The sequence below is a fragment of the Miniopterus natalensis genome, chromosome 8 (genome assembly GCF_054644295.1).
Source record: "Miniopterus natalensis isolate mMinNat1 chromosome 8, mMinNat1.hap1, whole genome shotgun sequence".
Taxonomy (NCBI): Eukaryota; Metazoa; Chordata; class Mammalia; order Chiroptera; family Miniopteridae; genus Miniopterus; species Miniopterus natalensis.
The window spans coordinates 38916999-39061177 of record NC_142088.1 but is presented as its reverse complement, the minus strand read 5'-3'; the positions used below and the strand labels follow the sequence as shown (position 1 = coordinate 39061177).

The window sequence follows — 144179 nt, the reverse complement described above, 5'->3', positions numbered from 1 at the left end:
TGACAAATTGTAATATGTAGTCATCCAATTCTTTATTTTAAATTACTCTGCTCAGTATGTATACTAACTGTGAAACCAAAACATCCCCAGGTGTGGGTGAGTTGAATTGCAGACCTGGTTATTTGTGTGGTGTGTGATCTTGTCGGTTGGCTGGAATAGAAAAAAGTGACTTTATTCATGTACCTTCTGAATGCCAATGACGAAGTTCCCTGACAAGAGCGGGAATCTGGATGACTCTATGAATGGCTCTGCATAAAATGGGGGAATGTTTGGGAATGAAAGTTCTGTGAGCTATCTTTGGTTGGGCAGGAGGAAAGAGGCTGAGGATAGGAAGCACAAGAGCAAGTAGAAGAGGGAAGAGGAGGCACATGTAGCATCCCTGTGAGCAAGGAAGGGACAAAGGCACGGGTCACAAGAAAGCCTGAGGCCTCTCCGGCTGTGAGAGTTTCATATATGTTGGGCTCAGTCACCTTCCCTTTCCCACCCTCCTCAGATTTCTGTGAGCTGCAGAGAATGCCTTTCCCCAGGAACATCCTTTCCAGCTCTCTCCTTCTGTCTCTGGCTCTTGCATGTGAGGGCTTTGGCTGCTTCAGTTCCACTGCCATGCTACCCTAGACAGGAAGCCCAGCTTGTCGACAGTTCATCTCCTCCCAAACTGACATGCACAAAGCACTTGGTGACTTTGGTAAATTTACCTCTCACCGTCCACCACGCGGCTGCCTCTGCTCTTCCTTCTCTCTCATCTTTCTTCAACCTCCCCTGAGCAACGCCTGCCTCCTCTGTTTCCAGAACAGGCCTGAAGGCTTCGGGAAGGGCTGCCCTGCAGCTTCTGTACCAAGCAATCTTATCAGAAAATTAGCAACATGGGTGTCTCCCTCTCTGAAGAGGAATTCTATGGTAGTTGCTAAGAGGATCACTATCTTTTTACATTCTCCCCTGAGAAAAATAGTTCCAGCCTTGCTAATTTACAGTGCAAATTTTCTGAGGCATATGTAAGAAGACATCCTGAGCTGTTTTCACTCACACTTTTGACACCAAATGTGTGGGGTTTTCCACACCAAGCAATTCTTCAGTTCTCTGTGGACACCAACTGAGTGTCCACAATTCAACTCAATTCAGTTCAATTCAATTCTGACACTACCTGGAGTTAGTGCAGAACCCCATGGGCTGAGGGATTAGTGCCACAGAGACTGCACACCAGTCACAAGCCCCAGGTTGTCACCTGTAATTTTGACTGATTGGCTACAAATCAGGGGGTTCTCATGACTCCCTTTTTAGGTTAGATAATTCCCTATAATGGCCCACAGAACTCAGGAAAGTGCTTTACTTACTATTACTGGTTTATTACAAAGGATACACCTCAGGAACAACCAAATGGAAGAGATGCATAGGGAAAGGGATGTGGGAAGGGACTCAGAACTTCCATGCCTCCCTGGGTGTACCACCCTCCCGGCACCTTCAGAAGCTCTGCCAACACCGTGGTTCAGAGGTTTTTATGGGAGTTTCATTAAGTAGGCATGATTGATTAAATCTTTGGCCATTGATGATTGAACTCTATCTCCAGCCACTTTGTTCTCTCTGTAAATCAGGGGGTAGACTGAAAGTTTCAACTCTATAATCAGGCCTTGGTCTTTCTGTTGACTAGCCCAAAGCTCTCTAGGGGCACCAGTCATCTCATCAACATACAAAAGACACTCATCACTCCAAAGATTCCAAAGGTGTTAGGAGCCAAGAACAAAGACCAAATATCTATTTCCCATTGTACCACAAACCCTAGATTAATTTGTAGCATCTATATTTCACTTGCATTTTTTTATTCCAGCAAACAGGGCAGGACTTTTTAAAAACTGAAGACCCTTTTTGGGGTATTCCTTCCTGGCTCTGCCAGATCACCTGAGTGTTGGGAGAGACTCATTTTCCTTCCACTGTTCTGGTGCTACATATGGGGTCTCCTCCATCCCCACGTGCAGGCATGGGATTTCCTTCACCAGAAGTTTTCTTTGGTCCACAGATACTGCTAAGGGCAGTATCATTGGTTGCTATATAGTGCTATTAGGGACTGGGACTTCTAAATACATCCTTCCTTCTCAAAACTGAACAAGGCTTTCATATCACAGTCCTGGAAAGTCCTGTGTGCAGTATATGCCTGGATCCTGCTAAGTGCCACGGAATCCCACTGTCTTGTGTGTGACCCAATCTTTACTGAAGGCAAATTAATGAGTTTGTCTGTATGTCTGACCCCTTGTTTGTTCTAGGGTGTGGTCTTAACCAGAGATGAATAATTTACTAATTTCTTTCTTCTCTCTAGTTTAAACTCTACTTTTCAGAATCTAACCACATCCCGCAAGAGACTTCTGCAAATCAAAACCTCTGCTTCAGTTCCAGCTTTGCTGTTCTGATTTGTTCTGAAGGGCAGCCGATAACATTACCTTTCTTCCTCCTCCCAAATTAGCTTCCCTAAAAGTGAGAATTCGGTGCCCTCTCAGGTTACTTCAGCAGTCTGAGCTTCTCCAGTAATGGCTGGCAGTATTGCCCCTGCAGCAATTTGCTATAACAGGGTGTAATTCTCCAAACCCTGGCTGCAGCCTTGTGCTGTTGTAAAAGGCTTTTAGTATAGAGGTGTTTTTCTCTTTTCCACTGTTGAGTGATCAGAAACTTGACATTCAAGTCCCAGCACTCATGCTATAGCAAGCTGAATCCACACAGACAAGTCTTCAGCTCTTGCAACAGCCACTTTGGGGTTTGTGATCATTTTTAATTCCTAGGGCAGGGTTCTTGCCAGCTTTCTGTTCATCTACATGGCTTCTCCACTGTGAGGTCTGCCACATGCCACCTTTCCTTCCTCTTCAGGGCAATGGGTGTGGGAAGTGGATCAAGTTCTGAGTCCCACCTGGGCCATTATCCGGGCTGTGGGAGCTGCCCATTATTTCCCCTCTCTAGTTTAATAAACTCTGGCTGGGCAGGAACAAATTGTCCTGTCACTTGTGGTCTCTAGGATAGCACCTTGCCCAAATGCTTAATAAATATGTGTTGAATCAAATTTGAATAAGTCCACAGCAATAGGACACACTGCTTAATACTTATAATCATCACCTATCATTCAAGAAAGGGGACTATCAAGGGGAGATGGAGGCTTCCATGCACCCCCAATGTGCTGCACTCCTGGAAAGAAGGCTGTCTCTGATGAATGTGCCAACCGGAAATACTGATCAGGATTAGCAAACCACACTTCTTTATCATAGAGTATTTTGCAAGTATCCCTTCCCCCCCTGTAGTGTCAGGCAGTCTCCTCTACCTTCCTCAGATTATTCAGTTCACCCTGATTCTTTTCAACTAACTTATATTTTTGTAAGTTACACAAGTGAGAACTACTAGATTCATTCTTGATGGGATACAGAATTGAATAAAATGTCAGTCCTGTCCTTGAGAAATCCACAGTCTAGTGGCTTCTCCTCTTCCTAGCTGTGTGACCTTAGGAAATGTGTTTAATCTCTCTGTGCCTCAGTTTCCTTGTCTATAATACTAGCATAGCAATAGTACCTACCTCATGGAGTTGTAATGGAGGCTAAATAAATTAAAAGTATTTAGAAAGCACACAGAAAGTATTTAATAAATGTTACCTATTATAATCACTCAAGCTAGCACCACATATTCTATAATATGGCCTCTCCTCCTCCCAGCTCTGATCTTCCTTTGTTCTCTGACTCTTAGTGTAACAGTGATACAAATGACTGGCCCTGTGGGTAGACGGTTGTGTGCTGGCTGGAGTGAAACTGGAATTATGGAGGGTATGATGCAAAAGCTCAGACTACTACTACTTCATTTTCTGCATTTTAGTTCAGAGTGGGACTAGTTTAGCACCACATGGGTTGAAAATGACAGTTTTAGGTAGGGGATATGTGTTGAGCTTCCCTGAAGTGTTTCCAAATCGAGGGTTTCCAAGTCTTAAGTTGGTTATCAGTATACTTACCCTGAGAAATTATGTATTTGGAAATATTGTATTGGAGGTTCTGCCCCAGCACGCCTTCTGGAACATTCTTTATTTGCAGCATCCCCGTGCTGTAGATTCACCTTGTGGATTAAATTGCCTTTTGACAAGGTTTTCTAATAAATCACCAATTATGCTCTTGGGAAAGACCTACGTGTGACCTGTTTTTATTGAGGCCAGCTGCATTGTTTTAGAAGGATCAATCACATTACTGTTTTATTTGAAAACAAAACAAAACAAAACTCAAAAACCCTTTGCTGACACGTAAGTGAAACTCTGGTACTGAAAATGCAGACGACAGCCCTCAGTGATTGGATTATGGTTTCTGATTGTATGGTCGGACTCTCCAGGGCTCCCAGCACGAGGAGGGGCAGTGCCGGGCCCCCTCTCATCCTGTCCGGCAGGAGCACATCTCGGGGCACCCTCATCCCCAGAGCTCCCGGAATGAGTGTTTTCCATTCCTGTTGAGAGGGAGTGGTTTGCAACTATTGTGAGAAGCCCAGAATGAAAAGGTTAAATTAGTACATTTTGGCTGATGAGGATTAATTAGGAGACGATTTGTGAGCACTATTATGTGTGTGCGAAATTTCCTGACCTTTATTTCCCCCCGTATAGAATGAAGCTCTGCTCGGTGCTCATTATCCTTAAATGTTTTCTTTTCTCTGTATCATCACCTCATTCATTTTATTTGGTAGTTTTAAAATGCACTAATTTGGAGCAGTAGGCTCTGTTGGTTCCTGGGAATAGAACACTTAGGCACAGCTATGTAGGCCGTAGAAAAACTCTTTATGATCACGGGGGCTCTTTGGCGCTGGGATTGGGCTCCTGGCCCAGTTTCGTAAGGATCCCAGCAGATACCCTCCCACTGCTCTGTGGGCAGCAGGCACGTCTGAAGGTCCTGCAAACAAGTTTTAAAGCCAGGCCTAAGTACTGCCTTGCTATTTCTTGGCTATTTAGGGACAATGATCTATTTTGTTGATTAGTCCTTTCTCATCTCTTTGTTTTCTTTGTCAGCCTTTGGACCATTTTTTGCTTCACTGTACTGCTGTCCAAGGGCAGACTGGGAGAAGATGTCAAGGTAAGGCCTGGGCCTTCTGGGAGTGCCTTGCTCTGCTTTGTCCCAGCTTCTTGCAAAATGCAGAAGGCTCTCCTGCCTAAAGAGCAAAGGAGGAGGTCCAGGTAAGGACCCGGAGCTTGAGCAGGAGGCGCAGGCTGGCCAGGCAGTTCCGCTCGTTCTAGCTTGAGGTTGCTGATGGAAAGAGAGTCTGGAAGAAGAAGGCTCATCTTTGGTTACCATGTGCTCTGGTGCCCAAGCTGTGGAGTCCAGGGCAGTGAGCAGACAAGGATCAGGTGCTAGAAAGTCCAGAGCACAGTTTAATCATTTCCCCCTGAGATCTTACGTTTATTCCTAGCTCTTCTACTCACAATCTTTCTGCTTTTTGGCCTCTATCATCTAATGAATTGCAGAAGGAAGTATGAACTCAAAGATAGAGGAAACAGCGTTCTTTTGACTACTAGATATCTTTCCTCTACTTGGTTCTCTAGAAATTCTGGTTAAAAAATATGAGAGGGCAAAAGAAGATAGAAATAAGGGCTAAATGCTTATCTGTGGTTTTATTTGGGTTAATTGATCTTTGCCTCCCTATCTATTCTACTTTAAGCAAACCTTGATTTAAATATGCAGATCTTGATTTTAAAAAGATATTTTAAGAACTAAGGAAAAACTTGTGTAAAAACATTCTTTATCTTTCAGAGGATATAATCCCTTGGTGTGTTATAAATATGAATTAGTTATCAAGGAAACAATTTACATACAACTTTTCGACAGCATGTCTAATTGTGGGAAGTGATTACCTTGAGACAGTAAGGGTGGGCTGCTCTGAATGTTTGCCAAAGCCTTTAGCACACGTAGATGTTCAGCAACTACTGAACCCACAATCAGGACATTTGGGCTCTTTGGACTGCTCTGAATTGCTGAATTTTAAATTGTTACTTGCTAGCAAGGCAAAGTTGAAGGTGAGGGGCAAGTCTCAGTGTCAGTGGTAGCTAGATGAGCTTTGATGAGACTAAGAAAGATGGAGTTCCCAGGGCTTTAACATTTTGTTCTCTTGTTATATAGCAGCTATAAAAAAGTCACTAGCATTTTCCTGTCTTCCTTACTGATACATACAAGCAATAGGAGAAATGAGGGTCTCAGTCTCATGCCTAATTTGGTAGCTTAACTGGCGAAAGAAGCTCTGAGATACCCGGAGCAATAGGGCTCATGTCAGCAGGTTCACCCAAGCAGAAGTCCCCTGCGGAGGTGATTGAAACGGGGATATGTTTCATGTGAAGGTCCCTTTCCTGAAAAACCCAGTGTGAACGATTACTGAAGGCCATTTCTAAAGTTATTTCTATAATACGCATTTGCTGAAAATGGAAGAAAATGAAAGATGCTAATGTTTGAATATTATGAAGCTCGATGTTGTACACATCAGGACATTTCACATTTAACTTAATGAGTCACCCAGGTATTCATTGACCAATTGCTTTCTTACACTTGGAGACTAATTTTTTTCTTATGGTCTGCTCTGTACATGGCTGTTAAAAAAATATGTGGGATATTACAGCACTGAAAATATTACTGATGCAGATCTTACTCCCAGACCATTGAGTCTATTTAGGTATGTCATGCTCATAAAAGCTCATGTTTATTGAAGAGGGTTATTAAATTTACTGTAAGATTTCATAAAGACCCTTTTAGGTGAAAAATACAGGTAGAATGGTTTGAGCGGATGCTTTATAAACCTTTTATGAGCCAAAAAAAAGTTCTAAATGTAAATGTCTTATGTGGAAAGTAAAAGTAATTTGTTTTTCTCATTAGGTGCCAGACAGTCACTAACTCGAAGATGACAGATTTTGAGAGCCAGTTTCTTTAACAGAGGACTCCTAGCTGCTTACCTTCTGTATCAAAATGAGCATTCATTTCAAGGTTAGGTACAGACATATAAATGTCTGGTTTGAGAATGAGTCTATTTGAACCCTAGATATATTGTTGAGAGGCTTGTAATGCATTTAGTTTAAAATACACACACACACACACACACACACATACACACACACACACAGAGTACAGTGTAATTAAAGATATTCATCACTATGTTCATTCGAACTTGTACAATAAGAGTATCTCACACTGTTTTTCTTCATTACTATGGAAAACCAGAGCTTATATTTCTTGATTTGGAATGATGCCAGGGAGTCATTTCAATATTTGAGCTTTATACATTATTGTTAATCATGATGATGATGCACTTTTCAATATTCATGGTACTTTGCAACAATTTTTATTAGCTGTTTCTCTTAATAGCTGAATCAGGTCAAGGAAAGTTATTGCTCTGTTCAGGTGAAGAAACAGGCACAGAGAGAGACATGAGTTCCAGATCACATTGTGAATTATTGGCAGAGCGGGTATGAAAACTGACCATCTTGTATTTTTACATTCTGATGCTGAGGCTCTTCTCTTTTTTGAGCATAAACTTACATAAAAGCTCCAGATATATTTAGGAAGAAAAAAAAAAAATACTATTTGTAACAGTGTTGGGCACATAGTAGGTTCTCAATAAATATTAGCTAAAGAAATGTATAAATATCAGTTGGAGGTTTAAAGCATAAGATTGTCAGAAAATGCTTTGTTTGTGTAAAAGTAACATATTTTGAGCTAATTGATGGTAATTGGAATAGGACACCAGTTTGCGGGTAAGTTGGATATATTGTGTGTTTCAGGGCTAAGTGATAAATCACCGCAGGATAATAATGAGAGCATATGTCTCCAACAGCTTTTCAGAAAAGGTCTGATGTTCTAAACATAAACTAGTGGACCAAAGAGATGGGGAAGATTTATTTCCTATCTGTTGGCAGAAATAGATTTCTTTCCTTAGCCTATTAATGATGATGCATTAAAAATGTTTATACAATAACCTCAGTTAAAATTATAAAACAAATGTACTATAATTAGAATGCTTACAACTCCCCAAAGGCTATATCAGCTTTAATATTGTTGAGACAGATTGTATCCCAGGCATCTAGCTGTTCCCTGTATGTGGGGGAGATTTAACAGTGGTAACGCCGTATAGCTCGTGGTCTCTGGCAAGACAAGCACATTGTTCCATCAGTCAATCTGTACCTGTCCGTGTCTGCTTCACTATCACGTTGCTTTTGAAATGTCTGGATCTGGTATCATGATAAATTCTAATTTAGGTGGTTTAAATAGAGCTCACCCAAGTTTTACTGGAAAAGTAGAAAACATTCTAATTTTAATAGCTTCAAAATGATGTTGTGCGCTTATATCACTGCTCAAAGAAAATGTCTAATCCACAGATGGAACCCTGAGCACTGTGGTACGTGGAAAAACCTGCTCATCACTCCCTTCTCTGAGGACATGGGAGGCTGGGTGCTGCCCTTGTCATCAGAGGGTTTTTTTTTAGACTATTAGGTCATTCGTCGTGGGGCCCTCTTTTTCAAACTTCTTGGATTTTGAATAATTTAGTAAAATAAAACAAGCCAATTTTAAGTTTGTTTTTGATGGTGTCACCACAGGCAGTGCTGTGAGTCAGAATTGTAAGCTTAACACAAGCTTTTCATTGTATAAACAAACTAAACTCTATGGTTTGGACCCAATTCTTACCCTTTGCTCTATCTGAATCAACGTTGGTAGTCAAAGAAGGGGCTAAGGGGGGCGGGGGGGGGGGGGGGGACGGGACTTGGAACAACAATACAGCCTTGTTTTGCCTGAAGGTGTGGCAGATCCAGGGCATTTGGGATTGTCCTGTGTTTGTGGGGGAAATGTTATGTTATAGCCACATGATGAATTTGGAGATTCATTTAACAAATGCTTATTGAACGCCTATTGTGTGAGGAGCACAGTGCTGAATCTGCTAAGACCTCAGAATAGGGTCTTCATAAATAGCCTGCTGTACTCCCACTAATTAAATATGTTGACTTGAGTTTGGGATGGTCTGAGCCTGAAATCCTGGAGAGGAGATCCCATCCCGACGACGCTGGCAGCTTGGGAAGAGCCACACTGGAATAAGGCAGCAGGGCCAGCCATAAAACAGGCATAACAGCACTCTGTTTATCATGTTCAGCAAAGTGTTGGGCAAAAGCATGTATGTAGGCTTGTGTGACAGCAGAGTCTACTTGTCCCTGTGACCATATCGCCTGCTTTGCCAGCAATGCATTTCCAACGACTGAGCACCTTATGCATGGTAGGTGGGATTAGAATGTTTTCAGGAATCTCTAATGCCCTCTCTCTTATGAATGATTTCCTTAGGCAAATACTGATTTCAAAACATGTGCTTCGTAGATAGCTGTCTAAGGGGCAATCAAATTAAATGGGTACTGCAACTTTATTTTTACTATTTTTTAACCACTGTCTCTCCCTCTCCCACCCCCACCACCCACCCTTAAAACAGAAAAATAAAATCACTTTCACACATCCCCCCCCCCCAAAGAAAAAAACAAAAAACAAAGAAAACAAAATTAAACTCCCAAATACTTTGGGTCACCTACTCCTGCGATTCTCAAATTTCGAATCACTACTAATAAAGGGATGTTTTAAAACATCCTCTCCCTCCCATTGGCTATTTGCATGTTGTAAATAAAATCATAATATCAGTTAGACACTTGTAGTAAAAATGTTCTTCCAACTTTCAAGCTCTATAAATCCTAAGGAGGGCTTTTGCTTCTATTACTACAGCATTGTACACATTGAATAAAGACTAATAGCAGCAACAACGATAGCTCATATGCAATGGTCATGTGCAGTGTGTTAGTTACTGTTTTAAGGGCTTTTATGTTCCCACTTGCTTAATCCAATTAACTGTAAAGTAGGTACTATAATTAGCCCCATTTTATAGATGAAGAAACTGAGGTACAGAATGGCTTAGTGATTGTCCAAGATCACATAGCCAGTAAGTGACAGAGCTGCACTATGGCCTCAGGTGGTCCGGCTCCAGACCTTCTATTCTTAATTACTAGACTATACCCTTTTTATGAAATCATTCAAGTGCTTTACTATTGCTTAACTTTTACTAATCCAGTAGTTGACAGTGGAAAACATATCCATGTGTACATTGTTGCTTTTGGGCTTAATCTTTCTTGCTTAAAAATGTCCCTTTTGAATTCATGTACATGGTAGGAAATTAAAACTGTGAAAAGTAAGTCTCTCACCCACTTCTGTTACTTTCATTTTTCCAAGGCAGAGGCAAACCCTGTCCCTAATTGTTTGTGTATCCTCCTAGAGATATTCTGTGCACATACAAGCTGACTTTCTGCAGACAGTTTTGAACATCAGAGTGCTGAAATCGGTGACACCAAATGTATCCTAGAAAACCAAGATACCCAGATGCTTAGATAATCATATTCAGTTGGGTATTTTGTGTTGGACATTCAAGCCTAGGCTGTCCCAGCTTGTGGGAAGCACAGCTAGGAAGGTTATAAATGTGACATGTTTAGTCTACTGGGGCCCAGGTAGACACTGTGCTCAGAGCCTGGGCCATTTGCTGCTTGCTGCACCAAGGGAAGTGCCTGCAGAACCAGCTTCAAAGACAGTCTGTCCTGGAAGAAGCAACACATTCCAGTGGGGATACCAAATTCTAGTTTGGATGAGGTTGTGTCCTTGCGTACAAAACATGTTAAATATAGGAAGTTAAAAATCAAATGTTTGGTTTGTTTAAAAAAAGTGTTTTCTCATTGATCTAGTGAGCCCATTTTAGAAAAATATCCAATGACTTAGCTATATTGATGTTCACGACAACCATTTGGGAACAAACTTAAATAACCAATAGAGGCTTGGTTAAATAAATTACGTTAATTGAATATGAAACCACCTAGCCAATAAGAAGATGACAAAGAATATTAAGTGATATAGGAAGTTGCTTACAGTACTTGGCTAAATGAAAAGAGCAATATTTGAAGAGAAGAATGCATACAGACAAACATTGCTTGTTCATATGGAGAGTGTAATAAGAGAGATTACAGGTGAGACAGTGGGATGATTTAAAACAAATACTAACCCTTGTTTTTAGGTGTAATAGGCAATTTCAATGGAGGCTTTTCATTGCTTATTTAAAATTGAAAAAAAATTTAACAGTGAATACTTTTTATCTGTATTAAAAATAAAAAGATTTATTTTTTAAACTTGAGTAACTGATTAATTCCTGAAGCAACCAGTTGCAGATCATTTACTAATCAGTTATTTAAACAGTTTTTTCTTGGGTACAGTCTAATATTTTTAAAACATCTGCTAGCTTGCCTCCCTCTTTGAAATTGAACCCATTCATGACCCACCGATTAAAATAACATGTGACCCCTTCACAATGTTTTTGGATGATTATCTGGCAGGCAATTATTGTTTTTAATTTAAGTGTGTTGCCTGAGCTCTGTTGAACAGTCCCCAGACTCTTTCAGTTTAGACTCAATGATAATAGTAATAATCTCTAACAATGTTTGGACTTTCACCTGTACCAGGCACTGGGTGAAGTGCTTTACAAGTGGGATCTCATTGAATCCCTAAGGATCATGAACTATACTATCTTCTCTTTACATATGGGGAAATTGAGTCATCAAGAGGTTAAATAACATACCCAAATTATAGAGTTGAAAAAGTGGAGGAGCCAGTATTTCAGAACTTGGGCTCTTAATCAGTATAAAAAGCTGTGTTTTCATCTACAAGACTGTCCCATCTCAGGTTTGATGACTGGAGGTTTTTAAGGCATCTTTCAAATCCCATTTTGTGAACAATGAAATTGAGCCAGGAAATGGGTGATGTGGACGTGCTCAGAAAGGTAATCCATGGAGTGGGAGATACTATCCAGCATCCCCTGGGTCTTGTCTCCCCATTTAGCACTAATTTGCTTTTCAGGAGAACATAAACTACCTCCGTGTCCTGCATGGCACTGTGATGAAATAATGGGAATGTGATTTTTGAGCCGCTCAATAATGGAGGAGATGGAAATCTTCCCACCTCATCCTGCTTATCTCCGATTGCACACACAATACTTGCCCATCAAGATCATTTTCAAAAGATGATTACTTCAGTGTGCCCAGGCCTGCAGGACATAAGTATGTGGGCAGTGGTGGTAAGAGCTATAATTATTCTTAATGGGAAAATATGCAGGTAATAGCTTGGATGATCATGTATCTGTAATGTACCTGTTCCAAAGCCCAATGAAGTAATTAAGCAATCTGCAAACATGCAGGTGGAAAAAAGCCTGAAAGAAAAAAGAAACAGGAAATGTTCCTTCTGAAAAATTGGCAACTTTCTTAAGGAAGAGTCATAAAAAGAAGAGCTCTTTCTAATCTACTTATCCATCCATCCTTCCATCCTTCTATCCACCCACCCATCCACCCATCCATCCATCCATCCATCCACCCACCCATCCATCCTTCCACCCATCTATTTTGCTTGCCTGGCCTTATAAGCAAATATTTCTGTATCTTAGAGTACTAAATATTTATTAGGAGCCAGCTTTTCTAAGTTATCAGTTCAAAGGCTAGTGTTTATTCCTTGTGAAATGTGAGATCGCATATGGCTTCATCCTCTCCACGTACATTCACATATTAGTCTGTCTCATGCCCAAGAGAAGCAGCAAGAGCGAGTATAGAGTTCCCAGCAGCCCGACCGGGTGGCTCAGCGGTTGAGCATCGGCCTATGAACCATGAAGTCATGGTTGGATTCCCGTCAGGGCACATACCCGGGTTGCAGGCTCAATCCCCAGTGTGGGGTGTGCAGGAGGCAGCCCATCAATGACTCTCTCATCATCGATGTTTCTACCTCTCTCTCTCCCTCTCCCTTCCTCTCTCTGAAATCAATAAAGATATATATATATATATATATATATATATATATATATATATATATATATATATATATAAAAGAGTTCCCAGAAGGGATTGGAAGTTCTGAGTGTGAAATCTCTCCTCTATTTACTCCACGGTTGACCTTGGTAATCACTTATCCTATTCTTTAGGATGATGATTCTCACTTCATGGGCAGTGTTGTTGGAGATTCAAGGAATAGGAGAAAATGCTTCCTCATGACAGAGCTATGTGCCTATTTAGTACAGCCACTAGTATCACAGCTCTTGTGTAGAGCAGGTTTCCTTTTCCTGCTCAACAAATGAAGAATCCAAGGCACAAAGATTTGTCCAAGGGCATAAAACTGGTTGGAGGCAGAGAACTCAGATTTTCTGCTTGTTACTGAGTGCAAGGTAATGTGTTCTAAAAAAAAAAAAAAAAAAAAAAGAGGGTTTGGTGGTTGATCTTGGTGATACAGTGATAAACCTGGAGTTGTTTAGAGCATCAATAATAGAAGATTTCCTAAAAATAGGCTCTTTCAAATGGTGGGTGTAGAGAAACTATTTGTAAACATGTAAACCAATCGAATCAAAAGGGCACTTTTGAGGACTACTAAACCAATATATTAGTCTTCTGAAGGATTTATGGAGTAAAAGGCTGGGAGGAAATGGCTAGATTAGGGCTGTCCAGGGAGCAATTAGCAGCACTTACCAACTATTAAAGCACTTTGTCCTTAGAAAACAACAACAGAAATTCAGAGAGAAAGGTTTCTTTTTCCCGATGAATGTGCGGGCTCTCAGGCGCTCTAATGCTGAAAGTGAAAACGTGGCTGTGCAGTTTGCAAGAGGTTGTCATATGATTAATTCATGCTGCGGCTTTTAAATTTCCATACAGTAGTACCCTGAGTTGTGATTTTGTCATTGTCACTAACAAAGCAGCTTCAAGACAAATCGGGATTTTTAAAGAGACCTCAAAAGGCTGACAAAAAATGTTGAGGGATGTCATGGTGGCCCGGTAGGTGGCAGCCTCCCCTCTGAGTTGATGCCTTGCTGTCCGTTCCCTAGAAAGAGGCTTGGAGGCGGAGGGGTGGGGGGAGGGTTCTGGCTTTATTTATTAATTAAAATAATTCTTCCCTTTTTGGAGGCACACTGAGGAAAATGGCAAGTAAGGAAGATCTGGCATTAGAACTTTTTCCCTTTCCTATTCAAATTGGATAATTACCAGGTGGCTTTTACATAGAGAGTGGGGCAAAAGTCGGGTACAGTTGTTCCTAAGGAAAATAATACAAGAATAATAATACAAGAATAAACTCTGTATTTTGTGTACCCACAACTGTAAGCCTACTTTTGCCCCACTGCGTACATTTAGATACAGTGCTTCTTATTTAAGATCATTGTTTTGCGTGATGCTGTGCGGAGCAGATGCCGCGTCTCTTCCGCTGCTGGACAGTCTTAGTTTGCTTTCATTTTGTGAAAGAGCCTGGCTTCTTAGGACGAAAAGGTAAACAGATACCCTCCATGCACAGACATATACTCCCCAGTTTTCTGGGGAAACAGTTGTGCTTCTTTCCATCTGAATGCAAAAAAAGTCAGGGCTCACCCTCTCTCCCCTGCCAAGCTGCGGTGAACACCGATCGTGCTTTGTGGTGGGAGCCACTCGTGAGGCCTTACGTTTGCTCTCACTCCCTCGGCCTTCCGTTTCCCATGGTGCAGGGTGAGGGTGGGCTAGTCCCTGGCTGCGTCTTCCGTTGTAGGTCCAGCCCCTCCCACTAATCCACATATTTCTAGATTTCTTAGATAAGGAAAAGGGAAAAAAGCTGAGCAGGTGGGGGAAGGAGAAGCGCTAATATTTATTGATTCGTTTTGTACCAGACCCTGTGCTAGTTACATATATTACCTCATGGAACTCTTACACAAAAAGTGAGGGGGTTGCGGGTGATGGGGATGGGATTGATGTTGTCTCCGTTATAGGCCTGCAAAAATAAAGGATAAAAGGATTAAATAATCCCTATCAAAATACCAATGGAATTTTTCACAGAACCAGAATGAGTAATCCTAAAATTTATATGGAACCACAAAAACCTCAAATAACCAAAGCAATCTTGAGGAAGAACAAAGTTGGAGGAATCACACTACCTGACATCAAACTACACTACAAAGCTAGACTAATCAAAAGAGTGCAGTAATGGCACAAAAACAGCACACAGATCAATGGGACAGAACACAGAGCCCAGAAATAAAATCATACTTATATAATCAAGTAATCAATGATAAAGGAGGCCAGAATATACTACGAGGTAAAGATAGTCTCGTCAACAAATGGTGTTGGAAAAACTAGACAGATTCATGCAAAAAAATGAAGCTAGACCACTTTATTACATCGTATACAGAAATTAATTCAAAATGGATTAAAGACTTAAAATGTAAGACCTGAAACCTATAAAACTCCTAGGAGAAAACATAGGCAGTAATCTCTTTGACACTGATCTTAGCAATATTTTTTTGGATATGTCTCTTCAGGCAAAGGCAACAAAATCAAAAATAAACAAATGAAGCTATATCAAACTAAAAAGCTTTGTACACTGAAGGAAACAATCAACAAAACAAAAAGCGAACCTACTAAATGGGAGAAGGTATTTGCAAATGATATATCTGATAAGGGGTTAATGTCTAAAATATAGAAAGACCTCATACAACTCAACATCAAAAACAATCAAACAATCCTATTAAAAAATGAACAGAGGACCTAAATAGATATTTCTCCAAAGATATACAGATGGCCAACATACCCATGAAAAGATGCTCAGCATTATCAATCATCAGGAAATGCAAATCAAAACCGTAATGAGATTTCACCTCACACCTGTCAGAATGACTATTATAAGGAACACAACAAAGAATAAGTGTTGGTGAGGATATGGGGGAAAAGGAACCCTTGTGCAACTGTTGATGAGATTGTAAGCTGGTGCAGCCAGTATGCAAAACAGTATGGAGATTTCTCAAAAAATTTAAAATAGAATTATTATATGACGCAGCAAAACCACTTTGGGGTATTTATCTAAAGAAATCAAAGACACTTATTAAAAATATATATGCACTCTTATGTCCATTGTAGCATTATTTACAATAGCCAAGATATGGAAACCACCTAGGTGTCCATCGATGGATGAATAGTGTGCTATATTTATACAATGAAATATTATTCAGCAACAAAAAAAGAATAAAATCTTGCCATTTGTGACAACATGGATGGACCTAGAGGGTATTATGCTAAAAGAAATAAATCAGACAGAGAAAGACTTAAATACTTTATGATTCCACTTAGATGTAGAATCTAATAAACAAACAAAAAAAATGAACAAAACAAACTCATAGATAATAGAGAACAAACTGATGGTTTCCAGAGGGAAGGGGCCTGGGGAGGATGGGTGAAAAAGGTGAAGGGGATTAAGAAGTAACTGCCAGCTATAGAATAAGTTATTGGATGTAATCTACACTATACAGGCTATAGTCAATAATATAATAACCATGTATGATGATGAATAGTTACTAGGCTTATGATGGTGATCACTTTGTAAAATTTATAAATGTCTAATTACTGTGTTGTACACCTGAAACTAATATAATATTGTATGTCAACTATAACTAAAAAAAAGAGATTAAATAACTTGTCCAAGGTCACTCAGCAAAGAGCCAGGATATGAAACAGAAGCTTTACATTAGAAATTTTCAAATTTACTTCTAATTCTTCCACCTTATTTTGAATATGTATTGGCATTTACCCTTGGACTATGTAGAACAAGTGCTTTGCCATCAAAATATACCTATTGTGAAACCTTTTATCTTAGTATGATTCATGTATTTCATCTTCTTCAAACTAAAAACCTTTAAGAACCAGAAATATGCAGTCCTCTCAACTTGAACCTAAGTCCACATTGACCCCAGAATTCATACTTGTGTGGGCTTCTCTAGAGGACCTGGTGGGCTAATCTTTAAGGGTCCATTGCATGAGGAGGAGAAGCACAGATTTGGACAAAGACATGACTAGAGATTGGAGGGGGAGGGTCAGAAATAAGCCTGTTTTTAGGTTTTTCTATAGCCCAGTTTGAGTGGTAGAAATCAAGGACTGAAATAAAATCTGAAAGAGTTGTTTGAAAACTCAGTAAGACATGGGAGCATAATATATTAGGGACTCATGTTATAAACAATGTCAGAAAAGTACGGAGGAGAAAAAAGTAAGCCATGTGAATTTTGAAGTTGACTCTTTGAAGTGTTGTTAGCAAATGAGAATGGGTGGTCTTATCTTGGTGAATGTGCTGCAGCCAGAGAAATGTTTCATAATTGTTACGGTGGTGGTGGATCAGGGAAACCCAGTTATACAAAGAAATAATGGCCGAATGCTTTGTCTTGGGTTTGGGATTTTGAGGCAGAGGCTCTGGCATAGTCTCAAATTATACCATGAGGGCAGTCCTTACTTGATTTGCTCAAAAAGCAACTCTGGTTCTCACCAATTTAATGGGTCCCTGGAGGTGAGATTCATGAGGAGGTAATGAGCAGACAAGAAATCTTGCTTAATTAGGTCTTTGGTTGATATTAACATGATCTGTATTCCCTTTTATTCCCCCTTCTTGCCATCTCACCCATTTCTGAAAGGCAGAATAATTAATAGAAGAAAAGGGATATATCTCACCCAGGCTTGGGAAGGGGATATGGGTAACGCTTTTCCAAAAATAATTTCCAGAGAGAGGAGGACATGATTGCTGCTGCCTTCAAGTATTGGAATATCTGTTTTGTGGAAGAGGCATTATACTTGTTTTGTATCCCTCAAGAAGTAAAACTTGAGCCACTGAGTAAAAGTTACAGGGAGAACGACTTCAGCTCAATGTAAGAGAGAACTTGGAGACTGCCAAAGGCATGCTGAGATGGAATGGCTGCTTCGGGAGACAGTGAATTCCCTGACACAGGAGATGGCCAAGCAGGGATCAGAAGCCACCTGGTGGGATTATCCTAGAAAGAGGAAACAGGAACGGTTAGAGTAGGTGACCTTTAATGTTCTTTCTAACCCTGACGTACTAAGATTCTATGATCATATAATTAATTAGATTGTCTCAGTTTTATTGAATCAAGTGAAAGTAACTTTTTTAAAAGTAAAAAATTCTTTTCCTCTGACTATAAGAGGTGGTCCAATAGCCCAAACAAAACAAGAAAGCTTCGGCTTCTTTAAACCTTGAATTCAACATAGAAAAGCCTCATCTCCCCTATTTTATGAGTTGAAGGTTTCATAAGCCTGCCCAAGATTCCTGCCAATGCTATTGTGATCCTGCTTCTGAGAGCAACTGCATTGCCTCTGTTTTATTCCTGCATCATCCCGATGCAAAGATTACTTGCTTTATTGATAATTCACTCATAATAAGTGTTTTGTGAGTGCTGGTAGTATTAATTTAAGATTTGAAAGTTACAGGGTGGAGATTCCATTGTGTAACTCAGCCTCCCTTTGTTTCCTGCCTATATTATTTTCTATCTTCCTTCCCTTTTCTCACAACAAGGACCAAATTCTTGCAGATGAGTTCTGTGAAAACCTATGCTTTTCGAGATCTGGCCTTCTAATATGTATTAGTCAGGATAGGCAAGATAAAGCTGACATAACAAATTAGCTCTAAAATTTTAGAGGTTACCCCAATACAAGTTTATTTTCTATTCAAGGTAGATGTCCAATATGAGTCATCAAGAAGCTCTACTCCATGGAGCCACCCAGAGACCTAATCTGACAGAGGCCCCACATTTCAACACATCAAGTACTCCTGTATACTTCTACCTCAAAGCAACACATGGTGCCATTTCTCATGGCCCATTGGCCAGAATATGTCCCACATGGTGCCACCAACTTTAAGGGACTAAGAAATAGAGAGAAACCAAAAAATAGTTAGTGAGCATTACTAGTTCTGCCTCCTATCCAAAGTAGCAATTTTCCAAACAAAGATGGCTCCCTCCTCAAAATTCAAAAGGAATTCTCATACCTCTTGCTAAAAGAATATTTTCTCAGAGAACCCTTGTGCCCTATTGGTGGGAATGCAAATTGGTATAGCCACTACGGAAAACAATATGGAGGTTCCTAAAAAAATTAAAAATGAAACTGCCTTATGACCCAGCAATATCACTTCTGGGTATATATCTGAAGAAACTCAAAACACGAATTCAAAAAGATATATGCACCTCTATGGTTATTGTGCTACCGTCGTAATTAGCTAGTTAAATATTAATAAAGAAAAGTGAGCAAAGGGGAAGCCAGACACTATAAGCATGGTCATCTGGGCAGCTTTACCAGGAAGCTACAGTTTCACACTCTCCAGGGACCACTGGTCCATTCCTTGCAGATCACTGGGGGAAGGAATGGAACAAAGAGGGAGATAGGCACATGTGCAGTGAAGTCAGGGTGACATAGGGAAGGTGCTTCCCTGTCAGTCTAGCCTGGGAACAATGGATTGGTTAGGTGGTGGACCTCATCAGAAACACGCAAAATCTTGGAAGGCTGGTTGGTTAGTTTGAAGAAGCTCCTGATTAAAATCCCCAAAGAGTTCCTTCACTCTTGCTTCTCCTGTTCATGCTTGTTCTCTCTTGCTTGGTGACCCACTCTCGCCCTGTGAGTTGGAGCATTCTCTCCTGCCTGGGAGCACATGAACATGCAGGTCTAATGGCCACGTGGGGCCTGCAGAAAGTGCGGGCTCCCAAGGACTATGAAGCAGAAACTCTGGACACTGATTTTTATTTTGGCTCTGCTGAAGACAAGATTGGACTTCTTCCATGGCAAGATGGAAAGAGATGGGAACTTGGAGGGGAACCCCCTTAATTTTACATCATCAATAAAACTTTTTATGAAACCCCATCCTCTCATGGGGGTCTCAGGAAATTCTTTTCATCATGGCACCCCAAGAACTCCACTTCTACCGATAACAATTGCAGTGCTATTTATAGTAGCAAAGATACGGAAGCAACCCAAGTGCCCATCAATAGATGAGTAGATAAAGAAGTTGTGATACATGTACACAATGGAATATTACCTGGCCATAAAAAATGAAATCTTAGCATTTGCAACAACATGGATGGATCTAGAGGGTATTATGCTAAGTGAAATAAGTTAGAGAAAGACAAATACCATGTGATTTCACTTATATGTGGAATCTAAAAAACAAAATAAACAAACAAAACTGAAACAGATTCATAGATGCAGAAAACAAACTGATGGTTGCTAGAGGGGTGGGGGGTTAGGGGAATGGGTAAAAAGATGAAGGGATTAAGAAGTAGAAATTGGTAGTTACCAAATAGTCATGGGGCTGTCAAGTTCAGCATAGGGAATATAGTCAATAATACTGTAATAATTATGTATGGTGCTGGGCAGGTATTTGAATTATTAGGGAGATTGCTTCATAAATTATGTAATTGTCTACCCACTATGCTGTATACCTGAAACTAGTATAAAATAATACTGAATGTCAACTGTAATTGAATATTAAAAAAAGAATAATTCCTCCTTTTACTTACATACTTATTCTCGATTTTGCTACAATTCAGCAATAACTTCTGATAAAGTTATTGATAAATCCCTAAGTTAGGAAGGTAAGAACTCTGTTTGGCTGAGGTTATATTTATGTTTTTGTCCAACTTAATGGGCTCTGTTTGAAAAGTTTAGAGGAAGACACAACTATCCAAATGTAATACATTAGTCTAGCCTGGAGTCACAGATGATTTTGGCTTAGAAAGTAATTATGGTGATATGACTTCTATTCCTTTAGTTTTACTATGCCTGTATCTTTTGAGTTAGCACTTTCTTAGCCCAATCTTTAATAGCATTTGTTTGCATGTCAATATTTCCACTATTCAGAAATGGATTATTTATCTCTAGTTAAATATGCTTGAGGATTATTATTATTTCTTACAAAAGTGATGGTAGAAGAGAGATGTTCTAATCTACATTTTAATTTTCCCAAAGGTTTGTCTTTTCAGAAACTGTAATTTACTCTGAAAAACTCAGATTTTAGATTTTTGCTCTGTAACAGCAATATGTTTATGGTTATTTTGGATGAAAAAGGGGCCACATACTGAATCTGACAAGCTCAGGGGAGGCCTGCATGGTGGTTTTACAAACTCAGACCTAAAGTAAACACATAGGATGGTCTGAAATTGAAACTTGCTAACTAAAAGTCTTGTGGCAGGTAGTCATGCCCTAGGCCAGTATCTTCCCTGACAAAGGTTAATCTTTACCTTAACTGAGCCTGTCTATTGTCTTTTTGTATCTTCAATAACATACCTTTGGAATATCAGAGTAATTTCAGGACCCCTCAAGACACAATCTCCCACCAGAACAGGACACTACAGAGCCCCTCATTGTTATTATTATCATGTTAATTGTTAACTGTTAACAGTCCTGTGCCTACCAATGTAAAAGTAGTATGTGTCTTTTCCTTTTATTTTTTATCCAATCCCAGAGATCAACACCCCCCCCCTTCGCTTTTTCCTGCCTCCTTAATCTATCACCAATGAATTTCATGGAGCCCCCTTACGACTTCCCCTTTGATTCTGATGTATAAAGCAAGTGGTAAAACTGCCACTTTCCAGAGCATTTTCTCAATCCCTTGAGATTTTGCTTCCCAGCAAGTCGCCAGTTTGGTTCAAATAAACTCATAAAAATTCTTACAGGTTTGGACTTTTCTTACGTTGACATTATGGAATGTTCTTTGCCTCTCAGCTTTTGGTAATTGCTATTTCTGGTCCATGATGCTAGTTAGAGTATTTTGTCAGTGAGGTCCTTTACAACTCACTTTTAATAAATGGCTGTCCTTCCCTTTGTCTACTCTTATGCACATTTTTAGAAAGCTTGTCTGAAAGATAAACTTGTGCATGGGCAAGGTGCCTCGGGCAATTGCTATAAAGTGGTTAATGTCAACACAAGTGAGAAATATCTTTGAAACATATGCTATCTCAAAATGTCATATCCATGCCAAAAACAAACACGCAGTTTACCAGGGCAATCAACCAGATAAAATCAAACAAAGAAAGAACACTCACCAAATTAAAAATGCAGTGAAAGCACTTTTAATACTGTTTTAATCATCAGTGTTGACAGTCTCTGACCCTGTCCCCTCTGCCAATGAGAGTGCCAAGACCCAGAGGGGAAGAGATTCATCCAAGATCACAGTGAGAATTCTAAGGGCCAAATGTGGGTTCTGTGTTGACTGACTATGAAAACCGGGTACCCTACAAAACCACAAGTGTAGAGGTGATGAAAAGGCTAAGGGACAAAAGCCCAAGCAGCCCCCTACAATGCTTATGCATTCATTCTTTCACTTCAATATGTTAGATGCTGCCTGTGGCCAGGTGCTAAGGAAAAAACTGAGACCAAGACAAAAACTCAGTCCTCAAGGAGCTTGTTCTCTGTTTTTCTAACAGTGAATCAAATTTCATCACTGTGCAGGGCAAGGCCTCCAGATGAACAGACCTTCCTCTTTATAGGTTCTAGGATCTCTAGACCAACCTTCTCCAAATATGCTCCCTACTTTTCCCTGTAGTGTTTATCATAATATTGATATCTCTGCATGATTGTACCATGTGCCCTCTCAAAATCGAGAAAGCTTATCTTGGATCAAAAGATAAGCTACCAATTCTCTTATAAATTATTTGGCACAATGTAAGGTCCAGAACAGAAGGCACAAAGGCTTGGTAGAGTGGTACAGGCAGAGAGGGCAAAGTGAAGAGCAGGAGAACGCAGGCGACCTGAGGGCTGCCGGCTGGTGGGTGTGGGAAGCTGCATCTCAGGGAGGAGAGGATCTTAAAGGGCAGCTGGGGGCCCAGGGAAAACAGAGCTCCAGTTGGAGGGGTCAAAGGTTGTTAATGAAAGGGCTACTTATAGATTGGGGATGGGGGTAAGGGAAGCAACAAAGGATGTTGAGGCTCCCAGACACCAGCAGCCACAGGAAGTCATCTTCACCCATTATCATGGAAAGGACACAGTGTTACAAGAGACCACTGAGAGTCAGAGCTGCAGGAGAGGGACCCCTGGGCAGGAGCTATAATAATGTAGAGGGCACAGCCACTGTGAACTAGAGTGACTCAGAAAAGGAGGGAGAGAAGAAATATGCAGGCCCCCCTTCTTATACACTCTGCCCTCCTGCAGGAACCTCAACTTAGTGAAATCCAACCAGAAGACAAACTAGCCAGGGAACCCAACTGATGCAGTCCAGAGAAGTCAGCTTCCCAAAGCAGAGAACTGGGCGGAGGGGAGAGAGTGGATTTGGGTTGGGCCAAATAGGTAATAACCAGCACAGACACTTAGAGAGATGAAAACAACTTCCAAACGCACATGAAGTACAGAATAGTCACAACTCTCCCTCTACCTGTAACCTGGCTTTAATATTTATCAGCATTTTATATCTGGTGGATGAACTATACTATATATTCCATTATTTGAAAGAACCCAATTCCCTATATTAAAGCTCTTATGAATTGAACAAACAGAGCAGTTTCTATTTGTTGCATTGAACCTTATTGAAAGCCAGGTCTACACCTCCTCCCATTTGAAGGTGTTAGAAATCTAAAAGCTCTATTTCTTAGATCACACTGCAGCTAGGATTCTGCATACGAATTATGTTCTGCTTTTAAAATGCACTTACCTGCAATTGGAAGGCAGGAGTTAGGTGGCAGCTCCCTCCCTGCAATGGAGGAAGCCAGCGCTGCCAGATGCGAGTGTAGTCAGTTGTTAGACTCTATGCTCCACCTTCCTGGGGATGCCCCCTTCCTGGGAGTAAGAAATTGGTAGCAATGGCGGCAGCAGTCGCAGAAAAATCACTGTATCACGGTGACAGTGGTAGGATCTTGTAACTGGGTCTTAGGAGGCCCTTGACTTTTACCATTTGAAACTTTCCATTTGAAACTACCCAATTCCCTGTATTAAACCTCTTATTGATTGAAAAACTTACAGCAGTTTCTCTTTGCCACACCCATTCCTGACCCTTTATACTAGGTCAGTCCACTCATGGGACTTAATTCAGTTCTGAAGAGTGATTTGGACTCTTAGAATTTACTTGGGTTTCAACAAACACATCTGGAAGTTTGTTGAAACCCAGGAAGCACTGTTTGGGTAGTAATGATACTGGGTATTGACATGTAAAAGAAAAACATGATGCGAAAATGAATTTCCAAATGATTACTCAATATTATTTAATACGATGCTCACAAGGCCCTGAGAAATAATGTGTCCTGGAGGGAATGATAGGCCAGGAAGTCTCAGGCTCAATGATGTGGCCTGGGGCACAGCAGACTGGGTGGGCAGTCGTGAGAATTGGTAAGTTTGATCGTTTCTGTGGAGCATCACAGAACATGTTACCTTGCCTGTCTACACCAATGGTGAAAGGCACGTGATGAAGTGTTTGGTGGGGATTTGCCAAGGCTGCTTTGACTGAGACACTACATGAGACCTTAAACTCACCCAAAGTAAAGTGACCCGAGTGAGGCTGGCCCTAAGGGCAGTCTCTGTAATCACCCCATGACAATTTGAAGCAGAATCAGCATTTCCTTAAATTCATCATAAAGAATCTATTTGCACTAAAGCATTTGTGAACAATGAAGATCTTACTGAAGGTTTCAAGGCAAGACTGAAGATGTGATTTACACTGCACAGACTAGGTCACTAAAAAAATCCCGTTAGACATCTCTTCTCCCAGGTCTTCCATTTGGCTACTACTCATGAAATCAGCTTCTCTCTCACTCCATGCAAGCCATATTTTTGGCAAGTCTGTCATAGACATTGGTAGACACTCTTGGAGGTGAACAGAGGAGGGTTGGGGCAGTTTATGACAACAGCAGGTTCCTGAGCCCTGCAATCATCTCCTTAACATTTTTAATATACTATGGGATTTACAGGGTAATACCAAGGCCTTTGTGTGTTTTTCTCTCCAGTTGTGAGCTAAGATATTAGCATTTTATTCTCATTTTCTTTCCTCTCTCCATTCTTGGTCAGATTATCAGGAAACAATTTCCTCTTTCCTGACAATAAGAAAGTGGATAACTGCCGTTTCCTTTTCTTTAACTGCTTCCATGATTTTTGTAGGTGAGAAATCATATTTAGGCTTTAGCTCCAATAGTCCTGGAGACTCAGGGTTCAACCTGTCAGCAGCCACAGGCAATGATTTCCTCACATAATTGCCACATAAGCGCTTAAATAATATAACAGAAAAATGCCTGCTAAAATTGGAATTACGTAAGCAATATAGTTATTGGGAGTTCTACCATTTATAAGCGCCTACATGTATTTTCTCACTTAATTCACCCAACACACCTTAAGGTTTAAGTGTTATCAGCCACATTTAACAGTTGAAGAATCTGAGGCTGAGAGAGGTTAATTCATTTGTCTGGGACATAGAGCTAATACATAGTGAAACTTCGAATCAATCGTGGGTCTGAGTTAAAAGCGTAGCTCCTCACTTTCCCTCTCTCTCCCTCTCCCTGTGTGTGTGTGTGTGTCTGTGTGTGTGTGTGTATGTATGTGTGCACGTATTGGTGGGGCAAGGATAAGACAGAGCAATCACAGCCTCCCAGTAGAGTCAATGGGGTCAATAAAGACTCCATCCCAATAGCCAAAACATAAGGGAAAATGTTACCCTTGCCCTGTGGTTGAGATTATGATGAAAGGACAGAAGATGGAGCAGTGAAACAAGACTGAAATGTGTAGAGAAAGTAATCCATTTTAAAGAAATAACCACTTTAGTATAATCTTTATTATGAAATCAGTGGTTCTACATTGAAGAAAATTAGAAAATACAGATAAAAATAAAAATATGGAAACATTATGTTCTCACTACCCAGGGATTACCCCTGTTTATACTTTAGCCCATACACTTTCAGGTCAACATACATATGTACGTATGCATATGTCTGCATTTTTACAGAATGATATCATACGGTACATATTGTTTTGCAACCAGCTTCTTTTATATAACCATTTCCATATTTCTTTGACAATAAATGTGCTTGTTGGCTCCCTCACCAAACTGTGAGTACGACAACTCCTACCTCTGTCTGGCGTAGCCTGCAAGCTTGCTTTCTCCCCTGTAATGTTGAAATCTCACTAAATCCTTTTCACTACAACGTCTTATTTGTGGGAAACATTTTCATCTCTTCTAAGTGTAAAAATAAAAGGCAATGGGATTTAAATAAAGATTTAGATTTTAGATTAGATCTCACCAATTCTTCATCTGGAATCTAAACTGTGTGCACCCATGCCCGAGTTTGTACTACATGTTAACAAGGTAGAGATGAATGACAGATAGTCGATCTAGTGCTAGGATTCTGCCTTTTTAAATATAGTTTCTGAAGTTACAGCTCTGTGATAATTAATGGAGGAAATGATGGCTTGGGGCCCCCTAAGATGTGACATAACTTCTGGGTCATTACCCCCAAAAATGATTCATGTATTTCAGGGTTATTTGGGGGTTAGAGGTAGGAGTAATTATTCTAGTATTACAGGTATTTACATCCCACTACATTCTGACATCAGCTCCTGAAAGGCTGAAATATTTCTTATTGTGTGGGACATCTTTCTCTCTGGAAGGTGAAGTAACCACAGAGTCATCACTTGGTCTTGTTGCTATTCTATCTTTCATTTTTGGAGCATTGTGTTTCTTCCTCAAACTTAGCACCTGCTTTGTTAGGCTTTAGGAATTGAAAAAAATGTTTCTAAAATTTTGTTGGGTTGATGGGAAAATTTGCTATGGAAATTTATTTTCGCATTAAAAATCATAGCATATACTTCAGCTGGGGGTCACCGTACCTACTGAATGGTGTGTTGACACACAGTAATTGACAGCTGATGCTCTATATTATGTTTTCAAATATTTAACTATTGGAGTTTTATTGAACTATGTATGAAGCCTGTTAACTAGCCTCGAAATATTTTCTTGAAGCCTTCCCATTTTATTGCATTCCAATTCTTTATAAATTAACAATGATAATGACAATGGGTGTAAGGGGACAATAAAACCAATGGAATGGGGAGCTTTCTAGTGTATAAGCTGAGATATATGCAAAATGTGCATCTGGTCAGAGAAGGCAATAAATGCTATAAGTAAAAGAAAATAAGAGACCGAACTGCATGTGCGAGGTCATCTGGCCCATAAAGTGGAAGATCGGGGACTTGACCTTGGGTCCTAAGACTCTAAGGTTAGTGCTCTTTGGCCCACTATGTAGTGTTTTGCGGTCGTCAGTTCTTTCAGTTCTTTCAGTCTATCTCTACAAACAAGTGCTTGGTAATGATGAAAAGTGTTGAAATACATTCGTGAGGGAGTTTGTAAAACTGCCTTCCTCAGTGTTGTAAAGCTAGATATGTTTTTTGGATCCAGAGTTGTTCAGGGCAGTCTTTCATGGTGGGGTACAGTAGACAAGAGGGCCTGTGGTTCGTGACATTTCTCTCTGTTCCTTCCAAATCTTACAATCTGTTAAACGGACACAAAACTCAACCACATGAGAAACCTGTCTCCTTATTAGGGGCACATAGATTTAGGGAGTAAATAAAGATGTGGCTCAAAAGGAACATCTAGCGGAAAAAAAAAAAAAATTCAGGTGATTTTGATGGTCGTTTCTTTTTGACAGGATTCATAGAGCACTGAGAAGCCACAAAAATAAGAGAACTAAATAAGGGATTTTAATCTAGACTAATGTGTGTTTTTTAGTATTTACTTCTGTCGTTACATTAATCATGTCTTATTATGCTTCACGCTAAAGTTATATTAAAAAAAGCCCTAATGATAACATTGATGCATTGTCCTTTGTTGTGAGTATAAAGACTTACTTTGATGAATAGAAGTTAAGAAAATGTTTAATCTTCCATTATAGTATAATGATTGAGATTCATCCATCTGCACCACAATAATAATAATTTATCATGAATGAGCATGCTTATAAATTATGGAGGCATAAAACAGAAATCGAGTTCTTTTTCCTGATTCAAAAATTTTGATCTTACTGCCTTTTAACTGACCTGTGATTTTATCTTTAAGGTTATTCAGTATACCCCAGATTTCTTACATCTACATTTTCCAATATTTCATTAATTCTTCTCAGAGGAACTGGAAAATAGAAGAAGACAGAGACTTGGTAACATCTCAAGCACGCATTTTTCATTTCTGTCTATTTAGTAGCCCCATAGTACTGTAGCTATTTCCTTTATTTCCCATTTAGTATCCTTGGAGGTTTTTAAAAGAACATTTGAATATTGGTTTTTCTATCTAGCTAACTTTGATCTGATGTTTTAAATTAGAGGTACAATTCTTGGAGTTTGGGCTGACTACAGAGAAGATGTGAGTGAATAGTTGGGGTAAGTCAGAGCAATAAATTGTGATTTCATGATGCAATATATTCTTTAGGTTTTCATTTTAACCTTGAGAAAGCACCCAGGAGAGTGAGAGAGTAGACAATCCTACAGAACTATTTTGGCAACTCTAGTGTCTCTACTAAGAGGGAGTTCTTTCCTTAAGCTTAGGCAGGAACCAAGAGATAGAAACATAAGGCAGGGTTATTAATGACTGGGATGGAGGAACAAACAGTACCTTAGTGAGTTTGCTGATAAAATTAGATGGAGAGGTATCTGGACATCCATGGGGCAAGAGGAAATACCTGAGAGGAATGAAATCTATTGGCAGAGGAGAGATTCTGTTTGGACATTGATGATTTAATTTAACTTGGAAATAACTTTCAATTCTCTGAACAAGTGAACTTGAGGGCAGAAAGAACTTATTAAAATTTTTTTTCCCTCTGAAATCCAATCTACTCCAGGGTTGGAAGAAGAAAGATGTTAATGGTCAGATAGAATTCTATATGGCAACATAATGTGAGGGAAAGGCCAGATGACCTGCCAGCTACATTGGGAGGCTCTAAAATAGAGCATATGTATTAAAAGTTCAGGTTACTGCCCTGGCTGGTGTGGCTCAGTTGGTTGGGCATCGTCTCATGCACCGAAAGGTTGCCGGTTTGATTCCAGTCAAGGCAGATGCCTGGGTTATAGGCTAGATCCCCAGTAGGGGGTGTGTAGGAGACAGTCCATCGATACTTCTCTCTCACATTGATGTTTCTCACTCTCTCCCCCTCCCTCTCCCTCCCTCTCTCTCTAAAAATCAATGAAACAAACAAACAAAAAAGTTCATAAACAAAAAGCTCACAAACAAAAGAACATACCTATGAGTCTATCACAGTAATACTTGTTTGCTTTAGAACTATTTTTTAAATTGTAAGTTTTTACAGATGCAGTTGAAACCTCTGTTTCTTCTTTCTTGAGTTGGCTCCCCTCTTCAAAGATATTGTGCTTGTGAAATAAATGTCTGTCCTTTCCTTCTGTATATTTAGTCTTTTACTGGGTATCCATGTATCTGTATAAAGTCTTAACTTTCACATTGTACACACATTCTTTAGCAACTTGCTTTTTTCACTTAGCATTGTTTCCAACATGTATTCATACAACTCAGTTTATTTAATTGCTGTATAGTATTATGTCATAATTTGTCTGTTTTCCTATTGACAAGTTAGATTGTTTCTGATACTTGGCTGTTAAAACCAATCTATGGTGAACATCTTTCTGCATGTCTCTTAGGGCATTTATGTGAGATTCTTTCCTAAGATATATCTGCTAGAAATGGCATGTATGGGTCATAATGTATGTACATATTTGAGTTTTCTAGATATTGCAAAATAGTTCTCCAAAATGTTTTGGGCTGCCTTATACTCCTACCAGCAGTGTATTTCCATTTCACCACATCTTACACTTATAAACTTTTTTGTCAATTGATGTAGTTCTTTAATATCAGAAGAAGCTTGAATGGTCGCTTGAGATCCTCTTGAGGTCTAAGAATCTATTTTATTCCAACAAAGAGAATTATATTTCACTGTGACACTTCTTGATGAAATTGCTGTTTCATTAGTGCTTGATTTCCATTGTAGGCCCATCTCAGTCTTTTGGATGTTGATATTCTTGAAATTTCAGGTATTGCAATAATAAGAAATTATTATTCCCAGATCTTTAAGGCCAGATACACTTAAGGATTTTACTCCACAGTAGGAATATGTAACCCCTGCTATGTGGGCCAAGAAATAATGTATGCCATCTAATTCATACAAGGCAGAATGTGTCTTTTGTGAGGTCCCTGGACTCAGCCTTGGAGAGTTTGAGGAAGTTAAGAAGCCAGCCCCACTCTTTCTTACTTTCTGGGAATATAATGAACTCCAGTAGCTGTCTTTTCAAGCCCTGATTGTAATCACTTTACCCACCTCTCCTTGGCAAAAAGGGGCAATCAAAGGTCCTGTAGACTTGGAACAAATCTCCAACCTAGTAACCTGTTACACAAATGTAACCATTTCTAGATTCATTCCTCCCAGGATAGACAAAGTGCTCTAAGCATGACATCCTGAAGAAAGATGAGTCTTCATAAGCCATAGTTAAGATGGGAACGGAACTTGAACTTGAGAAAGCAGACCTGAAGCTAAACCAGCTCATTAAAACAGCTAGCAAAACTGCTGAAAAGCAACTTGAAACAATCTGGTTTGACTAAATTAGCATCTAATAGTACATGTTTATTGTAATCATAGGCTGAAGTCATATGAAAAATAAAGAAGTGACATAATACACAAGTTAGGTCAGAATAACCAGAAGATCTCCTGCCAGAGACTGAGTCGGGAATCCCCGAGCTTTGTGGTTCTCCCCAAGTGGTAGAGTGGGAGCAGCCTGCCAGGAGAGCTTTTCTCACTCGCCCTTCTTTGGTAAGCTAGAGAGCTGAAAAAAAGTTGCTAAATGGATATGAATAAAGGTGTGTGACTGGAGAAAGTCTTCCAGGTGGATGGACTTGATAAGAGAAACAGAGCCACATTATCTCCAAGTAAATGGCACTCTTTAACACCTTTCTGAATTAGCTCAAGTGACAACCAAGAATGTTTGTCCAGTATCAGGACAGGGCTTTGGAGTTTAGAAGGCTTCCTGATTTGCAACGTGGAGACAAGGTGACCATTGGGACAGAGAAGTTGGAAGATAGTGGCTGATGGAGACTATTCTAGTCTAGACTTTAAGTCTCTCATAAAGTGTAAAGCTTGTTTCCTTTCCTTCTCAAACTCTAGAATTACTTTTTAAACTTATGTTTATTTAAATAATAGCCAATACTTAAATAGCATGTCGCACATGGCAGAAAATATATATATATGAGCTCCTTTAATGAACTGTCACAACAATCACTATATCTATTTTGCTGGGGAAACAGGCATAGAGTGGTTGAAAAACTAGATTAAGATTCATACAACTAGTAAGCAGCAGAGCTGGGATTTGACACTGGAGCTAAGACTGTTGTTAACCACTATATTATACTGCCCTCATTTAAAGAGTTGTTTACTGTCTCTTTCCATCTTTTATATAGATAAAAAACATGCAGTGGTGCATTTCAACTCTAGCAACGGTTCCTACATGGTTCTATTATCTTCTAACAATTTTAATAAACCAACTCCTCCAACAGAAAAACTTGGGTTTTTAAAAAAAGTGTGTCATATCCTGTTTACTTTAACAGACAAAATACAATTTTAGTAATGCTCTTTTGATGCAAATAGAAAACTATCGAAAGCGTAAATAAACTATCAGGCCAACCAAATAGCAATTATTTTGACATTAAAGAAGACATCATCTGTTTCCCAAGTAAATAATCTCTGACAGCATCTAAAAGACAACAAGACCACGTAGCATTCAGGGCACTAATGTCTGACTACATGGGGATAAAAGAAGCAAATGCTGGTGGATCAAAGAGGTCCCCGCATGATGAGTAATGTAACACTCATCTCAAATTAAACAGTCATCTCCATGATGTGATGCAGAGTTGTCTACCCCATTATTCCTGGGAGAAAGAGAATCAGGGAGGAGGAGGACAGAGATGTCTAGGGCAGAGACAAGAAGGGGGAATAAAAAACAGAGGAGGCTGCCTTTGTGTTCTGATCCTACTCTGCTCCATGGAATGGGTAGGATCCATACATCGCACCCCATCCCAGGATGATGGCACTTGGGTGCTTTTGTCTGACACAGTGGTTGGAAATGTTGGGGAATCTGAGAATGTGATGAAAATATTGTGGCATCTACAGAGAAAGATGCATAACTGCAAATGCAAACATTTGCACATAATTTCAGGGGACTCAAGGATTTATTGAGACTCATCCATGCATTTCACGCCATAGATCCCAAGAAAACAACCCCATTTTTAGAAATTGTTCAATCAATCACAAAGTGTTGAATAAGCACCTAATGTGTGCTTGGTATTAGGTAGATGCAAAAGAAAAGTGGAATGTTTGTGAATTTATGACTGATTTTCAAGACAAAACCCCAAATCCATAGAGATTAATTAAATACCCATCTGAAGTATACAGGCATACCTTGGAGATACTGGTTTGGTTCCAGATCACAGCCGTTAAGCGAGTATCACAATGAAGCAAGTTGAAATCTTTTTGCTGGTGGAATTTTACAAATTTGCCTTCAATTTGTAAAGCAATTTGTCCAGCATTTACTATGGGCAGCCACTTTAAGTACAGTGAGTGGTTCTCAGCCTTCAACAGGCACCAGAATCACCTGAGAGCTTGTTAAAGCTTCCTGGGTCTGTCCCCCAGAGTTTAGTAGGTGTGGGGTGAAGCAGAATTTTCATTTCTAACAAGTTTCCAGCTGACACAATGATGCTACTGTTGTGTGGTACATCCTATCATGTAGATTCTACTATTATACCCAATACCTATGAGGAAGCCAGAACCCAGAGAAATGAAATAACTTGGCCCAGAACCAAAGTCATATTTTCCGTTTCATCTCAAAGTCCTTTAGGAAACTCCTAGTAAGGTCTTCAGATCATTTTCCTAACCCAGTGGGAACCTTCTTCTTGTAAATCCAGCTCCCCCAATTCACTGTGGATTTGAAAAGAATCACCAGAATGTTGGGACAGATGTGATGAAATGGGGCTTCCAGGTGTGTTTACAAACCTCCTTTCCTCAAACTTGGGTAAGGGAATTACATTGAGCAGAAGAACCCTTCAGTTTTCTTCAGGTCCCTGGGGGAACAGGAGGCAGGGTGACAGTTCACAGGAAAAGAGGAGAGCTTGTGTGACGTTTGCCATTGGGCTCGAGTCCTCCTGCTAAACGTTAACATTAGTGCAGCACACTTGCTTGGTGCTCTCCAATTACAAGCACTTTCACATATATTATCTCATTAATCTTCATGATGACCCACTGAAATGGATGATCTACAGATCAGGAGGCTGAGGCTCCAAGAGGTTCAGAGTCTAGAATTGTTCAGTGGGCAGGTGGCAGAGAGGACTCAAAGCCAGCCTCTCACACCCGCAGTCAAACAGCAGGAGCGGCTGGGCCGGAGAGAGGAGTGTCTGGGCCACGTGAACAGCTTTCTCTAGACGCTGAAGCCAGAGGGCCTAGCAAGGGGCGAGGAGAGGGCGGGAGCCAGCTGCCCTCGATGGGCCTGCTTTGCACTTTGGAGGCGCTGAGACTGCCACACGCCGGCCCTGCACCAGGGAGCTCCACCCGGATCAGACCACTGTGCGCTCCGCTTTCTTTTCCTCCGAAGGAGGGAAAACCCCAAATTGTGGTTGGATTCCAAGGATCAGATGGGGCAAAATAGCTCCCTCTGGTGGCTATTTCTAGTAGTGGCAGCAGCTGCAAAACTAGAGCCAAAGATTTATGACAGTGAGATCCGTGACAGGAAGATCATTTAAGACAATAGGCAGGGTTCTTCCAGATGCCATTCTTCCCAGGTATGGAAGTCATCACATCTGTCATCTGTCTTCTCTCTATAGATGGACTTCTTTCTCTCTCTCTCTCTCTCTCTCTCTCTCTCTCTCTCACACACACACACACACACATACCTATATTTATTTTGCTCTTTGCTTTAAAAGTCATTATTTCAGGGACTTTAAAGTCATTATTTCATTTCAGTTTTATTATTGTGGCACTATTAAACCAATTTAACAGTTGGGAGAAAGTGAGGCTCAGAGATGTTAAGTAAATTTACCAAAGTCACACAGCTTGTTAGTGGTAGACCCTGTATTCAAACTCAAGTCTGACTTCAAATCCCAAGCCCCTCCTCACTGTGCTCTACTGCCTATCATGGAAGGTTTTATTATTAATATTTGCCAACATTGTTGCTGACCCTGACACGCCATTGTTGAGCACAGTGGTTATGCATTGAGTCACAAATATACTCTAAAAGTACAAATCCTAGTCACCTACTTCAGAATTACCAGATCAAAGTCTCTTAGTGGGGGGCCCATGAATCTCTACTTTAGAAATTATTACCAAGCAATTCTGATGCTGACAACACAGTTCAGGTCTGTGAACTGGCATCTGTAAGCCACTGCTCTGGTGCTTTCAACTTTTCTAGTACTGTCTGATCTGTAACTTCACTTGTTTACGAGAAAGAACACACATAAAGAAAGAAACAGACCCAGGAAATTTGCTGGCTGAGCTCCAAGGTTCAGCTCTGCCCCACAGGACAGGGAGAGAACAGACGAGTTGGGAACTTTCTCTGGACAAGTGTGTGCAGATCGAGTTCAGGTGGCTGTGTTGACAGTGTCAACCAAAAACTGAGAAGAAGAAAAGAAAGACTTGAGGCTCAGGCCATAAAATAGGCTGCTTCTCCAAGGAAATACAGAACAGAGAGAAAATAGCTTAAACTGAGCCTGTGGGTAGAAACATAGATAATAAGAAAGTCAGGTTTATTAGCTTGTCTGTCAGTAGCTGCTGTAACTATACATATATTCACCCATGTATATAGGCTCAAACATAACAAGCTTATTTCTCACCCAGACAACAAACCAAGGGACATGTTTCAAGTTGATGGGTGACTATGAGATGATTCAAGGACCCAACCTCCTTCCATCTTGTGGCTCAGTTATCCCCTGGGCCTCATTGCATTCAGTCATTGGAAGGAGACTGAGAGCATGGGAGAGACACCCCCTTCTTAAAAGCCTGAGCCTTTTAGCCACAGCCTAAGAGATCTCAACTACATGCCCACCCCTAACTGAAGGAGAAAGGGGAAATAGTTTATCTGTGTACCCAGAAACAAAGAGGAACATGATAAGATATGTTCAGTTGGCCTCTGTCACATCATGTGAGAGTCCCCCAAAGCCTGTGGTTAGAGGAGAAACCAATTGATGGCAAGTTTTACTGCCTTAGTTCCTGCTATTCCATCCTATAACATGCCCTTCCTTCAATTAGTGCATGTTTAAATTCCATTCTGCCTTCCCTCTAAGGCTTCCCTGATTACTGGCTGGAGGGCCTCTCTTTTTCCTTTGAATTCCTATGTCAAATTGAGTGTAACTCTTTATATTTCTAAACGTTATTTTAAGGCTTCCAATATAAAGTAATACACTCTTATTATGGGAAGATGATATTGTCCTATATCCAGATAGCTGGATTCAAATACTGACTCCACTACTTCATAGCTATGTGATAATGGGAAATTTATTACTTATATTATTAACTGTAAAAATGGCCTCTTCATATAGCTACTGTATCTACAGATTCCTAGTACTTTTAAGAAACTCTGATAAAATTGCTAGAAACCTTGAAGGGTCCTAATTGGCAGAATCCAGGCGTGGGGCTGGGAATGAAACTAAAATTTATTGATAGTTGTTATTTAATGTAAGCTGCACTTCTATAGACCCCCAAATGCAATGACTGTAATGAAATAAAAGATTTTTCTTGCTCTCACAACAGTCTAGAGTGGGTACTCTAGGATTTTGGGGTGGCTTGTGTGGGGAGAGGGAGGAAAGTGATTCTGCTCCATGAAGTTATTAAGGGAACCAGGCTGCCATATTCAGTGAGTGGTTTCAAAGTCTGTTTGACATTGTTCCAGCCCATGGACCAATTGCTGTGGCAGGGGACTGGGCTATTGATTAACCCAGCCTAGGCCACATCATCCCTGGGGGCGGGGACGGCTTCTGTAGTACTCTGGGTAGACATGAACAACCCTTACTATAGGATCCTTACTCCTACCCAAGCTTCCTTTCACAGAAAAGTTTGTAAATGTGGACATCTGCACCTTAATGTAAATTAAAAAGTGGAAGTAGTCTTCCAAGAGTTTTAAAGTTAAAAATATTAGTCCTACTTGTAGGGTAATGGGCTTTATTTATGATAAGAAAGTTCAAGAACTGGAACTGGCAGATGGGGCCTGGTACATTAGATTGAGTTGGACTAATGGGGGCTGCTGGGAGCTCAGGGAAGTAACATGGTATAGACAGGGAACTGTAGACAGCGGAACCTGGATTTAAAGTCTGGTTTGGGAACTTACCAGCTCTGTGACCTTGGATAAGCTGCTCCAGTTCTCTGGGCCTCAGGTTCCTTGTGTGTAAAGCGATGAGCATGTCAACTTCCTTGTGAAGGTTTGTGATGAGGGAGGTAAAATACATAAAGTGCCCAATGAATGAAGATCCCTTTCTTGAAATCACATGTCAAATGTGGCCACCATTGCTCCTACTTAAAAAGCTGCTTCTGATGATCAAGAATATGTATTTCTACATCTATACTGAAAGCCCCTACTCTGATCTACCCTCTTAGGTTTGAACAATTGATAACAGCACTTAAAATGGCTCTCACGGTGACAGAGGTAATCCCTGCATATTCTCATAGGATATGGATAATTTGGATAACATAGTTGAATTGGGACTTTTTCTTTTCTTTTTTAAAAAACCATATTCCTGTTTTGTCTTCATTTTTCTTCTTTAGCTAATAAAAGATCAAAATTAATTAAACCTTTTGATGTATCAGGATAGCTCTTAGAGTAGGTGTTAAGATAAGGACACTGAACTTTTCACATGACTGTAGTTTTATAACCTGAACACTGATTTAATGCCATGTCTTTAGCCTCTGGGAGATTAATTACTGCACCAAATGCTACTAGGCTCACTGGATTTCTTACCTGAAGAATGGGAATGAGTTTGTTATTTTCCGGGGATTATCTAAAGTAACTGAAGAGGACTCTGACTAGCATGAGGCCTTGGAGGTTTTCACACCCTGGGCAGTCTCCCCGCTCAGACTCTGGTGAGTCCCTGGGTCTGGACAAACCTTAAGCAGAAAGGAGATAATGGTCACCACCGACCTCTGCCTTGTGGCTTCCTGGATATGGATGAGCACTGAGGCTGGTGAGTTTGCTGTGAGGAAGGGGATGCGTTTCTATACCAAGCTTTCCTGCCATTTTCTCATTTATTACCCAGAGTATTTTAGTTTACTTTGAAGAAGAAAACATGGATTTACAAATAACTAGAAACATGCCTTTTAATCTCACATGATGTGAATTCTATTTTAATTCACACCCGAATGCTCCTGTGGGCTTATGGAGCAGCAGTTTTGGGTTCTTCTGCCCTTCTGGCAGTGGAGAGCCATTTTATTAGGACACGCAGACTTTCTCACTTGATAGATGATGAAACACAATAGACAAATGTTGGATGAGTTTTAAAATGATCTGTTCTTACCAACTGTTTGCACTATATCTGGCTTAAATAAGCTGCCTTCTCATACAATGCATTTCATTGACTACTTTAAGAACCCCATGCAAAGAAAAAGCGGATGTTCACTCTGCTCAGTATACATTTTCTGTTTTCATGGCGAACTGGCCTCAAATAAAGATGTAAATGAGCTCGGAAAGGCAATGCACATACCATGACATTACCAATGACAAGACCTGAATAATCACAAACCTTTCTAACCTCCATTTAATGACACATTGACATCAATAACATCCCACACTATCAAGGATGATAAATGAATTCTTAATTTGTTGTGTAGCAATAACTTGATATACAAAGTTTTATGTTCTATTTTCCTTCTCAGCAACTGACCCTCCTATCATTTCAATCCTTCAGATTCCTCTTGAAGTTGGAAATATCTGCAACAGGCAGCAAGCAGGGAGGGGTGGTGGTGGCTAAGTCTGTTTTTTCTTCCCCAGAGGGATTTGTTTTTGAGTATCAGCCCTTGCAGACATATCTGTTGCCTATTTGGTCAGGGGAGAGAGTAGTAGAGAGATGGCAGAGCATCAGCGTTGGCCTTCCTCTACCAGTTTTTGGATGGTGCCCTGCCTTGTTTGGTTTTATGAGCCCAGATGTGTCAAGGCTAATAGTTAGGAGCTTGTACTGATGTGACTATCCCTGAGCCTGCTTTGCAAAGCCAACGATGGAATTGAAAATATATCTATGGACCTTTTACTAAGTTAGGAAGGGAAATTGGCTACATCTCTGGAATATCATCCATTGCAAATATTGGGCTGGAAGCCAGAGGATTCCGGTGCACCAGCCAATTCCCACCAGTAAGAGCAAGTACCAGGCATTATCCTTCAGGAACCAGCCTACGGTAGGCATTAGTGGCTGTCCAGTGATCTTCCAGCTCTCTCCAGCACTCAGCACCCCTCTCAATACCTGTTGTCCAGATAATAGGTGAGGGGAAGAAATAGACTGGAGATGGTGTTAAGGACTGCATTTAAACTAGGCCAATAATATCTTTCTAAGCTGAATAATTACTTAATTGTACCAACTATATCTGAAATTAGCAGGATTAAGTTTTTCATCATTAGCAGAACTAGAGACTTGGAATCAAGATTATGCAGGTATGAGATGAAGACTGTTTCCTCCTCTGCCCCAGTTATACCAATTTATATTCATTTGTAATGTCTGCCTATTAAATGTGACCTGCAAAATTCAGATAGGTATACCACAGTCCCACTAACCAAAGATAACAACATTAACAATAACATAAAAACATAATATATTTTCCAAAAACAATCTTGAGAAAGAAAAAGTTGGCGGCCTCATACTTCCTAATTTTAAAACTTACTACAAAATTACAGTAATCAAAACAGTATGGTACCCATAGAAAGACAGACATATAGACCAATGGAACAGAATAGAGAGTCCAGAAATCAGCTCTCACGTATATAGTCAAATACTTTCCAAATGATTGTTTGCCAAAACCTACACAGTGAGGAAAAATAGTCTCTTCAACAGAAAACTGGATATCTGCATATAAAAAACAAATTTAGACCCTTACCTAAAACCATATACAAAAATGAACTCAAATGGATTACAGGCCCAAACATAAGACTTGAAATGCTAATAAAATCCCCAGAAGAAACACACGGGAAAAGCTTCGTGGCTTTGGTCTTAGCAGTGGTTTCTTGGGTATGACAAAAAAAGCACAGGAAACCAAAGCAAAACTAGACAAACAGGACTACATCAAACTTAAAAACGTCTGCGCAGCAAATGAAACAATTAACAGAGTGAAAAGATAACCAGTGGAATGGGAGAAAAATATTTGCAAACCTGATATAGGGTTAATATCCAAATATATAAAGGATCACAACAACTCAACAACAACAGAAGATAAATAAATCAATTAAAAAATGAACAAGGGATTTGAACAGACATTCCTCCAAAGAGGATACACAAATGGCCAACAAGCATATGAAAAGATGCTCAACATCACTAATCATCACAATAAGGTATCAACTCACACCCGCTAGGCATTTGCCTTTTTCCAGAATATTTAGCTTAGAAAGTGATGATCATTTCATTCTCCTTACACAAACCTCATTTATAATTTGGGGAAATAGCTATGGACTTTTGGAGACTTGTGTGTAAGTGACTGTCTCATCTATATGGTTAAGCGATCAATAAAGTGACTCTTTATCTCTAACTTAACAAAGTATCAAACTCAAGCTCAGGAACCATTTCCCATGACTCGGTGGTCATTTGCCTATTGCAGGGAGGTGGAGGGAATGTTCAGAAAGTGCCTTCTGTTTGGCACTGATGGCAGAGCAAAGGCTGAGGATCTTTGTATACACGCCTTGGTGAGAGAATTTTTAAAAAATTCTCCTTAGTACTCCTCTATATCCAGCAGTATTAGTTTGGCAGGGACCTTGGAGGCACCAAGTCCGTGGAAAAGGGGGCAGATAAAAGGAACACCCCGGGAGAGAAGAGAAGCCATTGTTTCAGGACTTGGCCACCATACTCAGGAGCTTGTGCTGCTTGATCTGGGTGTGTAAGGGCATTTAGAGCCCATGGTAAATGGATTGTGAATCTTTACTCCTTTCCTGTAATAACATGAGTTGCCTTAATGGGTCTTAACACAGATAACTCAGGTGAGCCTGGGATCTCAGTCTTGGCCTTGTGTGATGCTGTAGAAGAAAGTCTCCTTTCCTCTCCCAAACTCCACCTTTTCATGAAAAAAAAATTGCATGAATTTTGAGCCCCTCCTATGAGACGGAAATGCCCCAACCAAGAAGGTTAATCATTTTCCAAAAGGAAATTTAATTAGAGAGTGAAAATATTTCATGCTGTACCCATTCTAAGTCCTTTCCGGAAAATAATAGGGGGGGAAGCCAAGTCGAAAGGCCTTGAGCCCGCCTGCCCTTTTACTATGTAGCAGTGGTGACGTTTGCAGGGGGAGGAACCAGGAGAAAAGAATTTGTACTCCCCGGGCTCATCTTTCTTGTGGCCATGTGAGAAATGCTGCCCTCAGTTGTTTTTATAATGGTGCATCTTTCTGACTCAGCCTTCCTCGGTGCCAATAAGAATAGCCTGTTAATATAATTAACATCTTTGCGTTTAAGACATTTCATTTGAAAATGACTGGGTATACCAACAGTTATGGTACTGAAATCATTAAAATCATGCAAATGCTTAAAGCGTATAGGCCTGGGAGATTATAGTTTCATTAGAGAAAAGGCTATAAAGTTAGACCTAGGTAATTACCTTTCCCATTAATGCTAGAAATTTCTGTGCTCCACTGAGAAGTGATCGTGGAGCATCGAGCCCTTCTGTGCTTTTACATTCAAACTGCGGGGGCCTTTATTTCATCAGCACAAACTGCAAGGAAACAGCGGCAGCTTTCCAGGTGTACTTTGCAAATTGGGGTTTAAATGTGGAACACATCAAATTAAAATTCAATATTAATTATTTTGTCTTGCTAGGAGTCTGAGTGGCTTAAAGCAGCAAGGGTAATTGTCTAATTCATTGTGTGTGTCTACAGTGAACTTAATCATTGTGTCAGCTTCCTAATAAAAGGTTATTATAGAAACAAAGATCCCAATTTTACATATGGTAGGCAAGGGAGGATTCGAAGAGCTGGTCTCCAAGGTAGACTTGAGGATCTTGACAAATGATGCCCATGCTGTGATCAGATACTTAACAAGAAATCTCGTTATTAACTAGGCCTGTACAGATAATTAGCACTTGAGCTTCAAATTTTAAATCTGGCTTGAGATGTATAATTTATCAAAAGCCTTAGCTTGCTGTCAAAGTTCAATAATAAGGTAGTGTTATTGATGAATTGAGATTAAGAGCAGATTGAAGAGAAAATTAGGCCACTGGTTAGCCTGAAAGGTCTGATTTCAATATTTACAGTACTAATTTGGTATTATTTTGGTAAATGGATGTGGTCCCCAAATGCTGCACAGTATAAAAGAGTAAACTGTGCATCATTATTCTAACAGAAAAAGTATTGTTTACTGTGTACTGGATTTTGCAGCACTAGCAGTCTGGTTAATAGGCTGCTTTATAAGATGAGTGTACCTGTTTTTTATTGCATGCATTTATTATAACCCATTCAGCACCTAGGGCTTTTAGTGAAAATTAGAAAATGTAGCTTCTTTACATTAAAAATGATATTACATTAGACTAATTGCTACAGAGCCGGTCTTCCTGATTTAAACTCACTTTCGTTTATCTCTTGGCATTGTCTTCCAAACATTCTTGCCTCTGGAATTCAGATAACTACCCTTTTATATATTCAAGCTACATAAAATGAGCAATCTCTTTTTAATGATCTCTGGTAGCACTTCATTGCAAGCTATCTTGGGGGTGGGGGAAGGAATGAGATGCACCATAAACCATCTATCTGTAGTGTCTCTTGGTTTCGAAGCATATTCTGAGTACACTTATGTGACCCTTAGCAAGTTAAATCTTTTTGATGCATGTAATAAAATGTCGTTTGGGGCAATAGCTGATTTCCAAAATTATATTAGGCATAACATAAGGCTGTGGCAAATTGTCTCCCTATTTTTCCTTGCTCGAGCTCACAAATGGGATTGGAAAGTGTTGGAGTGTTTTATTGTATATCACATCAAGTATAAATAGTACACTGCACCATAATATATCTATATGTAGCTCATAGCAGTATCTGCTTGGGAAATAATAAAGCACAGGACTGTTGGTCTCCAGAAAATTGCTCTAAAATCCCTTGTAACATGTTATTGGCAGCAGCCCCTCTTCTCCAGTCTCCAGCTGTCCAGTGGGGTGTGCCAAGTCACAGCAGGACCTGAGGACTGTTTGCATTGAATGGTGGCACAGAGCTTTATGGTGATTTTCCTTGTATATTGTGCACTTGCAGACAAGCAGGCTTTCCGAGACTCAGCAGGAGCGTTCCAGTGTTTGTGCTGAGGTGGTTAGCTAGTTGGCAAATTGCTATTATTCAGAAATGTGTGGCGGAGGAAAATGGCCTGCATTACATTTTCTATCAGTATCGTCCTAATGCTGACCAATCGCAGGCCTCCGTTCGAGCTGACCCTCCTTTCTGACTTTTATCTCAGGCATGATTAGATTGAGTGGAGTTTAGTGGAGACATTTTCTTGGGACTAGGAAGAAGAATTTTTGCCCCATTCAAGGGGCATCTCCCCAACCGACCCCCACCTCGACTCAGCAATGCCTCCCCCTCCCAGCCCCACAACTCATGAAATAACATTAGTTTAGCATTCTGCTTCTAAAGGAAAAAGATTTGGTGTTTCAGCTGTTCCAATATATGTTGACTACTGACTACTGGATATTTATTTTGCTTTATTGCTTTCTATAGGCAAAACTCAAACAAAAGGAATTGGATTTTGCCAATGGCAATGAGCAACATTGGCATTTTTTGACAATAGTAAGCATAATAATAGCCCTCTCCCCCCATGGAGATAGAACACACAGCTTTTCAAAGCAGTTTTACATACATCAGGCCCCTTGATTCTCATGTATGACGCAGGGAGGGGAGGGATTATAATGCCATTCATCATACGAGGAAAAACAAAACAAGGAAAGAGATTATAGAATTAGCTTATGACAGAGCTGAGACCATTTTGTTCTATGAAGTTTTTAATTTTTGTGCTCTGCTCTTTCCTCTGAATAAAGCAATTCTATTCTTTGTAATAATCTTCCTTTTTCATCATGAAAGTTTGCAGGAATACTGCCTGTAAGGGCATTTGTCCTGCATCTCTCAGTTGTCGAGAGCCAGCAGAGTGGGTGGAAGGGTGCTCTTCCTGGTCTGTTCTCTGTGGGATTGTTCTCGAACTCCATATATACATTCTAAAATTGTCCCTTGTGGGGCACTGCCCAGGAGCTAAAGAAGGCAGCAGAGTTTAGCCTCGTGTACTCTGCATTGAAAAATCAATTAGTTATTAATTCCAGACAGTTTGGATAGTGCATAAATTTCAAGAAAATCACTGTGTGATTTTTTTTTTTTTTTAAACTCCTTCAGAAAATGTGGTGACAGAAGCAGCAGTGCTGGGATTGGAACTCAGGGCATTTCCTTCTCTGACATCTACATCCCTGGGCCCTGTAGCTTTCTGACTTTTTTGAAAACCCAACATCCCACCTTGCACCCTGGTCACACACTAAGAACTTGGTGCCAGGAAAGCATTTGTTTCAGTGCTGGTTCTGTGAGGCCACGTTCACTTGGGGACTTTGTGAATGACACTTGGGAGAGGGACATGAGTGTGTTTCCTAAAAGGAGAAGTTTTTGCTCAAACATACTCCTTCCCAGGCTTCAGCCTACAGGACTACATCTCAGCTTGTAAATAAAATGTCCCGAGCAGTTTAGCAGCTTTTGCTTATAGTGGAGTAAAAATATTTTCTTCCATTTCAAATAAGGTTCGGAACTCATCATAAATAAATCACACAAGCATGTATGATTTGGTCCACATGGCAAAGAAATAAATGATCGATGAACAGTGTGTGGATAGAAACTTGTGTTTTAGTTTTGAGCTTACAGGTATCAGATTGTTATGCTCCACACCCAGGCTCTCTCCTACAGTAGAAGCTTCATCTAAAGGCAAGGAAAGGCTTGTGATATGAAGAAAAGACTGTCCCTGTGTGTGTGTGTGTGTGTGTGTGTGTGTGTGTGTGTGTGTGTGTGTAGTGTGTTTTGAGCGGGGAATGACAGAAAGAAGAAAGGTGAAAGAAATAGCAATTTAGTTTGAAAGGAAAAATCATAGAGAAGAAAACAAGTATGAAAATGTTAACAAAACCAATAACAAAGGTGAATCAAGAACTGACTGTGTCTGTAATTCTTTTTCAAAGGCTTGCCCCCCATTAGCAGTATTTTTGTTTAATAAGATGTATTATGTTAACCTGCCTGATTAGGGATATGGATACTTTGAGTCTAAGCACAAAGACATTTTTCACTTGGTAGGTGATGAGCTTAGCTTTTTCAGAACAGTCTGGACAGGGTAGAAGTTTTTAATGTTTTTAAAGCTAATACTTGAAATAAACAGCTATCATATTCATGTTGCCATTATCTTTTAAAAAATTTATTTTAAAGGATAGATTTGAAAAATATAGAGGAAAAACACCAAACAAGATGTACGATTAGCATTCTCAGACAATTCCCCATCCCAAATGAATGAAGATTTATGGTACATTAGGTATCATACAACACCTTTTACATTATAGTTATAATAGAAACCCTAGCTATTTAATCTTTTAAGCTGCCAAATGAATTTCAATATACACATTGAAGAATACATCTAGAGGTTTGAGAGGTAATTATTTTTTCATTATAAATTTTTTTTTTCTTTTCGATTTAAATAAAAATGTTATTTTAAACATTTGGAGGTTCTAAACTAGTGCCTTTTAATTTAAATTAAGCAAGGTACCACTTAAAGGCCCTGCAAAAACCTAGTTATTTACTAAATTCTATCACAGAAGTATTTAAAACCGATACAATATTGTTTTTAGAGTTGTATACATGAAGTGTATAATTTACTACCCAACTCTCAGAGAGACTGGGACTTTGCGGATGCGTTGCTGTATTTGATCAATATGTGCTTATATAACAGCAATGCTGCATTTATCCCTGTTGTCTATTATCCACGGAAAATAAATTGCCCTAAAATTGCAGGTCACATACTGTTTTTCTTGTCATTTGTTCTGCCTTCTCACTCAGTGAAGTCTTCATACAAACACAAAATACACTTAACACACACATTTGCTTTCACAAACTGATTAATCGGTGGGTAAAATCGTCAACAGTGTCGCTTTGGGCTCAGCTGGAGCCCAAAGGAGCCGAGCGAAGGGGACCGGCTTCCGTTCCGCGGGGCGCTGAGCCGCGCGGTCAGTGCCCCCGTCCCGCCAATAGGGGTCCCCAGTGCACCGCAGAACCACCCGCAGCCGCGCCGCGCCGATGATTTACCGGAGGCTGCGCGGAGCCGGCGCGGGGCAGGGCAGATCTATCCCGGAGGGGCTGGCACTGAATTTATTCAGGGAGTGAGGGGGTGACGTCAGGAGTTAGGAGTGATGAGGAGAAGCAAAGACAGTCTAGGCCTGGCGTGACAACACCTTTAACCCAGCGTGGTGGGCACAATCTGACTGTTCTCAAACAGAGGAGAGACACCCAGGTGGTTACACTGGTGTTTCCAAATATTTAAATATGTGTCTTTGCTTAGATGAAACAGCCAAAAGAGTGAGTGAATTTCTCTGTTCACACCTGAATCTGCTGGGAATGAATTGATGCTATGTAAATATAACCCTGAAAGTGGTTCGTAAGAACGTTTTATAAAGTTATTTAATTTTAGTGAGGTTGTAGGTATTGAAACTTGTCTTTCTTCCTCTTCATTATAGATAATTTAGCTAAGGAAATCTAGAAAGGGCAATTACAATTTATCATAATTGAATATAAAGTTTAGGTCATGCTTAGAAATAGCAATACAGGGTCATGGTGTACAAAGCACGTCATACATTTTTTTATGCATCATGGAATTTCTTTATATCATACATTCTGTGAAAAATTAGTTTTTAAACCCTTGACTAACGAATTAAGACATCTCTGGAGTTTTGGGGTTAGATCTATTTGTGTAGAAGGCAACGGATTCTCAAAATGCCTTTCTTATTCACTTATTCATCTAACAAACATTTATATAAATCATGCTTTGTGAAGTCACTCAGTGCCTAAAGGAAAGTATCTCTTTTTAGGGAGTGCAGTCTGGTAAATAATAAATAAAAAAGAAATCCTAATAGAAAACAGACCAAGAAAGGAGCTAGCACGGAGGCAACGGCCGCATTGTGAGGGGGAGAGGGTTAAGCAATGGGCAAGGAGGGCTTGAGGGTGGTGCACATGAGTTGGCCTTTGAGAGGGGTTGTGGGTCAGGCTTGGGACTGGGCTGGGCGGTGCTGGGAGGAGAACGGTCCATGTGCAAAGACCCGAGGCTGTTCACGGAATGGCAAGTCACCTATGGAAACGGAGTAAACTTGACGAGATGTGTTGGCTTGTTCGTCCAGAGAAAGGTTAGGTGAGGCTATAAGGGTTAATACAGCCTTGGTGAAGATAAATTGAATTTAGAGTTCAAGGTTGAAATGGACTGGAAGTGAAGCCAGGTAAATACAGAATATTAATTTCCAGAAGTCAGAGTCAGGAAGCTTAGGGGGATTGGCAAAAATGACCCCATTTAAACAAAGCACATGACTGTGGAAAGGTTGACTCAGTAACACCATGTGACCAGCACCATTGTGGTCTATTTGATTTTTCACCACATTTAGGTGTGGCCAATGTGCTCAATTAAGGTTTGGAAACAGAACACTGATTCTAATCCATTCATCACCCTAACTTGCTGGATGAGTTAGTTTCTTTAAGCTTCCCCAGATTAATTTATTATCTATAAAATGAGAGGTTATATTAGCTTATAGCTGAGGTTTCTACCAGCTCTGAAGTTAGGCATATTTCATGAGACAAAGGAGTTCAGAAGAGCTCCATATTTTAAAGGAAATACCATAAGGACACAAGGAACTCTTATCTCGTTGCTAATGTGGGAAAGATAAAAGCTACTGAGGAACAACTTGATTAAATGAGGACTAAAGAGCCCAAATTCAGAAAACAATATTACAGAATGTGAAAATGAGACTAAGATATTAGAGATGAATATTATGGATGATTCTAACCTCCCTGGAATCAACTGAGTAAGTGCAGCAAAACTGCACTTGGATAAAACTCTGATTTCAAATACATCTTTTTTCAGTGAGTCTTTTGATTCCGTCAAAATTAAGTGGCTAACATAGGGAAACAAATAAGGACAGAGTGATAATTCTAGCTTGAGGAAGCATGGAAGGCTTCCCAGGAGAGATGATACTTGGGCCTGACCACTAACAATGAATTGTGCTTTTATAAGTGGACATAAGGGTACTTTGAGTTAAGGCACCAGCATGATCAGAAGATGATGAGAACCGTGGAGACTCCTTGAGATTGTCAAGTGACACGCAGAAGCAGAGGAAACCTGTTCAGATGGACACATAACGAAGGAGATTTTTCTGACTCAGTATTGGCTAAGCAGATGGTCTTCCTTAGGAGCCAGCCACCAATCTATAACATTTCTGAAATTATTAGGGACATAGATAATGGAATGGCACCAAGATAATCAGAGGAAATGACGAGCAAAATTTGAAATCTAATAACCTTTCAGGTTGTAAAAATGGCTATAATAATTGGGATAACCCTTAATAGGAACATAATGCATGCAATATACGTGGGAAAAAGAACCTCAATGAAATTTAGAAAATGATTCACTATGCATATTAGACAGGAAATGATCTGGGGTTATAAAGTTAAATGTGAATCAATAATATAGTTATAACACTAGTTATGAAGTGTTAGGCTAATATCTTAGTCTCATGTTTTGGGGCCTCCTAAAAGGTGAGAGAGTTTTGAAAGAGATTCTTATGCTACACCAGTCCCAAATTCTTCAGTTTGAGTTAAAAGATAGACATGACACTTACCAATTTTCATTCTTCAGTAAACACTGTTATGGAAAAATACAGCTATAAAGCCAAGTTAAAAGTTTGTAATTTAATTAGTTTAATCCAGTATTGATTGTGAATGCCACAGATGCTCTTACAAAACTCAACCAGGGTTTGCTTTGGGATGCAGGTAGGGTTGGGGAAGGGTGTAAAACAAGAAAGAAAAAGATACTGTGTTTTAGGTTATCTACCATCTCAGGCAAAGGAGAAAGATGTAAGTAAAGGGATGTATCGAAAATGACTAAAGGCATAGAAAATGGGTCCTCTGGAATAATATTATACTTATGGTGGATAATATAGCTCAGAGAACAGAAAACTGAAGGGTGTCTCAATAACACCCCGTAAGAAGTTTTTGGATAAAACTAGTGATCAATTTTAAATCTTCACCAGATCCTCAAATTACAGGATTACAGACACTTGCTTTAGTTGAAAGAATGTTGCTTGTGCTAACAGAAGTGATTGTTAGATATAGGAATTGGCCCAGAGTAAGGCCTGGACATCAGATTGCTTTACGGAACTTTGGTTCTTTCACTTGGTAGCTGTGTACTTAACTTCTCTGGGCCTCCATGTTTTTATCAGTAAAATGGACATAAAAAATAGTTTCCATTACCAGAGGATATTGTGAGGATTAAATGTTTTATTACAACAAAAGGACTTAGAATAATTCTGGAACATAGTAAATGCTCAATAACGTGATTAGCTCTTATTATTATTACTTGAGCATAATTGGTGCTCATTGAATATCTATTGATTAATTACCGTAGCTGGTGCAGCCAGATTTTTACCTGAGTATTTTGAAAAATAAAGGTAATCCTTTTTTGGCATGATTTAGTTCGAGCCTTGCTTGAATTAAATGTTGCCCTGGTATACACTCTTTCTTTCTTAAAGAAGCGTGTCTAAAGTGTGCACAAAATACTTCTGATGTTAAAAGCAAAATTAAATAACAAAATAAAATTGATAACTCAGTGTGAAAATAGGTTCTGGTAATTAATGGGAGGCATGGAATAAATTTTGAGGGGCAGCTCTACATTTCTGATGGCCAAACAAGCAGACAACTGTCCTGAGCTGGAGCCCAGCTCCATGGTCTATGACAATGCACAGCGGTTGATGAGTTAGTTCTGGAGGCTTCTGAATTTTAATGATGCTGGAGATGATATTGTGTGTCCTTCAGCTTGTTAGAGTGACACCAGCACTCCATAAATCATAATACCTGTGTATTGTAAAATCAATAGCAAAGTGCTATCTCAGCGCTAACCCTTAATACGTTTTTCAGTGCTCTAACAGCTTAAACTTTGCTGTAATGCCATTGGACCTGGAGGTGAGGATCAGCGCATGCTTAATTTGTTTTGTAATAGAGACTTTTCACTAATGAAGAACTGATTAGTTAAGCTTTGGTTGCCACTCTGGTGATCAGTTGGCACTACAGCCTCTGCAATTAAACTCGTGTATCTCTGTCCTGAAGCAAAAAGCAGGCTTAAACAGTCAATAAATGTTAATCCAGTCACAACCTGTCTCTGCCTTTGAAGGCTGCCCATGAGGGTTTTTCCCCCACATCACATTTTTTTCATCTTGTTTTAAGTGTGGTGGTCCCCATGGAGTCGGGATGTGGCATACATGACCTCCCACGGTTCTGTAATAAGATCTGGCATGCTAACAACATTGTCTACAGATCTGTCATCTATAGGTCTGTCTGTCCCTCCCCCTCCCTCATCTCCTTGTCTTTTTATCCAAGGTTGAAGAATAAATGAGCAATTGAAGCACATGAGACCTCCGGAAGAGACGGGTAAATATGCATGCAAAAGGGAGGGCGTGCGTCTGTGTTGCTAAAGCATGTATTATGGTCTCTCTCTCTCTCTCTCTCTCTCTCTCTTTTTCTCTCTCCCCCCCACCCACCCATACACACACTTTCACTACATACATACGGCCAGGATGGTTTGGAAAAGACTTTTCCTTATTTGCTTTTATTGCAGTGAAAGTGAGTTGCAATAGTCACTGATGAATGCTAGGAAGTGAGAGCTCAGGGCAGAGCCAGCATGCAACGTGGAACTTCAAAATAATTTCCAGCATGGGGGAAGAGGGGAGAGGAAAAAAACACACCACTGGGAAATTTTAAAAAAATCATCTGAAAACTATTTGATACCCCTCATGTTATCTGTATTCTCAACCAAAAATCCAAATATTTTCCCAATGTTTTCACATAAGAGAGAGGAGTAAAGACTGACAGCCAGAGAGGAAGGCAGCTAATACAGACTGGCCCACAGACTTGTGGGTGAATGAGAGTGGTCTGAAAATGTAAATGTCTTCTGTTGGACCCAGGACCACGTGCTTTGGGAATCCAGTGACATTTGTTTCTTTCTTTCTTCTAAGTAGGAGCTTGCATTCCACAGTGCTTCCATGGGATCCATTTTACTTTATATAATTTAGCCTATGTTTCTGATTGGAAGATTCAAAGTTGTGGGGAAAGGAGATGCAAAGGAGGGTGAGTGGGTGAGAACATTGAAAGCTAGTTTTCCAGGAGTCGCTGGTATGGGGTGGCAGAACTGAAAATTGATACAAGGAGCAAAGCCCTAATCAAAACATGGAGGTTTAGAATTTAACTTGCCCTTAACCTTGGTTTTGTAAAGATTGTTGTTTGGTTGACAATTTAGCATACTGGTAATTTATGAAAAAAGTTATTTAAAATAAGGTAAATTATTACTCAACAGCATATTAACTTAATCTAATTATGCTTTTCAAGCTTTCTGAAGCTGGAGATCTTTTTCCTGGGTCTTTTTCCTGGAATGCAAACACTTGGATAAGACCTGATAGCTATGGAGCAGGCAGGAATTTATCATGCCCCTATGAACTCATTTATTTTATAAGAACCCCCAGTGATTTCTCTGTGGCTCATTGGTTTTTCAAAGAAAAGAGTTTCAAAGCCATTCTATAGAATATACACAAATACACTAACCCTGCCTTAATATTAGTCAACTACTCAGTCAACAAATATTTATTGAGTGTCTATTATGTTTCTTCTTACCAAACCAGGTACAGAAGAAACAATGGAAAATGACAAGCATGCTCTTTGCCATTGGTCCTCTGCTCACTGTTGGGAAATCTAATATATGCAAAGAAATACATTTAAAGTAAAAAACAAACACAAATATATTGATCTTGAGCACTGAAGGCAAAAGATAATTAGCATCACTCAAGTAATTTATGACCCTAATGAACATTGAGCCACGTGCTATAAGCCTTAAGTCATTCAGTTAATGGCACGTTTCTGAGAAGGCAACTGTGTGAGACACTGCGGGTAACTGTCAGGAACTTTAAAGCTATCCAGATCTCAAACTTTAGAATTCTATTTATCTCCCTCACAAATGTAAGATGGACTATAAGTATATACATATGTATATGTTAGGAAAACGAATCATTTAAACAGATGTAATATCTATATTTAGACCTCATTTCCTCATTTTTTACATTATAGACATGCACGATTTTAAAAACCCTGCTGTGATTCTTTTTACTAAGCAGAGGAGAACCTTTGTAACAGGGAGACATTACTGTAAGTTTTCTGTCAACTCTGAATTTTGGTCAGTGGGACAGACATGCACACACACGTATAAAGCCCCGCCGTGAGTCTGAGTTAGGGAAAAGGCAAGAAATGCGGTTGGCCCTGCCTGGGCGTTTTTAGGCAGAACTGGCTCTGCGGCCAGTGGCCACCGAGGCCACTTTCTCCTGGACTTTCCCATTCCCCACCGACCAGACAGCCGCAGCAAGGACGGTCATTCTGACTTAGTGGCAGACAAGGGAGTAAGCAGAAGCGGAGAGAAAGAAATCAATATCATCATCAGTGTTGTTTAACATTTCTTTGCTAAGCTTTGCAGCCTAACAAATATTTTACAACTCTTTTGTTCCCTAGTCTGGTTAACCAAGAAACAAATCCGGAAGGAAAAGAGCTCTGTTCTCAAGCTCCTGGGAGGGAACTTACTGTTCCCTTTAACCAATTAAAGGTCGTTAAAAGCATGTGGTTTTCCCTTGAGGCTCTAATTTAAATAGACAGAAGCAAGGACATTCCTAATGGAGGTGCCTCGTATTTCTTTCATTTACGCGTCAATGGCACAAATATCATCCCAGCGGTGGGGAGCGTAGCTTGACAGAATGAATGGCGTATGAAGCAGAAAGGAGGTTGTAGCCAGACTGGAGTCTCCTTGGCCTCCTGGCCCTTCCTTACGGCCTCTTCCCACCAAGAGCCAGTCACCTGGCCGGTTAGTGGCGCCCCGGTCCTCTGCCAGCCGGTCTTCCCAGTATAATAATACAAATGGACAGAAGGAGGTCTCATGGGACATTGGTCTCCAAAGAGCAAGTACGGCTTGTTTAATAGATAGGCATAGCCTAGTGGCAGATTGCAAAGAAGCATACAATTAATCTTTATTAAGGCAGAGCTCCAGAAGTTAAACAGATAGTGCAGGGGCAATGTCCCTCAGTAAACTGAGACTCAGTGTTTGTTCTCTGTGAAAGCACACCCATGGCTTTTTGGATGAACCTCCTCTGAAGAGGGTTCAGAAACTTGCATTTAATTCTCAGTTGTATAATCTGTCCTGGCAGTTCCGTTGGAAAGGGTTCTTTGCATTTCTCTGGTTGAGCTTTTCCCATCCTTCATTCTGCTAGGGTTGCCTTGAGCATTGGGCACACTGGTAATCTAATGCTTTCAAAATTAAGCTCCACTCTCAGCGTTTTCGTTAAGATTAGCAAATTCTGGCAGCAACAAGCAAGGCTAATTTAGAGTTACTGTGGGTAGAAACTGAGGAAATTACGGAGCAAGAGCTCCACAGTAAAATTAGTTCAGGAGGGGAAAGAAAGTCAACTGTATTGTAAATTACAGCAAGCAGAACACAGCTTTTGAGGTCTGACACACTGCGTTTGAATGTCTGTGCTGTCATTTAACTTTGTGACTCTGGGTAAACTTGCTTAACCTCCTGGAGCCTTATTTTCATGGGATTGCTGTGAATTTTTATTGAAAACGCATATATAAAGCATCTAAAACAGTGGCAGGCACGAGTTGCTGCTCTAGACTTTATTGATTTTCCCATCCTTTCACTTTCTTTTTGTTTGTTTTTTTGGGCTAAATTCAAATACTCATGGTGTCTTAACCTTTGAAGATAAAATGTCTACAAACAAAAACTATAATTAGCAAGGGTAACATAAACAAAACTAAAGCTAGGGAGATAGTGTTTAATTTTATTTGTACATAGGGTATGCTATTGTTAAGTATATGGATTTGTGCATTCCCCATTTCCTCTTGCCAAGATGTAGAAATAAAATTGTTATTTGTAAGCATTACTAGATAATGTAAAGCACTGGTATCATTGCTAAGCTTTCCTCTCAGTAAGCCCAGCTAATGCTTAGGATTTTACTCCACAATATGATCTGGTTAACATGCGCTATCATGAAAAACCACTAATGCCCCTGTGACTGAAGGCATTGTACACTATTTCCAAATCAATTTGAGCCAGACTCAATCCTGGACCCACATTGTGAAACAAAACTAGTGTGTGGCAAGCAATAGTTTCTCCTCAGCCCCAATAATTCAAATATTTTCATTAAAATACACACCACCCTTTACTTACTTGATGCCTGGAAAGTGCTTTTATTTTTTCCTTTTTTATTTTTAAACAAAGCAAGGAGCTGAAAACATCAGAAATAATGAAAGCAGCATATTTTTATTGCCCTGTTCTTACAAGAACTGATTTTTAATGAAATTTGGTTTAAAACAAAAAATCTTATTCCTGTGTTGAACCTTTTTGCGTGGCGCATTCCAGCCTGGGGCTATCTTTTATTGGCCAAGTTATAAACCCCAGAAAAGGGGGTTTTATAGTGGAAATGCTGACAGAACCCGCATAGTGCTACTGGGTGCCTCTCTAATTAGTCTGAAATCCTGAAAGCTGAATTCCATAATATGTAGCCTGTACTGTAGTGAGATTACAGTGTGGGCCAAACCTCCAGGCTTAACTGGGCGTTTCATGTGCAATCAGGGCTTCATATAGACTATGGCGGAGCCTTTTACAGTTGTAAAATGCTAGTACTTTTAAGCAAAAGAAATCTTTATTGGTCCTCTTACTTATTTAAATGTTAAATAGGGCTGTTTGGATATTTTTTTGATAATCTAGGAGTCCCTGGCATGCACTCCCCCCTTTGCAGGCGATGAGCTTCCACCTGGGCCTGGACAGTCCGATTTCTAGGGACTGGTGTTAGCACTCATTTAAACACCTTCCATAAAGCCAACTTTTATTTGTACTCAAGTGTTCGGTGCTCAGGTTGGACAGAGAAACATCCTGCCCCGGCACTGAAGTGAGTGAACAACAGGACACTTACAGCTTTACACACACACAGGATTCCCATTTTGACTTTCTGCTCTCTCCCCTGCCCCCACCCCGATGTGCCTCACCTAGGCCCTCGGTTTGCCTGGAAGATTATAGGCGCTCACACTGGCTGGTACAGGTCTGATCCGACCTATTTCTCTTGCAGCTGCTGAGCTCAGTTAGGAGATCCCTCAATTATGGTGCTCTGGCCTGGACTCAAGGTGGTTATGCTCTCTCTGCAGGGCCTTACCTAAGAAAAAAGGAAAAGTCTCAGATTCATTTAAAAGGGGAGCACGTGTTAGACAGGCCTATGGTTTGTGAAGTAGCGCCCCCTCCTTTCCTCCACTGTGACCTTGATTTCCCTCTTAATTTTTCCTTCATCTTTTGGTTGATTGGGTTTCCTGCCCTGTTCTGCCATGTTCTGGAGGTTAGATGCCACACCCTGAAAGAGGTTCCTAAAGCTATCAGTGCTTGTGCAAGAGGTGAATGACCTCAAAGTAAAAAACCTGGGTAACAAAATGTCAGAAAGATTGGAAGTTCTCACAGCTACACCTTGGACTGCAAACCTGGTGCCTTTTGGCCAAAGGCTGTGCAGGCATAGAATCGGTCACACTGAGAGCTGTTAGAACATTGTAATGAAACTGTAGTAACCCGATTGTCTTTCTCCTGGAACACGCCATCTCTTGGCACAGTATTTCTGGTCCAGAAATTACTCCTTAGCAATTTACAGGGCATATGGTATATGAAGATGGAGGTCTGTGATATAAATTATCTCCTTAAAATAGTAATAGCAATAGTAAACACAATTTCTTTTGCTCTTTTCTGTTTTGGTAAAGTGCATGGTGAATGGTTAGTATGTATATACTCAGCTAACCTGAGTTCCAATCTGAAGAATAAACTGTGCAGTAATTATAAATACATAACTAATAGTAAATTAAGTATGTTTATGTACCTTTTTAGATTGGACATTTCATAGGAGAAAAAAATTTTCAGAGAAAAGTCTTAAATTTGACCAGCAAAAAATGAGGTTGGCTTTTTTTCCTTCCCCTTTTTTCCCTTTTCCTGTGAGAGAGCTACTTTTAGTCTGACCCAAAGGCTATCTTACTAAGATTTCAATGAATGTAATTTGGCAAACTATTCATCTTGGATTTCTCCAGGTCCGTTTTGATTACAAATATTTTGCTAGTGTTAGACCATGGGTTAGATCATATATGCTGTTTTGGAGTTTGGAAAATATGTGATCACTCTGCCCACTGTCCAGCAAACTGTCCAAAAAGTAGATGATCACCTCTTGCGTGGGGTATGGGGATGCAGGAGTGCTGGTGCAGAAGGGAGACAGGGAGAAGAGAGGGAGGGAGGGAGAGAGTGGGGCAGGAGAGAGAGGGAGGGAGAGAAAGAGAGAAAATTATTCTTCCAAGTTATTTATGCAACTGTATTTGCTGATTGAAAATACATCATGTTAAGGAAAAAGACCTTGATAAAATAAATGATACAAGGCTAGTCAACTCTCTAGGATTTAGCTGACTGAACTTGCAGCAAAGTACGGAGATCTCAGGGAAGGCGCTGGAGCAATGGCACACTGGCTGACTCCCTCTGAGTAGCTGCAGGCAGAAGCAGCTCACTCCCAGAGAGGGCAGGCAGGACCTGGCAAGCTGATCCTAAAGTTTGGAAGATGAAGAATGAAAAACAGTCAAGGCACGTTTGAAGAAGATCAGAAGAGGGAATTCATTTTAGAAGATATCACAACTTCCTACTAAGGTACAGTAATTAAGACATTGAGGTATTGGTTAAAAGACAGACAAATAGACCAATGAAAGAGAACAGAAAGCCCAGAAACAAACAGACGGGCATTTAGCAGTTGGCAATGATAGCATGAGATTTCAATGGCATCACAATTTTTAAAATGCTGCTTGGACAAATGGATATACAGGCAAAAATGTAGATTTAACTCATACCATATACAAAAAACATTTCAGATATGTGAAAAATTAAACTTTCAAGATTAAATATGAAAAATGCCTATATGAAATGGGATAAAGAAGAATTTGCTAAATAAAAAATACAAACCATTATGGGAAAGATTGACAAGTTAGACTAAATTAAATGTAAACTGAGAAATAAACTGCAGATTAGGAGAAGATATTTACAATACATATAACTGATAAAAGGTAAACTCTGTGTGTGTGCACACGTTTATTTATAAGTGCTAGGAGTATAAATTATCAACTCATTTAGGGGAGAATCTGACAATATCTAATAACAGTTAAAACTGAGCGTATGTCATAAAAGCGATTCCTAGTCTAGGTGTATATAACATAGTAAAGCAACTTTTGTCCATGTGTATAAGTCATGTATAAGACTATTTGATGCAGTTTTAAAATGTTAAAATATTGGAAACAACATGAATGTCTATTAATTTTAAAATAGAAAAGTGAATTGTAAAATCATAAAATGGGTCAATATTATATAGTGGTTAAAATGAACACATTAGATCTACATATATCTCCACAGATGCCTTTGAAAAACATACTTGATTAAAAAAACAATTTGCAAATGAAATATACATTATACATACACTTTGAGACCATTAATAACAATTTTAAAAATTTTCTAGATATTTCTATTTTGTTATGGGTACATATATAGGTTGAAACATGTAATGATAAAGTTATGGAAGCTATATGACATCTCCTAGATAGTGGTTTCCTCTGGGGAGCAAATGGAGAATTGTTAATCTGCATAGTGTGGTAAATTTCATAAGAATTTCTGTTTATATTATAAACCTCATCCTCTGCATATTTTCATTTTAATGTATCATTTACAATGTACATAGGTTATTACTACAGTAGAAGACAAATATTAAAATATTTATGCAATCATCTTATGCAAGATATTTTTGACACCCTTTTCACTTACATGGAAACAACTTTATCAATAAATAATTTTCTTCAATATCATTTATTTAACTATTACTTTTATAATATTTAAAATAATCACATATTTCTGATTATAAAAATAATAGATATTTATGGTAGAAAATACAAAGAGAAAATTTTAAATCACTCATAATTCACCACTCAAAGAAAATCAAGATTAATATTTTCATGCGCGCATCCTTCCATTCTTGTGCATCTGCACCTTCACATTATATAGATTATCATTCTAATTTCAGAAAAACTTAAAAAGTAGCATATAAAGTTTCACTTTTAAAAAACACTTAACATTTTATGATAAGCATTTCTCCATATTATTAAATATTCTTACAAACTTACATTTTAAGGGTTGTACAAGCTTCTATCAAGTAGATTGACCACAATTCATTTAACCAGGCCTATATTGTTGAACATTGATGATATTTCCAATTTGTTCCCATCATAACTAGCACTGTAATAAAAACTCACATAGAAATTGTTAGCCTAGTGATTATATCCTTATGATAGACTCTGGGTAAAAGGATAAGAACTTTTGAAGGCTCTTAATACATATTGCCAAATTGCTTTCCACAAAGAAGCAGATAATATTTTATACCTACACATAAGTGATAAGGGGATATATAAAAGACACTGAAAGTTTAATTCATGGGGTGAATCTGTCCCTAAATTTCATAGAAGAATCTATGCTTATGATTTAATTTTCTTTGAAATTCATGGATAAAAGTAATTCTTATAAAATGTTTTCATAGTTGTTACATTGGTCATCTGACTTGATAAATGTCATTTTAAGGCATACTGGAAACTAAAAGAGAAAAAAATTGAATGTTTCTTTTGTGGTTAAATGAATGAGTAAATCTGGAAATACTATAAATTTACATGTAAATTATTACGTGCTTCAAAAATATAGAGAAAAAAATACACTTGGAAGAGGAAAAGATTCAATGCTTTTTAAATAATATGGACCATAATTGGAGCTTATTTATAAAACATTTTCGTTATTAAAACCAAAACATATGGTTGTTTTTCATGAGAGTTGGCAAGTGATTTTATTGCTTTATAAAAAATTATTGAATTATGCTCTATAAATCTAATCGGCATATAGATTTTTAATGGTATATATTCTCTTTCATTAACTTAGAGCTGTTTTCCATAAATACCAAATAGTGGTTAAAACTCAAAATGAGGGGATACAAGGTTAAATGTAGGTGTTTAAAATTTTGACAAATCAAATTTTGAAATATAATTTTAGAACAAGTTCTAGGTCCTTAGGATTTTCATGGCAGGTTAATTCGAGTGATTTATTTCAATTTCCACTTTCAAGTATAAATACTACCCATAGGAAAACAAAGACTTGTGGATATTAAGTAGTTTTTAATTTCAGAAGTCAATAAAGGTCAGAACTCTGTGGGAACAAAAAGGGGTTGTATTTACTGTGCTAATTCTTTTAGCACTCAAACAGTTACAAAATTTCACAAATGATTTTTGCCAGTCTCAATCCAAGAAGGAAGAATCCTATGGAGATAAAGACCAAAATTGTCATCATTGCTCCTTAGAATGTGAAAACAAACCAAAGTTAAATAGCATTTTGTTGAAGTTTGGAATTCAGTTCCAAATTGCTCAGCTCTAATGGTTCAGTCTATTAAAATAGTTTTGAATGTTTGTACCACTTCCTGCCTTTCATGAATGGGCTCTGAGCCCCTCCGGACATCAATGACGGACATCAGAGACCCACCAGGTCTCTCTGGGGAACAACTAGGGTAGGAGTGCTCATGTGCTAGGAAGATGGACAAATGATGGGAAGGAAATCATGACTGCTCTTCTTGGATCTCCTAGTCCAGGCTGCTAGGTCCTAGAAGATTAGTGGGTATCGCAGATGTTCCAGGGGTAAAACAGAGATATTGTAATTTATTGAGTTTAAATTATGATGATTTTTATTGTTGAGAAAGAAAGTGAAACAGAAAGAAATTAAAAGAAGTTTTATGCAAACCCAAAGATGAACTCTTAACAGTTGAATCAAAACCCAAATACACTGAACAATAGTAGAGTGGGTGAATAAGCCTATATTTCTTTTCTTTTTTTCCAGAAACAAATTATAATTGTTTCTTTAGGGTGAAGATTAATTTATTAATTAATATTTACTGTTTGCTTATTATGTGCCCAGCTATGTGCAAGTGAGACAAAGAGATATGAGCCATGGTTTCCTGGAAATAAGGAGCCTAATCTATTTGGGCACCTTAAGGCACAAGGAAAAGTGAGACCCAAACATGGCAGTCATCTTTTGAAGCTCACATTGCCATAGGAACTCACTCAACTAATGACTTGTGTGTTCTTAGGGCCACTGGACTCATTCTACTCATCATTAAGTCAACTAGTTCAGACAGTTAGGCATGCAGAAGGCACAGCTGACACATCCTCACCAGAGTTGCTGAGACTTCAGTGCTAGAAAATAATGGGAGGCACTGGAGTTAGACTACAACCAAGTTCAAGTGCTTCACCACTGTCCTAGCTATATATCTTGGGCAAGTGACTTAAACACCTTGAACCACAGTTTTCACATCTGTAAAATGTAGCAATAGCTTGTAGCATTGCTGTAAGGATTAAAGGAGTGATCTATGAGAATGTCTAAGGCAAAATATCAGATTTCTTTGAGTCCAAGATGTTATCAGTTGGACAACGTACCCTTGGTCAAATAACAGCATTGGAGACAAAAGAAGAAACATTGGATTACTGACATTAAAATCTGCCAATAGCATATATTTATGTACTTTCTTCTTATAATACTCTAAATTTTCAACTTAGTTTTCTCTATATTGAGATAAAGAGCCTTCTGAATCACTTTTGGTAATCAAGTTAAGTTTGTGTAACAAGACAGTGACACGTGGCTTTCCAAAGCTGACAGTAATGATATTTAGGACTAAAAATATAATTTTTGGGGGTTATGGATGAGAACCAGGTTTTCATCTGTATTTCCTGTTTGGTTAAACATATAGTATTTTCTCCTTATGTAAAGAAAAATTAAATAGCTTTTTCTTGCAAGTCAGACGGAATCTCCTGATGTAGATATTTGGTGCTTAAGAGATCATCTTTCATGATCCATGAATCAGTCAAACCAGTCTTAGTTTTGGTAAATCTAAAGTGTAATCTGCTAGATTCAGTAAGTTCTATCGCCTTTAGTTATATTGCCAAGGACAAGACAAGCATTCTTCTATGTCCCCAATAACTTTTTCTTTCAATGCTGCATCATGACATAATCTTTTTGAAAAACAGTTAAGGATACACATTTAAATAAAGTTCATTTACTTATGGTAATATAGATGCAAATAACTTAACCCTTATTCTAATTGTCAGGTAGGAAGCAAGACTAAGAAATATAAGTGCAGTTATCTAGAGAAATAACTTGCACTGTAAAAAAATACCCAGATGAAGATCCCATGGAGCTGTACCATTTCTTTTTTTCTTTTTTCTTTTTAATCTACACCTGAGGATATGTTTCCATTGATCTTAGAGGAGAGAGAGAGGGGGAGGGATGAGGGGAGAAGGAGAGAAAGGGGGGGAGGGGTGAAGGGAGAGGGACAGAGAGGGGAGAGAGAGAAGGAGAGAGAGAAAGAGAAACATTGATCAGTTGCCTCCCATACGTACCCTGACCAGGGATTGAACCCACAACCAGGATATGTACCCTGACTGGGAACTGAGCCAAAGGCCTTTCAAGGTACGGGACAACCCTCCAAGCAACTGAGTCACATTGGTCCAGGCAGAGCTGCACCCTCCCTAAGAGCTCACCCTTGATGTAAGGATAATGATGGCACCTGTGAAACCCTGATCCAACCACCCAATACCATGTGCTGAGTGTAGACATAGCACCTGGCAGGAAGGAAAGGCCTTCACTGGACTTGTCTTGCAATCTTAATGCCATTTCAATGCTAGAAATGTTTCACCGTCTAACATTCTAACTTCAACTCTCATCATAGAACAGAATGTGTTGCCTGATATCCAGAGATTATATATATCATGAGGAATTACTGACCTATAGAATCTGGACAGGTCTCAACAGTGAATGAAATATTAATCAACCAAGTGATTAAAACCCAAGATGGGAAAGAGAAGAACATGAATGCAACAGGTTTGCAAAGATGACACTGGGTTTGGTTACCTATTGTGGAACCCTGGATTCCATGTCAGGAAACTTTTTTGTTCCTCCCTAGATACAATGACTTTGGAGTTAAGAAGCTTTATATATATGAGCTTGTAAGGTCACCCAGAGTAGCAATAAGAACAAATAAATATGTATCATACCGGGTTTTCACTGAGTTTTATAGCCTCTAGAAACAGCAGTGCTCTGTCTTAGTGTAGTGTTGGGTTGGGAAACTTGTACAATATTTAAGCAACTATGTAAGTGTAGTGAAGCATTGCCATACATACCTTTTAAAATGTATTCATAACATGAAACCATGATGAGTTCTAATTTCACTATTTTCTAAGCCATTTGCTCTTTATTCTAGAAATATAAACCAATGACACAGTCAGAAATATAGAAACTTTATAGAGATAGAGAACTCAAAGAAGTGAAGGGTGGTAACACCTGAAGAAGCAATGATGAAATTGTGATGTACTATTTGAAGTGGGGACAATGGAATGACAGACAAAACAGATTAAAGAATAAAACAAGAGGATGCAGAACATGAGAATTTTTTTAAAAAAAATCATGTTTCGTGTGTATAGATATAGCCATACAATTCTTAAAAGCATCAGATTAGAGAATGTTCATGGAAGTGCCCCCAAATCACAAAGCACTACATAAATATGTGATTATTTATATTTCCATTATGTTTTAGGATAAGAAAAAAAATGCTTTGTAAATAATGTATTGTGTATGAGGTGTGTTCCACTCACACCATTTAGGATCTATCTTAGACTGATCCTTCAGTGCTCTAAGGGAACTTTTAATTCTTCATGTTGTTTTAATGGTTTATGCATTTATAATTATTACTGCTTATATCATGTATCCCTGAGAAAGAGAAATAGAGGCATAAATATGACATGAGGGTGACATAAGAAACATTTTAAAGATGGAAAGAAAAAAAGAAGTAGGAATATACAGAAAAATTAAATCAAGGACAGGAAACTAAACTTCAAAATAATTTATCATTCAATGAACTCAATCAACAAATGTTTATTGAGTTATATGCCAATTAAACGCCAGGCATTGCTAGGGCCTGGGAGTCCAGAAATGAAAAGATAAGGAAATCAAATATTTATTGTAGTCTTGAGTTCCTTGAAGGAAAATGATACTTATCTGAGGCAGAGGAAATTGACTATGACCAGCTTAGAGTATTTTGACTAATATGTTTTCTGGTAGAGGGGATCCTTTCAGCTTCATGCATGACCTCGAGACAGCCAGAGGTACTATTTTCACAGAAGATGCAGTATGTTGGGTCACTGGTCAAATGGTTGATCATGTGTCAGTAGCAGTACTTAGGTGTAATTTTATAGGCTTTTTTCTCTCTCATGTCAAAAAATACACAGTATTGAGAAATACGCGACATCATTTATTTTGAAAAATGGACAACCCTAACCTAGTCAATGAACTGAAGGAGTGGCATCAGGAATTTAATAGTGGCTTACTGGAGGACGAGGAGAGATGACAGAAGCCATTCATTTATGGGTGCTGCAAAACAAATGGGTAGTGGAAACCTGCTGTCATTGGTCTGGGGTTGTGAAACATGCTTAACACGGCCAAGCTGCACTGAATAGCCAAGGAACGCTTACCTGGCAATTGATCTATAAATTGTGGAAAGATTTTATTCAGCAAAGATGTACATAATCAAATGTTGCCACGTTCCTGCCTGGGAGGCTGAATATCAGAAAAGCAACTTATAATGGGTAAAGGGTCTAGTCGCTCAACAAAGTGATACAGGGGGTAAGTGTCTGTCTAGGGAACGGTCAGCTGCTTGTCTTCCAAGAGGTCTCACAATGTGGCATTTATTATGTTGGTGGATTAATGTGGCCCAGAGACTGATCCTCAGTTTCACAAGCTTAAAAACTTGATCTTTATGGGCACACCAAGAGTGGGTTCATTTCTGGGAACTGAGCTCATGCTAACCAAGCTCATGAGACAGATGTATAAAACCATAACTCCCAGTTAACTAATTTTATTGATAGTGGAAATGTATGTGTCACTGGAAGGAGTATTCCAAGTCTAAAAGATAGAGTCAATTTTTTCCTCATAATCAGAAGGTAACTTGGTGAGTGTTGAATCAAAGGGAGTTCAAAGAATTAAATGTTTAATCATGTTGCATTAATGGAACTTGATGCATAAGCTTACAATAGAAATGGCCTGGCCCAAGAGTTCTGAAAATCCAAAGTCCTTAGCTTGAAGCCCTTCTGCCATGGCTCGTGACGTTTAATTTTCATCTCTGAGATATTCCATTTTCTTTGCTCCCACTATTAACCACACCCTCTGATTTATAAATAGGTGGTGGGACATAAACTGGATTTGGAGAGTGAAATACAATGTTCTAGAGGAAAAATTTAGTATGCCCTGGAAGACACATGAGGAACTATTATGTATTTGGAGGTGATTCTGTTAGCACCACCCAATTCCCTTGAATCACTCTACACATGTAGGTCATGTGGCAACTAGCAAATAGATTAAGCGGTGGTGATCTAAAGTTGATATGAAGACCTCTATTGCTCTTAATGAAGAACCCTGAACAGTGTGCCCCGTGTGATCATACCTTCAGTTAGCAAGGCACATATGCTCAAGTTAGCAAACAAATTGAAAGCACAAACTGAAATTGAGATGGAAAAAGATTATGGAATAAAGAGTGTCTTTAACTATCAATTAAAGATAGGGAATCAGTAGAATAAGTGTCTTCCAAAGTGATGTTCTTTGGTTTGTGGCCTAGCATCTCTGAACCCTTTCCTGCCCTGCTCCACCTCTGCCCCTGAACTTCAGAATCCTAAACAAGGTGAACATCTGTCCTCTCCCATGCAGCTCACTCTACTGAGAGAAGCTGATTTTTAAAAATGACTTTCTGAAACTAAAACAATGAATGGTGAGGAAGATTGTAAGGCAAAGATGCTGTTTTTTCAAAAAGGTTTTAGGCCAAACCACTAAGGGTTCCAGGAAGAAAGCTTTCCTCTTGGAAAGCTTTTTTCTTATGGTTCACCCTGAAGCTCTTAAGGAGGTCTTCAGGCCCTGTGAAGACGTTACCCAGCGTATTATGTCTAATGACTGCTGGCACAGGGAGGCAGCCTAGAAGGAGTCAGCTCCAGGAATCAGCGTGAGCTAAACTGGTCCAAATGCGAAGTAGGCCCTACTGTTGTTATGTACATGAACCTTCGGGCTTTGAAATTTCTCTTCCAAAAGCCCATTTTATTGCATTATCTCCTCAACAGAGTCCAGCTTTACCATTTCTTGGACAGCCTTTCTTCCAAAGCACAAATACAAGGGGCTGCTGCAGCACAGAGTGACATTGATGGCAGGGCAAATAGAGTTGATAGAACTAAAGGTCAGGATGAATTACAGAATGATTATATAGAGTCAGACAATGATTTACTCCTATTTAATTGTATATAACCTAATAATGATATAAATTGGAAGGGGAGAAAAATTTTCATGTATTTATTATTTATTAACCTTCCTTCCTTCCTTCCTTCCTTCCTTCCTTCCTTCCTTCCTTCCTTCCTTCCTTCCTTCCTTCCTTCCTTCCTTCCTTCCTCCCTCCCTCCCTCCCTCCCTCCTTTCTCATTCCTGTCCTCCCTCCTTCTCTCCCTTCCTCCCTTCAGCACTAGACAGGCCCTTGTGGAAGTGTTATATTTAATTTTAACTCCTCAGTAAAACCAAAATGTGGAAAATGCAAAGAAAGTTCATGGCAGACTCGAATTGCCTTTGGAAGTGTATAGGCCCCCCCCCACCCCCCATCCTCTATTGACATCAACAGAGCTGCTAGTCTAAGAACAAGTTTGAGTCAGTAGCAACTTCATTTTCTGTAGCTCCCAGTTTCACTGCCACCTCCAGCTCCTACTGAGACTCCATTTCTTTAATCAGGCCCTTCCTGTTCACTTCCCTCTGTCCCATTTGTCCTCCTAGAAATTACTACCATGGTAATTGAATTGGTCAATGGTAACTGCTTCCAGTCTCTACAACTCTATATTTACCTTAGTCCCAGACTCAAACATCATTTTTAGTACATCACTTTTCTAGGATTGCTTCTTTTTTTGCCTTTGCTAAGTTAAGTATTTAAGTATTTCATTATTTTCAAAATTCATTAATAGGTATTATTTTTAGCTATCATAAATGCTCTGTGGGCCCCAAATAAATTACTTCCAGAATTGAGAGGTAAGATCATGAAGAATCATGATAACTAGAATGAAGAAGTCAAACAACAAAATGTGTTTAGCACTCTTTGGAAGCCATCCTGGAACAAGTCACCCTGGAAGGAGAATTGCAGATATATTACTGATAAGATTGGAGTATATCTGCACAAAGAGGATTTGGCATGGAGTCAAACCAATCTGCCTTCTTTGTTCTAGATCAATGATTCTCAAGCCTGGCTACTGTGAGAAAAATCCCTCAGTCTCTACCCTTGGCACACAGTAGGTGCCTGGCACAGAATAGGTATTCAGTATTTCTTCCTTTTCTCATCACATGAGTTAGGGAAGACACTCGAGATCTCCTAGTCTTAGGCCTGTAACTAAGTAAATGTCTTAATAAAACACTGTGGAGTCTTTCTAGTGGCCATCTGTCTATATGATTCTGGTCATGCCCAGGATGACTGGGAAGAGGGCACTCCAATGACCCATTCTGTTTGGGAGAATGGCCTCCAGGCCACAGGGTTAACTCTATACTTGGGAACATGGTCACTTCAGACTTTAAACCTACAATAGGGTATATCAGTGTTATAAAACAAAATTCAACTGAGTAAAGATCTAATGACTTTATTCAACTATTCGTGAATTGGACAGCATCCCATCTAGCACACAGAAAGGAGCTCCAAGGAGCTATATGAAATGAAAGATTTTAAAGGCAGGAGGAAGTGGGAAGTTATACTAGCAAAAAGTGGATTGGTTGTAGCAAGGTCACTTTCCTTTAGAGAATGGCTGGGGTCTAGCAGGCACATTACATCACAAGTGATGACCAGGTAATTCCTGATTGACTGGTTTGAGATTCCATTTCTGGGAGAGCTGAAACTAAGTATTAAGTCTCAGTTTGGTGATGTGGGGCTTAGCATAAGTGACTCCATTTTGGGCCTGTTTTCTTATTTTTAACATCAGGTAATGCCAGACCTGGGACTTAATTAAGAGATAAGGCTTTGAAAAAAACCCCATAGTTCCTCAGCTGTAGATTTTTCACCCATCTTTCTCTTTGAACCTTGGAAAGGTGGAGTTGTTTGTTTGTTTGTTTGTTTGTTTTGTCAGTGCATGTCCTCTTATTTTTTGATAATCATTTAGAATCATTAGTATAGAGGATGATTTTGGTTTTTGAATATAGATACTTTCTGTGATTGGAAATGTTAGAATATAATAAATAATTAAAATAGCAAGCTTATTACTATTTTAGAAAAGCACAACTTCATGAGGACCAGTGAAATAAAACTATTCATATAATAGAAAGTTGGAACTTGCTAAACAAACCACACACCTAGCTTCATATGTGAGACATTGGCAAATTTGGTAGAAGATCTATCATGCCTAAAGTACTTAGGGATTCTGACTAATTGTGGTGAATGTGCACTGTGGTGGAAATACTAGAACCACCACCTGATCATTACCCTGCTTCTCTCCCCAGCATCTTCTGCTCCTGAGGTGCTGGATCTACCTGGGCCCTTGTGCCTCTCCTTCCCTTCTATCTACAGTTAGTTTTATTTTTTACTCCCCACAGTCTGTTGCATCTGTGTCTTAGTGGATCAAGATATTTGTATTACTTTGGGAGGTGTCTTTCCAGTCATTCAACTGCCTGACACAGTGCGGGGACACAAGAGATAAATTTGGCAAATATTTCATGAATTATTTATTGATTTTTAGAGGCTTCCATGTGTTAAGAGCTAGAAAGTGACCTGATACATCCAAGGCAGAATAAGAGAGATTTATTTTATGATGACTCATGATGAAAAGGCAACATTCCACCCACTGATATCAAATACCTTTATATAACTAACACACACACATGCCTCAACATTATTTTCATCTAGCAAAGCAGAAATAAAATTTCCTCTAAGAAGATCACATAAAGGTGGTATTTTCGGTAGTTTGTTCACTGTCTAGAAGTATTTTGTGTGCAAAATGGCCATAATTCCACTTGGAGATAGGAGTTCTCTTTACTATCTCAGTTCAGCCTGATTTAATGCATTTATTTTAGAAGTTTATATGGCCGATCTTTTCTTAAAAATAAAAAAACATGTAACTAGACTGCTGTCTGACATCATACACAAAAATAGGCTCAAATGGGTTAAAGACTTGAATATAACACCTGAAACATTAAAATACATAGAAGAAAATATAGGCATAAGGTTATGGACATTAGGCTCAGATGGGTTTTCCTGAGTTTGACTCCAAAGGCAAGGGAAGTAAAAGCAAAAAATAAATAAATGGGACTATATCAAACTAAAAAGCTTCTGCATAGCAACAAAACAAAACAAAACAAAACCCATCAACAAAACAAAAAGAACCAACTTAATGGGAGAAGATATTTGCAAACAATACCTCCAATAAGGGGTAATGCCCAAAATATATAAAGGACTCATGCAACTCAACAACAACAAAACAAACAATCTGATTTAAAAATTAGGAGAAGAACTGAATAGATACTTTTCCCAGGAAGACATATGATGGCCAACAGATATATGAAAAAACACTCAACATCACTAGTTATAAGGGAAATGCAAATCAAAGCCACAATGGATACCACCTCACTCCTGTTAGAATGGTTATTATCAATAAGAAAAGAAATAACAAGTGTTGGAGAGGATGTGGAGAAGGGGGAACCCTCGTCCACTGCTGGGAGAGTGCAAGTCGATGCAGCCACTGTGGAAAACAGTTTTGAGGTTCCTCAATCCCTCTCCTGAGTATGTATCTGAAAAATTTGAAAACACTTATTTGTAAAGATACATGTACCTTTATGTTCATTGCAGCATTATTTTCAATAGCCAAGATGGAAAAAACCCCTAAGTGCCCTCTGATGGATGATTGGATAAAGAAGATGTGCTGCATATAGTCAGTGGGAAACTACTCAGCCATAAAAAGATGAAATATTGCCGTTTGCAACAACACGGACGGATCTTGAGAGTCTTATGCTAAGTGAAATAGTCAGATGGAAAAGAACAAGAATCATATGATTTCACTCATATGTGAAATATAAAACAAAAAGCAACAAATGAACAAACAAACAACCCAGACTCATAGACACAGCCAACAGAATGGTTGTTACCAGAAGGGAAGACGATGGGGCGGAGGGAGAGAGTAAGGGGCCACAGACAGGGTCACGGAAGGAGACTAGGCCCCAGATGCTGACCACCCCAGAGCACACAGACGTCACATTGCACAGCTGTACACCTGAAATCTATATAATGTTATTTAACCAATGGTATTCCAACAAATTTAATTAAAAAATCAAACAATCCAACAAAATAGTTTGTTAGAATCTTGTTATTAATTCCTAGTCCTTCTGAAACCAGATATAGTTTGTTCTTAGCCTCACCATGAATTTAAGAGAAACCAAAAATGAGAGGAATGAGTGTGTACTTCAAATTTTTTTATATAAAATCTGCTTTGTAGAATCAATAAATCATGATGTTCTAGAACTGCTAGTGACCTCAGAAGTCCTGTCCAGCTCCCTGATTATTTTGTAAATGTGGAAACTGAAATTCAGATTAAGAAACTTGTTGGATGCTCCACAGCTTATTGGTGCCATACTCTAAAACTACATGGTCTCTTCACCCTCTTTCCCTTAACATAATTGGAAAAAAATACTTAGAATTTATTCTTTTTCATCATCCATTGGTTAAACTTCTTCACATCCTTAAGGGTAGAGCTGAAGCATAAATGCCATTTCCAGACTTAATGGATTCAAACAAGGATTTCTGGATTACCAGAAATTTTAAAACCCCAATTAAATGAGATAATATATGCAAACCAGCCAGGACAGCATTTGGCAAATAGTAGATGCTCAATAAAAATATTTAAAATTCCTCTTTCTGCCTCAGTTCCAGTTAAGACGTTTGACATTTATTCTTTTCAGTAGTTGTACATTTAAAACAAGGTTATTGTTAACTGTAGTTGTACCCTCTCCTCCCCTATCGTATTCTTTTGAATACCATTTATATTAGACAAAAACAGGTAGAGGGGGGAGGGTGAGGTCTTGGACTCACAAGGTTTTGAGCAAGATTCTCCGAGACCCTATGGCACAGGGGTGTTAGTGACTCTTGTAGTTGAGAGACTGGGTTATAATTTGTGTTGAAGCTACATGGGTTTTAAGCGGCAGGTTTTGTACATAACAGGGAGTTTCTGGATCTTGTTAGCTCAGGGCAAAAAGTCATGCTTTGGAGCAGTTACCCCAGCAGGAGGAGAATAGATGATGGTTGGTAATTACATCAGTTTTGCACTGTTGAGCAGATGTTCTTGCAGATAGATTTTGGCTGGCATTTACAGAATATCACTGGTGATTCTCATGATAGTGTCAGAGCCGCTACACGTGGAGGAAACTGCAGGTCTGTAAAATATTGTGAGAGGAAGGACAAGAAACCACATTGCAATCTGGAAGTGGAAAGGCGTTTCTTAGAGAGCTCTGCGGAGATTTGCTTGGAGACAGTGGTTTCGCAGGACTGGATAATTAGGCCTAACACATATTTGATAACTTATTTTGCTGTTTAACTTGGAGAATAATTTGATAGTTTATCAGTGTTTAAAAAAGTAGATTATTTCTTTTTAAAGTAAGAGACAGTTCAGAAAACAGATAAGGGAGCTGAACTTTGATTAGAACATGAAATTAAGCAGCAAGATCAAACACACTGCAGGGAATGGCAGAAGAATGACTAAAGGGGATGTTAACAAAAAGTGCTACACATTTGGCTGGACGTTCTGGCCAACTTCAAATCAGGCCAAAAATGGGATGGTCAGCAATAAGACAGTGCTAGGTAACAAAGTGCCCTGAAGGAAGAGCCCCCTCTCCCTCTCTTTGTTTAAAAATCTTTGCAAATTTGCCCTGTTCATTTCTTTCATACTGATTTAAGTTCTCTGTCTCTATGCTTTGGGATATATAAGTACATTCCTAGCACTAGATTTTGGTATCTTCCTTTGTTGGTGTCATAATAATTGTAAATCTTCTCTATACACAGTGATGAGAATATTTTTTAGTTCACTGACAGGCAACAGTAAGTGAAAAGATAAACTCTAATACATTGATAATTGCATTGGAATCCATACCATTTTATTTTCCCCAGCCACAGAAACACTTTCAACACTGCCACCTTGTTGTCATGGGCTCTTCTGGGTAAATGATGGGGGTGGGGGGAGGGAGGGAGGGAAGGAGGGAGGGAGGAAGCAAAGGAGAGAGGAGGGAGGGAGAAACCTATCTATCTTGGGTGGCACCAGTGGAGGTGGGGAGAGGTGGGTAAATATGGGAGGGCCTGGGACAGCATTTCATCATACTAGTACTTAATAACCACTTGAATGGGTTAGTCAGTGGGTAAGTGAAATGACATAAGGTTCTAGAAAAGTAATTTCCGAGCACTTCATCACCTGTACAGGATTGTCAAAAGAATCCTCTTGCAGAGATAGTATGCACTTTGGAATGCACCTTGTCAGAAACAGATGCACTGTTATTTTGTAAAGCAAATAGTTGGTCTCAGAATTGATTGACAATAGCAGAAAGACAGCCACCTTGCCCACCTCTGTCACTCTAAAGAGTGGACCCAGAATTCCTTCCTCACACTTTTGTTTACCACCAGCTCACATTTGCCTTTTGTGGGTTATTTTTATCTTGTTACTCATTCAGTGATGTTTATTTTTCTTCTTTTACAGTATCTTCTCTTTTTAAAATTTTATCTTTATTGTTGAAAGCATTATAGAGGTCCTCCCCCCTCACTGACCCCCCTCCACCCTACTTCCAACCCTCCCCAGGCCTTCCCCACACTGCTGTTGGTCCGTGGGCTATGCATATATGCCTATAAGTTTATTGGTTACTCTCTTCCTCCACCCCACCCCCCTCCCTCTGAAACACATCAGTCTGTTACATGCTCCAATGTGTCTGGGTCTTTTTGTTGGTCAGTTTATTCTGTTCATTAGATTCCACATATAAGTGAGATCATGTGATACCTGTCTTTCTCTGACTAGCTTATTTTACTTAGCATAAAACAGTATCTCTATTTCTACTTCTCTACAAAATGAGATCACAGGTAGTTACTGTAATGTAACTGGATTTTTTTCAATTGACAAAAGCACAGACATATTTTCACATATTAAAAATTCTTCTGCAATGATATTTTAGTAGCCATACAGAGTATTCCATTGTATCAATAAAGCATACTTGTGGGCATTAAAGTTTTAAAAAATATTTTGTTATAAACTGTGCTGTGATGAACAGGTTCTAAGAGAAATCTTTGCCACATGCATTATTATTTCCTTAAAATAATTTTATAAAAATAGACTTAGTGAGTCAAAGGGTTAGATTAATCTTAAACCTTCAAGCACAGTGACAAGTTATGAGAAAGATGACTGGGAAATATCAGGACTTTCTGGTTCCCCACAAAATGTCACCTAGCCCAAGAATAATTCTAGGCAAAATAATAAAGTGGGAATTAAAGCATCTCCCCCGATTGCTTCCAAGGTCGTTCTTTTGTTTTCTCTTTTCAAAAGCTCACTTTCTCCTTCTTTTCCAAAGCACTCAATGTATTTTAAGTTATAAAGTTATGAAACTTATTCTAGGAAAGGATCCAACAAACCAATTTATGTTAAGACCTAAGTGACTGGGATGGTATTATTTACAATTACCATAAGGACCCAAACTTCGGTTTTGGTAAAACAGAAGGTTGAACATCTAAGTATGGAACTGGGACATCCACTGGAGAGGTTAACAAAAAAAGCCTTCTGGATGCCCCGACGTCACACCCTGCAGGCCGACATTCACTCCAAGTCAGGGGCCTCCCTCGGATATGACATTATGGATCTGCTTAGTGCTTGTCCTTAATGACTATCTCCATGCGACGTTGTGACACCCACACCAAACTCATATAGTAAAGGAATGTCATTTAATTTTGGTTCTTAGGAGCTTAGAAAAGAAATACTCTTGTTAATAATGATTACCCTTGAAATTTAGCTTTAAAACCAACACAGAAAGCCCTTATTATCCAAGGATAACTGTTAATGGAAAAAGGGCACTTGAAGTAAATTTACATAAAATGAGGAATCAAATTTTATAGTATTTTATCAAATGTGGGAGACTCTAGCTTAAAAATGAAACCAAAATTATAAAAACAAGTATGTTTTCTCTTAAGTTTGAGGGCCTTTTATATCACATTTGCAACTCTGTGCCAATTCTCAAAGTAAAGGACCCTTCCAGAGTCAATGTTTTGGTATAATTTTTCTGATGACACTGTGACAGCATGACTCAGCATCCTTTATGGCATGTTTGACCTTTTCAGTGTAAATGTGAAGTCAGTTAGTTTATGAAAAATAGTCTAGGGTTTTATCCAATTTCCCAGAGGCCTCTCTTTATATTGGGTACTTGCATCCTGGTCTTTCCAATGCCTACTGCATTTGCAATTCTTAGAGCTGGTCTAACCTGTCCAAACCCTCATTTGTCAATTAGTGGCTTTGCTTCGTGATTAGAGTAGTTCCACGCTAATGTTGAGAGGGTACTTATTTTTTAAGAAGTCACGTCATTAGTGAATATGTTCATGTTTTGGTGACTTTCACTTTTCTACCCAACCCTATGACTGTAGGGATTCAAGTAATTAATACTTGGCTCATGAGCAACACCCTGTTCTTAATTTCTTGGTGGACATTAGGTACCAAGATATCTGCATTGAAGGGCCAAAAGGCATTCATTCCATTCTACAGATATGTAAACTGAGGTAAAGATGGTGCCACACAATGTCTTTGAAGTTAGAAGAGCAAATTAAAAAAAAAAATACAGGTTTTCTCTCAATTTTGTATTCACTCCCACACCCGGCTCCACTGCTCTACATCATGAGCCCTTCTTCAGGAGTGATGTTGCTGGCAAGTGGAAATTTGACCGTTAAGAAAAATGGCATCTTTGCCCTGGCCTATACCATAATAAACTGAATGACAGAAAAACAAATGTCACTTATTAGAACATCGAGGTTTACTGTTCAAGTGATTAACTAAGAATCATTTGTATGATTAAATGCTGTAAAATAATTTGCTTTCCCTATGAACCTATAGCTTAGATCTCATTACACAGAAGTGCTGCATATTAGTTGAAGCAAATTAACATTCAAACACTTTCTGGAGTGGCTACTAATCACAGGCTGTTAATTACTGTCATTACATTAGGCTGCAGCAGAGACTACCCAAAGAATCATTCTCATGATCTTGGTATTTGAAAGTGATCTTCACCAATAAAAGCACATGTCAGATATACAGAAATTGCAAATTGCTGAAATTGCTGACAGGGTTGAAAATTCTGCTGACTATAAGTACCCATCTAGTGATGGATGCATTCTTGACACAGTTTCAGTGTTTGGACTTAGGAAATAATGAGTATCAATGTCCTAGCAAGGGAATATGCAAAGATGAAGGAGCCCTTTTGTATCCTTAATTAAGGAAAGTAGTAGCAGAACTCGTTCACAGATAAGTGACTGTACATAATAATCATGTATTTATGTAAGGGGCTGCTATGCTATATTACTGTAGTGGCAATTAGATCTTCACAAAGTCATTTTAATAAAAGGCATACTTACATAATAAATAAACAAAACCGCTCATTTCCATGGCAGGCTCTCTAATTATACACTGGCTTGAAATAAAATGTTCAGCAATGCTAAGTTAAACATATAGACTCTAGCTGCCTTCCTCAATGTGCCCCGAATCTTTTTTTCGCTCCACAGTCTCAGTTGCCCCAGGAACTTTGCTAAACAATGGAAGAGTATTTGTGCATTTTGCTTGTCCTGCGGAAGGGAGGAATCATTTGAGAACTTAGAGGTCAAGGCTTCTGGTATCTACTGACCTGACTTCCTTTATTGCCCAGAAAGTTTGCCGTCCACCCTGTGGCTGCCAATTATGGGGATTGCCCAGTGTCAGTATGGAGAGAACTCAGGTGACCAGCACATGCGATAGCTTCTCGAGCAATCTAATTCATTAGCAATTCACTAAGTGAGAAAAGCCCAAACCAAGGGCCTTTGAGGATCCATTTGTAGGTCTAATTTTGGCTTCTCATTCTTTCATTAATTCATTCAACAAATATGTATTAAACACTTTCCTTGTGGAAAACATTACACTGGGTACTGTGGGAACACAAAGTTGAATTAGATATGGATCTTGCCTTCAAATAACTTAGGGCTTAGTATGGGACAATCATTTTACCAGTATAAACCTTGGGTCCCAGGGGGGACAGAATGGGAGATTTTGAGGGGATCTAGGCAAATTCTTCTCTGATCCTGTGATTATGAATCACCTCAAAGGACTTACTCTACCATCTCTGAGTGTGATCACATCAGTGCCAAAAGAATTCCTGTCCCTAAGCTCACAGGTAGGACACTGTCTCCTAAGGAACAATTAAGACTTATCCACCACAATACATCCCTCTCTCCCTTCCTCCAGTATTTATTCAGTGTTTGCTATGTGCCAACTTCTGGGAGTTTGAAAATGAACATGACACACATGATCCTGCCCAGAAGTTGATCCCTATGGGGAATATAAACAGACGGCACTTCCAATATGCGTGCCCGGTGGTGGAGGAACACGGAGCATGCAATGGGAGCACATGAGAAGGACTCACAGACTTGAAGGGGCAGGTTAACTGGGGTTTAGGGAAGACTAGCAGTGAACAGCAGTTCTGTGGGGCAGAAAGATGTTCCAGCGCGGTGTGTTGGAGAAACCCAGCGAAGTTTGGTATGACTAGCTTATGGAAGGCAAGGAGATGGGAGCAATGAAGCCTGATCCTGGAGAAGCAGGGCTTGTAAGTAATAGGAAAAATTTAAGATTTATTCCAAGTATTTCCTAAGGGAAGCTACTGACATTATAAAACAGAGAATAGTGTGATCTAGTTTGTATTTTAAAAAGATCATGCTGGGTTAATCTGCAGAATGAATTGGAAAGGGGCAAGACTGAAGGCAGAGAGGACAGTTAGGAGGCTACTGCAGTGGTCTGCACAGTTTGAGTGAGGTGGGAGAAGTAGATGTAGAGCTTGGTAAGGGGTGTGTGTGTGTGTGTGTGTGTGTGTGTGTGTGTGTGTGTGTGTGTGTGTGTGTGTGTGTGATTGGTTGTACTGAGGGAGAGGGAGAAATCAAGGGTCCGAGTGGAAATGTTCAGTAAGTAGTTGGATATGGAAGTCTGCGGCTCAGAAGAAAGGGCTGGTGTGAAGAACAGTCCTTGCTGTCCTTTCTGTTTATTTGCTTTAAGTTGCTTGGTTTCACTACAGAGGCAGTTTTATCCACAGAGGCAGAGATTAAAGTCAGTGTTTTACTCAACACCGTTTCTCTCCCAGCATGTGTACATACCTTTTAATTATCTTGCTTTATGTATTATTAAACATAGGAAATTGTGCTCAGATATCATGGGCTTAATTTAAACTGACAGAAGTAAGAGACATTACAAATTAAAGTTGTTATGCGTCCCTTTAATGCCTTTAAAGTTTCCACTTATTACAAGGAAATTTAAAAGAAAAAGTGTTTGTGTTCTTTTTAGGAAGAAGTATTTCTGGAACCTCTCCAATCTTGCGGCAGGTTCTTGACATGGTGTTGAAAGGGAGTGTATAGTACACACACAAATCAGCTTTGGGTGGATTTATGTCACAGTCTCCCCTTGTGACAGGAGTAGTAACATGTATAACCACAGGGAAATGTTTCCTGGGGCTCAAAAACCTGGGCAGGACTGGGTTTCAGTCTATGGCTGGTCCACTGGCATTCTCCCCATTACCTTCTCCACTGAAGGTGCTCTCAGTGTCCCACTCCATGCCAAACCAGTGGTGGGAGTTTTTGGCAAGGCTAGATTTCCTGGGAAAATTATAACCATGCACCTATTTGAATGACAGGGATATAAATATTAATGTCTGTACTTTCTTCTAAACATTATTGCATAATGAGGCATTTGTACTTCAGCACAGTTGAAATAATTTAGTAGATTAGGATTCTTCTTTGTTGTGTAAAATTAGAGTAACAGGTGTGTCTTTATATATGGGTATCAATGTAGACAAATTTATATAAATTTGATGCTCCAAAGCATAAATTTGATGCTTAAATCTTGATGCTCCAAATCCCCACATGTTGAACTATAGCTAGATTAGAATTCATTCTTTATGCCTTTTTATTCCAATTTTCTGAACATCAGCCCCTGTCCCCAAAGTCTTATCCAGATTTTCAAATGAGTCTTCAGGTGTTATGGCATCTCACACACTTTCCCGATTCACGCTGTCACATGTGCTTGCCCAACTGACCCTCAGGAACACTGGATGGCTCCATACTGTGGGGCAAACCATTGCTCCCACGAAGGATGAGAGCCTCCTCTGGGCTCCCAGTCCTCCGCCCGCTCTTGGGCTGTATCCTACCACCCAGGAGACCTCGGCAAGGTAATACCTCTCTCTCCTTTTAGGCAGGCCAAAGCCTGAATGAGAAGCCCTTTCCTTGGCCTTCACCCCCCCCACTCTGACACATACACTTGTTGAACTTGAGCTGAATCATGGAACAAGACTTTCATTTATTTAAAAATTTCTATGTGTTTATGTTTTATAGTATTAAACCTCCAACAAACCTATGAAACTATCATCATCATCTTCTTCTTCTTCATCATCTATAGATGAGGGAACTTGTTCAAAGTCACACAGCTAGGAACTGGCAAAGGCAGGATTCAGATGTGGGTGGTCTAACTCCAAGTCCACATTTCTAACTGCTGTGTTAGCCCGTCTCCTGACTCCTGCTTGCCACGTCAGAGAATTTGGTCTTTGCTGGATTTCTTTAATGTGGTGACCTCTGGAGTGTCTATAAGTACACTTTCTATCTGACAGTTTATCTACAGTAACATCCTAATACTGATTTGCTGTGTGACTTTGAACATGTTACTTAAAATGTCCTTGCTTCAGTTTCCTTGGTACGTTATTCTTCCCGTAATGCTCTGCCCCCTGCAACCTGGCTAGCATGCTAGGAGCTTGAACAAGAATCTAAGTAAGGGATGATCAGAGTATGCAGACGAAAAAGTTACCAAGGAATTTATGATACTCTCAACTCTATCCCCTTTCTTTCTTCAACGCTGTAACTGAATGGAGAACCACCGTCCTAAGGAATTGCTTGGAAAAAACTGTATATTAGTTATAATGCTGGCTGCTATAATCAACACATCCAATAATGTAAATGGCTCCATCAAACATGTCTACATTTTATCCCTGTAAAGCCCAGTTGGTTTCCTAATTGGTGGTGATTCAGAAACTTGAGACCTTTCCAACTTGTGGCTTCATAATCTTCAATTTTGATTTCCAAGGTCACTGTGCTTGTCTGCATCAAGCTGGGAGAAGAGGAAGGAACGTGGAGGATGCATCTGAGAAGTTTTTATGAGCTAGGCCTGAAAGTGGCTTGTACCACTTCTACTCACATGCTATGGGCTGGATCAGGGCCACATGGACATTCTTAAGTGGACTGGAAGATGTAATCCAGCTGTGTGCCCAGGAAGACGAGAAAATGGCTCTGGTAAACAAGAGCTGGTCAGTCTCTGTGATGAACAGCAGTAGCAAAATTAAGAAGAGAAGTTTAGAAGAAAAACAGAGCTTCAGACTTGCAATTTGCATTGTTTCAACAGTCAGTAACATAATTCTGTACCTCTTTCATTCTGATCTCAGCCCTCAGGTTGCACCTGCTGATCAGTTAGCCTGATCTGACTCTTGAATTGCTAAAATGAAATTTTACTACAGACATATTCATTAAGCAAATGTGACACTGTAAACTCTGAAAAAAGTTGATCTAATACCCACAGTAGTATAGATGGTATAGATTGGTGTATTAACATAATTTTACCATCACCAGAGTGTGCAGAGGCCATTGTAAAAATGCTACTGCACAAACAGTCCATTGAGAGGAGTTAAATTTTGTATACTCTAGTGAGCATAAAATACATGGTTGCATCTGACTCTAATATGTGTTAATTATGGAAATCAGCTCCAAGTAAAGAAAACCATAATAATTAAAACCCATCTTTTCATCTTAAAAAAGCCTTCCTCCCCAAAGTATTTATGCACTCTAATGAAACAAATAAAAATAGTTATGGCAAAGCCTAAGTAATAAACTCTATTAAAGTAGTATATATACTTCATAATATGTAATTATGTTGCACTTAAATAGCAACAGAGATAAACAAATCTATTTAGTGAACAGCAACAAAATAGATTATAGATTATGAATGTTACTACTTCCTTTATTATTTCTTTCTAATTTCTGGTATATATAAGTTATGAAAAATACCACTTAGGCATGATTCTCAACTTATGCATTTAAAAAATTTCAAAATCTCCAACAACAATAGGCTCTAAGACGTCAAATAGGATTGGTTTCATTTGCTAATTCTGACTAGTCATAGTGGCTGCTCAGAACATTGCATAGAGTTGTGTGGCTGTGTGTAAAGTCACTGGGAAAAGAGTGCCATGATCAATTAGTTATGTCTGCCTAGGCATAGCAATAGGAAGTTGTGGCATTCTTGCCAAAGGTTTTTCCAGTACATAGTCATTACATAGACTAGAGATAAAAGAAAAAAGAATAGAAGAAAAGGTCAATTTGGGTCCTTATATTGGATCTAAAGTTTATCCTTCCAATTTTAGGAACCAATAGGGCAAAGCAGACAAATTCTAGAGGCAAAAGCAACAAATCATGCATAAAGTTACTTAAGCAACTTTTTTTGTTTGTTCTTTGTCCATTAGTTTTGTTTCTGAGGCCATTTAAATGTGGCTGATTGACTATAAAGTCAGTGAGTTGCATATCTTAAATCTTTGGCTTCCATAAATAAATGCAAATACAACTCTATGTACAAAATGCTATTGTCAAAAAATATTAGAAATTCAAATATTTACTTTTTTTAAGTATTGAGAAACTAAAAGGAGTTTAAGTATAAAAACCTAAAATAATATTACAAGTAAGAGAAAAATGTTAAACATCACAAGTTTTGCCCAGCTGGGCGTGGCTCAGAGGTTGAGCATCGACCTAGGATCCAGGAGATTGTGGTTCGATTCCCAGTCAGGGCATATGCCCAGGCTGTGGGCTCGATCCCCAGTGGGGGGCATGCAGGAGGCAGCCGATCGATGACTCTCACTCATCATTGATGTTTCTATCTCTTTCTTTCCCTTTCCTTTCCTCTCTCTGAAATCAGTAAAGAAATAAATATATATTTTTTTTAAAATCACAAGTTTCTTCCCCCACTTGGAAAATTTATAACAGAAGTTACGTTGAAATCAAAGCACTTCTGGGGCACAGCCAGAGGTGATTTCAATGCTTTAGGGATTTGGAGCAAAGAATTTCACCTTCCCTTTATCACTTAGAAGAAAGAAGGCATGTATTTTTCTAATTGGATTTATGGGGTGACATTGGTTTGCAAAACCACACAGGTTGCAAGTGTACAACTCAATAAAACCTCATCTGCACACTGCATCGTGCACCCATCACCCCAAGCAAAGTCTCTTTGCATCTTCATTTCCCCAACTTTGCCCACCTCCACCTACCCTCCACCCCCTTTCTTTCTGGCTAACACCACACTGTTGTTTGTGTCTGTATTATTTATTTATTTATTTATTCATTTATTTATTTTTGCTTAATCCCTTCACCTTCTTTCATCCAGCTCCCTAACCCCCCTCCCCTCTGACAGCTTCCATGTATCCATGCCTCTGTTTCTATTTTTCCCTGTTTATTTTGTTTATTAGATTCCACATATAAGTGAGATCATATGGTATTTATCTTTCTCTGAATGGCTCATTTCAGTTAGCATAATACTCTCCAGGTCCATCCATGCTGTCGCAAAAGAGAAGATTTCCTTTTTTACAGCCTCATAGTCTTCCATTGTGTAAATGTGCCACAGCTTTTTCATCCCCTCATCTACTGATGGGCACTTGGAATGCTTCCAGATCTTGGCTCTTTTAAATAGTGCTGCAATGAACATAGGGGTATATATATGCTTTTGAATTAGTGTTTTGGGTTTCTTTGAATATATTCCTAGAAGTAGGATCACTGGGTCAAATGGCAGTTCCATGTTTAATTTTTTGAGGAAACTCCATACTGTTTTCCACAGTGGCTGCACCAATCTGCATTCCCTTCTCTCCACATTCTCACCAGCACTTGTTGTTTGTTGATTTATTGATAGCCATTCTGATAGGCGTGAGGTGATATCTCACTGTGGTTTAAATTTGGAATTCTCTGATGATTAGTGACATTAAGCATTTTTCATTTGTCTATTGACCATCTGTATGTCCTCAACATAATAAAGGCCATATATGAAAACCCACAGCCAACATCATACCCAATGGGCAAAAACGAAAAACATTTCCCTTAAGATCAGGAACAAGACAGGGATGTCTGCTTTCACCACTCTTATTCAACATAGTACTGGAAGTACTAGCCATAGCAATCAGACAAGAAGAATAAAAAGCATCCAAATTTGAAAGGAGGAAGTAAAATTGTCATTATTCACAGATGAAATGATATTATACATTGAAAACCCTAAAGACTCCACCAAAAAACTACTATATCTAATAAATGAATTTGGCAAAGTAGCGGGATGCAAAATTAATATTCAGAAATTAATTATACACCAATAATGATCAAAGAAATTAAGAAACCAATCCCATTTACTATTACAACATCAAAATAAGGTATCTAGAAATAAATTTAACCAAGGAGGTAAAAGACCTGTACTCAGAAAATTATAAGATACTGAAGAAAGAAATTAAGGAAGATACAAATAAGTGGAAGCATATATCGTGTTCATGGACAAGAAAAAAATAACATCATTAAAATGCCCATACTAACCAAAGCAATCTACATATTCAATGCAATTCCTATTAAAATACCAATGACATATCTCATAGATCTAGAACAAATATTCCAAAAATTTATATGGAACCACAAAGACCCCAAATAGCCTCAGCAATCTTGAGAAAGAAAAACAAAGTTAGAGGTATCAAAATATACAATAAGATCATAGTACTCAAAACAGCATGGTATTGGCACAAGAATAGGCATATAGATCAATGAAGCAGAAAAGAGAGCACACAACTAAACCCACACCTTTATTGTCAATTAATATTTGACAAAGAAGGCAAGAATGTACAATGGGATAAAAAGACAGTCTCTTCAATGAATGGTGGTGGAAAAATTGGATAGATACATGCAAAGAAAACAAAAAAAAGAAAGTACACCACCAACTTACACCATACACAGAAATAAACTCAAAATGGATTAAAGACTTAAATGTAAGTCATGACACCATAAAAATCCTAGAAGAATATATAGGCAGTAAAATTTCAGACATTTCTTGTAGCAATATTTTTACGAATATATCTCCTCAGGCAAGGGAAACACAGGAAATAAATAAATAAATGGAAGTACATCAAACTAAAAAGCTCTTGCACAGCAAAGGAAAACCATCAACAAAATGAAAAGAACAACCCACTGAATGGGAGAACATACTCACCTATACATCTGGTAAGGGGTTAATTTCCAAAATATATAAATAACTTATACAATGCAACACCAAGAAGACAAACAACTCAATTGAAAAATGGGCAAAGGATCTGAATAGACACTTCTCCAAAGAGGCATGCATTTGTTTACTTGTTTGTTTTTTATTGTTTGCTTGGTATGTTATTTAGAGCCTATTTGGATTTAATCCTAAATAACTAACTTCCTCTTGAACCCTTTACCTCCAACTTCCTTCCCACAACAAATCGTCTTTGCCTTGAAGTAAGCTCTTTGCTACATGCAGTTTGACAAATTGCACTTTTCTGGATGATCTCATGTTTCTCATATGACTGCACATCCATTAGCCCCAAGTCTTCCCTTTCCAAAACAGAAGGCTTCCTTGGCACACAGCCCTGCATGCTCGCTATAATACTGATCTCCTGCTAGCCTTAAAGCTTAAGCTGTAGAAAGTTAATTTTCATTAACTTGCTTAGTATTTTCATTTTACCATGTGAACACATACCCAGCTGCTTTATTTCTAAAAGGAGAAATTACTCCCCCTTTCCCTTCCACTTGAATCTTCATTTTTAAATACTAGATTTAAACAAAATAGAATAGCTTGAGAACACAGATATGGAATGGTTTCTATACAATTTACTGAATGAGGGAGACTTTATTGTCATATATTCTTAAGTCCCACTATTTTTTGTTTTTACAGCTTTCTAGTGATCTACAAAGCTCAAGTTCTGATTTTTCTCGACTTCACATAGCAGCTGAGGTAGTCTTTCCTATTGGAGAGGGGAAGACCTGCATTAAACGTTTCAACCTTAAGAAGTGGCTTAAGTGAGTTGTAAACTTTTATCTTCTCTACATGAACAAATACAAATGATTATGCTACAGGGAAAAGTTATTGATGATAATTATAAACTAGTCATATATTTAAAATGTTCTGTGAAATTTTAACTTCATCCATCACCAAAATACCAATCTTCTCCCCACAGCATGACTATAATTGACTTTTTTCCTAGCTACCGTCAGTCACTCAAAGACCAAAAGATAACTAAAAATTTTCAGACCCCTGCTGAAAACTTTAGAGCCTAAACCCAGACAACATGGAAGACTTGTCACAGGTTAGCGTAGGTATTGCACAGCACCTTGGTCAAGGCCTGGGCAGAAATTTCTTCTTGATTGCCCTGTTTTGATTCTAATTATATTTATTTTTAAATTAGGATATATATATATGTATTATTCTATACACTGTTGAATAAAGCCCCAATTGCTTTGTCAATTAAATCTGCTTTTGAATAATTGATTTTATCTAACTGCCTATTATTTACCTGTTTGTTTTTTATTGATAATTTGATTTGCCACAGGAGTAGGGACCTCTGTGGGGCAGGAGGTATAACCATCTGTAGAAGTGCTAAAGAGAGACCAGTTGAAGAGCCAAGGATAAGCTAGAAATCAACCAGCAAATGGTCGGCACTGAACCACACGGAAGGCCTTTATCATCTCAGGGCACTTTCCAAATATACAAATCAATAACAATTAAAGCAGATTATGAAAAGACAATGCTGGATAGTTAAATCTTTGGACTTGATTTAAACTGGGCTAAATACTTTCACATGGAAATGTACTCTTTGGGGAGGATGCAAGTCTTGCCAAAGAGGATAATTTAGGGCTGTAGATAATTAGGGTAAGGCTTGGCAGCATAGTTAATACTTTCTCATAATCTTAAGTTATATGTACATATATACATGAGTATACTTCTGGCATATGAGAATTGTGATATGTATACAGCAGGAATCAGGATAACAACATGATAACAACAGGATAACAACATGATAACAACATTTGTATGTTTTTCGGGGTGTTGGTATGCCCTTTCCTGCCCACCCATAATGTGGTACTTATTGCTGGGTCCTTGGAGAACTTTGGAGCTGGAACTCAAGATAAATTGCTGACCTCACAGAAAGTCTCAGGGAAACTAAAACTAAAGTAAACAAAAATGAACCAGTTATCTGGGCTGAAGCTCTCCAACAGCATTTGAGCAACATAATGGAGATGCACTACTGCCCAAATGTTTTGGCACCATGAGAGGGCTTTTCCCCAAAGACTATGCAAATTCCCATTTACTGATAGTATGTAACTTGCATATCTGTGGGAAAACCAATCTTGCAGTGAAGGCAATTAAGGTGGAAGAAAACCAAAGGGCCTGGTAAGTCAGCATCTATGCTGATGGGGTTTGGAAGCCAAGAGGCAGAAACCTCTTGTAGAGAGAAACTGAGAGGTTGGGGGAGACTGAGGCAGTTATAAAGGTGAGAGGTCCATCGAGTTTCACTTAGTCATTCTGCTGTTCAGAAACAGGAACTTCAACGGCCATGCAAGTGAAGTGCAGAATGATTGCACTTCCAGGAGAGGCAGGCTGTCTGCAAATAGCTCTGGGACCAGAAGCAAAGCAAAGCAAACGTGCTTGAGAGAGTGAGAGAAAGGAAAGCCTTCCCTGACAAGCCCATTAACAGGGCTCACCCAAGGCATCCTTCAGTTTCTGTTCTCACGGCAGCACCCAGCTTTCCCTGACTCCTTCCCCGTCAGGGCTTGCCGGCCACGACCTCTATCCCACTCTCTGCCCCACCTCTAGTTTTACAACCTTCTCAGTTTGTTCCACACACTGCTGACCTCATGGTCTTTCTGCAAAGCCTCCCCAAGCAGAGCTAGTTTCTTCTGATTCTGTGCATCTGTGCCTCCCGGTGCAGATTGCTCCTAGAGCCCTTATCACACCGCAGTGTCATTCGTTATCTGTGTACACACCTGCTGTCTCCACCCACTAGTGAGCTCCAGAGGGCAGCTTAATATCCCCAATGCTTCACATGCTCACTGCTAGGTTCAGAGTAGCTATTCTACCCTCTCATAATCTTTCCCATTTCAGGTAATGGCAACTCTAGCCTTCCAGTTATTCAGGTCAGGAACCCAGGAGTCATTCTAGATTCCTTTCTTTTTATCTCAAGCTCTTTCAGGTGTTGGCACAGAATTTAAGATCATCTAGACATGCATCATCTAAAACCAGAGGTTCTCAATTCTGGAAGGGCATTAGAAACACTTAGGAAATAAATACATGCACACCCACACACACAAACACACAAACATACTCATGCTCTGTCCTCACACCAGATCAACTGAATATGGATTAGGGGTGAGGCCAAAGTATTGATATTAAAAAACAAAAACAAATAAAAACTCCTTAAAATGAGCTTAAACTGATTCCAATGTGCAGCCAGGGTTGAGGAACCTGAACTCAGGTGCTGGATTGAGGATGTGATAATCACCAGTCTTCGTCCTGTGTCTAGCTGCCTGCCTCCCTCTTGTCCACTCCCTGCTTGATGACTGTCGGTTGTACTCTCTGTGCTCTTCTATTACCTGTGGCTGTCTTCATCTGCTGCTATGTTTCTAGGTACTACTTAAGGAGTCCTTTTTCTGAACAAGACATAGTGCTCAGCACTGTGTTATCTCATCGAATATCCTCAGGAACCTTACTGGGAATGGCTAGTATCATACCATTAAACAGATGAGGAAATCGAGGCTTAGAGAGGTTAAATAATTGACTAAATATTACAAAGCTAGTCAAGTAGCCTAACTGGAATTTGAACTCAGATTTTCTACTTTCTTTCAGGTTCTCTTCTTAACTACAGTTCTCTGCTAACTCGTCTCAATCTGACTCATTTGGGACTTCTAATGTCTACTCCTAATGACCCCCCCTTTCCAGATGGCTTGTATTTCTTATTCAGTTAGCCTCAACTATTGCCCCTGACTCCCCCAAACCCCTTTAATGTTCTTCTGGGCGTGCGTTAAAATAATTCAACCCCACCCTCTATGATTTGTAGCTGATATTGACAAAACGAATAAGTTATCTAGGAAATACCCACTAGGACCTCATAACTGCTGAGAAGCTTCAAGTCCATTGCTCTAGATTTGATGTCCTGGTGGCTACTCATGGGCTTCCCGAAAAAATTCTTGGGATAACCTGTTTGCCATGGCTTTAAGAAGGCTAAAAGGCATCTTGTACCCTTGCTCTTGGGACCCCATCCTCTGAGGTTAGTGAGAGAAGCCTGTTTTGGAACTGTGGCAGCCTTAGCTTTCAGAAGCCACATGGTCTGTATGACCCCAATTTCTTTCCTATATGGCGCTACTTTTAGCTTTAAGAGTTGCTGCTGGCATTGGAAAAAGGTGAAGTGAAAATGTGGAACTGATATACAAATAACTATAGCTTTGTTCCCAGGTTCCCAAGGACACATGAATATCAAAATAAAGCCAATGTTGGAGAGTTCAACTTCAGGTCATCCCTTTAAAAGGACACAGGTGGCTTATTGTTCCACCTTCTGCTCCACCCTGCCCCTCCGCCCCTGCCAGGTGGCCTTATACTTGTATTTCTCATCCTACGGAAGCCTTGCTCCTTCCAGCCCAGGCCCAGCCCTGTTCCTTTCTTTTTCCCTCTGGGAAGATTATCTAAAGTGAATGTTTACTCAGGAGCCTGCAATCTGTGAATAATGGGCTATGCTGGGTGAACTATGCAGGCTGAACATAAAGGATGTGTTTAATAAGTCCTGATACCGGTGAGCTTAGCCTGTGACATTATGGCCTCACTTTGGGTCCCAGCTGCACAAAAATTGCTGGCGCAGGACATGATTACTGCCAGTGCACGAACATGGGAGTGGGGCTCATGGCTCACCTTCTTCAGGAAGCACAAGATGCCCCCCTCAGGGCTCTCGTAGCTTCCTGTGCCTAAGCCTGCTATAGTGTGCATTGAGGACTAGGCCGTCTGCTCTTGCCTCTTCTATACAATATTACAGTGAAGATTTTAGCCAGTGCAGTCAGTCAAGAAAAAGAAATAAAAGGCATCCCAAGTGAAAAAAAAATGAAAGAAGGAAAACTATCTTCATTCATAAACAATGTATAGTTGTCTAAGTGAAAAATCCAACCCCATCTACAAAAAACTATTAGAATTAATAAATGAATTTAGCAATATTGTGAGAGATCAATATATAAAAATCAGTTGTATTCTTATATACTAACAACAAATATTAAAAGATTAAAATAAAAAGCAGTAAAAATAATTTAACTCACTGAAGTTAAAAATAAATAGCATTTAAAATAGATATAATTTTAAATTGTACACTGAGGGATAAATCTGACAAAATATATCTGTATACTTGAAAACTAAAAAATATTGCTGAGAGAAATTAATGAAGACCTAAATAAATAGAGAAACATTCCTTGTTTGTGGATTGGAAGACTCAATATTGTTAAAATGTTACTTCTTTCCAAATTCTTCTATAGATTCAATAAAATCCCAATAAAAATTCTAGCTTCCTTTTTTGTAGATAGCAAAGACATGAGTCTAACATTCGTATGAAAATGTAAATGACCTCAAATAGCCAAAATAAGTTTGAAAAAGAAAATTATAGTTGGGAGACTAGTGCTATCTCTTATCAAGACCTATTACAAAGCTATAGTAATCAAAACAGTATGATTTTGGAGTAAAGATAGACTAAGAGATCAATGGAATAGAACAGAAAGTCCAGAAATCAACCTGGTAATATACAGAAATCTGATCTTTGAGGAATGGACAAAATATTTGAACAATAGGTTCACCAAAGAAGAGGCTCAATATCATTAGTCATTAGAGAAGTGAAGATTAAAACCACACTGAGATACTGCTATACATTTACTAAAATGGCTAAAATGACCATTTACTAAGCTGGCCATTTTATGTGTTGGTCATGATGCGGAGGAACTGGAACCCTCAAACTCTGCTGGTAGTAATGTAAAAGGTACAAACATTTTGGAAAACAGTTTGGCAGTGTAACCCAGACATTGGGTTCCTAGGTATTTATCCAATAGAAAGAGAATGTATGTCCATATCAAGACTTATATATGAATGTTCACAGCTGTTTTATTAGTAATAGCTAAAACCTGAAAACAAGCCAAATGTCCATTCACCAATGGGTGAACTGGATAAATAAACTGTGGAATATACATAGAATGGAATGTTATTTGATAATATAAAGGAATGAATTACTGATATATGCAAAAACATGGATGAAAATCTAAATTATTCTGAGTTAAAGAAACCAGACACAAAAATGGAGTATGTACTGAATGAGTCTATTTGCATAAACTTCTAGAAAATGCAAACTAATCTATGGTGACAGAAAGTGTTGCAGTAGTTGCCTGGGGGAGCAGAACAGGGATGAATGGGAAGAAGGGCTTACTAAGGGCAGAAGGAAATTTGGGAGGGATGAAAATGTTCAGTACCTTGATTGCTATGTTGGTTTCACAGGTGTATGCATATGTCAAGCTTATCAAATTGTATACTTTAAAAAGTGCAGTTTTCTGTGTCTCAGTTATACCTCAATAGAGCTGTTTTAAAAAGTGATAGAAAAGTTAGCAGAATAACAAAAGATTGAAAGCAAGTGTATCTTTCACCCTGAATTCCATGACACACACCGAGGTGACCTTGGGTCCCACCTTCACAGCATCATATAGGATCCTGGCTCCCCCTCTACAGCAGGTCCCACAAATGCTGCTCCATTTCAGTTCACTCTGCACTCAACTTGTCTGGCATTTAAAGGATTTATAAGGAACTGTGAATGAATAGCTTGTTAAATAACCCATAAAAGTGATTTGTATATAAAAAGCATCTTATGAGACAGGAGGGTGGGGAGTGGCAAATTGATAAGTTTCTTGTTCCTGGTATCAGCTGGGAAGGTCATGGCAGATTTCCTAGGAAAAAATCTAGGAAATAACATATCAAACCTAACCAAGACTAGTTCATAACCAAAACCCCACTGTAGTCAGTTTATGATAAGGTGGTCGATTGTTTATAATCAGAGTTCTAGCTGCCTTGTATGCCATGTGTGCCATGTGTGAATGTCAAAGATTCTCACAGAAGCAGTCATTAATAAATCTTAAGCAATTACACTGCATCTAATTCAAAATGGAATGCTGTGTCACTGTCCTGCTCATTTTATAGCCAAGACTGTTAGTCTTCACAGAAGACCATCCTATTGTGCTCCACCGTCAGCCAGCCATCCTTGCTAAGAAAACTTGAATGTGAGGGACATAAAAGTAATGTTAACTTATAAATAAAAGCCCTTAACGGTGTAGAACAACTTGGGCGCATTAAAAAACCTGGACTGATTTGGAAAAAAAGTTAATTACATAAAACCAATCATGACTAACATATCCCAAACTACTTCTTGAGCATACATTTTCGTTTTAGCAAGGAAAAAAGAGTATTCTCATAATACGCACACTATTTTTCCTATTTTATTTACATTTTCTTTTTCTTATTTTCTTAAACCAGCATGAAAATATCGCCAACGCTCCTGTCCCGCACGGGGACCTGCTTTTGCAGCAGAGGCAGGTTCTCCGCGAGAGCAAGTGCTGCCGTCTGTGACGGGGCGCTGCCTGCCGCCGCGTGTACCTTCCCGGGGCTGCCTGGCTATTGTCGAGCCAGCTGAAATGATTCATGGGTCTGACAGATGTCTGGTACAGCTGGATGTGTCCTTGATTATCCCAAAAGTCTGGACAGCACTGTCATTCACCATTGCCCAAATTATCTTTGTATTGACTGTGGAACCCTCTGTGACAGCCCTGTAATGGCTAATTACCCAGGATACCTTTGGTACTCGCTTCATAATGGTTTAGTGGAAAAGAAAAAGACCATAAGGATATGAGGAAAAAACCTACCAATAAAATAACATCCTGTTCTTTGAAAAAAACATGAACTCTGGTGTGATACATATATATATATTTATTTGATATCATGCAGTTTATGCTAATGAAATCCAGGGCCACATAGTAGAAGCATAGATTTCTCAAGAAACACATGAGGAGGAAATAAAATGTAAAGAACCTTGACAGTGATAAATTATGGACAATAGAAGGAGCTATTAGCTGAGAGAGAATTGTATGTATAACATACTTGAAAAAGGGTGACGAGTGGCCATTTGCCTGTCTCATATATGGCGGGGGGGCGGGGGGAAGAACATGTTCTGTTTAGCAAATAACCTCCCCAGAAATAGAGAGGAGGGAGGAGAAAGGAGGAGATCCTTAGTAAAGCTGCCCGGAGGAACAAGGATAGAAAGCTGAGGTTTCATTTCCCCCCAAAATGCCATAAATTAGCACATTTGACAAACATAGCTCCCACAAAGCAGATATATATTAGGGGGAAAAAGATAAGGGAATAGAGGGTGCAAAATCCCATTTTGACTTTTAGTGGAGATGATGAGATCCCAGGAGGACAGACAAAGCAGACTGGGAACAGCTTTTCACACAAAGAATACAGTAATTTGCCACATCCTGTCCAGGCTGTGTTTGAATGTCACTCCTGTCTTAATTACCAGGCTAACAAAGCTATTCTGTTATTCTGGAATCGCTTTCACAGCTCCTGCGATGCAGGAGAGCAATTGGAAGAACTGCTCGTGGATCATTACTAAGCAAGCGGGTGAGGGGAGCGGCCTCCAAAGGAGTGGGAGCAGGGGGGCCACTGAAGGTAGGGAAGGGCAGTGGGTGCCCAGTGGAGACCTACGCTCTCCCCTGCTCTGGGGTTTTGGACAGTGTAGCTTGCAGAGGAGTGCTTTGGCTTGTATGGAGATCTGGGACCATACTGCTTTGGCTCTGCGTGCCCTCTGGGTGGGCTAAAGTGAAGACTGTCCCATCGCTCCACTCCCTGTCTAGGTGTCAGCCTCATGCCAAGTAACCCATAAAACATAAAACCCAGCTAGTCAGACCACAGAACCTTGGTTACTGGAATTCTGGCTGGTTAAATTGTCCTTTTAACTGTAGATAAAGAAGGAAGTTCCTCTTGTCTCAATCCATTGCTGAAATCATTTCTAAACTGTCATTCCACTCTCCTGGGTCTTTCTTGGGTTATTCTTCAGTGTTTTGGGGAGACCTCGGTAATTCTCACGGAGGACCATGGTGGGGTTCGGGTGAGAAGGGTGCAGGGGTTTAAGCCCTGTGCTGATAGGCATCCTGGATGGTGGCTGTTTAGATTCGAGCTGACCAGTCTGTACCCGATTGTACCCACCACGTCCCTCTCCTTGAAGACAACTTGTAGTAAAAACACTTAGTTAATCATGGGCTCTGGTTAGTTGGAGTGTTTTTGTATTTAGAAAAGAAACTTGCTTCATTCATGTGGGACATTTATGTTTCCTTTACCATCAGGATTTGGGTGTGATACAGTGATGATACAGTCCAGCGAAAGAAGAGGAAAATGAAAAAAAACTTTAGTTCTATGTCCATCCCAATTGAATAGCAATGATCTGTCCTTTATACGCACATCAAAAAATTATTAAAGACAAATTTCCTGGTCCTATTTAATCTACGAAATTAGGATTTTATTTGGAAGAGATGGACGTTGACATAAAAGTATTTCACAAAGTACTGGGAATAATTACATAAAATGGTAGTTCATCAAGCTTAGTTTAAAAAGCAAACTACCCTTATTTCTCTTTTACCCTTTTAAAAGAATCTAAGAACAGCTAATTCTAGGTATAATGTGAAGTTTGTCTTAAAGTTATTTCTCAGAAAGTAATAATGATACAAGATTCCTTAAGTCCTTGCTTATATGAATAGGATTTAGATAAGAAGTGAAAGAAAGATCTGAAAATACAGCAGGTGGTCAAAGCTTGAAGAGGTGCACATCTATTACTATAGCAATTACCATCTATAGAAATTATCTGTTAAGCTGGGTTTCTAATTAGTTAATTAAGTGTATTACAAATATGTTAAGTAGTCATATAATTGTTTGTTTCTCCTTACAAATGTGATACATAATCTAAAATTTAAATTATCATCTTTTAAAATGTCTTCACTTATTATGATTGCCCTGAAAGATTGTAAATTTCAAAATTGAAATCAGAAAAAAGTAAACATACTGATATATTGTTATAAAATAAGAGCATTGTCTTATGAATAAGTTTGTAAAAATGTACTTTTATAATGGTCTGCCTAGGACTAATTGCTGTGGATATAATAGGCACATATTTCATTTGCTAACTCTAACTCTGTGACAATGATGGACCAAAATTCTAGAACGGGAGAAAAAACATCACACACACACACACACACAAAGGACAGTTCTGTGTGCTGACTTAACAATTTACCATTCAAGATCTGAAAACATTTCTTAGATGTGATTATTCATTACATTAAAAATAAAAACCTGTGGCAGAAAAAACCTAAGAGCTGCAAACTCTTATACGTACAGGGGCCAGCAGGAACGTAATGGGCTGGTGGGGATGTTGTCTAAACTAATGAGAATTGTTGCCATGTGGGAATGCAAACCAAGTTTTGCCAGACCTCTTACATTTTCAGGAAAACCTGAAAATTCACACGTTTAGAGATTGTGAGTCCCTGTGGCCTCACAAGCTTCTAGCCTGCATGGGTTTGCCAAGAATAGGGGAGAGACCCGGGCTGAGGGGGATCCAATGCACTTGATTATTCAATACATAGTAAGAACCGTAAGGAGTAGAATGCTGTTGACATTGAGTAATACATGGTTGACTACCACATTGCGCTCACAAGTATACAATTTAATTAATAGCACTTTTTCATATCTCATATCATCTAATTCACCTGATAAGAGAAATAAGGATCTTTCTGTGCTGCCCATTTATAGGTTCCTCCTCTCGCACTGGTCTCTGACAAGTCTTTCCTTGCCTCTTCTCTGAAGGATAAATCCTACAGGGCTCAGAGAGACTCTGGGCAGCCCTCTAACTGGGCTGGCTCCTTGTGCCATGTGCCCTGGACCTCACTTTTGCAGCACTATCACAATTATGAATATGTAATTTTTATTGTCTAGCTTCCCTACTAGACCTTGAGCTCCGTGAGGACAGAGAACTAAATCTGTACCCTAGGTACCTACTCCAATGTCCAATATATATTTGTTTGATAAATGTTTGCAGAATAAGAGACATTTGAATGATACATAAAAATTTATATATGTGTCCAGAGATTATTCTTGTCATTCAAAATTCTCTCTGGAGAGTCTAATTGAGAGCTATTTCTTTATCTGCTGTCAAGCAGACTTGTTACTTATTTCTGGCAGTTCTTTTAAAGTTCCTCTGCTGAGTTGGGGATTCCTTAATTTTTCTAAGATCCTTGTGTGTGTTTTTCATGACATATACAAATAATGAAGGTTTCCTTAAAATGCACATTTAGAACAAATGCTCTACTTTGTCCAGATAACAGAAAGGGTGGGAAATACTAATTGCAGTAAAAATAGCCACAGACTATTTCCCTCTCTTTATTCATACCCTTGGATAGCATCCTCAACATATGGCTTGGCTGTGGTACTTGTTTTCGCCATTGTGACAATTCAAATACAATGGAAGCAGAGACTTAGATATTAGGACATGTTCTCTCTTGCTGCTCTTGGAAACCCTATGGCCTTATTCATGTGAATAAATAAGGCTGGGCTAGCCTGCTCAGGACAGTAACCTTCGTTACCTGAGCCTCCAGCCTCCAGACACACATGTGAGTGAGGTCATCCTATCTTGCTAACCCATCTCCAGGTGACCTGCCATCTGACTGCAGTAAACCCAGCTGAGCTCAGCCTCTATTGCTGACCTATAGAACTGTGAGTTAATAAATGATCATTGCTTTAAGCTGCAAAGTTTTGGGGTGATTTGTTATGGAGCAAAAACTAACTGATTTACCTTTTTTTTTTTTTTTTTTTTTAGGGTTATGGTGCTTTTTCAGTAAGACTAGACTGGAAAATCTGAGTATTAATCCTCCCTTCCTCCAACTGACCCGTGCACTATTACTATTAGCTTCAATGAAGCAGAAGCCATTTAACCGGGAAAGCAGCCTACCAGAGATGGGGAATGTGACTGGAAGCGACAGAGACCCACTCTGTTTCTCCAATAGCCCCTCTCTAGGTCTCATTAACACCCGAGTGGGCAGCAGATCCAAGAGTGAGGAAGCAACACGAGAGAGAGAGTAGGTGGTGGTGAGAGCCAAACTGACGGTAAAGCTTATACAGAGAAACATGAAAGAATGCGCTGTCCTGGCATTGTATCACAGCATCCTCTAAAAAAAAATCCTGTCAAAGTTTCTAGCCCCTGAAGGCTAAAGGCTGAAGTCAAGCAAATATGGGGACTAGGCAGTATATCATTTTAATGCAGAGAAAACGCACATATTAGATGTGTAAGCCTGCCTTTGTTTAAGGCCCTTAAGCCTTTCTTAGCATTTTTAGGAGAATGCATTGAAAGTAAACATTTGTTACTTTTTAAAATGCTGCTCTGAAATTTTTAGTATGTTTAAATGTGCTGAGTCTTGATACAGTAATTTAAAAAAGCAAGAACCACACAAATGTAGCGTGTTGTTGCAGGGTTGGGGTAGAATAGGGTGGGTGTTTACTGAGTGCTTGCTATTTGCCCAGGCGTTATCTCATTTAATCTTTGCAAAGCACCCTATGTAGTATCTGTTTTATCTTTAATAAACAGATGAAGAAACTAAGGCTCTAAGAGGTTAAGTAATTTGTCCAAGGGCACACAGTAGCTATTAAGATTATAAATGGCAGATGTAGACATCAAATCTGAATCCACTGGTTGTGTTGTCTCAACAATAATAGAGTGCTTTTTCATTAATAACACTAATAATCATTATTTTTATGAAACACTTATGTAACTTTATTAAAAAATAATAGCTGAAAATTAGAGTATATGTGTCAAGCGGCTTACACCTAATAAATAATTTAACCCTCACAAATACCCGATGAGGTAGGTATAATTATTGTCTGTATTTTCAAGATAATAAAACCTAGGTATAAATAGGTTGTTTGATTTTCCCAAAGTTCCATAATAAGTGAGGGGTGAAGCAGATATTGTATTTAGAGTTCTTAAGGTCCAAGCTCTTTCCTTTAAACCATACATCCTCACTTTTATGTTTCTTCCAAAATAATTGTGATATATTTTGAACTCACTATTACAACAGCTGCTAGTGCACTGGGTCTCCAAGAAGGGTGACCAGCCACCACTTAGAAATACCTAGAGAAAGCCAGACCCTTTGGATTTGTATGATCTATGGCATTAGCCCCCATTCATCTTGTTCTGAGAGCTGAATCCCTTTCATGGAGCATGGTGCCCAGATCATGGTAGCAGCTCAATCAATATGTGCTGCCTGAATGAGTTTTGGGGATAATTCAGTTCTACTCTACAAGTAGTACTATACGGATGGGTGACATAACACTATAGAACCCTTTGGGCCTTTTGGTAGAAATATACTGTATTGGTTTTTTAGAATTTCTGTAACAAAGTACTACAAGCTAGGTGGTTTAAAATAACTGAACTTTATTCTTACAGTTCTGGAGGCCAGAAGTCTGAAATGAAGGTTTTAGTAAGGCCATGCACTTTCTGGAAGCTTCAGAAAGGGAGCCTTCCTTGCCTCTGTGGAGCTTTTGGTCGTTGTGAGCGATCCCTGGCATTCCTTGGCTTGTGGCGGCATAACTCCAATCTTTGTCTCCCTCTTCACATGACTGTCTTCCCTTTGTGTTTGCCTGTGTCCAAATCCCTCTTTTTATAAGCACACCAGTCATACTGAGCTCAGGGCCAAACTCTGATTCAGCCTGACCTCATGTTAACTTGCTTACATCTGCAAAGACCTTATTTCCAAATAAGGTCACATTCATGGGTTCCAAGTAAACATGAACTTTTTTGGGCAGAAACTATTCAACCCAGTATGAATACATTAAGAATTTAAAATGTTGTCATTTGCAGGGCCAAATATAAGAGGAGGCAGGACTGAGCGTATGTGGTCAAGGCTGGAAAGGGTTTTACCGCCCCCAACAAAACTATAGTCCCAAACGCCTTTTGGGGTAGGCTTGTTTGTTAATTTCAAACATCTATGCAGGCAAAGCATAATAAATCCTATCAGCAATGACATCTTAGTATGCATAAATATATCTGAGAGCCAATTTGGATGAGTGAGGTGGGGAAAAGCATGAAAACTAAAGTAAGAAAGTAGGAAGTTGTAAGGAAATGCCTTACAACTTACTCGACAAGGAAAAGGGAGGCAAGAGTTGCAAGAAGCAGAAAGTCTGGATGGATCCATGCAAAGATCAAAGAGACAATAACTTTACAACGAAAGGCAATTGGAAAGAGGGAGCTTTCTGTTGGTCATTGGTAGAGGTATCTGATTATGGGCTTCGAGACCTATCACTTGCCAAGGGATGGTATAGAGGAAAGACCTCTGGGAATGTTACAGAGAAAAGCAAGAGAGCCACTTGGAATGAGTATGGTAGTCAGGGACCTCAGACCGGATGATATGGGTCTATAAAAAATGCAGGGGTGTCCCTAGAAAAGATGCTATTTTCCTATTTCTTTCTGCTCTATCCTTAGGCATCCATTGGAAGGTCTGCATTACTAACAGATAAGACACTGTACAGTGCTTGAGAAGTGAAAGAGGAATGTGAAATAATCCTGCCACGAAGCTCTCCCAGCCAGGGTGAAGAATCTGTACATAGTAACCATACCTGGGGCCCAGTGCCATGGCTCATGGTACTATGGGAGAGGAAAGAGGCATGACTGGCCCTGAGTGGAGGGACACCTTCTTTTGGTTGGTGGTCTCTGCAGGTCTCTCCAAGGAGTGACACTAAAAACCTGGGTGAGTTGTTGGATTAGCTGTGTTGTCTTGGGTTATTTACTTACAGTCTGGGTTTCCATGGAAAAAAAAAATTAAGTGAAAATACTCATGTAACATTACCATTCTGGGCACATATTATGTGCTCAAAAATTGTTCTCTTCCTGTTTCCTTGATCGTCAAGTTTATTTTTCAGATAAACCTGTTTTGTGATCTAAGTTTCTTTAACTGGGTTCAGAAATGTTAAAATCTTAATCATAATTTTGTTTTGTTTGTAAGAACTCCCTATTCATCTGGGGCCTAAAGTTTCATTATGGTTTTAATTTAAGGACCTAAATTGGTTACTTGGCAGAAGTGGAATGAAATATGCATTCTACAGCTGAATGAATGGAATGCTGCTAGGATTTAAATTTTGATAAATGCATAGCTTTTATGCTCTTCCCAGTTCAATTTTGCTCTGCTGTGTATTGTAAAAATTTTTTTAAATGCTTCATTTTAAAGGAAATACTCTCTTGCAGTTGGATATTTTCGTACAGGGGTATGGGTTAAGGCTGTGGGTGCAGACTGAAACAATTCCCTATGTAAATTTGATGATACTGTTAATGAAGAGTTTAAGAATGCTAATTAAACTCTTTATTTAACCACTCCAAACTTCCCTCAGGATGGTTACAATACCAATGATGAAAAGTTGCAAAGGTATTGTAAACTTCTCTGTGTGGTATTTTTTCCAATAATGCAAATGATCTCTCCAGCTCTTGCAGCATCATTTAAAAATGAATTTTGATTACATCTAAGTTTGTTAAAAAAAAAAAAAAAGGAATCACAAATGTGCTCATTTCCCACAATGAAGGGGGACAGGGAAGGAGAAGAGCAAAGGAATACATAACATTTCTAAGTAAGCAGTCACAAAAGACCTTTAAATAACTCAACTTCCTACCGTATTTTATTATCTTCTCTCAGTTTTACAGCATTATCTACCATAGAAATGCAGGGAGATTTGTAAAACACTATAGCATTTAAGTCATTACATTTTATAGCTAATTTCTAATGTGGATTTGATTTTTTACGAGCAGAAAAAGAATCTAATTTGCATTAGTGACAGTAACTAGAGAAATTTAACACCTGGCCCTGGTTGTACCAGAAATTGAATATTAGGTACTTGGGTGCTAAAAACCCATTCAGATTTTCAAGGGAGATTTTTCATTTATTTATGTGCTGCTCTCATGTTTATCATTATAAAACTGCTCATATTATGATGGAAGAAAACTCACTGCCAGCAAAAATTCTGCATATACATTTTTCATCCTCTGCAAGAGAAACAGAACTATTTACCCATTAGCATGCACACACCCTGAAAAAAGCACCACCATTCCATGCATCTAAAAAAATATCACCACAGCCTGTGTGAGAAGCACTCAGATTCCTGCTGGCCTTTCCCATCTCCCTCCACAGCTCCATTCCCAAGCCTCCCTCTATTTTCTCTTCCCCACTCCCCCTACCCCACTGAAGCCCCCTCTCCGTCGTTGTTTCCCAGTTAGAAGCTTGGGTGCAGTGTATCCAAACAAAATTAAACCTCTGCTAAGAAGATCACATTGTTGTTACAAGAGCAATCCATATGTTTATAAAGTGTAGAAAATTAGGAACTGCAAAAGAGGCGAAGCTGGTGTTAAATGATATGGGAAGTGACACTTTACATAGCCAGTTACAATTAACACATTGATGGCATTTTGCTGGCTCCTTGCAGTGATAATGCTGTTGTCAAATGTGTTTAGTGCACCAAATCTCCTGGAGCCTTCAGCCAGGCAGCGAGCTTTTGACAGATTGAAGGTTCGGAGATAGGCTATCATGACAGATGGAAACTGGCACCGATGTTCAGCTTTCGCCGATCACAGGGGACCTGCCCCCCTTATTCTGCAGGGCTCGGCTCTGCAACCTTCCCCCTTCTGATGAAAGCAGGGGATGGCATTGTTAAATAGTGCATCTGTGTGAGTTAGACTCCTCTGATGAAAGCATAAGGCAGACGCGCTGTGAAGCAAAAGACAGCTTCTGCTCTAACTGCATTTTAGATAGACTTGAGGAGGGCCCTAGGGAGCTGGGAGGAAACTTTGGTAAATTTCAGACATAAATGGAAAAAAGACCACCTATTAATATCCTCCCCTCAAAGAATATAAAAAATACACCTCTGATGATAAAAATCCCAAAGAATGACTTTCATAAATAGTTCCCCAAGCTAGCACTCTTTATGGAGTTGTGTGAATGCGTTTTTCTTCCCATCATTTCCTTGTTATTAATCAGTTAATTCCCAGACAATCTAAGGAAATCTATAAGGAGATGCCCAGAGGCAGTTGTGTACAGTTGACTTGTAGGAAACTAATTCAATTACTCCAAGACACTCCTTTTGACACTGAGCTGGGTTCTTGAATCTATGTTTTAAAATCCAGGGCAGGGCGGGCAGAGCTTTACACAGCTGGGCACAAACGGGCAGATAATATAGTTAATTAACCTTTCACCCTCTCCCACCAATCCCCTTTTAAAGAAACACACTAGTCATTTTATTTCAGACGCCCATCCATTTCAAAGGCTTCCACTCCAGCTCCTGTCGTTCGTTCTTCTTTTCGCTGACAAATTCCTCTCTAATTTCCTTAAACTGGCTGAAGAGCCCTCTTTCTTTGCGGTCTTAATCTCCAGTTCCGCTCCGGCCGTACAGGTTGGGAGCAGCAAGTACCGCAGCCCATTGGAGGTATGATAATCAGCTGATTAGCTAGTGGAGTCGTTTTCCCTGAGGCTCTTTTGTGTGAAAAATCCTCACACTCAATTGACATGTGGACATCATAAAGCTGATGAAATGCAATTGTAATGAACAAGAGGGAGCGGCATCTGCAGCCGTCTAAATGAAGGGCCCTCCCCTCGCGCCATGCTAATTCAGAAAATCTGCTCCTAACGTGTACTCCCCCTGGACTCCAAACCGAGGCGCATCTCCATGAATGCATATTCAAGACGCGAATTAGCCTCGGTGGCAAGTGAGCGCCTAGCCTGGCCAGACGGATTCTCATTTCGAGACAGATTATACTGCATCAACTGTAGTAATGATCTGACAGTTCATTTGTGACGGAGTCCTAGAGCCGGGTTTACTGCACGGACGGGCACAGGTGCATGGAGAGCTAGCACAACCTCTCAGACAAGACCAGAGATTGCTTTGCTGTCAAATTATTTCAGCCAAAATAGCCCGATGAGGGAAAAAAGGGGTGATGTATTTAAAAAAATTAATGGGTCCTCATATTTACACCCTGGATGTAATGGTGGTTAATGGGTGTTCCCTTCCTTATTATAGGATCATGGAAACCTGGCAGTCATGAAATTAGGAAGAAAGAGGTGAAATTTCCCTCCCACACTCCTTTTCAGAAAGCTACATTACTTAGAAATTTCCAAGCGAATGAAACTTGGCATACAAGTTGTTTTTTTTCTTTCTCTAAATTAAATTTTACATGAATCAGTTTATAGGAAGAAAAACTCTGCAGTATTGGGGAGAGAAGCTGTTCATTTCCCCTGCTTGCTCTGTGACAGTTGCTAATATAATATGACAGGTTTGTTCATCACTATTTTGGATCACCTTTGAGGTTTCTGTACTACTCTTTCTATTAATACATGCTAATTAATGATGGTAAGGAATGTTCGCCTCTATATCTAAAAGCTCAAAGCAGTTTTCAGACATTGATTTATCTTTGAGAGTTAGAAAGAGGGCAGGTGTTAGCACTGCTATTTTTATAGAGGAGGAAATAGAAGGGTGGTGATAAAGTGACTTGTGCAAGGTCACACTGCAACCCAGTCCCAGATCTCTGCCTTGAACTCATTCTCACCCCTCTCCCACAGCTCTAGACACAGAAATTACTCCAGGGAAAGGGTTGCTAATCCAACACTAAGGAGACTCCATAAGCATTGCTAATAAATACAGCACATGCCTTAAAAGCAAATGAACAAGACAAGCTTAATAAGAACTGTTGTTACTACCAGGTAAGTCACCCAGCGTCTGCACGGTTCACGCAGAGGTCCTGTCAAGGAGCCGTATTCCCATGATTGCAAGAGCCACTCCTCAATCTTTTTATGCTTCTCTTCAGCACTCACACTGACCTTGATCTATAGCCTTTCAATTCAATGTATCTCAATGTATCTCAATAACGGTGCAGCATGTGTCTGTGGACACATTCATAATTTTGCTGCCTCCAGTAGGTTTGGAGGTGAATTTTGGGGATGGCTGCTGAGAGCTGTCCGTGTACACCTTCCTCTTCTAGTGATCAGGAGTCAACCATCAGACCGCTGGCTGTCCATGTCAGGCAAAGGAGTGCACTAGGCACTTCAGGGAGGTGAGTGGAATGAGATAAGTCTGTCCCCAAAGCCAAGAATGCCTAACACTTATATATAGCAAAGACAGATGCACATAAGCAAACAAACTTCAAAACGCATGATCCTCATTCCAACTGTGCCAAGACACATATGCAGCCCCCAATTCAACTACTGGCTGTTTTCCAAAATCTACTTGTAAATTGGTTGTTTCAAACTCACAATGCATTTTCTAATGGAAGCTGAGTTCTAAATGGTGGCTAGATTCTCAGGCCAGCTGTCAAAGTAAAATTTAACCTATAGTGTAGCTGAATGCACTACTAATAGTGCACAAACAAGTATAGCTGAAAGAGCGTCATTGCGCTAAGGGCAACGTTTGGGCTCTGAGGTCAGGTGGTTTGTGTTCAAGTCTCAGCTCTGCTATTTATCATCCTTTGGCCTTGCACAAGCTATATAATCTCTCTAAGCCTCAATTTTCTGTGAAAGGGGTTGTTAATAGTACTTACTTCATAAAATTTTTGTTAGAAGAATTAAATAAGACATAGAGTTAAAAAGCCTGACAGGATATAAAGTGCTCAATAAATGCCAGGTAGGAATAAGAAGAGGGTTTATTTTTGAGCTACCTTTCTTAAATTCATTGATGATATTCCTCATGTCCCATTCTAAGGCTATGAAGAGGCCTGTGTGTGTGTGTGCCTTTCTTTGTTGAGGAAGGGACCTTCCTCATTTTTTTAAGAGAAGGTTTTACAGCCTGTAGGGGTTAAAAGCTGGATTCCAAAGCCAGAATGGGTTCAAGTTCTGCCCCTGACACTTACCAGTTGTATGACTGTGGGCATGTTAGTCTCTCCATTTCTCATCTGTAAAATGGGGATATTATTAGTACATATCTCATAGGGCTGTCTTAAGAGTTAAGTAAATTCTCAGGCCAGCTGTCAAAGTACCCTGCTTTTAAGCACCCTACAAGAAAATGTAGCTCTAATAAGGATACCATGGCCTGTCACTGGCAATGACAAATGAGCAGGAAACCAAGGCCCAGTTGGAAATTAATGACTGTCTTAAGGTTACTGTTAGTAATGATCTGGGACTCCAGGCTGGTCTTCTAATCCCTAGTCCTATGCTCTTTCCAGGTCATGGTTTTCCCTTTACCACGTACCTGTGAGGCACCCTAAAGCGTTAGTTAACATTTATTGAGTACTTGGTGTGTGTTCAGAACTGAACCGATTCCTGTAGAATTTCCTTAAAATAGAGAAGTTATTCTTTAGAGTCTAGACACTAGACCGGGAATTGACAAACTACAACCATGGGTCAAATCAGATCATTCCCCATGATTGTACGGCGTGTGAGCTGAGACTGGGTTTTACATCTTTAAATGGTTGAAAACAATTCAAAAGAATAATATTTTGCAACACGTGAAAATTATATGAAATTCAAATGTAAGTCTCTGTACATGAAGTTTTATTGGAACACAGTCGCACCCGCTTATTTACATATTGTCTATAGGTATTTTTGTGCTACAATAGCAGAGATGAGTAATTATGACAAAGGCCATAGGGTCCACAAAGCTTAACTTATTTACTATCTGGCCTTTTGTAGAAAAAGTTTGCCAACCTCTGATCTAGACCCAAGAAGATTCTGTCTGGTTATTGCTGAGAGAAGTTAAGAGGCTCAGTGACCTAACTCAACTGTCTAAACAGTAAGCCTCATATTGGCTGAGATGAGAATGTAATTGTCTTCCCCCACCTGAGTGAATGTTTTAGCGTTGTGTCCTGAAGTATATTAGAAGCAGAGCAGTATTGTAGTTGACCTCACACACTAAGAAGCCAGACTGCTGGGATCCAGTCCAACCTCTTAAATACCCTCTAGTCCATACCTGCTCTGGTACTATTGTATCTTGGCTCTCTTCCTCTCCCTCCCATCCTGTTTCCACACTATGGCCAGGGTTCTTACTGTAAAACAAAAAGTTAGTATAGTCTTTCCAGTTCTTTATACCATCCAAAGCTTCCTATTGTCTACGTTCTGCCAAGTCCAGAGTGAGCACAACACCCAAAGCCTGTTATGGTCCCTAACCTCTTCTGATCAACTTTAATTTCTTGTATTATATTCTCAATTAAGAAAAAGTCATGGAGTTATTTATTTGTGGAATTGCACTGGAGTCAAGATAGGGTAGCAGCTAAGAGCTTAGGCCCTAGGTTTGAATCTTAACTCTGCATTAGCTCTGGGATCTTGGGTAATGCATTTTACCTCTTTGAGCCTTAATTTCCTGGGCTGTTCCTTCCAAGGTCAGGGTGAGAATTAAATAAAATGAGGCATGCTAAAGCACACATCATAGGGCCTGGTAACCAGCAAGCAGTAGATTAATGTTGGCTATTATTACTAAAGTGCTTTGGGTTTGCTCCAGCTGCAGTCTCCGCAAGCCTTCAACTATGTCTTCATTTTAGAAAGATACACTTAGGAGACTCAAGCTTAGACTCTTCTGCCAAAACTGGATTTTTAAAAAACGAGATAACTAAAATAAAAGTTTAAAACCACCATTCTAATATGAGTTTAATCCTTGGAAACCCAGAAACAATTAAATGGAGCTTTTGGTTAAGTTAAATACAGTTCTTTGAAATCAGCTTAAATGCACAGCTTGCTACTCAAAGGTTCCAGAGAACTCCACGCGCCTGCTTGGGAAGCAGCAGACAAGGTCAGTATTGATAGCTCACGCTCCAGTGAGTGTATCAATTTAAAGCTTCATCAGTGATTCTCACTCATCTGCAGCCCTGCATGGCTGTTGTCTTGTAAGAACCGGGTGACTTACGAACCTATTAAATAACTTCTTCACTTGTGCTCTAATGAGCCTATTGTTTCCCTGGAAAAACACAACCACCTGAGTGCAAGCACAAGCCGACGCCACAATGAGAGGGTGCGGATTTCAGCCATACTTGACTTATAGGCAGTTTTTGTTTTGATTCTCTGTGCTTTCCAATTGCTTTGCCAGCCTAGCCAGGTACATGTTTATAACAAATCCTGAGTAGGGCTGTCTGGGTCCCCCTGCCCACTTTCAAGAGCTCTGTTCATGGTTGACTCATGCGCTGTGCAGGGAGCTTGTGTGTGACCTTAGGGAATTTTAATATCAGATACTTATCTCCTGTTCCCCATGACACCAGCAAGTGCCTTTGCAGCAAAGATGACCACCCTCCCCATTCCTACGTCCATGCTGCATATGCAGAAGTAGGATGAAGCTTCTGCAGGGGAGGGGACACAGAGGCCACCCACAAAGAGGGCATCCTGGGGATGGCAGCCAAGAAGTTCTTGCAGCCCTGCTCAGGAAGGCTCTGCCCTGTTTTCTATGACCATCAAGGTTACTGTTCCCATATCCTCTATACACAGTATCACTGACGAGAGAGAAAAGATTGAAAATTAGGGTTTTGGCCCAGCACTCTCCATGGGGGTATAGCAGGTAAAAAATATATGTTTATTTACACTTGGCTCTCTTTGTTTAGAAAACAAACCTGATATAGTTTAAGGGCAGGGGTTGGAAGAAGACAGCAAACACAGACAGCTAAATGGTTCTATTTCAGGGATGAAGAGGAATCTGGGGATGGGAAAGGGCAAAGAGCAGAGACAGGAAGGGGGAGACAGAGCTGGACACTGGAGGAAGATTATTGTTGAGACGATTTCCGTGGAAGGGTGGGAAGAGGATTTTTAAGACTACCTAATATTCAATTTTAAGTTTTTTTGCATAGCTCACCTCCCCAAAGTTTCAGAAGTTACCTGTTTGAGAGGAGCTCAAAAAAAAATAAATAAAGCAAAAGGTGAAGTTTTCTGAGGGGATAGGGGTGGAGAGTAAGCAGACAGATGAGCCCAAAAGGCAAGAAGTGAAATCAAGAGGAGCCAAAGTGGCCATGAGAACATAAGCCCTTGGGAATTGTCAGAATTTGTGGGAAGGAATTCCACAGAATGTTAGAGAGAAGCTAGAGAGAATTTCATTTACGTTTTAACATACAGGGTAACCTCAGCTGAGACCTGGGTCCCATGAACTCTGTAGTGAACATCCATCTGTCAATGATGTCTTCTAACCCTTAATTTAACTCTGTGTAGTTTTCATGTATCTTGTCTTCAGTAAGTTTTCTCTGATAATGAAGATCAACACACACTTGGGCCTTGAAAAATAAATTGGGTGAAACAGGATTCTGGGAAAGTAAGAATGGTAATAATCTCAAGTTTATTAGAACTCATTTCCTACTTGGTATCCTCTCTAGGGCCATTATAGGGATGGGAATGACAACTGCCCCTTGGGGAGAATGAGACCATCATCACTGGAGGTCTAAATGGAGCCTGGCCATGTGACCCAGAGTTGTAGAGGGGATTCATGTGTCAAGTAGAAGCTGGACAGATGGGCCTCCAGACCCTTTGAACACTGAGCTTCTATTACTTGGAGGAAGGCTTAAAACTTCCAGAGAAGTTTAAAATACCCCAAATGTCTGTGGCTGTTTCTAAAGAATGTATATTTAGCCCTTTCCACAGCTCTATGTTAATCTGTTCCGGTTTATGCTAATTATGTTCTCATTACTTGGGAGGAAGGAAAGGAGACTTGGACCCTCTCCAAGGGGTGGGGGTGGCAAGCTGCTCATGCTGTGCACTGGCAGGAGGCAGCATTTGGCATGCTGGGGACCTTCCAAGTGCCCATAGGACTGGGGAGCTGCAAAGCACCTTCCTGATCTTTACTCTGATATCATGGCAATGAGGGGGTGGGGGGGGGTGGGGGTTCTGAAGCCACATTGCCCCTGTTTGCAGAGGTTTAGATTGGGGTGGTTGGGGAAGAACCACAACTACTAACATCCACAGCATTTCTTCCGTGGGTCAAAGCCATGGGTCTAAGAAACTCTAGGGCCAGGGGAGTGACAAGGAGTGAAAAGTGAGGGTGTAACTTCACTGGTAGGAGCACAGTTAGAGTTTCTCCCACTAATCTCTCAGTCTTTTTCTACTCTTGATGAAAAGTCACTGCAGACAGGTACGAGGTGCAGAATCACAGTTTGCTCACATTGCGACTCATATGTGCAGAGAAAATGCACTTTTAAAGTTTGGCTCTACAACTGATTACTTTTTTTGATGAACCCCAGCTCAGAGTATCAAGGAAAAAAATATATTTCAGCTCAGTTCAGTTTAAAGCTTAGTCTGATACAATAATTTGCAAATAAATTGCCTTTCAGATACCTCCCTGCTCCTACTTCTCTCTCTAATGTGGCTTCTAGATGAAATATATGTGATCTCAGGGCATTGAGGAAGGCAGGCGCTTAGATCCACAGGGTGTCCAGATCCCACCCAGTGGCTTATCCGCAGCAGTGTCCACTTCTGCCTGTCTCTGTGCATCTTGTTGACATTTGCAGTTACCGTCCTTGGTGGGTGTAGCCAATTGTGTGGTCACGTTCCTGGTCATGCTCCTGATATGAGTGTGGAGTTACCCCTGCTTATCAGCTTTGCATCTCCTGGGTTTAGCTTGTTTCAGGAATCCCTGCAGGCTGGCAGCAGTTCTCGGTCAGGCCTAGGTAGGGTTGCCAGATTTAGCAAATAAAACTAGAGGACACCTGCTTAATCTGAATTTCAGGTAAACAGTGAATAATTTTTTTACTAGCTTGTCCCAAGTATTACATGTAATATTATTTGTTGTTTATCTGAAATTCAAATTTAACTGGACATCCTGTATTTTATCCAGCTACCCTCCTCTAAGGCCAGTGTCCTCAGCCACAAGGGCTGTGGCTCCTGAATAGGGAGTCCTTTTGGTCAACTCACCAGCTACACCTTCAGGAACCTTCTGTGTCTTTCACAAGGCATAGGGTAACATCTGAATACCTTTTATGCTCAAAGGAGTCAGAGATTCCTTGGGGTACCTGGACACAGGCCTTTTTTGGCTAAGCAACTATACTAAGCTGCCACTTCTCCCCTGATGGAGCCACCCTACATGGTGCCAGGAAAGTCTGTGAGCACCATGGGCCAGGGGGGAGCCCTTTCTGCTCTTGCTGTGACCGCCCTCCCCACTTATCTCTCACCCTCTTCACCTTCTGCCCCCGAATTTCTTTCTTGCTCGAATCCCCCTGGCAAGAACAAACGAGTTTCTCTTTTATTTCTCCTATGTCATGTCCTCCTCCTGTAGTAGAGCAAGCAAGCCTCAAGCCCGGCTGCCATAGCCGAAGGAACATTTTATTTGCACTATCGGTGGACTCAGTGACCTTCATTCTCTAGTGTTGGCTCTGGTTCCCTTAAGACAGAAATAAAGGAATGTAGAAAGCCCCCTCTCAAGGTAATAACTTGGCTTGCATGGCTTTTGTCTTGCTACAAAAATTCTCTATTGAATGTCATTTTTCCTTCTCTTTCCTCACATTCCTTTCATATCAGTTCTGTTCTCTCCCTGGGTAGAAGAATTTTGCCAGCTGATTGGGAATAAGATCATGAGCTCAGAGAGGCTACAGGGAAAGATCACATTAATAACTTTTCACAATACCTCCTCATTATATTCATGTTATGAGGTACTGGCTGACATAAATACTTCTACTTTGAACTGTACTCAAAACTTTTTACATCACCCTTCTCTCACTATTGAGATGTCTCTTGTAACATAAACTTCTATTATGGGGAAAGTTGACTTTGTCTCCTGAAATCTTCCAGAGATAAATTAATTTCTGGGTGATAAAATACTTTTTCCTCCCCATTGAATTATGAAATTTCTCAAAGACACAGAAAGGTAAGTGAAATAAAATAGCAGTATGCAGGTATCTGCCATCCAGATAATATACTTGAGACTGGATCTTACCAACTTCAAGTTTAAGACAGCAATCAATTTAAAAAGATATGAAACAATTATTTAAATATGAAACAATTGTTCTCAAAATATCTTCTTTATATTTCCTTGTATTTTAGGCTGCACGTTGTGTCACTCTGAAGTAAATAATCTAGCTACAAGGATAAAATTACATTATTTGATAGGACACAATTGGAAGATGCAAAAAAAGGAAATTGTATATTCAGGATGCGTTCCATTTTTCACTTCTTGGAATGCTATTTGTAGCCTGAGCAACGGGAGACAGGGTGGAATTCTGTTAGTTTGGAAATAAAGTCATTGCTTGCTCCAGGTATTCTGTGTCTCTGGGTTCCTTGTCTTTCTTCTGTTTTGCCAGGTGGACCCATAGCTCCAATATGTGTTATCTTTATAAGACTGTTTATATGACCAATCATTTCTGCATTCTCAGTACATTCTTTTAAGTTGCTCATGTTTCACAATTTTTCTTCTTTAGTTTCATAGACTCTTTGAGGTGAGTAAATGGGAGACAATCCAGTGCAATCTCCTCACCTTGAGGAAGGTGAGGGGATCTGTCTTCCAGCCAGGGAGAGGAAACTGGGATGAGGAGCTGTGTCCAGGCCAGAGCGGCCCATGCTCTCCCATCACCTGCTGCACCATCTACCTTCCTTCTGCCGATTAACAAAAACAACCCACCATACCTTCTGGTATCAAGAATGTCGTAAAGTTTAAATTGGCCTATCTTGTAATTAACTACATTTTAAGGGTTTAGAGGTGGGCTAAGCACTCCACTTCAGCATATTAACAGTTTCACAAGGAGGAAGGGGAATTTAAACAGAAGACAAAAAGGGAAAACATGTTCTTTATTTGGTGGCAGTGAAATCTGTTTCAATGTTATTGGATTGTAATGGCCCAATTTTTATCTAGAAACTGTGCCTCTGGTAACACAACCTTCAAAAATGAATAAAAACTATTTTCACACATATTTTAGGTTAACTTCAATAATGATATAGAAAGTTTACCTATTTGTGGCCATTATTACAGGTATTTTTTTTTACATGTAGTCTTTTCTGAGAAACACTTATTTTCTGCATTATCATTTATTTATTTCAGTAAAAAGAAGATCCAAACTCTTTATGTTCAGATTCAAATCCCTCTATGATCTGATTACATTTCTAAGTATACAGATTACTTGTTTTTTGTCTCCTAGTTTCAACTTGGACCACCTAACACAGCTTTCCTGCCCTTGGTTGTGCTCTTGCTTATGCTTTACTGATTTTTCAACACTTGACTCCTACTTCTAAAAGCAGCTCAAATGCTACTTGCTTCATGAAGTTTTTCCTGATCTTGATTCCTATGTATTTCCTCTGCAGAAAGAAGCTTTGCATCTTCAGTGTTTCCATAGCACATTTATATTTCTAATATGCTAAATAAGTAACCAACATGTGGAAAACTTGCCACTTTATCAAGTGCATTTTACTTAATTATTTCACTTAATTATAGCACTTGGCAACATTCTGCAGTATTACTTGGCTTAACATCTTAGCTCTTTCACCAGAACGTAAGAACCTTAATAGTGAACTTTAATTTCATATTTGTTTTTGTGTAACCCACTGTGTTGTGTTTTGCATATGATAAGGATCCCTAATGATATCTGTTGGCACTGCATTGATAGTGGAGTTCATACTGACCAGAGGGATTAAATTCCTAAATGTCAATAGATTGTCCCTTGTCCTCAGATGAAGGCTCTGGTGGTGACCCAGCAGGCACTGCTAGCCTCAAATTCCACCTCCGACTTTGAAGTCTGGCAGCCACCTCAGAGCATTAATAGGCAAAGCTGTGACTTGCTGGGTAATAACACACTGCCTCGGAATAATCATTTTCAAAGGAATCAACCACAGCAGCTATTTGCCTGATCTAATTAGCATCACCTTTTTTTGAGCAGGCGGGAAAAGGTTGGCACATTCTGTATGATGCAACGTGCAGCAAATTATATAGACAAGGCAACATCCCAGGGTCAGGCTCTCACCTCTGTGGCTGAGGGCTTCCTGGCAGTCTTCCTCCCCCCTCCTTTCCTACTCTAGCTCCATAAGTGGCTTGTATCACTTCAAGTATGAGGACCGTAAGGAAATCCTTAATTTGAAATTTAGCCCAAATGTGGTTCCTGTATTTAAGGTGACTTGCTTCACAAGAGCAATGCAAGAACAAAGGTGAAATTCTTCTCACATCCAAGAATATTTGGGAAGCAATTTAAGCTGAATGAAAGCTAACTTGGCCTATCTACCTGGCAGTTATGTTAGAAAAGAAAAGTGTTACCTCTTGTCCTTCCTCACAGTTAAGAGGCACTTGTTTCCAAAGCCTTCTTGATGGATAGTCTGAGAGGGGGCAGGCTTGAAGGGAGGACAGGCAGGAGGGATGACTCCAGCTCCATGAGGAAAATAATTTCCTAAAACTGGAAGATGTGGGCACGGGGAGGGTGGTCCGCTAATGGCTGCATAGTGCCCTCTCTCCCTTAGAAGGTACAGTGGGACCTCGGACTGGGGAGAAGTGACAGAGGTTTGGGAGTGTACCCTAAGGCAATGGTGTGCCGCAGCCAGCTTGCCAAAGAATACCTCTTCCCGAGTGCCATCAGGACACACTGAAAACTCCTTTTCCCGTATTTTCAGGAATGCGTGAGCTCCCCAGACTCTTGTTAGACCCTAAGATGAGGAAGGGCCCCCTACGATGACTGAAACTGATTACTCCATCCACCCTGGTGAGGTTGAAGCCAGATATAATTTGGTTTCCAAAAACACAATGTGGGCTCTAGAGCCAGACCTCCTGTGTTCATACATCTGGCCCTGCCACTTGGTGAAGGTACCTTGCAAGGTGGGAAAGCACCTTAGTTTACTCATCTTTAAAATGGGAAAATTATATTATCTACTTTATAAGGTTGCTGTGAGGATACAAGGAGTCAATGCATGTGAAACCCTTAGAGCAGGGTCCGGCATAGAGTAAGCACCATGTAGGTGTTCCCTCTCCTTGCTGCTGCTAGAGGGTAGGCAGGAGGCACATTCATACACGCTGCGCCAATGGTCCTATTGCTATGCATGTGTGTCCTTTACTTAAGGTCCTCTTCCATGCTGTTGATTTTAGGCAGTAAGTGCTTAGAGGGTGTCAGTGTCTCCACCTGTTTATCTGTCTTCCCATTGCCTCTGTGCTCTCCTAACGCTTCCTGGTCAGCAGCACCCAGGCTTCGAACTCTTCTTTCTGACTGGAAGCACTCCCCCCATCCCCTCTAAACATGCCCATCTCAAAGTCCTCACCTCTGTAGCCTCCCCCAGTTCCTGACACATGGCAGGCACACAGCAAACAGTTTTTAGGTTGAAATGAATTTAGATGTGTTGTAGGGTAGTCAGCAGAGTGCTCAGACTTTAATCAAGGCTTTCTGGTGAGACTGGAAAAAACAATTACAATTATTTATTAAAGGGTTTAGAATAATAGGGCTCCTTGGTCAAGAGGAAACAGGCCCCAAGAAGTCATTACCAGAAGACTGCACGTATATTTAGAGGTAGAATTAGCTTCCTGAGTTCTCCTTGTTCAAAAGCCTCCAGGTTGGAGGAACAGCTCATGCTTCTCTCTGGAGGAAGGCTGAAGACCTTCATCAAAGTAAAAATCCAGATAAGCCCCAGGTTCCCCATGGGGCCAGATCTGGGGGTAGGAGACAGCTGTTTCATTGTATGCAGAGACTTCAGTGGGGCCTGCATTTGTTAACTGAAGCACTCAGTAAACTTTTCCTATCTTCTCCAGTGCTAGGAAAGCACCTAGCCAAAAGACACATTTCTTCAATTCATAAAGAAGTGCTTCTATCAAGTTCATGGCTTAACAGTTAGCCTTACATCAGTTAAGTCTCCTTTGCTTAACAAATAAACACAAAATGTATTTGGAAAGATAAAGGCTACATAGCAGGGGATGCCTTTCTGAATTAATATTCTAATGAAAACAGTAACAACAGGTAGTCAATTGGACATAAGATTTTGTACTGGGTTTTTAAGTGTGTAATTTCATTCAGTCCTTACAGGTGTCTTGGGAGATACATGATTGTTTTCTTCACTTTACAGATGAGGACATGAGGATGAAGAGGTGTTAACTGACTTGCCCAAAGACATACCAGCTGGCCAGCAGCACCCAGGCTTTGAACTCCTCTTTCTAACTGGAAGCACTCCTATCATTACAGTTTAACATTGCAGTTTAAAAACTAAAGAATGGGTCAACTTGGGCCACAAAGGAGTAGGAGTAAATAAAGATGATGACCGAGGCAGAAATAAGTTCACTTATCTCTGAAATGATGGTCACAAAGAGTAAGGAGTTTAAAATCCACACTCGGATTTAAAAAAATTTTTGAGATAACATTGGTTTATATTATATATGTTTCAGGTGTGCAACATTATCATTCAACCTCTGCAGACACTACATCATGCTCACCACCAAAGTCTAGTTTCCATTCATCACCATACAACTGACCCCCTTTACTGTTTCACCCCCTCTCCACCTCCTTTCCCTCTGGTAACCACCAATCTGTTGTTTGCCTCTATGAGTTTGTTTTTGGTTTTTGATTGTTTGTTCACTTGTTTCTTTTTTTGTTTTTTATGTTTCGCATATGAGTGAAATCATAGGATATTTGTCTTTTTCCATCTGACATATTCACTTAGTATAATAACTTCAAGGTCAATCCATGTTGTTGCAAGTGGCAATATTTCATCTTTTTATGGCTGAGTAGTATTCCATTATATATATACATACATATATACACACACATATATATGCATATATACACATGTATATATCTATCACATCTTTATCCATTCATCTTTTGATGTACACTTCGGTTGTTTCCATATCTTTAACTATTGTAACCAATGCTGCAATGAACATAGGTGTGCATATATCTTTTCCAAGTAGTGTTTTCATATTCTTTGGATAAATACCCATAAGTAGAATAGCTAGATCACATGGTAGTTCTATTCTTAATTTTTTGAGGAACCTCCATAATGTTTTCTATAGTTGCTGTGCTAATTTACATTCCCACCAACCATTTATGAGGGTTTCCTTTTCTCTGCATCCTCTCCAACACTTGTTTCTTGTTTTTTTTTATAGATAGTGATTTTAACAGATGTGAGGTAATTATCTCATTGTGGTTTTAATCTGATTTCCCTAATAATCAGTGATGTTGAACATCTTTTCATGTGCCTGTTGGCCATCCATATGTCTTCCTTGAAAAAATATCTATTCAGATCCTCTGCCCATTTTTTAATCAGATTGTTTGTTTTGTTGTTGAGTTGTAGGAGTCCTTTATATACTTTGGATATTAACACCTTATCAGATGTATCATTTGCAAATATCTTTTCCTATTCAGTAGGTTGCCTTTTGTTTTGTTGATGGTTTTCTTCAGTATGCAGAAGTTTTTACTTTGATGTAGTTCCATTTTTTTTTTAATTTTTGCTTTTGTTTTCCTTGCTGTTAGAGTCAAATCCACAAAGACATCACTAAGACTAATGTCAAAGAACTTACTGTCTATGTTTTCTTCTATGCATTTTATGATTTCAGGTTTTACATTCAAGTCTTAATCCATTTTGATTTTTCTGTATGGTTTAAGATAGTAGTCTAGTTTCAGTCTTTTGCATGTGGCTGTCCAGTTTTCTCAACACCGTTTATTGAAGAGATTCTCCTTTCTCCATCATATGTTCTTGGCTCCTCTGCCATAAATTAATTATCCATTTGATTTTTTTATCAAGGCCAAAATTATAGCATTTAAAATACTAGCATTAAGAGAAAAAGAAGGAACTGCTGCGTAAAGTTAGCAAAAGAAAAAGGACCATTAAAACAGCAGGAATGACGAAAACCCAGAAAGCATGAAACAAGATGAGAGCAGTGGGCTCAGACTTACCAGTTGTGACTGTGGGAGAAGTAAGCTCCACTTCCCCCATTTAACTATAAATCTAGACAAAATGACAGAGAAAGATTAGAAGTAAAGGAGTTGCCTTAAAAATACAAGCAGAAGGCAGCCAAGGACATGGCATCATTAATAGCAAATGTTATAGAAATTAAAGGAAAAACACAGCATTCAGCAGAGGAGAGTTTTTAAATGAAAGTTGGACTCTCCAGTGAAGATTTAATGGAGGAGAGCCTTATGCACAACAGTCGTGAAGGACATTAAGATGCCATCCTCAAAGCCTGACTTACCAAGTAGGCTGAAAACAATTGATAATGTGGTTTATTTAGCCCAGCCACCCAAACCACAGATTCTGCTAGTTCAGTAACATTATTTTAGACCCTTGGCCAACATATCCTTCTGCCCTGAGGGCCCAAACCCTACAAACAGTTCCAAGGGGTTTCTTTATTTGCTTCCTTCCTTTCCCCTTCTTTGTGATGCCTGTAAACACACCGCACAATTACAAAGTCGCAGCCGCATGCAATATTAGAACAGAGACACCCTGTTAAATCCGTTCCTGACAGCTGCAAGCCCCTTTTAAATTTCAATTATAAGATTAACAACTGTAACCACTGGCAGACCGTTACCACCCAGGGTTCAGGGAGTTCTGGGGACACAACAAGCCACAGGAGGGAGGAAGCCAGGCTGGAAGAGTCTCCTGACCTCCTTACCTGGCCAAACCTGCATCTGCACCTGAAAGATAAAGTCAAGTGCAAACATGAAAGGCTCAAGCCCCCAGCAACCTGAGACGAGGCTGGAGCCTTACATGAACAGCCAGACCACGTCCCTGACTGCTCCCTATTTTTCTTTCATTTCTCCGTGCTTGAACTTGGAAACTGAGTCTCTCATACCTGAAGTCAGGCCAGACAAAGGTCTGGTGATCCCTGCTAGTTCTCAGCTCAAAGACTTACTCCCAAAATTCTGCTGTAAAGACCAGACCCCTGCTCTCACCCTGTGGAAACAAGAGCCTCATGCTGCCCCCGGCAATGGCAGCTGGTAAGTTCCCGCGCCCGGCGCTCTGGTCTGTAGCAGGAGGCCGCACACACAAACCTTGCTGCGGGGCTCCCTCCGCCTTCAATGTCCACAGTAAATGGGGATCCTGCCTGGCTCACTCAAGTTTCCACCTGTGCTCATTCCTGCTGGGGCATTAGCCAGACCAAGCTCCTCATAGTTCCCAAACTAGATAGCTGAAAAGGCACTTTCCAAGTAGGGCCTTGCTTTCCAAAATCTCTGTCCCCATCCAAATCCACACCATGTTCCTTGCTTTTAGACTTACCCTCATCCCAAGAACACTTCACTGAGTTTCCTGGTGTAAAGGCCATTTGAAATTAAGTCCAATAGCAAATATTTATTGAGCTTCTGCAAAGATCTGGATTTTTCACCTTCAAAGTGCTTAGAACTTGTAGATAGAAAATTTATTATTTTGGTTACAGTTCTGAAGTACAGATATATGTATCTTTTTTACAAATTATACATTCAAAAGTGTTGCCTGCCAAAGGCTTCATACATCTTCCCCAGAGCTGATATGGCCATTTGCAGAGTTCCCTAAAAAGAACATCCTGCAATTGCTACATTTACTTCAAAATCCCAGCCACCCGTATTTATTCCCGAGAACTCTGAAAGACCACGTTTCACAGATTAGAACTTTTATAAAGAAGTCCTGGGAGATCCAAGATGGTGGTACACTGACACTCTCGGGCGACTAATCTGGATTCACAACTAAAACATGGAAAAAACATGCTGAACACCATCCTGAAAAACAACTGAGGACGAGCTGGAGGCACCCTCACAACCAAGGAGGAAAAGTGGAGACTGCAAGGAGACTGGAAGTGCAGACGCGAGGGGGCTGGCTGGGCTCTCACAGGCAGCAGCTGAAGGTCCAGAGGGAGATCTCAGCTGTGGGGGTTCCCACTGAGGACTCTAGTACCTAAACCCCAGGCCGCGCTTCCCAGCCCAGAGCACCAGCACTGAGAAAGGTGCCCACATAACACCTGGCTGTGAAAAGCAGCCGGGTTTCTGTCTGCCAGGGAGAGGCTGCTGGAACTGCAGGCACCCTCTTAAAGAGCCATCACACAACGTTTCGTGTGCAACCACTTACCTTGGGCTCCGGCGGAGGGGGAGTAGAGTGGATTGGAGTTGTGCGGGGAGAGTCTGGGGAGAGTCATTCCCCCAGACTGGGGGGAACATCTTTCTTGGGAAGCGAACTTTCGGCTTTTGCGTGAGGGAGGAAGCAATTGCCCCACCCTGCTGGAGAGCCTCTCACCTTGCCCAGAGGAGTTTCTACAGCCTGAGGCTTGTTAAGAGACTGATAACAACTAGCCTCCCCACCCTGTGAAGCTTCTACAGCCTGAGGCTCATTAAGAGGATCAGATTAACAAGTCTGCAGATTGAGGCAGACCTCAGGGTGCTTTGAGTTTTTTCCTGATCTGTTTGGGACCTAGGCCTTAGAAAAGCAGACTTCGGTGTGCATCTCAGTCCTGTCCAAATGCATCCAGCCCCAGCAGTGGAGACCTCAAGCCTGGGGTTGTTGATAGCACCAAACAGGGTACTCAGGGCCAGTCACAAACTGCGTCTGACATTGGCCTGTACCAGAGACCCTCCAAAAAGACTGAGAATCCTAGCAGATCTACCTAACATTTAGCCAAAATGAGGAGACCAAAAAACAAGCCCCAAATGAAAGAACAAGAGAAGTCTCCAAAAAAAGAGCCAATTGAAACAGAGATAAGCAACCTCTCAGACACAGAGTTTAGAATACTGATTGTAAGGATGCTCAACAGCATAAAAAAGATTTGGAAACTATGAAAAATGACCAGTCAGAAATGAAGAATGACATAGCAGAAATAAAGACTACATTAGAAGGAATAAGCAGCAGATTAGAAGAAGCTGAGGGTCGGATCAGTGAATTAGAAGACAGGGTAGAAAAAAATCACTCAATCAGAGACCCAAAAACAAAAAACAATTAAAAAACAGGAGGACAGTCTAAGGGAGCTGTGGGACAGCATAAAATGTAGCAATCTTCGTATTATAGGAGTGCCAGAGGAGGTTGAAGATAAGCAGGGGTTAGAGAACCTATTTGATGAAATAATGGCAGAAAACTTCCCTAACCTGGTCAAGGAAAAAGGCACACAGGTTCTGGAGGCACAGAGAGTCCCAAGCAAGAAGAATCCAAAGAGGCCCACGCCCAGACATATCATAATTAAAATGTCAAAAACCCAAGACAAAGAGAGAATCTTAAAGGAAGCTAGAGAAAAGCAAACTGTTACCTACAAAGGAGCTCCCATAAGACTGTCATATGACTTCTCATCGGAAACTCTACAGGCCAGGAGGAAATGGCATGAAGTATTCAAGGTAATATAAAAGAAGGACTGAAACCAAGACTACTCTATCCAGCAAGATTGTCAATCAAGCTGGATGGTGAAATAAAGAGCTCCCAAGACAAAAAAAAGTTAAAAGACTTTATCACTACAAAACCAGAATTACAGGAATTGTTAAAGGGACTGCTATAATTAGATGTAGAAATAAAGAGAATGAGAAACAGCTATAAGGAAACAAAATGTCAGCAGATAAGTATCTTTCAATAATAACCTTAAATGTAAATGGATTAAATGCCCCAATAAAGAGATATAGGGTGGCTGAATGGATAAGAAAACATGACCCAACTATATGCTGTCTACAAGAGACCCACCTCAGAACAAAAGACTCATATAGGATGAGAGTGAAGGGGTGGAAAAAAATTTTCCATGCAAATGGAAATGGAATAAAAAGCTGGGGTAGCAATACTTATATCAGACAAAATAGACTTCAAAATGAAGACCATAATGAGAGACAAGAAAGGTCATTACATAATACTAAAGGGATCAATCCAGCAAGTGGATATAACCCTAATAAACATATATGCACCCAATATAGAAGCACCTAAATTTATAAAAAAACTTCTAGAGGACTTTAAGGGAGAGATAGAGAGCAATACAGTCATACTCTGGGACTTTAACACCCCATTGACTTCACTGGATAGGTCTTCCAGACAAAAAATCAACAAGGAAACAGTGACCTTAAACGACACCTTAGATCAGATGGACTTAATCAACATTTACAGAACATTCTACCCCAAAGCTGCAGAATATACATTCTTCTCAAGTACACATGGGACATTCTCAAAGATAGACCACATGGTAGGACACAAGACAAGTCTCTATAAGTTCAAGAAGATTGAAATCATATCGAGCATCTTCTTGGATCATGATGGCAACTACAATAAAAACACTAAAAGACATTTAAACACATGGAGAATGAAAAGCATGTTTTAAAACAATGAATGGGTTACCAAAGAGATAAAGAAAGAAATAAAAAACTTCCTGGAACCAATGAAAATGAACACATAACAACTCCAAATCTATGGGACACAATGAAAGCAGTCCTGAGAGGGAAGTTTATAGCACTACAAGCCTACCTCAAAAACAAAGAAAACTTCTAATAGACTCTTTAACTCTATGACTCAAAACTTAGAAAGGGAACAAGAAAAGCCTAGAGTAAGACGAAGTAAAGAAATAATAAAGATTAGAGCAGAAATAAATGACATAAAGACTGAAAAAACCCCAAAAGATCAATGAAACCAAGAGCTGGTTCTTTGAAAAGATAAACCAGACTGATGAACCTTTAGCCAGACTCATCAAGAAACAAAGAGAGAGGACCCAAATAAACAAAATCAGAGACGAAAGAGGTGAAATAACAACTGACACAACATAAATACAAAGGATTGTAAGAAAATACTATGAACAACTATATGCCACCAAGCTGGAAAACCTGGATGAAATGGATAAATTCCTAGAAGAATACAACCTTTCAAAACTCAATCAGGAAGAGTTAGAAAGTTTAAATAGGCCAATAACTGCTGATGAAGTTGAAGCAGTAATCAAAGGGCTCCCAGCACACAAAAGCCCTGGCCCAGATGGCTTCACAGGGGAGTTTTACCAAACATTCAAAGAAGAATTAACACCTATCTTCCTCAAACTATTTCAAAAAATCCAAGAGGAAGGAACACTTCCAAACTCTTTTTACGAGGCCAGCATTAGCCTAATTCCAAAACCAGATAAAGATACTACAAAGAAAGAGAATTACAGGCCAATATCCCTGATGAACATAGATGCTAAAATCCTCAACAAAATATTAGCGAATCGGATCCAGCAATATATTAAAAAGATCATACATCATGACCAAGTGGGATTTATTCCAGGGATGCAAGGCTGGTACAATATTCACAAATCAATAAACGTGATACATTACATAAACAAACTGAAAGATAAAAATCACATGATCTTATCAGTAGATGCAGAAAAAGCATTCGATAAAATCCAACACCCTTTTTTGATAAAAACTTTCAGCAAAGTAGGAATAGAGGGATCATACCTCAACATAATAAAGGCCATATATGACAAACCTACAGCCAACATCATACTCAATGGGCAAAAATTAAAACCATTTCCCCTAAGAACAGGAACAAGACAAGGGTGTCCTCTTTCACCACTTTTATTCACAGCAATTAGACAAGAAGAAAGCATAAAAGGCATTCAAATTGGAACGGAGGAAACAAAACTGTCATTATTTGCAGATGACATGATATTGTACATAGAGAATCCTAAAGACTCCACCAGAAAACTACTAGATTTAATAAATGAATTCAGCAAGGTAGCAGGATATAAAATTAACACCCAGAAATCGATGCCATTTTTATACACCAATAATGAACTCTCAGAAACAGAAACTAAAAAAAAATCCCATTTACCATTGTGACTAAAAAAATAAGATACCTAGGAATAAACTTAACCAAAGATGTAAAATACCTTTACTCAGAAAACTACAGGACACTGAAAAAAGAAATAGAGGAAGATATAAACAAATGGAAAAACATACGCTGTTCATGGATTGGAAGAATTAACATCATTAAAATATCCATATTACCCAAACCAATCTACAAATTCAGTGCAATCCCTATTAAAATACCAAAAGCATATTTCACAGATCTAGAAAAAACACTTCGAAAATTTATCTGGAACCAAAAACACCCCGAATAGCCATAGCAATCTTGAGAAAGAATAAGAAAGTTGGAAGGATCCCAATACCAGATATCAAGTTATACTACAAAGCGACTGTAATCAAAACAGCCTGGTACTGGCACAAGAACAGACATATTGATCAGTGGAACAGAACAGAGAACCCAGAAATTGACCCATGCCATTATGGTCAATTAATATTTGACAAAGGAGGCAAGAACATACAATGGAGTAAAGACAGTCTTTTCAATAAATGGTGTTGGGAAAATTGGACAGATACATGCAAAAAAATGAAACTGGACCACCAACTTACACCATACACAAAAGTAAATTCAAAATTGATAAAAGACTTAAATGTAAGGCCTGAAACCATAAAAATCCTAGAGAAAAACATAGGCAGTAAAATCTCAGACATCTCTCATAGCAATATGTTTGCTGATGCATTTCCTAGGGCAAGAGAAACTAAGGAGAAAATAAACAAATGGGATTTCATCAAAATAAAAAGCTCCTGCACAGCAAAAGAAACCATCAACAAAATGAAAAGGGAGCCCACTGTATGGGAGAACATATTTGCCAATGACACATCGGATAAAGGGTTAATATCCAAAATATATAAGGAACTTATACAACTTAATAAAAGGAAGACAAGTGATCCAATTAAAAAATGGGCAATGGACCTAAATAGACACTTCTCCAAAGAGGACATACAAATGGCTAAGGGACATATGAAAAAATGCTCAATGTCGCTAATCATCAGAGAGAAGCAAATTAAAACCACAATGAGGTATCACTTCACACCTGTCAGAATGGCTCCATCAACAAATGAATGAACTACAAGTGGTGGCGAGGGTGTGGAGAAAAGGGCTCCCTAGTACACTGCTGGTGGGAATGCAGACTGCTGCAGCCACTAAAGAAAGCAGTATGGAGTTTCCTCAAAATATTAAATATTGACCTGCCATTTGACTCAGTGATCCCACTTCTAGGAATATATCCTAAGGAACCCCAAACACCAATCGCAAAGAACTTATGCATTCCTATGTTCATAGCAGCGCAATTCACAATAACTAAGATTTGGAAACAGTCCAAGCGCCCATCAGTAAATGAGTGGATAAAAAAGCTGTGGCACATTTACACCATGGAGTACTATGAGGCTGTGAAGAGGAAGGACCTTTTGGCCTTTGGCACAGCATGGAGGAAACTAGAGAGTATTATGCTAAGTGAAATGAGCCAGTCAGAGAAAGACAAGTACCAAATGATCTCACTTATATGTGGAATATAATAAACAAAATAAACTGATGAGCAAAGTGGATCCAGTAACATAGAAGCTTAGAACAAACTGAGGGATCTCAGAGGGAAGGCGGGGAGGGGGATATGGGTGGAGAGAGATTAATCAGGGAACTTCTATGTTTATGGGCATGGCCCATGGACATGGACATTGATGAGGGGAGGGCCTGGGGGTGGGATGGATGTGGGGTGGAGGGGATCAGAAGGATTAAAAGAGGGACATCTGCAATGGTCTCAACAATAAAGATAAAGAAACATTAAAAAAATAAAAATAAAAATAAAGAAAGAAAAGAGAAAAAAAAGTCCTTCTAATCAGCTTGGCTCCCCAAACCTAGGACAAAAAGAATCTGGCCTAAGAATGGAAAGGTACATGAGATGGTTTTGAGTCATGCTATCTTTCAGGCATTCTTCTTGGCACCACTTCTGCCTTCTGCCTTCTGCCTACAGAAACACTGTGAAGCCAACACTGGTTGTTAGGGTTGAGATAAACTGATGAGAAAATATGGTCAGGATGGTGTTTCTTTGAAATAAGTTTGTAGAGAGCACATCATTTGTAGAACTAAGATTTTTTATTTTTTATTTTATTTTTGGTGCTAAATTGATGTTTCTGGCAAAGCACTTATAAATTCGTGTGTGTGGGGGGGCACATCTCAGCCAGATGCATTGTTACACAGCATTCCTCCAATGACCCAGGGAAGTCCTTAACAGTCTTTGTGAGACTATGCCTGGCACCCAGAGAAAACATTTTATATCACTCCAAGGATCTGCTTTTAAAGGATCCAAACCTTTAAATCAGTATTTTTCACCCAGCCGGACGTGGCTCAGCGGTTGAGCATCGACCTAGGATGCAGGAGATCGGGGTTCAATTCCCAGTCAGGGCACATGCCCGGGTTGCGGGCTGCAGCAGATCAATGACTCTCTCATCATTGATGTTTCTAGCTCTCTCTCTCCCTCTCCCTTCCTCTCTCTGAAATCAATAAAGATAAATTTTTTTAAAAAATCAGTATTTTTCATTTTTCAGTGCTTGGCACATACCCATCTGCAAAAGGAGTGTAACATTCCATGTAAGACATCCTTATTTGGGTCTAATATGTACTGTTTATCAATATTTTGTTAATAAGACACTTTTTAATATAAAAATGTTTAAATTTCTAATTAAAAAAATATTTATCTGTGTCTGACAAACAATGGCTCATCTTAAATATCGTCTCTTGTTGCTTAAAAATTGTAAAGCATTTTGGCAATAAATATTTTAAATGCAAATTTGATAAAGATAGATTGGATCAAGATTATCTCCCACAATAATCAGAAATTCTTTGTATATTGGATAAACAGTTAGTAGTAATACAGGTTCAATAATCTCTTATCTACAATTCTTAAACTTGAAAACCTTAAACTTTTTGGAACTTATTTGGGAACAAAACCTGACCTCAACCAGCATGAGTATATGTGTATCTTTATGTTTTCCATTTTTTGTGAACATTCATCTGTTTCTCTGCAGAAATATTTACGCGTTGACTATGGAGTGCTGCACCATGCACTCTTGAGGATGTTATTTTAGTTCATGCACCACATTATCTTTCAAAATTCTAGGTAATTTTAAATTCTGAAACATATCTGGCCCAAAAGATATAGACAAGGGACTTTGAACCTGTGAAATCATATGGTAGAGGATGCCATTAAAGTTTTCTTTAGGGTTTGATCTCACTATTTGGTCTTATGGGAAATCTCCATCTATGCATAGCATTTAGACAAAATTTATACTTGGTTTCAATGAGAATGGGGTCTATTCCCTGGAAAAAAAATTTCTTACCAGTTTGCCCCATCTTTGTAACTACTGGGTGTTTCACCCACATCCTCAATCAGTTCAGCATGCATTGCTTGCCTGCTCTGTCCAGGCACTGTGCTGGGTGCCAGGAGGGATGCAACAGGAGTAAGATAATATTGACCATGGGTTGGAGCTGGAGATGTGCAATTACTACTTATCATTAAGGATATGTTGAATGTCATAAAAGTGGAGTTATAAACAAAATGCTGAGGGATCAAAGAGGAAGAATAATATATGTCAAGGGAGGCTTCACTGAGGAGGTGACATTTAGTTTACGTATTTGTGCCTTTTCCAGGATGTTGAAATTTTCACTTGTGAAGAAGGAAGGGTAGCTATCCAAAGGTTCTCACTGGTCAGAGAAGCCCTGATCTTTATTTCTCTCACAGGATGCAAATATATAACAAAAGAAAATAAGAAATTACAAAGCAGGATTGTAAAAATAAAGGTCTATTTTAATGTTTACTTTGAATGCTTTTTGCATAGAAAATGCAATGCAGTAAAACGGTCGTTGTAGGATAATTGTTAGATTACAAAAAATGTTTATGTCTAGGCTTCTATAGCAGGGGTCTAGTGTAAAGAGGTATAATGAACACCATCTTCGAACCCCATCAGTTATCCCTGTGACTATATGTATCAACTTTTTTGGAGGTAAGATAAATGTCTAAGCTTAAGGGCCCATATGAAAGTGATGCCAGTATAAAATAAAGACTTCTGAGCCCCCTGACATCTGTTGTCTGCCTGCCCCGCTGCACCTACAATGGTTTGGAGGAATCAGCAAAGGAAATAGCCTGGACAGAGACGCATGAATGTGGGCCAATATAGATATCTCCTATAGAAAGATACATAGCCATACTGAGGTATGCACAGTTTTCTGAACATGCTTTGCTTTCTACCACTTTTGTGCCTTTTCTTTTTATATGCTAACCACTCCTTGCACAAAATGCTCTGCACCACTCCCAACGTCATCCCAGAGAGGAAGAAAATGATCTCATTCTTAGTAGACCTCAGTGTAGGCTTAGCTGTAGCAATTAGCATGTTGTACTGCAGTAATTCCAATGCATGTATGTGTCCCCACTGACAGCATGGGCCTTTTATCTTTGCAAACCTAGGAACTATCAGAGTTGCTGGCATACCATAACTCTCAACAAGTTAAGTGAATGTATAAAAGATGGGTTGAGGCCAGATGGAGGAGTGTCTTTAATGTCAAGTGGGAGAAGCTTAGATTTTATTCTGTACATGTATCATTCAGGATATGCTAGATTATACTGCAGTCACAAGCAAACCCCAAATCTCAGTGATTTGACACAAAATTTATTTCCTGCTCACATCACATGCCCACTAGAGGTTGGCATGAAGCCTCCACTTCTTGTAATCACTAGGGAATCCTGTCTGATGGGGGCTTCATTTTGATGTGTGTTTCTAATGATCATCAGAGTAGTGTGGCAAATCACTTAACACTGCTTCTTAACGAGTCTGCCCTTTGTCACTTCCATTCACAACCATAGACCAAAGCAATTCACATGACCACACCTAGTTTCAGAGGGGGTGGGAAAGAATGAGTCTCTTCTGGAAGACCAGGAGCCCAAATGATCAGGTCAAGAGTACCAGTGACAACTTCAGCAGGGAACAGGGAGTTATACAAGATTCCCTTTGAAAAAAGAAAAGTAGCAACATATGGTTGAGCTAATAGATAACGTGTGAAGGAGCGCATAGATTATCTGAAATTGGATGCCTGGGGAAAACGAACTGGGAGACACGTTGGACTAACAGAGAGCTAGAAGTTTAGGGTTCTATGAGCAGCCTTTGCACTGAACTGTGCATTCACATTAAGCAAGATACTTATTCTGGCTTCGCTTCAATACCTCCAAGGGGAAAAGAGATACAGCCAGGATAATGTATACAGCCTTCCTGTTAGTCTGAGGGTTAATGAAAGTTGGGGGATGAAGCACTTAACTCCCTGTTTTCTATTCAATTCTGGAGAGAGCTGCCTCTTAAAATGAGCCTTTTTCTTTGAGTTCACAGTACATTTCCGCAGTGACAAATTTTGCCAAGCTCACCAAAATTTGAGCTAAACCTGAATAATAAGTTGACTATTTATTTTATGAATTGGATGCACATCCTGCCAGGCTTTCCAAGTGGTTATGACAACAGAATCCCTCATCTATAATATCCATCCACAGACCTCATCTGTAGCTCCCTTGTTTGTTCTGAAGGTAATATATTGATTGAGCCTCTTCTGATGGCATTCTTTCCGTGCTTCTACATGAGGAAGAATTACTGCTGTTTTCCACAGGGGACCTAAAACGACTGCATTTTTACACATGTTATTTACTGTATGCATTCTAATATCAAAATGGTCAATTCATTTATAATCTTTTGAACATGCCTTTGAGAATAAAGGTCTGTTCTTATGTTTGTATGGGGAGGCTTTTGTTCTTTCTTCTGCATGTAAGTTTTACTTTTGAACTCATTAACTGATCTTGCAACCATGAATCGTTAACATTAATTATGCACAATTAGCATATGATAATGTATGACACACATTTCAGGTGAATATTAGATAGCATAATTATACTGAATATTATTGCGTTCAGCTATGTGGGTCCACAAAATATGATGGATGGTGTGTGTTCATCTCTATTGAATCCATTTACCTGCTCTAGAGTGATGATTTTAAAATAAACACAGTTGGAAATAAAAGCACATAAGTTAAATACTGTTAAACATTACGGAATATTTCCAAAGAGTAAGATTTGGAGGTCAGTTGATAATTCTTTTGCTTTGGGCAACATTATTTTAGATGTGCATTATAGGATTTTAGAGCTCAGCTTTAAAATCCTTTAGAATTCAGAGGCTGTTTTATGTAAAGTGTCTGACAGGCAAAATGATTCCTTTTTAAACATAATTCACCTCTGCTCTGCAGGCTTATTGTGGAGAACAAAACCATCTATGCGTAGTAACAACCAAACAACTACTTCTGCCATACGCAGAATTGAAGGTCCTTAAGAAAATGGGAAAGGCTCCCACCTTGAACTGCCGGTCTCAAAGCACCAGATGAAATTGGGCAAGAGAAATAGGCTAAGGTAAATCTTCTCCCCTGTTAGAATTATTAACAAGGGTTTATCTGTCTTTTCAAATGTTCTTTCATTAGAGCTTTTGAGTTTTCTACTCAAGTAAAATAAGATAAACGAATAGGCTATGATTGAACTTTGACTTTCTAGTTAAGAATTCACTTTCTGAAAAGTCTATTAGCCTCACAAAAATGAGATTCCTTTAATAAGAATCACAAAAGCTCACAGTAAAGATAACCTTATGTTTCCCATTGTGAGCATAGAAAATTACTCTGCTCTGAGTTGTCACACAAACCAATTTTTAAACCTGGCCTTGATCCAGCTATTAGGCTAACTGGAAGAAGCTCATTCTGCTCTCCTGCCCTCTCCTTTCTTTTGTGTCCTCACATTAACTTTGAGGGAACCATCTTGAGAGCTCTCGGCTGACTTCTATTTTAAGAACAAAGTTCAGCCATTATAATTAGTCCCCAGTTTGTCTGGAATCCTCTCAGGCATTCGAAAGATTCCAACCATCTTAAACAAGTACTTCTCAAATTATTTCACTGAAATATCCCTAATGGCAGAAGAAACTCAATTTATCTTTGAGGGCCTGGGGCCCTAACTCAAAATGAGAAATGTCTTTGAAGTTTTTTTTTGCCATAAAGTTCTGCATATGCTTTGTATTTGTCCATATAACACATCTGAATTGGTTTTATTAATAAAAAATCTTAATACCCTAAATTATTTATCATTGAGTAAAACGGGTGGCTCAGAAATATACACTGTGCCTATGGCTTTGCATATTCTCTAACATACTATTAAGTGTTCACTGGACTACCAGTACTTCAGTATGGAGGCCTAGTCTATTTCATGGTAAATCTTTGGATAAAATGAGCTAAACTAATTATTAAATGTTTACAGTTACAACAATGCTTCAAAGCAAACATTCATCAATAGAGAACTAGTTAAACTAATTAAATTATATCCAGACAGTAGAATACCACAAAACAGTTTAAAAAGATAAAATCTATTATATTTTTATGTAAAGATGCCCATGATATACATATTACACACACACACACACACACACACACACACACGGGAGAGGGGAAGTCACAGGATAGTTATAGTGTGATCCCATTCATATATTTATATAAAACATTTGAAAATCTTTATATGGAGAGTTGAGTCTGGTGAAATTTCACTTTCCATAGCAGTGTATTGTCTAATTTTTTTTGCACTAAGTATGGATTAGTGCAAATCTAAAACAACTAATATAATCCAGTTTTGAAAAAAAGAAGAAAAAAAAGCTCTGCACAGGTTGTACCTGTGGTAAACCTAAGCAGACAGAAATAAACACTGCTTATTTAGTTTTTTAGTTGGAGATTTATATAATTTTTCCACTATAAGGAAAGGTAGATTGTTGGTGTTCTGCACAAATTAGTAATTCTTTCTGATGGACTCATTTAGAGTAATTCCATCCGATGCTCTGGTACAGTTTGTTGTATAACACACAGAACATACGAAAGACTAAAAGGAAAACAAAAATATCCCATATTCCCACAATCTAGAGATAACATGGAGGCTCTTTCTCAAACTGAGTTCAATCTGGGCTCTTCTGCCCAAAGGCCCTGGCCCTTTTTCTAAAGCTGCACTTCTAAGAATTCATCTGTTTCCTCTTCTAGGTGGCAGCCCTCAGGCAGGTGAAGGCAGTCTTTACACTTCTTAGTCTCGCCTAGATTAAGCAGAGCTTTACCTTCACATGGTCCTCAGAGCACATTGTTTCCTTGGAGGCTTAGACATTTGACGCTGTCCTTCTTAAATCCTTCCCCCAAATGGCTGCCACACTCTAAATAAGGTTTGACTATCACAGAGAACAGTGATTGTTACTCATTAGCTGGGGACCTAACTCAAAATGAGAAATTTTTGGAAGTCATATATTTTATCATAAAGATTCATATGCAGTCTTTATAACATATCTGTATATTATTAAAAGCTATTTAAAATGTATCTATCAAGTAAAATGGATGGTTCAGAAAGCCACACTGTGCCAATAGCTTTGAATGTTCCCTAACACACTGCTACAATGCCATCTTAAATGGCATGTTTCCAGAAGAAATTGCCACAGAATGATTGTTACATTGACATCAAAACAAAGTTCTCCAAGGAAAATCTCATTCTCTTAATCATCCAGTCCTTTGATGAACATTTATTCTCTACTCTATACAAGGTACTGGGATACCATGAGAACTGACAATCTTAGTTTCTGCCTTCACAGAATTCACTGTCAAGACGTTAAACAGGCAATTACAAGGTAGTGCGTGCAACACTCTTGTGGGCTGCAGGATCTAATAGGGGGTCAACCTAATAGGTGCTCAGGGGTCAGAGAAGGCTTCCTGGAGGAAGTGATACCTAACTTCAAATTTAAAGAACCAGTGAGAATCATGGCCAAGTCATGGGGGAGGGCAGGAGAAGGGTGTGCAAGGGTGTTCTAGGCACAAAACAGCATGAGCACAGTCCCAGGGGCAAACGAAAGCGTGGCATATTGAAGAACTGAAAGGTCAGTATGACTGAGAGTAGAGTTTGAGGTGAGAAGTGGTAAGTTTTGCTGTTTGAGAAGCTAACTGGTGCTGGATCATGAAGGACCTTGAAAAACTTGGTAATAAGTTTAGACTTTCTCCTAAAGATCAGGAGAATTCACTAAAAGTTTTTAAGCCAGGGAACAGATTAGAGGTGGTCCACTAGACTGAAGGCAAGGAGACCAGTCTTCAGCATTGACTTATTTTGATTTACTGAGCTTCAATTTCTCATCAAGGGTTGTATGAGATTTAAATGGGATATTAGGGAAAAAAAGGGCTAGATGAATGCCTGGCATATATTAGGAGTCCAGTAATACCTCCTGATCCCTCACAAGTCTATGGGTTGTATTTTTATTGGTGTCCTATTTATTTTATAACATGTTGATAATTGAATTGATATTAATTACTGAATGATCCTTTAAGTAGATCAAGGCCCATATGTCCATTCAATGAATGACCATGCCTGTCAGGAAAAGGGCAATCCATGTTCTTGTACAAGTTATTAGAATTGTGAACCACATGCTAACTTTCTTGACTACAGGAAGCAACAATATTGGATGTTTTTTCTTAGTTTTTGTCCTCTTAACTAAGCAAATGTGTTACTTCATTAAATTTAATAATTTCTTTAGAGTTCATACGCCATGTCTTTAAGATTGCTCAATTGTTGCTAGTATGTCAAACTATATCCATGGCATAGTGAAAAAAAAGGGGGAGGAAGAGAGAGGAGGATGGAGGGAGAGGGAGGCTGAGAGAGCTAGTGGTGGAGGGTAGGCAACCATAACCGAACCAGGATGCTTTGTTTGGTTTATGCAATGTAAGATACAATTTTCCTTTAGCCTATGAAAGCCTCATGCCAATCAACAATTAAAGTGACATAAAGCACTAACGTATTGATAATTGAAAGCTTATTAGCAATATGCATGTTTGAAGTATACATTTTAAACAAAATTATCTTTGGGAATGTGATTTTCCCCAGAGCAGTACTTACTTTACCAAGTAGGTTTGCTTAGGAAAACCTGCTATAGCAACTCTTTTATTTTTGAGTATTACTTAAAAAAATAATTTGGCTATAGCGAATACTGTCTAGAATCCAATGGCTAAGTATTCTAACTAGCCAGGGATTCTTGTAATGGACCCTGAGCCGTAGGTAACTCTGAAGTCATACCAGGACAGAAGGAGCAGAATGAATTCTGTCCAGTACCGGTGGGGAAGTGGTGAAAATAATATGGAAACAAAATTCTGGGATCTTTTGTTCCTAGTAATAGGCAAATTATTTAATAGAGGGCTAGAGATTTATCAGGAACTGCCTCTCCCTTAAAACATAGACTTGATGCACAGAGAAAACCATTATATCTGTGTAGCTATAAGGTTAGTGATTATGATTCAGAAGTTGACGTTTATTTTTCACATTCCACGAGCAAAATTAATACCACATGGCAACCAACCACTGGGAGGTTAAAAATCAAAGATGAGAAATTTCTGCTTTTAAAATATAAAATGGATCAAAATGCTTTGAGCTTCTCTTTCTTTTTACTGTGCCCCACTTTCCTTTTTCCTTCACTTTCCCTTGGAAGTTCAACATATAGTATCAACCACCTAGAAGACATTTAGTAATAAATTGGTGATGATAAATATTCCATGTACATGTTAGACACAAGCTTGGGTTTACTAATGTAAGAAGAAGGCCTTCATTAAAAATACTTCTTTATAAGGGATCACCCACTTTTTTCTCATTTTCCCAAAACTTTAGCTAAGGAAAACCAAGCATTCTCTTTCTTTAGATTTTTTACTGTATTTTTCCTCATCATTTAATTAAAAAGTAATATTTCTACTTAATCATGCCCCAAGTATCCTATCACTTAGTGCCCTAAATTCACTGTTGGGCTTTATTCTTTTAGCCGAAGGCTAGCTGAACGGCTTGCTACAAATACAAATATCCTCATAAAAGGGGTAACAATTAGTCCTTTGCATCATGCTAGGACTCATGGATCCCATGTAGGAAAGGAAACTGAGTGCTCCAAATTATTAGGCAAATCACTGCAGGAGGAGAAAGATCTGAATAAAAGAGAAAGGGAATGGGAGGCTGCAGGTACCAACAATGATAAGCTGCCGCCCAGGGATTTGGCTGAGCTCAGCTACAGGTGCAAGAGGTTCCAGGCAGGTGGTTCCTTTTATTTTCATGGTGTGGATACTTGTAGACAACAATGCTTGGGGGTCTGCATTTGAGTCTTGGGGCACGGACTTCTAGGCAGTAACCAGTAAAAAAGCTTTGTCTGACTGACCCCAAAACAGAACCAGTGGGTAGTCATAGGCATTCTAGAAAAGTCACACTGCAATTCCTTCCTTGAATAACATGATGGGAACATTTCCCAGTGATACTCAGCATTTAACAGGCACTGCAGCAGGTACTATATTAAGCTTCTCTCAGTTAATTTTCTTAATAACCAGGTTAATATAATTACCCTCATTTTACAGATGAGGACACTGGGGCTTAGAGTTAACTAGTTCACCCTAAATTTCAGAGATAAGCAATTGTATTTATTTGCTAGTATTAATAAGCCACAGAATGGGTGGCTTAAACAATAGCAGTTTATTTCCTCACAGTTCTAGAAGGTAGAAGTCCAAAATCAAGGTGTTGGACGGTTTGTTTCTTCTGAGGCCTCTCTCCTTGGCTTGTAGATGATCTATAGGTATATTATCTCTATATCTATGCCCTAATCTCTTTTTATAAAATCAAATCGACTCAGGATGGGATTAGGGTCTACCCCAATTTTACCTTAATTACTTTTTCAAAGACCCGCTCTTCAAATACAGTCACATTATGAAATACTGGGGCTTAGGACTCCAATGTATTTTAGGGGGACACAATTCAGCCCACAAAAGCAATTCTTTTTCATTTTTAAGTAGATATAGATTTACCATGGATAACATGATTTAGCTACTCACAACAGTAAAATATTGTATCAGACAATGAAACAGAAATCACTCTAGGTACCTCAAAACAAGAAATTTGTCACACAAGGAAATGGTTACATAGGTGAGAGAAGAGCTGAAAAGTCCTGCAGAGACAACCTAGAGATGAACAAGCACAGGAAGATATTCATCCTCCTAGGGTTGGTGGGATGAAGGAAGGAAGTGGTATCATGGAGCAGCCTGTGAACTGTGTGGGTCTGCCGAGGAGGAGCTGGAACTACAGAAGGTAGGTCTGTTCGGCAAGCGATGGTGCCATGGAAGAGATGGGTGCTAAGGAGATGCCACCAGGAACAGAGAAGGAGAAACATCTTGACTTCTCCCCTCTGCCAGTGCCTGCCTCTAGCTGGACTTGCCTGCAAACTGGCAGGCATGAGAACCTTAGAGATGTAGTTCCCTTCATTCCTTATGGTACAGAGCAGAGCAGGAGAAGGCCAGGGAGAGCAAACAGCCAAAGACCAACACAACTCTATAGAGTTTATTTCACAAGTTGGACATATTTCTCAACTAGTGGTCTTGTGGGCTTTATAATGACACCAGTTAAATTCCTTTAGCAACTGTAAACCAGAAATACCTGAATACTTTAGACCTTGTTTAAAGCCAGGATGCTAACGCTTGCTTGTATAGACCAGAAAAACCCACACTTTGTACTGATGGATTGTTTCCTTCCAAGTTCTGTCTAGGATGGGCTTAGACCATGTGATTGTTCTCTAAATGAGTCAATGCTTGCAAAAGGCTTTGAGATGACTTCCCTGACAATTATTTGGTTTACTTGCTACCTGTCTTTTGTATATTTTCTCCTCTCTCTTTGAGAGAGGAACATATCTTTGCAGAAATCTGTGGCTCTCAGCAGTATCAGAATTGATCATAACATATATGTGGAGCCTTTTATCAGACTGGGAGAAGGGGATGGTACAAGTTTCATGTGGCTAGAATCCTCTGCAGTGATGAACTGGAGAGGCATGGGATGTCAGATGTGTTAAAAGAATCCTTTAGAGCCACTCATTTTCTATGCAGACTTTTAAGACCTGGGCTGATTTTGCCTGCTTAATGTGCTCTGCATTTTCTGCAGTCAGACCCCACTGCATGCTTAATGACACAACTTCCAGAAAGCTTGGGGATTGTGCCAGTAAACACCAGAGACACTAACCTTGTCAAAGCAGAAAGAAACAACATACTTAGAGTACCCTGAGACACTCAGTTCCTCAGCCCCTGAAGCAACTGAGATACATGAGATTTGATGAGGACACTAATCACACGACCGGATTTCTCTGAAGGCAGCAGCCACCAATGCTCTCTCCTAAAGACATAAATCAACAGAAAACTAATTCTGAATCATTTTCAAAGGCCACATGTAATAGTGGCAGTTATCCTAGGAGTGGGGGCAAGCAAATAGCCATGTGCATAGTCAGGCACACACCAAGTGAACTCCCAGGCTGGTACTCCTAGTATACAAGGCATATGTGTCACAGGGATAGCTGATGAAACCACTTCAAATCGAGGTACAGTCTTTAGGAAATATAATTTAGCTGATGGGGCACTGCCAGGCCCCCTGAACAATACTGCACTCATGGGACCAATATTCGTGACCCAGAAAACAACGATTTAAAACAGTTGACTCAGTCTTCACAGGTGTAACTCCTTGCTTCTTGGTGGGCCTGGACTGGTCAAGCGCTCAGTTTATACTGTAAAATTACTAAACATAAATTTCATTAAAAATGGAGTCAGGAGGCTAGAAGAGAGAAGACCTCTCATGCAGGTGCCACTCAATACACACTATTGAGCCCAACAGGAAGAGACATACCTTGCATCTCTGATAGGAAGAGACAGCACATTACTACCTCAGCAGGAGGAAGAAAATGTTCCCTTTTGCCCAGTAACAGTTCAGCCAATGGGAGACTACCATAGCTCAGCCAATGAAAAGTCAGGAAGTAAAGGTTCCCCTCTCCTAGTAACAGCTCAGCCAATGGGAGACTACCATAGCTCAGCCAATGAAAAGTCAGAAAGTAAAGGTTCCCCTTTCCTAGTAACAGCTCAGCCAATGGGAGACTGCCACAGCTCAGGCAACGAAATAGCGCTGTACTGCAAACTTTTGAATCACCACCAACGGACTTTTCATTTACAAAAGCCCCTCTCGAGCCCATAAGAGAGTTTTCCTTCTTTGTTTCTCTGGACTTGGGCCCCATTTGCTATTAGATGACATGTCCCAAGTTACAATTCTTTGTCGTTCCGAATAAACCCATTTTGCAGGAGAAATATCTGGCTGTCAGTTGGTTTGAGGTCAGTGTCATCTAGTTGCTTCCTCTACTAACTCTTGCAGGTCATCACTGTCTCTAAGCTACCATCTTGGCAGGGGCTCTGTCTACACTTGTAATTGTTTCATCCCCACTTCCCAGCACAGTGCCTGGCACATGGCAGGTCAGATTAATCTAGGACCCTCTTCGAGTTTGCACATAAAATGTTTGAAGTATTTTGCTATCATATTTAATGAATACTGTGGTTGAAATTATTTTTACTTTCTTAGCAAATCAAATCATAATGTGAATAATCAGCGTCTCTGAATCTATTCTCAAATCCTGTCCCAGATTTTTTGAAGGAGAGGACATTTAATTATAAATGGAAATTTGGGTAAGAGGCTTCAAGTTTGGAGTTCAGAGCTCTGTGAAGGCCGAACCGCCTTATTCTTTATTTAGGGACACCTGGGAGCGATTGATATTTAAAACGGTTTTCAAACATAGCTGCTCATTGTAATAATCTGGGGAGCTTTAACACTTCTGATGCCTCAGTCCCAGGATTCCAAAGTAATTGGTTTGAGTAGCAGTTTGGTCACTGGGATTTCAAAAAATTTTCCCAGATGATTCTAATATGTAGCCAAGGTTGACAACCAAAGTAATACTCTTCTCTTCTGAGGATATGGATACTTAATGTTACTGATGAGGATCCTCAAGGGATCTCATCTACTTGTTTTCGTCTCTTAAATTACCAACAAAGGGAGATGTAGTCCATCCTTCATGGTTTTGCAGATTGTTGGCATAGATTCACACAACCTGCTTTCCTTTCCCCTTTATAACAGACACCTCCCATTTTATGCTTTGAGGTTCTTTTCACCCCCAGTCCCCACTTATCCCTAGCCCTCTACTAACCTTAGAGTGGAATATAATTCCCGTTCATTCCTCTGCCTTGTGGGCTCCCAAAAGCATTTGGTTCTCAGGAGTTTCCTACTAATCACTATGAGGAGACTGGTATAAAACAATGAAGCATAGGGATGTTACCAAGGTTCCAGAAGTTTCTAACCATCTTGGTAGTGGCAGTCTCTTTCATAGCTCATACCCCTCCCCTCTGAGATAGTGACTAGAAGCTGGGGCACAGCAGACCTCTCCCCTGACTTCCAATTTTCTCCTTCTTAGATGAAGATGCCCAGATTCAGCCATCAGCATGCCCTCCCATGCAGTGTCTGGGCAGACGAACAGGTGGATCCTGGTTCTAAGTGAGCTGTTTTGCTTGTCTGAGACCCTCTAGTATAGGGGATGGATACCCACTTCACTGCCTTTTGCTGTGCCAGTGTGGGTACCTAAGCTCTTTTAAGACATTGTCTCTATGAAAAATGTGTTTCAAAATGTGAACAACTCACATACAAATAAACTTTTTGCATCTCGATCTGTTTCTAAGAGACAGCTGATACTTATAATGCAGTAAGTATTATTTAAAGAAAGAACTTATTATATGAATTGACCCATTGTTTCAGCCTTAAGTAGTAAATAATATTAGGAATAAACCAAGGTGCTGGAAAGTGTCAGAAGGTCTATTGGGAACATAATGTGTGGTATTACTGTGTTCTAGCATAAGCTACAGCTTACTATCATGGTAACTGCTAAGATTCGAGCAGGTGCTTGGTTCTCAGAATTAGCATGAATTTGGAAAAATAGTTTACAAGAATAGAGACCTCACTATGAATCAAACACATACTAAATATAATTTAATCCTCACAAAAATGGTGTGATTTAGGCTCTATTATTACCCACATTTACAGACAGGTAAGCTGAGACACAGAAGTGAAATAACTTTTCTACAATCCAGGGCTCATGAATGTCTGAGCTATATTTTCACAGGGCAATGTGACCTCTGAGTCAGTACACTTTACCATGAGCAGGGCCTAAAAGTCAAGTAAAGGATATCACCTGATTCATACATGATAGCTAAGGATGATAAAAAGAAAGGACATTGCCTTGGCCCCGGCAGTTCCCTGTGATGACACTATCAGAGGGAGAGGTGTGTGTTCTTGGAAGTAGAGCGGACACTTGGCAAGTTTAAATTAAATGTACTGAGTGACTGGATATTGTCTTGCTTGTCTGATTTCCATGACACTATTCTTGCTCCCACCTGAGGGCCATAACAGAGAAACCACTAGAGTCTGGACTTCTCACGGTCTTAAAAACAGCTGGGTTTTTTTTTTTTTTTTGGTTTTGCTTTTTGTTTGTTTGTTTTCTATTTAGGTCTTTGTAAAAATATAGTGAACTTTTCCTTTTATGAATTTTCAAAATCAACTTTAAAATTTACATACCTGTCTGAGAACACCCTTTCTTAGAAAAGATTATCAAATCTCTAAAATTTGAAAAAAAATATTTGGGAAGTATAGGCAATTTACTCACCCCCACCCTGAAATTGAGAATAAACACTTATAAGTCTCTTGAGTGAAGAGTCCCAATTATTAATTTTGGAAATATTTTTATTATTTGCCAAGATTCAGCTATGCCTCTCCTAGGATAGCTTGTACATTTCCATGGCCTCAGGGCAATAGGATAAGCACTAGCCCATTAAAATAAGTGCCAATGCACCATAACTAGTATAGTTTTTCTTGGAGATCAAGGAATGAAGTGTAAGATGCTATCATAGTGTGAATAAAATATGTTAGGGACCAAGAAGTTACAAATTCAAGTTTCCACATTTAAAAAAATTATAGGTCCACAAGTTTAACCCACAATTCTATAATCTAAAAATCTGTGAAGACATTAAGCATTTCCATAACTCTGTTGGTGCTAGCTTGACCTGGACCAATCTGGTGTTATTTGTGGTCCTTGAAAAACCCTTTTTTTGTGTGTGTGTGTGCCTTATCCATATGTTTTGCTGCAGAAATTTTAGTGTTTCATTGTTGGGTGGTTCCCAGGCTCTGCTGTGATGTCATGTAATATGCAGTATGTATACACTATTAATTTTTTTAATGGAAAAATACTAAATTTTGAAACACATCAGGTTCCAAGGACTTTATATAGAAAATTGTAGACTTTTTTAAAAAGGAGCATTTGACTGAAATATAAATTCAGCAAAACACATCACTTAATCTGTTTTGTTAAATCCATTCATTCATTGATTTTAATTAGCATCTACTTATTTAATATTAAAGCTGGGGATATAATTATGATTAAAACTAGAAACAGTCTAATGAAGAAGACAAAATATTATATTGTCACACATAGGAATATAGACACACAAACTCAGTTAAATACTCTAAAGGGTTTTGTATATCATCTAGCCTACAAAATGCATGTTTTGAAAATCTTTTAAACCGATTGTGCTGGTATCAGTCACCAAGGTGCTAAAACTAAAAGGTTCTTTTCAATGCTTTAATGTAAATGCATATGAAACAAGGATGTGTCTGCCAGCCCCTCACAACATGGAAGTTCAAGAGAGTTAATAAAAAAGCCATTTTCTTGAAAATGGGCATTTGGGTGAGAGCAAATATACTGAATTCTACTGGGCATGGTTGGAATTTGGAGTGTGTGTTTATTTAAATGTCTAGTTAATTGTGTGTGTGTGCATGTGTGTGATGAGAGAGAGAAAGAGCGAGAAAGAGAAATAATTTGTTTCGCCCTTGTAACCTAATGCAATATATAATAGCAATCATATGAAATAGGTGTTATTACAACTACTGTTTTGTAGAGGTGATAACTGAGGCACAGAGGTTAAGTAATGTGCCCAGGCTGCTTCGCTAACAGGTGGCTGGGCCCTGCACTGAGCACAGCACTGCTCCTGGGTGTCGCTGGTGCTCACAGTGTGGAGCGTGAGTCAGTGGGGGCTGCGCTGAGGGAGACAACGTGGGATAGTGAAAGAACTGGGGTTTGTAGGCCAGAGACAGGTCTCAAGTCCTGATTTTACTACTTACTAGTTACGTGATTTTTGAGCCTTATCTGTAAAATATAGATAGCAATGACTACTCCTCAGGTTGGCTGTTAAGGCCAACTAGACATCCGCTAGATTGGCAAGATTAAAATCCTGAGTGTCGCTGAGCGTGTAGAATGATGAAAATGCTCCTCACACACTGCTGGTAGGGGTGCACATTGCTAAAGCTTTGTACTTTGTCATTATCTCGTTCAGCTGAATGTGCATTTACTCCATGACCCCGAAACTCTGCACCGAGAGCAAGGTGTGTGTGTGTACCCCAGCCTGCATGTGCAAGAAGGAGCTCTGCAGCGTTACTTGTATTAGCACCAAATTGGAAACGAGCCAAATGTCTATAGACGGGAGAATGGGTACATGGGTTGTGGAATATTCACACCGTGGGACATTAGGAAACAGTGAAAGTGAATGAGCTGCAGCCATATAAAACAACTTGGTTAAATTTTAAATTCATTGTTGAGTTAAAAAAAAATAAAAGCAATTCTCAGGAAAATACATACAGTGTGATACCACTTTTATACATGGATAAAACAAGAAAATTAAAAAATATCTTATTTAGAAATAGAGCCATGTGGGGTCAAATTATTTTCGAATAGTAAGGCAATGATAAACTCAGAACTTAGATTACCTGTGTGGGGATAGGGTATAGATTAGGTGTGTGTGTGTGTGTGGGGGGGTGCTGATCTGAGATGAGCACATTCATAGCTTTAACCTTAATGATGTTCTGGTTCCTACACTGGATGGTGGGATCACAGATGTCAATTTTTTAAAATTGATTTTCATAACATATATATTACCTATAATAGTTTTAGAGTCATCAAATGTTACACAGTACTCATTTCAAAGCCTCATTTAATGTCGCTGTGAGTCTTTTGGGGAATTCCCCTCCTGTTTGCCCTGTCCTCAGCATCCTGTCCAGAAGTAGACACACACAGTAGATGCCCAGGGACAATTGATCAAACAAACTAATATTTCTTGACTAAAAGGAAAATTAAAAGATGCAATATTCATGAAGTGCTTTGCAAATGGAAAATGCTATACAAACAATAGGTGTTATTAAAACAAAATTTATAGTAATATTATTTTAGTTTTCATTCCCTCAAGACCGAATTGCTTTAATTGATGGTCTTGCAAGGAAATGCCTGTCAACGCTTTCCATGGAAGATGCATAATGCATTGAATCTGTGCCCTCAAACCCACGAGTGTCTAATAGGCCATGGAAGTAAGAGTTTATTTCCAGCCTGATTCTCCTTCAGGTTTTAAGAGTGAGTATTTTCTTTAGTAGTAGTTGGGGGTGTTCACTGTGCAAGGAATATCTGTCAGTCTGAAAGTACTGAAAATGATGGGGAATAAAAGAAACGTGCACTCTCCTTCAAAAATACTCTTCTCCGTTCCTATGGGAAAAACCCAAGGTGGCTGTTAAGGAGATCAACATTTGGAAAGTTCTAAGTGTGTGGTAGGCAAAGGCAATAGTGTATCTGTAGTTTGTGCTCTGCCTAAACTCTGTATCTCACCTACTACCGCAAACAGTGATAAAAAGATCACTCTGCATCTTTTCACTAATGGCCCACTCTGCTGAACGTTATTATTTCATGTCTTTTACTTAGATTGCAAATGTATTCTCAATTTGACTTTATTTTTGATGATCGCTTGTCTTCTGCTTCTAGGCAGCATTCCTTTCTCAAGGATAAAAGGAAAAACTAAGATAGAAATTCTTTGTATAATTACCAAATAACAATTAGTGTTTATTGTGTGTGTGTCTTTTAATACTCTAACTGTATTTTCTTGCCTCAAAACAGAGGCAGCCCTGAAATGCGGTTATAAGTCTGTTTACACCACCCAGATATCAAATTGACTTGCTAATGGTAACTCTTCCTTGGTATCCATGGGTTACTGTGTCATGTGATTTGACATCAAGTACAGACAGTGCTGATTAGGAGCATCCAGCTCTGTCCATCTCCTTGCATCACTGAACCATCTGGTCATTTATTCACTAATAAGCCCCTAATGGCCCAAATATTCACCGGCCTGTCATTGTGACATGGCATAAAATGCCTACATCTTTCAACTTGCTTTGACATGTTGCTTGTTTCACATCAAAACCCGTCATTTACAGGAAAAGAGCTCAGAGGGGTAAAAACTTGACCTAATCTGCAGTGTTAACACAAAGACAGAGGCTTGGTATCTAGTAGCCTGACGGAAAGCATGTAAATGGGCAGGAATTCATTTTGTACATTTTTTTCCATTCTCATTTTACAACATTCTTTAAGTTTGGTATCATCCCTAATATGGGGTTTTTTGTGGGCTCTGCATCGAGGTATCTATCTGGTGTCTGTTTAAATAGTAAAGAGCACTTTAAAGGGAAAAGGCTTCCTGGAGACGCGGAGCTTGCCTGGTTTACATTTAAATGGATAGGGGGGGAAATAATGCAAAATGAATCAAAAAAGCAGCTCTGTGATTCTCAGAAGACTATGGTTTGTTATTTTAACCCTCTCTTGTTATCTGCTCTTCTTTTCTAGCTTAATATGCTTTTCCTCATTGTGTATCTGTGTGTTATAAGAAATTTGAGATTACCCATGTTTGGGGCATTTGGGCTGATCGCCAGGGCCATAGAGAAAGGTTGGAATCCCCACTTTCAGTCACAGCCGTCAGGAAAGAGGTCAGAACTTTACAAACCGTCAGACTGGCATAAGCAGAGTTAAAATAATAAAAAATAGAGGGGGATTAGGAGGGGAAATGCAGCACTCCATCACATTCAGTGCTGTGGAAATCTTGGTCCTTACATGGAATTAAAACATCATGTAACTGAGGTTTACTAGCTGTTTTTAGGTGGTTTACATTTTAAAGATATTACTGATATGGACATTTTCCTCAAAAACCTCCCTATCCCGCATGTCTCCTTTTATTGTCTTGTTTTTATTTTTAAAAGGTTTCTAAAAATTGCATGTTGGCACAACTTAGGTTTAGAACATCATTTTCCCATTGTCTTCCCTTACCCTTCACCAAGGCCCAGTTCCCACTGCCTCCTCCAGACCAGCAGGCTAAGAGAGAACACAGGTACATTTCTGAGGACTTCACCCGGCCCATACCCAGAGACCTGTGGGAACCAAACAAAGGGGTGGTGGCTGGGGTAGAGAAGACAGATCTAGGACTTTCCAATTTGGCACAAAAGGGAGCAGGGGCACACAAGTTTCTTTGCGGCTGGCTGACTGTCTTTGTAGGCGTGGCAGAGCCTAAATATAGTGCTGTTGGTCCACAAAGCCTATTTCTGGGTCAACTTGCACACCTGCTGGGCCCAGTGGACCTAGGGTTGAGCCCAGTGGACCCGAGGGATGAAGCTAGAACCAGAGCCTCCTCCGAAGGGTGACGAGCGGGGACTTGTGTGCCTCAAGTCCTCTCTCCACTTGGCTTTCTGATTTATTCATGTAGCCCCTTGCAAAAAGAGCAGCCCCTTTGCTTCAGTGCTGATTTGAAAATAACCAATGTGGTCTTCTGCCTTTGCAGCAGCTTTTCAAAGTTTACTTTTTCCTCCCCGTATTTATTATGTTGGTCATTAACTTTCTCGTCCTCTGTGACTATTTGTGAAAGTTTCAGCACAAATAACATTGTCTTTATCATTCCACAGGACTTCTGCAAAGCTTTTCCTCCTCTCTATGCTGTGAAACCACATCACTTAACTGAAGGGGAACTGGAAAGTCCTTTGTTTCTGTTGGTATCTGATAGTCCTGAATCCTGGGCTACTCCTCACTTAAAATATTCCTTCCTCTTGTGCCCTTAACCAGCCTTGCATGAAACCAACCACATGGCTTATCACTGTGTTCAGACAACTTACATTCATTTATTCACTCATTCAGTTGAGCATCCTGCATTTTTCTAGATGCCAGGGGTAGAAAGATAATTAAAATGTTGCCCCAGGCCTTAAGGGCTTACAGTGCAGTCCTTTCAGAACATGAGTCTCCTGACTCCCAGTTACATAGTATCCCAAAGTTGGAAATTACCAAGGCACAAGTAATTACAAAACAATAAAAAGGGAGAAAAGCTGGAGGTAGCATAGACATACGGGGAGTGGGTGGAATTCCTGTGTTCTCGCACCTTTATCTTTTTCTTGTAAACAGACACCCACCTATTCTACTCAGACATCTCCCTACCTTCTCTCTCTCTGGTTCATACCTTCTTCTCTCAGCACCAGTAAGGAAAAAGTGCCCCAAAGTTTAAAAGTACTCCAGCAGGAAATGGAAAGATAGGGAAAGAGAGAGGGAAGGGAGGGCGGGGAGGAGGCAGGAACAAGAGGGGCCAGGAGGGAGGAAGGGAGGGAGGGAGAGGAACTCTTTGAAGACTCCCAAGGCCTCTGGATGCCAAAGCCTGTGAATTAAATGCCTGAAAGGCCCTCACCTTACACAATAATCAGTGGTTTTCCCACCAGGTACTTGTTGTCCAGCCCTAAGCTGCACTCACCGGAACAGGAGGAGGGCCTGGCACGGGAGACCATCTACTCCCTTCTCTTCTTCATCGTATGCAAACTTTGTCACCTCTCCCAGTCTTTTCTTATGCCTATGACTGTCTCCATTTGCCTTTCTAAGGCTTCTCTTGATCTCCCCTCCATATTTTCCTCCATGATGTGTCCTCCATGCTCTTCTGAAAAGTGGGGTAGGGGCAGGGTGGGTGCCATCAGGAGTGGTTATGTCCTTGGCTCTGTTCTTCCAGCCAGGGGAAAGGGCTAGAGAGCCATTCGTCAGTATAAATCCAAAATTGTATCAAGATTGCTGCGGTTACAAAAGCGATCAGCAGATGCACTATGTTGTGGGCTACTCTTCACAGCACTGCTTGTGGATCATATTAGGGATGCTTAGAGTGCCATGGATTGCGATTCAGAAATCAAATCTGTGTTGAGTTTTTTAAAAGGTTGATTCAAATATACATTGTTATCCCTGGAAATAAGAAATGTCCACTAAGCGCTTGTGGCGAGATGGCTAAGTCTACCAACATCCTTCTGCTTTCCGGACACAGCTGCTGTGAAATAGCTGCCCAACCGGGGATTGGCATTTCTCCACCTCCTGTATCTAGGAGGGACCATGTGACTGGTTCTTTCCAATGAAATATAAGTCAAAGCACAGTGGTAAGTTCCTTCAAGGTGAAGGCAGATAAAAAGAGAGCGGTTCCCTTTGCGCTCTTCCCCCACCTTCTCTCCTGGGTTAGGATACAGAGCCAGAGGGTGGAATCAGTATGCAGATGAAGGAAACGCACCTTCAATGGGCTGTTAAATGAGTGAAAAATAAATTTCCATTGTGTTAAGCTAATGAAATCCGTGGGTTCATCTGCTACACCATTAGCGTTATTCTAACTATACACTACAAGTCATAAAGAAGGAATCAAATGTCAGAGAACCACTGACAGTTTTGAGCAAATTACTTTCTCCTTTTAGAAACTTTTGGTTAACCTTCTTTGACATTCTAAGATCCATTCATTTAACTCTGCCAATTTATGGAAAGTTAGCTCAGTCTCTCTTTTAAAGGTATTCGTAATCTGCTGTGGGTGAAAAACATACAAAAACTTAAGGAATCACAAAAAGCAAATTATGATAAAAAGAAAATGAGTAGAATATAACATAATTCCTCTAGGAATTCAGAGAAGAACTGGTATACTGTGAAAAGATTTGTGAAGGATGCAAGGACTTTATGCGTACCTTGAAAAAGGTAGTAGGATTTAGAAAGACAGTGATGACAGTGTGGATATTCAAAACAGTCAACAAGACAAAATAATACATTGAAATAGGAGTGAGCAAAAATATATTTAGAGGACTATAAGAGTAAGGAATCACAGCAGTTATGAGGATGGAATTTGAAATTCATTTCATATCCATTAAGAATATTTATTGATTGTATGGATCAGGCACTGAGCTAAGCACTGGAGAGTTAACACAATCTTAACTTTCGTAGAATGTAGAGCCTATTGGCATAGACAGATTCAACTTGTATCTGCACCAAATATTAGCTATCTGAACATGAGCAAGTCACTTAACTTTTTGTAATTTTTGGTTTTCTCACCTATACAATGAGGATGATGACAGCATGATAATGATAAGGTTGTTGTGAGGATTAAAAGAAATGATGAATTTGAAGCATTGAACATAATGCCTCACACATAGTAAACTCTCAGTAAATGTTAGCTGCTGTTGCGTGGTGCGATGGGGGTGGTGCTAAATACTAGCCGACCACTCGGATAGGAGCAGAGAGACTGTGCTGGTAACAGTGGAGGCTGAGGTTGGAGTTTTGACCAAATTCACAAAGTCTCTTGAATATCATACCAAAGACTATGGATTTTACTTTTAGGCAATGAACAACTTTTGAGATTTTTTTTTTTTTTAGCAAGAAAGTAAAATGGTGGCACTGAACAGAATGAATTTGGGTCAGGGGTATAGAAAAAGAATAAAGGCAAAGAAGTGTTAGAATATCTTTGCAACTAAAGTTGCAATGGACAAGAGCAGTGAAAATGAAAATTAATAACTCAGTTTTT

At 39.5% G+C, this 144179-nt stretch overlaps 1 long non-coding RNA gene across 2 annotated transcripts; it reads left to right on the top strand.

Moving 5' to 3' along the window:
- The first annotated feature begins 55644 nt into the window (after window positions 1–55644).
- On the top strand, window positions 55645–112541 carry LOC148092606 (uncharacterized). Of its 2 annotated transcripts, XR_015714922.1 has the most exons (6): window positions 55645–56005; window positions 81890–82025; window positions 82720–82844; window positions 96404–96668; window positions 110427–110610; window positions 111861–112541. It is a non-coding gene; the product is annotated as an uncharacterized LOC148092606 (long non-coding RNA). The 2 variants fall into 2 exon arrangements; XR_015714923.1 differs by lacking the exons at window positions 81890–82025; window positions 110427–110610.
- Window positions 112542–144179: the final 31638 nt, after the last annotated feature.